The 139261-nt window shown below is 56.1% G+C and overlaps 3 protein-coding genes and 1 long non-coding RNA gene across 9 annotated transcripts; 1 reads left to right on the top strand and 3 right to left on the bottom strand.

Annotated features, from left to right (window-relative positions):
• Positions 1-1615: 1615 nt before the first annotated feature.
• Positions 1616-13863, bottom strand: SLC6A18 (solute carrier family 6 member 18). Its single transcript, XM_008162050.3, has 12 exons — positions 13704-13863; positions 11657-11797; positions 11001-11138; positions 10259-10440; positions 8634-8744; positions 7817-7929; positions 6873-7001; positions 5485-5641; positions 4852-5056; positions 4328-4487; positions 2892-3054; positions 1616-1822 (listed from the first exon to the last, which is right to left on the bottom strand). Exons 1-12 carry the CDS (start codon positions 13861-13863, stop codon positions 1616-1618), a joined length of 1866 nt encoding a protein of 621 aa, XP_008160272.2.
• Positions 13864-16478: 2615 nt separating this feature from the next.
• On the bottom strand, positions 16479-29276 carry SLC6A19 (solute carrier family 6 member 19). The gene is made up of 12 exons (XM_008161818.3): positions 29075-29276; positions 24346-24486; positions 23740-23877; positions 22727-22908; positions 22278-22388; positions 21823-21935; positions 20250-20378; positions 20008-20164; positions 19157-19361; positions 18885-19044; positions 16883-17045; positions 16479-16682 (listed from the first exon to the last, which is right to left on the bottom strand). The coding sequence occupies exons 1-12, from the start codon at positions 29274-29276 to the stop codon at positions 16479-16481; spliced, it is 1905 nt and encodes a 634-aa protein (XP_008160040.2).
• A 19200-nt stretch (positions 29277-48476) lies between these two features.
• Positions 48477-57433, bottom strand: LOC129148735 (uncharacterized). Its single transcript, XR_008555699.1, has 3 exons — positions 57124-57433; positions 54555-55058; positions 48477-51110 (listed from the first exon to the last, which is right to left on the bottom strand). It is a non-coding gene; the product is annotated as an uncharacterized LOC129148735 (long non-coding RNA).
• A 151-nt stretch (positions 57434-57584) lies between these two features.
• Positions 57585-137948, top strand: SLC12A7 (solute carrier family 12 member 7). Of its 6 annotated transcripts, XM_054715244.1 has the most exons (26): positions 57703-57768; positions 64258-64343; positions 108729-108823; positions 109357-109479; positions 113252-113398; positions 114733-114787; positions 116564-116694; positions 116993-117234; positions 118028-118239; positions 119539-119706; positions 121296-121394; positions 121991-122048; positions 122620-122794; positions 124290-124408; positions 124841-124939; positions 125484-125603; positions 126480-126584; positions 127163-127331; positions 129426-129621; positions 129942-130111; positions 130333-130464; positions 131206-131313; positions 131676-131854; positions 132484-132498; positions 135474-135607; positions 136505-137948. In XM_054715244.1, the coding sequence occupies exons 3-26, from the start codon at positions 108776-108778 to the stop codon at positions 136594-136596; spliced, it is 3096 nt and encodes a 1031-aa protein (XP_054571219.1). In that variant the 5' UTR covers positions 57703-57768; positions 64258-64343; positions 108729-108775; the 3' UTR covers positions 136597-137948. The 6 variants fall into 6 exon arrangements, with proteins under 6 accessions (XP_008160043.3, XP_054571217.1, XP_054571218.1 ...); XM_008161821.3 differs by lacking the exon at positions 64258-64343 and having other exon boundaries at positions 57585-57768; XM_054715242.1 differs by lacking the exon at positions 64258-64343 and having other exon boundaries at positions 57585-57768; positions 108726-108823.
• Positions 137949-139261: the final 1313 nt, after the last annotated feature.

Here is a 139261-nt window from a genome sequence, read left to right as displayed (position 1 = left end):
TGTGAGGGGCAGACTAATGACCCCCAATGTGGCCCCCGCCCTAATCCCAAAACCAGCAAGGAATATTAGGTAACGAATCAGCTGACTGAAATGGGAGATGATTCTGAGTTATCTAGGAGAACCAATGTGATCACAGGGTCCCTAAAAGGCTGAGAGACAGTGTGTCAGAGAGATGCCACAGGAGAAAGACTCTGGCCATTAATGGCTTTTCGACAGAGAAAGGGGTCAGGGTCCCAGAATGGGGGCAAAGGTCAGGACTCGCCCAACTGTGGGGCTTCCACACACTTTGGGATATCCTTGAATTCAGGCCATTTTCACACCCAGCTGCTCTTGGGCAGCAGCCGTGCATGTTTGTTTGCCTGGTCTGGGCTGGCTGTGGGCACAGATGGCTCCCAACAGCTGGCCTGGCCTGGGCTGTTTATAACCTGCCATAAAACTTGCTGTCTGGGGGTTTTCAGCACCCTGGACAGTGTTAGCCCAACTGGAGATTGGTTTAAAAGGCGCTTAGACAAGCGTGTGCTGGGTCTTCATGGGGGCTGTTCCCAGCAGCATTTGGCCAAGGACATGATGGTCTCAGGGTGGCAGTTCAGAAACAAGCCTGTGTGTCAGGGCTCAGCTCCTTAGACCTGACCCCTGGCTCCTTACTGGTGGAGAGGAATAAGGGAGGGAGGGAGGGAGGGAGGGAGGGAGGGAGGGAGGGAGGGAGGGCGGGCAGGTGAGGAGTTGGGGAAGAGGCACTGTGCTGAGGGCTCTAGAGCAGGCAGGTCCTGGCTGTCAGCTGCAGGAGGGCTTGGTGCCTGGCCCCACCAGCACTGGCACCGGCACAGAGGAGTGACAGGGAGCGAGGGGAGCAGCTGGGAGTGATATTTCTCCCCCTGGAGACAGTGGGAACCTGAATGATAATCGGCCTTTCCGTACCTTCTTGACACACATTTAAGTCTTTGAGAAAGTTTTAAAAGGACTAAAGGCAGTGTTTCTGATAAAACCTCAGGAGCAGCCAGGCAGCCCCAGCTCCCTGGCAGGGCTCACTCCTCCCTCAAGGAGGGTCCATCCTTGGGTCCTGGGGAGGCCATGGGTTCCCTGAGACAATTCTTCATATCAGGCTGCCCACCTCACCTGAGACAAACCCGTGTCCTGCTGCCTGCATGGTTCCCTTCACCTGCGTGGCCATGGCAGACCGTCCCCAGAACCTGAGTGCGCTAGGTGCAGGGGCTGCTGCAGGCAGCCTTGGAGATCAGCCCTGAAATTCCCACAACCCATGTGGCACAAGGCCAGTGCAAAGGGTGTGGGTGTGGCTTCCTCAGAGACGCCCTCCTCTGGCCTGCTTGGCAGCAGGACCTCCCCGCCATTTTGCCCGTGGATTTGCCAGGTGCATCCTATGGCCGCTCAGACAGTGCTGGGCAGGACCCCAGACCGCAGGGCCCCAGGCACCAGATGCCGGGCTTTCTCCCATGTGGCGAACAGCATGGACGGTGATGTCTAAGCTGGGCTGCGTGCTGAGAGGGTCGGAGGCGTGAGAGTGTCTGGAAGTAACAACCACAGGTCTCAGGGTCGGTAAGTATAATGTGGTTGGGTTATGTGTGAGCGAGGGCGTACAGGCCGGGCCCTCCCGCCCTTAGCAGACCTCGCTGTCGGAGACCTCGCTGACCTGCAGCTTCAGACGCATGTTCTGCTGCACATTCTCCTGCTTCCGTCTGCGCCAGATGGGCAGCTGGGCCATCGCAACTCCCGGGACCAACAGTGCGGGCAAGAAGGACAGGAGCCCACAGATGGCCTGCACCCAGCCCGGGTAGGACTTCTCCTGCCGCGAGGGGAACTGCTTCTGCAGAGACAGGAGGCCACAGGGTGAGTGTCCGAGGGAGGGGGCAGCGTCCCCCCGACCCACGACCTGGACAGAGCGAGGCTGACCCTCAGCCAAGTGATTGTGTGTGGGCAGCTTCACCCCATCTCTTCCTGAAATCAAGCAGCAGGTTGGTTCATTCCCAGCAGATGAATGGAAAAGGCACAGGGCCAGGGGCTGCTCCCTGAGCCGTGAGGGCACAGGGGGCTGAAGGCTTAGGGCTGGACGTGGGCTGAGCCTCCTGTGGGGGCGGGGCTCTGAGAGACAGGCTGGGAACCTAAGGGGCTGTGTTCTGAAAAGAGCCACCCTGTCCACCCCGAGGGAACCCACAGTCTCGAGGTTGCCTCGGCCTGACCCACGGGGCATCGTTAGGCCCTGTGATCCCCTCCGTCCCCGCTGTTGGGGAACGAGACAACACACCAACTTCAGGTCCTTCTTTTGAGGTTCACAAGGCACTACTGTATGAATCTAATAGGATAATATTCATAAGAATTCTATTTCTCCTTCTGCCCATGGTGTCTTGGGCAGCTCCCCTTTCCAAAGGGGAATTTGGACGGAATTACTTCCATGCTCCCCACAAGGGGCACAGTGAGGTTCAGAGCGGCTAGACAGGGTGGCAGGTCAGCCGGGCCACGTGGCTCAGCCCTCGGACAGGGCTTGGTGGCAGTTCAGGGACGCGTGCTACATGCACCTTCTCTCATCTCAGAGTAGGAGTGGGCAGTGTGAGGAGCTTGTCCCCACAGCACGTGGGAAGTGCAGCTGGAGGCTACACCTCTGTGTGCGGGGCTTTAGGGAGGGACCTGTGATGTCACCAGAGTCTGGAAACTGCTTGTCATCCTGCTACTGGCTGAGGTTGTCCGGGCTGCCCGAGTCACCTCTGATGCTCCAGGGCACTCCTGACCTCGGATGGCATAGCAAAGGCAGCCCACATGGTCACTTAGAGTACACTTGTCCACCATGAATGTCATCTGGGCCTGGGAGCACCAGAGCCGGGCCAGGCCAGGCCCGAGGCAGATCCCAGGGTCCCCGGGTCCCCATAAGAAGGACCTACGTATTGGGGGTTCCAGGCCTTGTAGCTCAGTGTTGTCCAGACCATGAAGATAATATAAGCCACGAAGATGGTCAGCAGCAGCAGGGGGCTGATGAACTTCCAGGTCACCCGCCAGTAGAGGCCAGGCCGCCTCCCGGTCATCCATTCAATGTCGTCACAGAACCTGCCAGAGACATTGGGCTTAGGTCCCCCCACCGGGCCCCATGTCTGCAAGCCCACATGCTCAGCCAGCACCTTCATCCAGTGTCACCAAGATGTGGTCTGTGGGGCTGTCCCCCACTCCACGCCGTCCTTTGCCCCCATGCCTTCCTGAGTAGCCACCAGACGGGCAGCCCTCGCAGATCCTGATGAGGACTCAACTCCCGTCGATAAGTAGAAATGTCCTGAGCGAGCAGGTCAGTCCAGCCAAGGAAGGGGACTGGGGCAGGGGGTGCCTGTGCCAGTCAGCAAGGAGGAGGTCAGCCCAGCCCCAGCCTGGCCCCTGGGTGAGGTGCCTCTGGGCAGGAACTGTGCGTTCCACCCCTGGCAGGCTCAGCTGCTGGGTGAGAAGCAGCAAAGCCCCTGCCAGCCCAGCTGTGGGAAGGAAGCAGGTGCCTGACCTGGTGCCCCCAGTGCCCAGGGTGGAGAAGGGACCTGGACAGCATTGACCCAGAATGTAAAGCAGCTGCATCTAGGAGCCAATGGAAGGGCAGGACCCCCCCAAGGCCCTCCCTCTGCTTGCTCCCTCCAATCCAGCTCCACTCCAGGTGTTTCCCGAGATCCCACAGCTGGCTGAAGTCCAGGGCTCACTGTTCACCCCACATTACCAGGTCAGGCCCCCACCAGACAGCTGCCTCTCACTTGCTCCTCTCCAGGTGGGCAGTGTCTCACCTCAGGACAAGCACGCTGGCCCCTGTGCCCACAGAGCAGGGGGAAGGCCCTGGATTTGTGACTTCCAGTGTGCTTGGAACCAAGGACAGAGAGCACAACCTCTAGGGCCACTCGGGCAAGGCTGTGGTCAGGGGTGGCAGGTGTGAGTGAAGATGTGAGTGAAGGTGTGAGTGATAAGTACGCAGCAGGCCTGAGCCAGGTGGAGATGGGCAGGACAGGTGCTAAGCCTTCTCGGAGGCCTCCAGGAGGGCAGCTGGACCTCCTGTGCCCTAGTATCTACTTATCCTTGTACTTGAGGAGTCTGCCCCATGTAACTGGAAACTAGCCATTTTGTTGCTTGTCTCCCCACAGTCTGGGAGGCCGGCACAGCCAGATGGGTGGGTTCTGTGGGGGCTTCTGTGGATAACTGGGAGTCACCCTTGGGAAGGGCCTCAGATGATTCTGTCTCATCCCTGTAGCTGCCCTGGAAACTGGCAGCCACGATGCCCAGACATTGTATACGAGGGATGCTGGGGCAGAGGGGCAGGATCCCAGCCCCAGCCGATGCCAAAGGAAGTGGAACTCACCGTTCCATCCCGTAAACATAGACGACGCCGATCACCTCGAAGAAGGCGAAGATGATCAGGTTCAGGGAAGCAGCGTATTTGTCGAAAACCTCGAGCCAGTAGTTCCCAGACTGCAGCGTGAAGCAGGTTGCCACGAGGAAGCAGAGCAGGCAGACCGTCCCTGCGGGCACGCACACTCATGCCTCTCAAGTTGCCCTGCTGCTGCCCTCCCAGCCCTCACACCTTCTCCCTGTCTGCTTGTCCCCGCCGATTCCTGAACTGTGCCCAGAGGGCAGGAGGATGCTGGGACTGGCCTCAGAGGGCAGTGTTGAGAGAGGATCCCTGCTCCCAGCCCTGCTGACCCTCTGCTCCCCATGATGGCCCTTGGGAGTCAGTACAGGGCCACTGGAACCAGCCCTGAGAGGCAACAAGGCTGACCCCGCCCTCCATGGAGACTGACACGGCCCTCGAGCCCTCATGGAGGAGGGTGTCTGGACAGTGGGTAGGAGTGAAACCAGAGGCAGGCGAACAGTGAGGACACTCACCAGTCAGGGCCTCCTTGGGGACCCGTCTTGGCAGGACCCCCATATCCAGGAGTGGCGTGATGACACCCTCTATGTTCCCGAACATGGATGACAGTCCCAAGGTGAACAGCATCGCGAAGAAGAGCACGGCCCACGCGGGTGCTCCCGGCATGTGCAGGATGGCCTCCGTGAAGACAATGAAGGCCAGGCCTGTGCCCGAGGCGCTCTGCAAGGCACGCACAGCCGCGCTGGGACACACGTGCACGGGGCGCCCAAGCTTGACACATACACTGACACTCCTCATGCTCGGACACATGCACCAACATGGCCTGCGCTGTGAGACATGTGCCCTGACACCCTCCTGGCCTCGGGTGAGGTGCTGGGCCTGCTCCATCGGGGCTGTGCTGGGACAACACAGGGCACCCTGAGTGAAAGGAACCTCCTTTCCTTCAGCAGCCTGCAGCCAGCCTGTGCCGTGGGGCCCGGGCCTCTGGGCTCAGGCACCATCAGACCACTGCCCTGAGGACCTGCCCATCTCAGCCTGCTGCACGGGCCCCGAGGGTCAGCGGACCCTGTGTGCAGCTGCCCACTCCTCCACAGCCAGTGACGCCCTCCCCTGGCCAGCCGTAGGCAGCAAGGCCAGGCCCCCAGCACCTTATCCAGAAAGTCTTGCAGACGGCAGGACTCCAGGTGCAGCCCGGCCAACCTCTCAGGGTGGGTGGCATTCAGGTGTGTGAGGACATCAGTGTACTCGTCCCTGGAGATGCTCTGGTCTGGGAAATCAAACTCATTGGTGAGACTGAGGATGTTCCTGCAGGGACAGAGAGGCAGAGTAAGCGCTCAGTGGGGCAGCGACTTCCACAGTGAACATGCCCAGAAGGACCCCAGCAATCCCAGTGAGGGTCAGCCCCTCGGTCTGCCAGGGTCTCCAGACCACCTGGGTGGAGGGCAGGCCTGGAGGGGACGCCCCCCGGTATGGTACAACTGGCCCTGGGCAGTGGCAGCTCCTTGCCTCCTGCACCTGTGGACCCCCAGCCAACACTGGGCGCAGGGCTCCCTGAAGGCCCGGGAAGGGTGGGCCAAGCTCTGCTCCTCCAGCCTTTCCGTCGAAAGAGCTTCACCCTGCGCCCGGGGCTCCCGACTCAAAGGAGCAGCGTAGGTGTTTCTGTATTTGCAACTTTGCCTGCTTGTTAAGTTATTTGTAACCTCAAAGTCAGCACCGTGGCCCTTCTGTAGTTATCTGAGGACATGTTCAGAGCGGTACGTCCCACCCACCGAGACCCGAAGGCCCCCACCGCCTTCCTGTTTCACCTCTACTGTGGACAGGGTCTCTTATAGCCTAGTTAGGGCCACGGTTTTCACATCTTTTGTGCCTTTTGATGGCTATTTTGCTGTTTAAAGGCCCCCCAAGGATGGTACAGATGTGTCACGAAATGCAGTGAATAGCACACACCGCCCGGAAGCTCAACCGGCTGACCCCTAGCGCAGTTAATGGATCAACAGCTCGTGTTCACCAGGCATCTCAGTGGAATTACACTGCCCCCCAGGGCACAGGCCTGCAGCGCCTCTGGAACATTCCGCCCCCTCCTGGGAGCACTGTCTGACCTCTTCCTCCCTCTGCAGGCTCAGCCCAGCACCTCAGAACAGTGTCACGTTAGCACCGTGGACATGGCGGATCACCTTCTGCGGCTCTCAGGGGCGTCCTTCCTGCCTCTCCAGCTCCTGGCGCTCTCGGCTTGCCGGGCTGTGGCCGTACCCCTGCAGCCTCTGCTTGTCATCACACAGCCTCTCCCTGTTTGTGTCCCTTTCTGTCTCATATAAGAACCCTCTCCTGGATTCGGGGCACCCTATCCAGTATGGTCTCATCTTGATCAAGACTCTCTGCAAAGACCCTATTTTCAAATCAGGTCACGTTCTATGTTCTGGGTGAACATACCCTTTGGGGGACACTCCACCCTCCTGCCCTAAGGAACTAGGAGGTCACTGAGTGGGACCCTAAAGCAGCAGGCCCCCATCTGGAGGCCCCTGGACACTGTGCTCACCTGTCCAAGCAGTGCCCATAGTCATTGGCCGCCTTGAACCCCAAGACAGAGAAGACAGCAATGGAGGCGTAGAGGGAGGTCATGCTGTTGACCAGGGCGATGGTCACTGCGTCCTTCTCACAGTCGTTCCTGAGCAGATGGAGCGCATGGCTGTGTTTAGGCCCTTGGGGAGGAAATTCAGAGGGAGCTCGCTGCCTCAGCACCCCATCTGGATGCCCCCACGCTGTTCCTGGGGCCCTCTTGTGTGTGACCCAGAAACTCTGCACTATTCCTGGTGCTCTCAGGACAGCCTTGGCCCCTCCCACCCACCCCTCCTCACCAGCCCCTCCTGCCTCCAGGCTGCTGAGGTGGGTGAACTAACTGCACACGAGCTACCGGGGGTGAGAGTTGAGACAGTAACTTGTCAATACAGCCAGGGCCCAGCTGGCCTTGGCCTCCGCCTCCTGCCCCTGCCCGCTCTGAGGGGCGGGAACACTGACACCACAGGAATTCGGTTGAGGGCTGTCACAGGGCCTTCACTGTGTGGTTTACGATGGTTGTAACGGGAGCACCAGGTGGCTGTGGCTCCTTGTAGAGCGGAGGCCGAGTCTGCTTTAGTGGCTACAGAGGCGACACGCGTGGCATCTCTGCTCCACGACCTCAGGAGCCACACACGTGGTTCGTGTTGGTGTGTCCGCCCCAGTTATGGCCTTGTTCCTGGGTTTGGTTATCTGGGCTCTCTTCCAGCAGTGGCTCCAAACGTGCGGGAGGCTGCCTGGAGGCCCTGACCTCCGGCCCCGGGGATGACTCAGTAATTGCTGGAATGCCCAGAATCTGGTCTCATCTCAAGTTCACCTTTGCTTGCCCTCTGTCCCAGGCAGGAAGCCCCATAAAGACATGCTAAGTGAGCACCGAGACAGGCCCGGCACCTCGGTTGGAAGGTCCCCACCCGAGCCCAGCCCTACCTGGGCGGGTTGTAACTCGCTAACGCGATGTGTCCTCCGAAGGCCAAGGACAGAGAGAAGAATATCTGGGTGGCTGCGTCCAGCCACACCCGGGGGCTCTGGAGGGTCTGCATCTGGAGGGAGATGGGAGGCCCCTGTGCCACAGGCCAACCTCACCCGGCCAGTGCCTTCTGTCCCAGGGCATGCCCAGGACTTCCTCTGGGCAGCGGTCATGAGTGGTGTCACTGGCTCAGGCCCCAGGGGCAGTTGAGGACCATACAGGAGGGAGTGTGTTTGGAAGGGCCACTTGCAAACTCGGCCTCCCATCCTGTGATGTGTCAAAGAACCCACAGCTCCCGTCCACATGGGACACGTGGGTGCTGAGAATTTGACTGCACTGCCTGGGGAGCCTGGGGCGTGTGGTGCAGCCCCCGGAACCTCCCAGGGGCTGCTGGGATCTGGAGAGCATGGAATGTCTAGAAGGGCTGGGGCTTTGGTGGGCAGGTCCCTTGGTCCCATGGCTCCTCGCCTGGTGGGGCTGTGCAGCTGGACAAGGCTCTCAGAGGTGTGGGGTTCAGAGCATTAGGGATGGGACAGCGGGTGCCCAGCCAGCCTCTACCTTGAGCCCAACATCCTGCGAGCACCAAAGTCCGCATGTTCCAAACCGTGTCCTCCTCCTGCTCCCTTCACCCTGACCCTGACCTCCTTCCTGAGGCCCACGCTCCCCTCCTCCTCATCATCCTGCAAGGTCAGGGGGTGGTATGAGCTGGACTGGGCTTGGCTGTGGCCCTACTTGTGTGCTTCCTGGTGCCTGGACTTCCATTTGAGACCCACTTACGTTGGGAGTGAACAGGTAGATTAACCCTTCCGTCGCCCCGGGCAGAGTGAGTCCTCTTATAAGGAAGATGGTCAGGACCAGGTAGGGGAACAAGGCTGTGAAATAAATTACCTTAAAGAAAGACCAGATTGTGAGACTTTTCAATGGTATCTGTTCCACATAAAAATCTTTAGAGAGGCAGGCCTGCTGGAAACGCCTCAGTGGCCAGTGGCCTGTCATTCATCTGGGACCCAGTCAGGTCAGGGCAGAGGGCACTGGGGAGGTGGTGGGTGGGATCTGGTCAAGCTTGGAGGGGTTGGAGCTCACTGTGATGGTCACAGTGGACTCACGTAGGTGTTTGTGCCTGTGGGTCCGCTGAGGGGAGCACTGACTTCCCGTGTGGCGGCCTCCCTCTTGTTCACACTGCAGGCATTGAGTTCTCGCTTCACCGACACCTCTTCCCACCCCCACCCCCTGGCTGGTCACTCTCAGGGTCTCGGGGACCCACACCTGCCCATACCCTCTCCCACATGGCACCCACTCTCAGCAAGCTTTGGCAGGAGTCTGCACACACGGCGTCGATGCAAAATAAATCTCTTTTCTCACTGCACCCCCAGACTGACTTTGGAGGTCACCCTGACACATCTTTAGGGACTTTCATAACTGGGCTGTCTGGAGTATCTGGCTGGCTTGTTGGGCCTCATGGCTGCTCTGTCTCCCTCGGTAATTCAAGTCCTCTCAAGTGTGGAGACCCTCATGTGAGAGCAGCTGTGACACCCACACGCCCACTGAGGAATGTCCAGGTGCACATGTGGGTTGGTCTGTGCAAGAGCCACACAGCCATGACCGGGAGCCGGGTGCCTGGCACTGCACACAGTGACTTAAAAAGATAGATAAGGCCCTGGCTGGTGTGACTCAGTTGGTTGAAGCATTGTCCTGCACACCGAAGGTCAGAAGTTCAGTTCCCAGTCAGGGCACATACCTAGGTTATGAGTTCAATCCCCAGTCAGGGATTGTGTGGGGGGCAGCCAATTGATATTTTTCTCTTATATTGATATTTCTCTTTCTCTCCCTCTCTCTTCCTCTCTCTTTGGGATCAATGAAAAATATATCCTCAGGTGAGGATTAAGTGGGGGGTGAGGGAAATACTCAAAAAAGAAAGAAAAAGAAACAAAGAACAGACTTGACAAGCACAAAACATACACAGTGACAGAGTTATATGAACCAGATCAATAATTGCATTAAATGTAAGCGATCTAAACACCCTACACAAAAGGTAGGGACCATCAGATTAGATTGGGGAAAAGCAAGACCAACTGCATGCTGATGAGGACAAGAAACACACTTTAAACAGAGATTCCATCAGGTTAAAAGAAGCAGAATGGAAAAACATAGATGTCAACATGGTCAGAGAAGGCTGGATGGCTGTTAATATCTTAATCGACTTCAGAGCAAAGACTATGACTCGGGTAAGGACAGTCACTCTGTAAGGATAAAGGCATCGATTCTCCAAGGAGATATGACAGTCTTGATGCCCAAGCCTCTCCCAGCAGAGCCTCTAAACCCACTCTGATGGCAGTGGGGGAGAAGGGAGGACTCTGCAGCTGGAGGGAGTGAGGGAGAGGGTCTGCCCCGCAGGCTCTCACCTTTCCGGTGGATTCGATGCCTCTGATGACACACAGGTACAGGACTGCCCAGCAGGCCGCCAAGCAGACCAGCAGCCGCCACTGGATGGAGCCGCTGTAGTCGATGTCGGCGGTGATGTTCAGCGTCTGCCGGTACCAGAAGTAGCTCACGGAGCTGCTGCCCTGGCACTCCTCCACGAACCCTGAAACCAGGAGGTGTGGTCACCGGGCTGGCCTTGGGGCTCAGGTGGGATCGGGCTTTGCAATCCTCCGCCCAGGAATGAGACTGTGCATAATCCACCCTGGACTGGCGCCCTCCTCTGCCCAGGCGCCCAGCATGGCCAACGGGGTGGACACAGGGAGCCTCCAGGCCTGACTTACTGCCAGGCACCCAGGGTCGGCATTGTTCACAATGAGTGAAACGCAAGATCGTACCAACCAGAGGTGGGATGGGAGGAAGTGAGCAAACTGCTGAAAACAATGACCGTTTTCCACGTTGCCAAGATCTAGTCAGATCCGGCACCAGGCTGGGGTCTGGACCTAACAACCTAATTCAGCCAACGCAGCAATCCCCTGCTAACCCTCTCATCACTGGGCCCAGCGTGGCTCTGAGCCCCCAGCGGAGCGTGTCTGTGGGCCCCTGGGTCCAGCAGTGAGCAGAGACACGGGTGAAGAGAATCAGAGTTCAGACGCGCTCTTTCAGGGTGACCATGAGGGGCTCCTGCGAAGGCAGGGCGTGAACTCCCCCGGTCCCGGACACTACCTGTCTGGTTGAGGTTCAGCGGGCAGGTGCTCCAGGGCAGCGGGTGCTGGAAGGAGTTGAGGAGGTACCACAGCACCCAGGTCAGGACGGTGTTGTAGTAGAGACTGATCAGGAAGGACGCGGTGAAGCAGCCCAGCCCTGTGGGCACACGACGGACAGTCACCGTCCTCCCTGTTACAGACTGTCTTGACTCACCTTCCGCCATTTCTGCTGCCCCACATCTGGACGAATCTCCTGGCTGAGGACGCATCATTGTATGAAGCCCTGTTCAGCCCCCTTCATCCATGCCCACGAGCTTCCGGGACATGCGGGCTCAGCGTGTGCACAGGCCCACAGGGCTCAGGACACGGGACAGCCTGCTGCTGCTCCAGGGGGCCAGCCTGTTGCCTCCTTCTCCTGCACCCTGAGCTCACTCCATGCAACACCCTCCACCCAAGTCTGTCCTCAGGGGAACCAATGAGGCCTCCTCGGAGTGTGACGAGGGGTGGCTCCCACAGGGACACTGCTGCCTGGGTCTCCCAGCACCTTTACCCCAGGGTCCCTCCTTTGCCTGCAGGTTCCAAATCCCAAGCAAACCCACCATGGCCTTGGAACTGCATCCCTCACCCTGTCCCTCCCCAGCAGCTGTGGGCAGAGGTCCCAGAAAGGCAGCTTACCGACTCCGCCCAGGTAGGGGGAGATGGCCTTCCACACCCCGATGCTGCCTCTGCGCAGGCGCTGGCCGATGGCGAGCTCGATGTGGAACAGTGGGATCCCCTCGAAGGCCAGGGCGATGAGGTAGGGGATGAGGAAGGCCCCTGCAAGGACGCTGCGGTCAGCAGGGGAGGGCACCTGGGCAGGACGATCAGCGGCCTCCCTGAGAGGGGGCGGCCGCACGTCGGGCCCCGTGCTGCTGTTTTAATTCACTTGGCCGCATCCAACTTGTCAGTGCTTCGGAGGCGGTTTCATCAGCAAATGGGCTGTTTTGTTCCTACTGAGACCCCATGACGCCTGGTGACCGGCTGCCTCAGGACATGGAGCTGTCTCATTCACGCAGAATTCTGGAGAAGGTCAATGCCTCAGATTGTCTGCCCAGCCGTGCCCCGTGTTGGGGTGGGACCTGTCCCTCTGTCCCTTGCCAGCCGTGCAGTGGAAGGAGCGGAACAAAAAGCTTGGTCCTGGTGGCTGAGCCTTGGTCCTGGTATGAGGGGAGCCTTGGCCTCTCCCAGAGCCACAGACCCGAGCACCCAGCACGATCAGGACCTGCAGCCTCTGCCTGCAAGGCCTGCAGACCAGGCCGGCTCTCCCTCCCCCAGACCCTGTGGGCATCCCCGGGCTGTCGGGAGAATGGTGTTGTGAGCTTCCCGAGGGGTCTGGGGGAGGCTTACAGTCAGGAGACACAAGGCTCAAGGTGCTGCCTTGCCCCAAACCCCCGTAAAGGTTCTGACACGTGTGGGGGCGAGTGACAGGCAAGTTTCCTCCTTCTCGTCTACATTTTCAAAAATTTCTGCATGCCATGAACCTTCTTATATTCAGAAAAGATAAATAAACTTTACAGAAGTGCTGCCCTCATAACCAGGCAAGCCACATCACGCAGGGCCTTTGTCTGCTCCGCTCTGCGGAGTTGGGCCACGGAGCTCCCGCAGAGCCCAGACCTTCCTGCCTGTTCCCTGAGACTCAGCCTGTCCTCTGGCTCCCTGTGGCCGCCAGGACAGCCGCCTGTCTGCCCTTGAAGTGGGAAAGGATGGCTTCTGACCAGAAAGCGTGGTGAGAGAGCTCACCCACCCACAGACTTTCCTTCGTCCCTCGTTTCCTCGGCAGGAAGGGCCAGAGTAATTGCCCAAAGAAATGCTCCCCACATTTCCAACCAGAGACCTCCTGGGGCCTGGTGATCCCCTCGAGAGCCCTCAAGTCACACAGGAGCAGAGGTGCCTGGAAGGCAAGTGGACCTGGCACGGAGGCAGGACAGCCCCTAGAGGGTGAGGCCCCAGAGAAGAATGAGCCCAGGCTGGGAAGTCCCTGCTCATCATGTTGGGGGACAAAATCCGGAGCTAATCTATGACGGCTGCCAAGGGTGGTTCGTGTCTGTCTGTGCCCTCAAGTCCTCATGCACGTTCACACTGCGCCAAGAGAGACAAGCGCGTGCTCACTGCTTTCGTCTGTGTCCTGGCTACCAATAAAATGACTCTACCTGCCCTGGCTAGTAGCTCAGCTGATTACAGAATTGTCCGGATATGCCAAGGTTGCAGGCTTGATCCCCAGTCAGGGCACATACAAGAATCAACCAATGAGTGCTTAAATAAATGCAACAACAACCGCCCCCCACTTCCTTTCTCTAAAATCAATAATAATAATAATAAAAAAGACTCTAACAGGCTAAATTTCCCCGTAGATCCGCAGCCTCCTGTGGAGACCCGCTGTCTTAGGGATGCTCGAAGCCAGACCTCTTTCAAAGAGAGCAAGGAGCTGACAGAGCAAAGACTCGGGAACCAAAGGCCTGCCAAGTCTGCACACACGGGCAACCCCAAGGCAAGGCTGGGAGGAGCAGCGTTGGGAGGGTTCGCCTGGGTCCCAAGAGCTCTGATGCCCTCAGACGGTTTCTCCCTGGGCCATGCGTAGCGCTCTTCCTGGGAGGACCACTCCCACCCGGCAGGAACCAGTGACGACCTAGTCCGAGGTGCGACCGTTCCCCTGCTCCTGTTTGAGGATGCCGCACAGGCTCACCTCCCCCGTGGCTCTGGCACAGGTACGGGAACCTCCAGATGTTGCCCAGGCCCACGGCAAACCCCACACAGCTCAGGAGATACTGGAGCTTGTTGTCCCACTTGGGCCTCTCATCCTCACTGCTGTCCCCCAGTGGGTCTGGTCCTGGGGCGCTCGCCATGCCTGGTCTCTGGAACCCTGGAGACTCAATGCTCGAGCCTCGGCTGGGGCTTGAAGCAAGGAGCAGTCACCCCTTCAGGTGTATTTTTTTGTTATTTAAAGGAAAACCGTAGGGCCAGTTAATTGCTAACTCAGCCAGGCCCCGCTCTGGCATGCAGTCCCTCTCTGGCCCCCTCCCATCTCGTATGCTCAGTGCTGACAGCCCGCAGGTGCCACCACCAATGAACCATTTCCAAAAAGGGCCCCTGTTCACTGTGGGGACACTCAGGGGCCTCAAGACTGGGGCACACTTGGCTATCTTGATTGTGAGATAATCATCTAAGAAATACTACGGAGAACCATGCAGCCAATTCCCCCAATGGCAGCATCTTGCAAATATCTTGTCAATATCACAATGGGATGTCGATGTCCATATGTCAATTCAGGACCTGTCCCTCACCAGAGGGTCCCTCCTGTCTCTTTTTCTTTTACTAAATATACTTTTATTGATTTCAGAGCGGAAGGGAGAGGGAGAGAGAGATAGAAACATCAATGATAAGAGAGAATCATTGATTGGCTGCCTCCCGCACACTACCCACTGGGGATCGAGCCCCCAACCCGGGCACGTGCCCCCGACTGGAATCGAACCCAGGACCCTTCGGGTGGGCAGGGTGACACCCACTGCACACAGGGCCACCCCACCCACCACGCCTGTGCTCCGTGGACACCCGGCCATGGCTTCTTCAGAGGAAGCCCTGGAAACCAAACCCCAGCTCTGCACCCTCCTTTCAGATGACTCAGCTGTTCCCTCTGCTCATCCCTCTACATTTGGACAACACTTAGGCTGCGAATATGAAATACAATGATTTATTTATATACTTTATGCTCAGAAAACCAGATCTGTAAAATGAGGCACTCATCAGGGGACAGAAACTGATGGGATTAGCCCACCCCATCTCTCCTCTTCTGCACCCCCGCATGCTGATGAGTGTTTCCCAATCAAGGGTCAGAAGAACTTTGTGGAGAGAAGGAGGTAAGGTCCCACAGAGGGGTGGGGCCCAGAGCGTCGTGGTGCCTGGGGGCCTCCTGGGCAGGGATGTGCTATCGTGGCCTGGGGTGGAGAGCTGTGAGCAGGCCTCCCATTCCACCTCTGGAAGTTTCCATAGATCATGATGGTCAGGTGACGGGCCACATAAGAGGACTCCGGACACGCCGAGGTGTTTGGAGGTTCTCAGCCGGGCTTCGGGGCTGAAATCTGTGGTTACTGTTGTACAGGAGGTGCTGGGAGAGGGGAGCGTGCAGTGGGGCATCTCCCGTGGACGGATGGGACGTGGCAGCAGGTCCCACCCTCCACTCAGCTCTCCCATCCCTGCCCAGAGAACTCTCAAAAAGTCCACTTTAACTTCAACTTCCAGATGTTTCCATGGGAAATGGAAGTGACCAGTTCATTGAAATAAACACCCCAAGTGCCAAGTGACTTTGGCTGAGGTTGAATGTTGCGTACAGGACGGGAGGAGACCTTTCCTTCACTAAGTGGCCCCAAGTGGACAGTCTGGCATGGGCTCATGGTCCTTGACATTGGTCAGGACATATGAGCTGTCCTCAACCACAGTGACCAAGCCGAGTTACCCTATAACCCATCTTTCCCTACATCAGGCTAAAAATTCACACAGTTAATGCCCTCTTAAAAAAACACAAAGGGTGTTTCTGCCTTAAATTATGCCAAGTTGAGTTTTATTTAACTGTCATCTATTTGTGGCAGCCAGAAGCAATGATTAAATGGGTTAATATTTATTAAGCTGAACATTGCCAAGACTCGGGACTCTCTGCCAGCTGGCAGACAGGCAGGTCTCGCTGGCCTAGGGGCCTGAGGCCTCTTGCAGGTGGGGCTCCTCCTCTTGGGGTAAAATTGCAACATTACTGCAGGAGCTCCTAGGTCACAGGGTGGGCAGCGAAGGGACGGGGCGGGGCAACAAGACTGTTCCAAGGAGCCAAGACAGCAACACATTCCCGTCTCCCATGGCCTCCCTGCTGTCGCTTTTGACAGACTTTCCCTCGGAAGGCAGCGCAGGACCTGAGCATAAGCCCCACCATATCCGTGACGCAGGGAACCAAGAGGACAGCTGGGCCCCACGTGGGAGACTTGTATGCTGCAGGACAACATGCATACACATACATACACACATACCCACAGAATATTATACATGTCACACGCATACCCACACATTTATAAATACACAATCAGCATGTGCAGACACATGTATGCACCAACACATATGTATACGCACATATGTACACATGCTTACCCACATGCACATTTGTATGTATTTGTATACATATGTGTGCACACTCATGTACATTATATGTACACAAAATCATATAGACACATACACAGAAGCACATGTATACACACTCACATGTGCACACATACTCATGTGCACGTGACTTATACACATGTACACATATACACATAACATATGTACATGCATTACACATGCTCTCACCTATGTGCACACTCACACATGTGCACACTTGTATGATCACATACATTTACGCATATATACATATACCCATGTGCACACTCATATGCTCACACATGCATATGTACATGCACACATGCAGCCGTGGGCGGGGCACTCAGTACTTCAGGTCCCCATTTATGGAGGCCGTGGACATGGTGCTGACCAGCCCCTGGTGGCTTTCTTGCTTCTGGCAACGGTTCCTGATGAGCTTGTAGATGGCAAAGCAAGGGATGGTGAGGCAGGGCACACCAGCAACGATAACCACCACACCATATGCCCAGCTTGGGTATGGGACCTTCTGGGATTTGGGAAATTCCTCCTGGGGAGAGAGTAACCACATGGTGAACAGACACAAAGACAGCCAGCAAGGTCTCCTTCAGGGGCACAGTGCCCCCTTCTCCCCAAGATTCTCACCTCCTGGCCCTTGTGGGGGAGGGAAGGGAGACCTAAGGCTCCTCCCACACACACCTCCTCACAGGGGCATGCCCCCACCCTGCCCAGCAGTCCCTGCACGCTCACATAGGCAGGGTCCCAGACGCTGTATATCAGCTCCTTATTGACGTTGATCACGAAGAAGAACAGGAAGATGACCAGCATGAGCAGCGGGCTGATCACTCGCCACGTGATTTGCCAGAAGATGTTGGGCTTGTGGCCGATCATAAACTCGATGTCCTTGTTGAACCTGGAAGCAGAGGCCAGAAGGGAGCCATCAGCTGGTGGACATCCTGGGCGTTTAATGCCACCAAAGCGGAGGGCGGGCCGGCCTCTCCATACGGACACGCGGTGCCATCCTACAGTGCTGCCCCTGCCTTTTGCCATCACAGCTCTAGCCGTCCTCTGCGCAAAGGCTCGCTTCCCTGGGAAGCCGCCGGGCAGGGGTAGCCTCGCTGGAGGCCTCTGGAAACCTCCCTACGGAGCCACAGCCCAGGTGCTCCAGACTTGTGGGCTCACGCAGCCTGGGCAGCCACTTTTGCAAATAAGGGTCAACACTTCTGGGGGAAATGGAGGGAGGAAGCTCAGCCCACGTCCTCAGTGGGGCAGTGGCCCTGACCTTGGAGGCCCCACCATCTCCTGCCCATGTTGTTTTGAACTCTCTTCTAGCACAAGAGACTTTATTATCTATGGAAATCAGAACAGAGTGAACTGTCCAGGACCCCCGGGAGCCCACTTCTGGAAAAGGACAGGTGCCCAGGCCTTGTTCCCAGCAGGGTCTGGGAGTGTGGTGACGAGTCTCTTCAGCTTGGGGCCATGCCTGGCTCTCAGCCTCCCGCTCATGTGGCCTCCTTGAGGCCGAGTTGCCTGGGACCCCCAGCATCGAGTGTCTGACTTCAAAGTGTCCTTGGCCATTCGCAGAGGACATGCACGCACCAGGCCAGTCATGCCTGCCTCACATCAGCAGCACCCACACGACAACATCGTGCACTTCCATTTAAGCCTCCTTCCCCAGCACGTGCCGAGGTTACAGCACAGTGAGTCCGCCGCATGCTCCTCAGCGTCTCCGCGACTGTCACCCAGCAGTTTGCATTGTGTGGTTGAGTCAGGCCTCCTGCGCGTGTGCCCTTACACACACATGTCGTGGTGATGCAGAACGGATTCCTAAAGTTGGATCCCACACCCCCGACGGCTTGTGCATGGTGTCTTATTTCTGAAGTTGTGGGGCGTCCAGCTCCTGTCAAGGAGACAGTGCCGTTTTCTGGACCCCTCACATCGAGGGTAATGGAGTGATACCCCGAGTATTTGGCCCAGAGCATGGCTGGAAGGGCTGCACAGCCCCCTTCTTTGTCTGAGTGTCTGGCTGCAGAGCTCTCTCTCCTGCGAGAAAGGCCCAGAGTACACCCACCATAGGGCTTCTCTGGCCATGGATCCCCAGTTGACATAAAACGCCCAGCCCCTGGATCACGGGGACACCCCCTTACCCACAGCGAGTGTCCCGGTCCTGTCACTTCCCCATCTCCCCTCCCCGCTTGCTCCACTGCCCTGGAGGCAGCTTCTGTGCCCCACAGGACACGGAGCACCCTCTCCTTATCTGGTCCCTGGGTCACGTCTCGCCTGCCGAGGGCTTCTGCTGTACCAGCGCTTCACCCCCATGCTGGGCAACTGTTTCCCTAGCTGATTATTTATCTTTTGACTTTGCTTAGGACACGTGGGTTATAAATGTTTTTAAATCACATGGTCGGATCAGAGGCACCAGTATTTTCATTTGTGACGCTGTTTCCTATCTCCCACCCCTGAGACTGTGCAGTCTTCTCTGGTCGGTGCTTACCCTTCTCCGCTAGGTCTGGGAGCACGTGGAAGCTGGAGGGGGTACAGTGTCAACTGCTGGATGGGCATCCATCTGGGATCCATCTCTTTTCCATCTCACCCATCCAGGTGCCAGACCCGTGCCCATACCACACCAGTCCCTCAGGCCTGTGTCCGCACACCTGTGTTCCACCTGGGACTGGAGCCCACACAACCCATCCCAGGATGGGAGTTTCCTGTGACTGTTGGGGACGGCCACATGCCTCGGTCTCCCTCCTACCTGTCCACGCCATACACGTAGACCACAGCAAACATCTCGCAGAAGGCGATAATAAGCAGGGGGATGGAGCCGGCATAGCTGTCCATCAGGGTGAGCCAGTACTGGCCGGAGTTCAGCGTGAAGATGAAGGCGATGAGATACGACACAAAGCAGATGAGACCTGGGGGCAGAGAACAGCCGCTGTGGACAGAGCTCCCGTCTGCACCCCCAGCCATGGCCCCCGTGGCCTGTCCTCACCACCTGCCTGCCCAGCCAAGCCCTGGCCTGTGTACCTGTGAGCACCTCCTTGGGCCACTTTTTGGGGAAGACTTTGAGGTCCTGCAGGGGCACGACCACGCCCTCCATGTTCCCAAACATGGAGGACAGGCCCAGGCAGAAGAGCATGATGAAGAAGAGCACAGACCACAGAGGGGACACGGGCATCTTGGTGATGGCCTCCGTGAAGACAATGAACGCCAGCCCCGTGCCTTCCACGCCCTGCGTGGACAAGCAGAGTGTCACCCACACAGGGCACTCACTCTCCAGGTCTCCCAGCCTCAGTCACATACGTCCCTCTCCTTCCCTGCCAAACACTGGGCAGCTCTGCACAGGCCACGCCCACACTGTGCAGGTATGGGGCTCTTTTGAACCGTCCTGTGAAATAACGGTCACTGTCTCTTCAGCCCAACTATGTTTTTAAAAGCTGAACTATGTTAAACTGACAGGAAGGGGATCACATTTTCCAGCAGCAGTCAGGGCCCAAGCTGTCTGGACAGACACCTGACAGCTATGCAGACTGCTGTCTGCTCACAGACAGGGCGCCACACCCCCACAGCCGATTCCTGAGATGCACCCCCACATGGCCATGTTAAGAGCCCCAAATGACTTCAACAGGGCCTGCATGAGTCTCCTAAATAGCTGGCCTGAAGGTGTGGCCCATTGGTTGATTAGAGCCAGTTAGAGCAGGTGCGGGGCAGGTGTGTGACTGAGGGGATTCAGGGGTGCAAGCACCAGGTTGGGGCAGGAGGGTCAGAGGCGGGCAGGATGGAGACAGACCCCCGGGAACTGAGATCCTGGGGGAGGTCAGTGTCCCTCAAGGGTGTCCCCTCCCCTGCCTTGCACTGCCCCATAGAGACTCGCTCACCTCTGACAGGAAAGAGTTCATGTCGCAGGTCTGGAACTGCAGCTGGGCGAAGGCCATGGGGTCAGAAGCATTGTACCACTGCTGTGCTTTCTCGAAGTTATCCTGGGTGATAGAGCCTTCGGGCAAGTCGAACCCGTTGATGAGCGTCAGGATATTCCTGGAAAGAAAAGAGAGTGAGGCTGACATGGGTGCAGGCCTGGCAGGCTCCTCGGAGGTGGGTGTAGGCCGGGAGGACCACTCACTGGTTGAAGCAGTCGTCATAGCGCTCTGTGGCGCGGAAGCCGATGATGGAGTAGACCACGGTGGCTGCGTACATGGATGTGAAGCCGTTGATGACGGACACGATCACCGAGTCCATCTCACAGTTGTTGCTGCAGATGAGAGTGGCATCGGGTCACTGCAGGCCGAGACACCGTGCCCACCTGCCTGGCCACGTCAGCACAGGCAAGGAGCCTGCCCTGAGCCTGAGCTACTGGGGTGCTGCGGGAGAGGGGACAGAGGCCTCCCTCCTGTCCTTCCCCACTGCACCCAGCAAGAGGTGACCAGAGGGCCCTCCCCCAGCCAGTGGCCTTTGCTCCTGCCCTTCTTACCACTTCACTGCAAGTTGGTGGCCTGGAGACCCCTGAAAGCCCTGGGGACTTCTAGAGCCTTCAGCACTCCAAAGCTGGGCGGGAAACCCTGAGCCACTCCCTGCCTCGTCAGCAGGTGCTCTGCGCCCAGAGGGTGGGCACTCAGTGAGCACTCAGCCTCATGCCGTTGGGGCTGGCCAGGGCCTCGCAGCCACACCCCAAAAGCTCTGAGGAGGTGGCCTACCCCTCCATGCCCCTCCCCCATCACCTCCTGTGCCCCCTATCCCACCGTAACCCCCTGCCCTCACCTGGTCCCTCCAGGTCCTGTCTCCTTCCAGCGGAGGGCTCCCATCTCCACCCAGAGCCTAAAGGCTTCTCTGGTTCAATGTGTCCAAAACCCAACCCCTGACCTCCCCAACCCAACCCAGCAGCTCTCCCACTGGCCCCACTGTTAATGCTAACACATCCTTCTAGATGCTTCCAGCAGAAACTAGACCCTCAGCCCTCAGAGAAATGCAAATAAAAGCACGGTGAGACACTTCATCTCACCCACCAGGATGGCCAGAATCAAAAAGTCAGATGGTAACAGGTGTGGAGAAATCGGGCCTAATCATTGCCCTGCTGGGCTCCCACCCTCTGGGACCACCCCCCATGGCGAGCGGCCAGCAGCCAGAAGCCAGCAGGCACCAGCACTCACCCCTCCTTGTCTGAGTGCTCACATTGCACCTTCTGCACACGAGCCTATCCCATCGAGGACCCCAGCCTGATCCCACACCCCTCCAGGGACCCCCCCCTCCTGCTCATTTTGTTTGCCTTTCTAGGAGGCCACAGCCACAGGTATCAGGAGGACAGAACCACATGTCATGCTCCATGCAGGGCACACAGTAGGTGCTCCATAAGTGTTTGTGGAGATGAATTGATAACAACTTCCTTCCTCCGAAGGCCCCTAGAGGCCCTTTCTTTGTGGGTGTTGGTCTGGGATGGACTATGGTGGCTGGGCATTTAGGGTCCTGGATGCCAAGGGGCAACCAGAAGGGGGAATAAGGGATAGAGGGGAGCACACCAGGGCTCATCATCCCAAGGACCAAGGCACCATGGAGAGGACAGTCAAATCTTGAGGTACCTAGTGTGTGAAAATCTCCCAGATCCTAAGCCTGCCTCCCTGGCATGGAGCCCATGGACCCCATGATCCGGTGGGGCATGAGGCAAGCCCTCTGCCCAGCCCAGAACCCCTGTCCACACTCACTGGACGGAGTTGTAGCTGGAGAAGGAGATGAGGCCCCCGAAGGCCAACGAGAAGGAGTAGAAGACCTGGGCCCCCGCATCCAGCCAAGTCACTGGGTTGGCCAGCTCCGTGATCTGCAGCCAAACAGAGACCCTCAGCTGGCACCCCAAGGATGAGGGATCACAGGAAACTAAAGAGGTAGTGGCCCAAGGCAGAGATGTGAGCCTGGAGGCTGGTGACAGCTAAGGCTTCTGGGCAGTGGTCAGAACAAACAACGCCCCCTAAAGGTGGTAACTGATAACTTGGAGGTGGTTACCATCAATCCACACAGGGCCTCCCTCAAGCTCACAGGCCCAGCATGCATGCATTGAGGGGCCTGGGACTGGCCAAGGCTGGTCTCAGGTGCGGAGGCCCATCCCCCAGGGTGGCCTCTCCCACAAGCACTGGAGCCCCAGGGTGGGCAGCGGGAGACTCACGTTGGGCGTGAAGAGGAAGATGATACCGTTGGTAGCTCCCTTTAGCGTCAGTCCCCGAATGAGGAAGATGGTCAGGACGACATAGGGCAGCGTCGAGGTGATGTACACAGCCTGGGGACAGGGCAGAAGTGGGATGAAGGGAAGACAGAACCCACAGGAAGAAAGGACCCTGGCTCTGTTCCTCCAGGCACCCCTCTGGCCCCAGCTCCCAGGGCAGGGAGATCTGACATTTCCTACTGCTGTATTTGTAATGATGATTACTCAGTCCTCCTAGTCAGAGAACTACTGTGGGTCACACTTGCTACAGCTTTTTAATCACAGGTTTGAGGACCATCCATGCCAGCACCACGTCCCCAGGGCCAATCTGGAGGCAGCAGAGGCCCCTCCTGGACACGGGGTGGTGACCCTCAGAGCTGATTAAGGGGCAGCTCCCGAAGCCCAGCCCGCACCTTGCCGGTGGTCTCGATGCCACGGATGATGCACACGTAGAGGACACACCAGGCACAGGTCAGGCAGAGCAGAACCCACCACTGCACAGAGCCCGAGTTGCTGATGGAGTTGGAGATGTTGAGGGTCTCTCTGTACCAGTAGTAGTCCACCGAAGAGCTGCGGGCGCACTCCTCCACATAGCCTGCAGGGGGCACTCACATCATCAGTGTGGGTCATAGGGAACCCAGGAGGAGGATGGGGAACATGGCAATGCTGTGATCCCAACTCACTGACACCAGTGACATAGTGCACACAGACATGCACGTACACACTCACACAGACGCTCATGTGCATGCATCTGAGCATACCGTCACACATTTGCACATACACACATGTATACATACTCACAAGACACATATGCACCCATGGGCATACCTGAATGCAAACATGTGCATATATATGTGCACACAGAAGTGTGAGCACACTAGACATACACACACACACACACACACACACACACACACACACACACACCGTGCACTGGCCACTTCCTGCTTATTGGACCCATGCTTACAGATCAGGCAGTTCGTGTCCTGGTGCAAATGTGTGCAAGCTGTGGAGCTGAGCACACAGCCTGTGTCCCACAGAGGCCCCAGGCAGAGGGTCTGCTCCCCTCTCCCCTTCCCTGGAGGGGTCCCAAAAAGTCCCTGCGGAATGTGGTAGGAAGGGACACTGGAGAATCAGGCCACCGCCTGTGAGAGGTCAGGGAGCAGTAGGTCCCTCCCTCCTTTCCTTCATTTTAATCTTGGCCGGCACCACCTCCTGAGGTGGAGGCACCTTTTTTAAGGCTTTTCTCTGGCACAGTGATTTTTAAAAACTCCCTGTTGCCATAAATGTGCTCCGGTTTTTGCATTTGAGGAAATCAAAGGGTGACTACTCTTGGACTCGGTCTGTATGCTCAAAGGTGCACATGCTCTCGCACCACCAGCCATCCTGTCCTCCGACCCCTGACCCCACCCTGCCCTGGACACACCTGTCAGGTTGTCGTTGAGCGGGCACGTGCTCCAAGGGAGGGGTTCCTGGAAGGAGTTGAAGAAGTACCACATGACCCAGGCGATGATGGTGTTGTAGTAGAGGCCCACCATGAAGGACACGAACATGGACGCGATCCCTGGGGGGCAATCAACACTGCTGGGGAAACCACTAGGGAGCACCACTGGGGGGCCCCACTGGGGTCTGGGCACTGTTAGCAGGAAGGGGTTGTGCTGGGGGAGCCCCTTGAGGACTCAGTGTGAATGGACTCCGGGTTCCAGAAAACAGAGTGGTGGTCTTCAGGTGCTTGCTGAGCCCTCCTGTGGGCAGCATGGGGGACTCGGCTCTTCCCACGTATACACATTCCCAGGCCTGGGCACCCGGGATTCAGGATAGCCTCTGCTGCCCAGCTGGCTTTAGTGGCCAGGCATGACCCCAGCCTGGACCCTGCCACCTACACTTCTGTGAGATGCCAAGGAAGGGTTTGCAGCGGGCTGGGGGTGGTGAGTCCCCTGGAAACGGAGGCGAAAGGAGAGAAGGAAGAAGTGTGCTTGCTGCCCACACTGGGGCCTGGCAGGGGTCCCACCGCCTGGGCCCAGACACGCACCTACGCCCTTCAGGGCTGGGTGGATGGAGCTCCAGACGCCCACGCTGCCCTTGCGCAGTCGCTGCCCGATGGCGAACTCCAGGTGCAGCAAGGGGACACCCTCCACCACCAGCAGGATGAGGAACGGGATCATGAATGCTCCTGGTGGGGAAAAGGCAGCCGTGTGTCAGGTAACGCACGCCAGGTGGCCAAGGGCCCCCTCTGGAGACACAGGCGCTGGTAGAAAGTGCCTGCAGAACTTGCCCACAAACACAGACAGAGCCACACCATCACATGCCTCACTCGTGACGGCCATCGGCACTGTTTTACGGGGGATGCTTCATGCCGTCTCATGACAGTGGCCGGCTTGTCTACTGTCCCTCCAAGACCGTGCTTGTCCTACAGGGTGAGCACATGACGGCTCCGGGGAAGTAAGGAAGGTGTTCACATGCTGGGAGGAGCATGGGGAGGTCACGGGGAGCCCTTTTGGGGCTCAAAATCCAACAAGAAGACATGGACAGCACATGGAACCTTCACTCAAAGTGATGGTGAGCTCAATGTGACAATGAGATGAAAAGCAGAGAGCAGCAGTGATGATCCCCTTTTGCTGCATCTCGTGCAGGAGAGGAGTGGGGAGTTGCCCTGGGTCTGGGGTGCCACTGGGGCTGCAGGCTCACTGGGTCAAAGTATCAGTGAGGGTAAAGTGAAAATAAGAAAAGATTTGCCTCTTTACTGTTTTCCCAGAAGTTTTATGTGAATGTCTTTTGGGCAAAACTATCGAGGAAAACAATGGTTCTCAGATATCCTTTGATCCCATCCCTTCTTCATGAAGTCACTTTTACCCGCAGGTCCCACTGCCCCTCCATCTCCATCAGGAAACTCCTATTCATCCTTGAAAACCCCACTTGGATGGTCGCTCCTTAGGAAGCCTCTGCTGCCTGCACTCCTGGCAGCCCTCCTCCTGGCAGCTCCTCCAGGTGTAACGTGGTGGGTGCCTGACACAGCTGACTGTAGGGGCCCATGGTCCTGTGCCCTTGCACACTGATGGACACACATACAGAGGCAGAGACGGGTGGGACGAGGCAAGGAGTAAAGGTCCCGCAGAAGAAAGATACACTAGCATAGAAATGCAGCTTCCTTGGCCCTAGCCACGCAGTTCAGTTGGTTAGATCGTCATCCCGATACCTCAATATTGGGGGTTCAATCCCCAGTCAGGGCACATGCAAGAATCAACCAATGGATGCATAAATAAGTAGAACAATAAGTCAATGTTTCTCTCTCTCTCAAATCAATAAAAAATAAATAAATAAATAAATAAATAAATAAATAAGCTAAAATAAAGTAAAGAGATGCAGCTTTCTTTCTCTTTGAGAATTTAGGAAGCAGGTGGGGGAGGGGAGGGAGGGACAGCTGGGTAGGGGCAGCTGCTGTCTTCAAGGGCAGGGTCTAAGGCTTTCCCGCATCTCTCTCCCTGCAAGTGGTGTGTGCACAGAGGAAAAGCTCGAGGACTATTTGCTGACGGGGTGCAGGGCCAGGACCAGTAGTGAAAGGCAGCCCCAGGGACCAGGCTGCAGAGGCACATGGGCGGCCCTGTGGTGAGCAGACAGCATGGTCCTTGGGCGGCGCTGCTTCCTAGTTCCCCCCGCCCCAATCCCATACACCAACTCTCCTAAACTCTCTGTCCCTAAGAAGGGGTGAGGGGCATGTCCCATGTCAGGTGGCAGCACTGGGGCAGACATGTGGTGCATTCACGTGGAGAACTGAGGTTGTGGGCAGATGTGTGGTGAATGCAATTCCCCTGGACATGCTCCTACGCCTGGTACTGTGCAGAACTCTTGTTCCATCTGGTCACCGAGACCCGGCTGTTTGTGGCCAACTCAGGGAGCAGGGTGAGTCCTGACTCTGACAAAGTCCCCTGGTTTCATCAATCTCCTGCATGCCCCCCACTTCTAGGTCTGCAAAGCTCAAAGCTCGACAGAGTAGCTCTGCAGTGCAGCCTTTGGATCAGAACTCTCCAGCACCTTCCATTTCATGGGGTGAGCCCCAAGGCCCAGAAGGTGCACAGCAGAGTAAACAGGGCCAGGGCACAGATTGTCATATTAACTCAACGCAGGGCTGACTTCTGAAACCTTTGAAATACCCGTCTTCAGAAAAAGGGCCCGTGAGCCCACCTGCCCCAGCGCCCACACAGGGGCCATGGGTCCCCCAGCTCCTCTCGCTGTTCCCTGAAGGCTGAATGAGGAGAGGCTCTGGACCCTCACCCGGGCTGCCCCTGATTCAGTCCTCACTGACCCATCGAGAGACACATGACACGTGTCCATTTCCTCTGAGTGGTGGCAAGACGGACTCTGCAGAGGTGACTACACCCTGCTGCTTGCTGACAGCAGATGCACACATGGAGAAAAGAGAACTAGGGGAGGCAGCTGAGGTGACGCAGGCAGAGGACACGGCCCACCTGGTGCTCCATTTACCTGCCCTTTGGTCACAGAGATGCCCCCATCCGAGATCTAGAAGGTGGGGCCCTCACGTGACAACACATCTCAATGTCACACAGCACGCAGGGGGCTTTGTGTGCACACGCACTCGCACACGGCCACCACCCCACTCAATGTGGCAAAGTGCTGCAGATGCTGATCTAGGTCATGAGGGGAGGGGTCTTCTCTGTAGCTTTCTCTACTTTTCTGCTTCCCCCCCCCCATAATATAAAGTTAAACACAAAGTAAACGATGATTTGTTTTACTTTTCAAATTACCCAAAACTCTTATAAATAATTGAAGACAAACTAAGTTTTCACCAAACCAGGACTGGTCCTCAGAGTCCTCAGATCCGTCATTTTCTCTCCAAGTTACCCAACCACTCCCTCCCCGGAGATCTGGGGCTACAGGCATGGGAAATGCCACCGGGAGGAGTCACCTGCCACACCTTGTCATTGTCCTCAGCAATTTTCTCCTGGTGTTGGCTTCTTATCACTGTCCTCAGCAATTGTCTCCCAGCCTTGGGGGGTTATCACTGTCCTCAACAATTGTCTCCTGGGCTTGGGGGGTTATCACTGTCCTCAACAATTGTCTCCTGGGCTTGGGGGGTTATCACTGTCCTCAATGGTTGTCTGTCCACTCAGCAGGACCCAGGGGTGAGGTGGGACAGCTCCTTCTCACCCACAGTGTCTGGAGGCAGTGTCCCCGCATTACCCCTCAGACTCACAGTGTGTGCTGCACCCCAGGGGTGAACGCTTCTCAGTCGCAGACCTCCCCCCCTCCCCCCCTTGCCACAGTCCCTTCCCTTTGGAACTAAGTAAATGCTGCAGGCGTTGCCAGAACCCTGGCCCCGGGCAGCCCCGGTGGGGGTGGGGAAATGACCAGGACCTTCCAGAGGGAAGAGGTAGCTGACCTCTGGGACTAAGTGATTCTACTGCGGGGCCACCTCACGGACTCCCAGGGTTCCAGTCACCCCTCCACCGCGCAGAGGTGACTGACAGGACTATCTGGAAAGCACAGGATGGGCCCCAGGTGTAAAGACAGATCCTCCCAGACATTCAGAAGCTTCCGTTTGGGGCCATGGAAAGGGGGGTGGGTCACAAAGGTGGCCTGGGAACAACCTCATCGGCTTTCTTTTCTGCCACAAAGCCTGGCAAGAGCCTGCAGGTTCTTCAGAGTCAGCACTAACTCACATCACCAGAGAGGGTCCGTGCTTTCAGAGGAGGGTATTCAGAAGCCCACAGAAGCAGACGCATCCTTAGAGCGTCCAGCCAGCTCTGCAGAGCCTGTCTCTCGGGGAGCGCAGCACCTGCCGGACCTCTTCCCAGAACAAGCACAGCTCTGTTCCCCTTCCCGCCACGGAGCTCCTGGCGGCAGCTCCCCTCCCAGGCTGGGGCCCAGGGGAGACAGAAGCCACAGGTGCATGGGGCCTGATGGGACCACAGGTGTGGTCTCCGTCCCTGAAGCCTGTTGACACTGGGAGGGTGGGTGGAAGGACAAAATCATGGGGAACTGAGACCCAGCAGCCCCAAGGCGGTCTCTGCAGCTGGGGGAGAGGGAGTGGCCTCAGCCCAGCGGAAGGAGACCCCTGGGCCACGGGCAAAGCTCCAGAGACGTCTGGAGGCAGCAGGACGCAGCAGGACAGGCTGAGGCAGCGTTCCCTGGGGGATGCAGCCTTCCCACCTCTGGCCTGTGTGCACGCTGATCAGGAGCCTGCCTGCCTGTTCCTCTGTGGGTCACCCACTCCAGGCCCGGCTCCCTCCTCTGTCCCTCAGGGAACGTGGAACCCAGTGCCATAAGGTATTTCAAAGGAGGGCTGGCCTTACTGCCCCTCCTGCTGGCACCCTCCACCCTCACAGAAGGGGCTCCATCCAGAGGAGCAGCTGGTCCCTCTCTGTCCCCCCCGCCCCACTCGCAGGTCAGGCCTGTTCTCTGGGAGCAGGTCAGGGCTCCTGGGTCCTGGAGCAAGGGTGGCCTCCACTGACACAAGCACTTGGGCCTGTGGGACCAGGCGCTGGACCTCCCTCACCAACTTGGGCGAACGGGAGCAGAGTGATGTCGGGCACCTGAGCCCGTGCTCCAGCCCGGCCCTCTGCCCAGCCTGCTCTTGGTGCCAACGTGGGGCTCAAGGGGACCGGTGACGGGGTAGAGGGCACAAGCCTGTGCTGTCCTGCCCCCAGCCCTTTGCCCTGCGAACTTCCCCCTCTATGAATTGGGTCCTGAGGACACCGATGTTGTTTGCCTGGACCCCCGACCTGCCCTCCTGCCCGGCCTACCTCCGCCATGGCTCTGGCACAAGTAGGGGAAGCGCCAGACGTTGCCCAGGCCCACGCAGAAGCCCACGCAGGTGAGCATGTACTGGGCCTTGTTGTCCCACTTGGGCCGCGAGCTGGCCTCCTCCTTCTCGAGGACCTCCAGTTGCCCCAGGGAGGGGATTCGGTCGTCCAGGCCCGGGTTGGGCAGAACAAGCCTCACCATGGTGATCACAGGTGGGTCCCTCTCGTCAGGACAGGGCAGGAGCTGGAGGTCGAGTGGACGCAGCCGGAGCCCCAGCACTTTATAGGGAACCTTTGGCACCTCACCCCAAGCACCTAGGCTGAAAGGAAGCGTCAGCAGATCCGAAGGGTGAGTCCACGGGACTGTTAATGCCTTATCTGCAGAGGCGCTGGCCGACCCTTTGAGGCTCTCAGCTGGCACCGGCCAGCCCCTCCCCCTGTGCAAACACAGAGTCCCGGGCACAGAGGAGCCGCCCCCACCCCCACATGGGCTCAGGTAGCCAGGCTCCCAGGGAGGAGGAACCCAGGGCAAAAAGGCCCCATCCATGGCCCTGCCTGGACCTTCGAAGCCCCCTACTCCCCACCAGTCACACACTCCCCCCTGCAGGAGGCTGCCGGAGGGTTCCTCTCCTCCTAGCTCTCTCTGCCAATGGGCTGGGTGCTGGCGGCCTCCATCCCGCCCCTCTCCAGTCCAGAAACCTGAGTTGGAGCTCTGGACCCTGGGACCAGCCACTGCCCTGGTCACACTTGGCTCTAAATAGCTACTCAGAGAGCCCGGTGCCCAGAGCCCTACGGATGCGGCCCCTCAGGATGCTCCTTCCCATGCGCTCTTCCGGGGCTCCGGGAGTGCACTGCCCCCCAGCCACTGAGCAGCCTCCAGGCCTCTCCACCAGTGCAGGGCTTCTGTCCTTCCACCAACTGACCAGCTCCCTCCTGCACACCCCCAGCTGGGGATCAAGCCCCAAACCTGGGCATGTGCCCTGATCAGGAATGGAACCGGCAACGTTTAGGTGCACAGGACACTACTCAACCAACTGAGCCACACCGGCCGGGCCAAAGCCAGGGCTTTTGAGCACAGTTTCCAGTACAGGGAGTGGGGTGGGGGTGCGCCTCCAAGCTCTGGCCCCCACACCTCACCTGAGATCCCGAGCTCAGTGATTTCCCCCTCCCCCACAGAACCTTCCCTGAGGCTAGTGACCATCTGATGGTCATCCCTCGGCTGGACTTTCCCTCAGGGACGGCCTTCCCACCAGCCTGTGTCCAGCCTTCTGGTCAGTGCTCTGCGAGCCCTTCCTGGCAGTCTGTGCCCGCTGACCTCCCACCCCACCCTCACTCCCGGCGGCCTTCCTAGAAGGATGGATGTGTCGTTCTGTCTCTGTGTAGCTATCATCCGTGGTCCTCGCCGCTGGATGGTAACGTCTGGGAGGCCAGGCACCGGTGCCCTGACCCCACTTGACTGGTTCACACTGAGCTTACCAAACAACCCAGGAAGGCGGGTGGGGGTCACTAGGCACAAGTGAATTCAGGAGCCTAAACTTTGACCCCATGAAGGGGGGAGACTGGGAAAGGGTGGAGGCCGGAAGGAAGAGATCCATCCGGTTTGCTCTCAGGGACATCTGGCTCCTGATAGGGGCAGACGAGAGTGCAGGGCCAGCTGCAGAGTGACAGAGGCAGGGGAGCAGGAGAGAGGTGCGCCAGGCTGGCCAGGCCAGGGGTGGGGGAGGGCTGTCTGGACCCCAAGAGTCAGCAAGGGGGAGGAGTTGAGGGAGGGGTGAGGTGGGATTCTGTCTGAGACGTGTCCACAGGAGACAGGCACGGAGCCAGGTGCTGGGTGGCAGGGTGAGTGTCTAGTTTCACCAGTGGGTTCTTCCGGCCACTCCCTCTGGAAGCCTCGCAGAGGAAGCCTGAGTGGCAGGAACTGGACTTGGACCCACATTCCTAGAGCTGCAGCCTCCCCGAGCCCCAGCCCCACCGCTCGAGGGCCCTGAGGCCCTTTCCTAGGCTGTGAGACACGTTGTACACCCAACTCCACGGCAGTTTTCCTAGGAAATATTCGGAAATGGTGCCTGGCAGACTGAAGGCCAGGAGCCTAGTGCTGACCCTGAGCAGCTGGGGTCTCGGGATCTTCCTGATACGGACGAAGGGGGCTGCTGTCAGGGACCGACTCAGTCAGGGTTCCAGAGGCGCTTGGGTCCTCCACAGCCCTGGGTGGGGGTCTGGGCGGAGTGCTGAGGAGGCAGGCGCCTCTGCGATGGCGCCGTGGGCTCATGGGGCTGCAAGCGGCCTCTGTGGTCTGAGCATGCTGATATGCAGGGCAGATTCGGGGTGCGGGGCTCACAGGAGAGGGAAAGAGAAAGGGAGATATGCCAGGCAGGAGACGGAGCAGGGCGTTCTCGCAGCCTGGTGAGGGCATGGCATCCCCTGTTCCTCCTGCTCAGAACCCTCCATCCTGTTTCTCCAAAGGGAAGGCCTGGGGGCTGACATCTGACCTGCCAGGACCCATAACCCCCTTTGGGAGGCCCGACCTTGCATCTCAGGCCCACCTCTGCTTTCCCTGACTGGAGCCATCTTCCCATGGTGTCTGCCAGTCCTCCCTTCCACCTTCAAGTCATGGCGTAGCCACCACGGGGCCACCCTGGTACCCCCTTAACACACAGCCTGACCCCCGCTCCCTACTCCACTGAACTCTGCTTTTCCTTTGAACATGCTGTGAAGGTGACTCAGTTACTTGGCTAATTGCTTACAGTCTCTCTTCCCTATGAGGATGTGGGGGCCATGGGGGGGGGGGAGGATGTGAGGGCCACGGTGGCGGGGGGGTGTCTCTGACTCCTGTTTGTTCACTGATAACGCCCCTCACAGTGTCTGAGGTCTCAGAAATACTCGGTTGATTCGGACCCAGGGAGGGTTCCTGCAGCTGGAGGCTGGTGGTGCCTTCCCTGGAAGGCAGGTCCAGGCAGGCAGGGAACAGATGCCTCTGTCCTGAGGAGGAGAGAGTGCTCCATGACGTGGCTGGCCTGCCAGCCAGACATGGGCCAGGACAGAGCCTGTTCCCCACACCCCTCAGAGATGACAGCAGTCGAGGCTTTCCTTCAGCCCTGGGCCGGCCAGGGTCCTGACCCAGCCAAGCATGTGAGGATGGTTCCGTGCCTGGGATGGGTCACACACTCTTATCCTGCCCACCCTGCCTGTTCTTTGTATTTCTTTGGCACCTGCCAAGCCGTGTGGAGGACATGCCTTCTATGGAAGTGTCCCTTAATAAGCTCTGTTAGTTGCCAAACTGGAGAGGTAATTGGAGTAAACTGTGGAAAGTTACATTTGTCCACGATGAAGACACAGAGTGGATCTCACGGTGAGGATCTTCTCAGGAGGCACACCCATCTGATGGCATCCGCAGCCTGAGGCCATCTCCTCATACTGTCTCCTCAGCCACGCCTGACATGCCAGGATTGTATTGCAAAAGAAAAACATGCTCCATAGAGAAAACTGGAGGTAAACACTAAAAGCTTTCTCATTGGTCTGTAGTTCTATAAAAACGTATGCGTGTGCATGTGCGGGGCCCCCTGGGGTGACGTGCCACAGCTCAGGTATTGTTCTACTGCTTCGGGCAGTAGCCAGTGTGGGCCGCTGTCACGAAAGCCTCTATGAAATCTGTCCTGGCACACTCATGTCGTATTCCCGGTAGAACCGCTTCTCCTCAGTGTGCACGTGCCCAACTGGGAAGGATGCTGCCATGGCCTGCAAGAGGGGTTGAGCCAGTTACCCGCTTCCCCAGGGCGGCCCCACACCCTTGCCAGCTGAGGAACCTGCAACTGAGGTACATGCCCTCGACCCGGAATCGAACCCACAACCCTTTGGCCCAAGGACCAACACTATAACCACTGAGCCAAACCAGCTAGGACAATCATCTGTGTGTTGTTGTTTTTAAAAATATATTTTATTGATTTTTTACAGAGAGGAAGAGAGAGGGATAGAGAGTTAGAAACATTGAGAGAGAAACATTGATCAGCTGCCTCTTGCACACCCCCTACTGGGGATGTGCCGCAACCAAGGTACATGCCCTTGACTGGAATCGAACCTGGGACCCTTGAGTCCGCAGGCCGACGCTCTATCCACTGAGCCAAACCAGTTTTGGCATCATCTGTGGTTTTTAACTTGCATTTCCCTGAAGGCCTGTGCCATGGAGCTTAATCCTGTGAACTGACCGGCCGTCACGATCCTCCCATTCAAATGCCCTTTTCAATTGGATGCTGACCCTTTCTATTAATTTTCAGAACATTTGACCACATTCTGGAAGGCAGTGCTTCAGAAACACCTTTCCCCCTCAGCCACCGGCCTCCCAGCCTTTCTGCACCTCCAGGTGGTGTCCTGGGGGGACAGAAACTGCCATTACACTGTTGTCCAACCATCGATCCTTTAAAAAATATCTTAGCCTACCTCCAGGTCATGAAGATATCCTCGCAGGTTTTATTTTGGAAGCCGGGGATCGAGCCAACAACCAAGGAATCCAAGTGAAGGATCCAGCCATCTCCTCTTTCTGCAAGCTGCTTTGGTCATGGATCTGTTGTTCACATCTGTGCAGTCTGTTTCTTCACTTCCTACTCTGTTCCATGAATCTATGTGTCCACCTTCTGTCGTGGGCGCAGTCTTCATCCCTGGGGCTTTACACCAGGTCTTTGTATCTGATGGTGTATGTCCTTCAGCTGTGCTCTTCTTCAAGCACATGAACATTTTAGAATCCCACAGAAAACCTGCTGGGATTTTGATTGGAGTGCATTAAATCTACAGATTTGTAGATCAATTTAAATGGAGTCTTACCAATATTGTTTTTCAAACCACAAACACATTGGCATTAACGTATGCTTTCTTTCCTCAATAACAATTTATAGGGTTTTTTTTGTGTGGAGGTCTTGAAGATCTTTCATTCGATTTGTTCATAGGTATTTGATTATTTTTCATGTTATTATGAATGGTATTTTTAAAAAATGTCTACCTTCTAATTGCTGGAATATATAACAATATAATTAATTTTTATATACAGACCTTATATTGAAATTTTTTTACTTTTTAAAGTAAAACTATGTATATATATTTAAAAATATGTATTTTTATTGATTTTAAAGAGAGAGGGAGAGAGAGAGAGAAACATCAATAGGCTGCCTCCTGCACACCCCCTACTGGGGATGGAGCCTGCAACCTGAGCATGTGCCCTGACCGGTCAACACTCAACCACTGAGCCCCACCGGGCAGGCTTTTTTTCACTTTGACTTTTAGATATATTTTCAATACAAAAATATGACAAATGAAAAATGACAGTTTATCTCGATCCTTTTACCTCTTATTCTCTTTTTTTTTTTTACCTTATTACATTGTGTCCAGCACAATGGTGGACAAAATCATTACCAGGAGTTATTCTGGGCTCATTTCCATCTTACAAGAAGCTTCTGCTATTTCACCTTGGACCATTGAAAATGAGAATTTTTGTACGAACTCTTGCCAGAATAAGGAATGCCCCTTCTATTCTCCGTGTATTAAGAGGTGCTTTTATTTTTTGTTGTTGCAGATTCATTGAGATACAATGATCACAACATACAATTTACTTTCTTTTTAGTGTATCACAGCACTGTGCAACCATCACTACAACCAATTCGAGAACTTTTCATCACCTCCAAGAGAAACCTGTACTCTGTAGCCATCACACATCCCCGTCCTTGAGGGTCCTCTTTTATTACGAATGGGTGATAAATGTTATGAAATGGGTTCCTACATTTTTGTGATGATTATTAACTTGTTTTCTCTTATTCTCTCAATGTGGGGATAACAATTAGATTTTACAATATGAAGCAACCTTACATTCCTAGATGTATCCCAGTGGTGACCTCCTGGTTCATGGGTTGATGCTCAACCACTGAGCCACACCAGCCAGGCCTCATAAGTTTTAAAAAATGTAGTTTGGCCTGGTTGGTGTGGCTCAGTGGTTGAGCATTGACCTATGAACCAGGAGGTCACGGTTTGATGCCCAGTCAGGTCACATGCCTGGGTTTTGGGTTTGATCCCCAGTGGGGTGCTTGCAGGAGGCAGCTGATCAATGGTTCTTTCTCATCATTGGTGTTTCTCTCTCCATTCCTCTCATGAAATCAATAAAAATATATTTTAAAAAACTAAAAAAAATTAAAATAAATATTTTTTAAATGTAGTGTGAATCAGTAAGCTCATCAAAGCCCTTAGGAAGAGGATGTGGTCCTTAATCCACTTTGTGTTTGTCTCTCACATTTCATTTCAATGGGCCCACGTTCAGCTCAGATGATCACACATTAGTATTAGAAGAGGACACCCCACCCCCGATGAAAAATATATGGAGAAGCCCAAGTTGTAACCTCTTCCTGTGCTGGGCCAGGAGCCAAGAGAGATGTCCCCTAGACAGGACATACTAAAGGCTAGGAGGATCCCCAAGCCCTAGGACAGCAAGGCTGGGGACTGGAGCTGAACATTAGTGACTGACGTCTGCCGGCCACATGCCCACCATCTCGTCCTCAGTGCTGTATCGCAGCAGGTGAGGGAGGGCCGCACACTGATCTCGTCATTAACCTTTGTCTTGAATGGAGTGGTTTGTTTTCATGAAGGAGTCCTGTTTATAAGGCCCGAGTTACTGAGTAGTAGCCTCAGAAGTCACGGGATGTTTCTCTGCCCTCAACCCCAAGTCTGCATTCACTGACGGTGGCAGGAGTAAAGCCCACAGGGTTAGTGTCACCCGCTCTGGCAGTCAGCTCTGGCCTTTCACCTGTCTTCCCTCTGCCTTTGTCTTCCCAGGGAAAAGGAAAGAGGGAGCAGAGTGTTGTCTGTGCAGGAGAGAGAGAGAGAGAGAGAGAGAGGGAGAGAGGGAGAGGGAGAGAGAGAGAAAGAGAGAGAGAGAGAGACAGAGAGAGAGAGAGAGAGAGAGAGAGAGAGAGAGAGAGAGAGGGAGAGAGGGAGAGGGAGAGAGAGAGAGACAGAGAGAGAGAGAGAGAGAGAGAGAGAGAGAGAGAGAGAGGGAGAGAGGGAGAGGGAGAGAGAGAGAGGGAGAGAGAGAGAGAGGGGAGAGAGAGAGAGAGGGAGAGAGAGGGGGGGGGGAGAGAGAGAGAGAGACAGAGAGAGAGAGAGAGAGAGAAAGAAAGAGAGAGAGAGAGAGAGAGAGTTAGAAAGGGGGAGGGGAGAGGAGGAGGGGGAGACAGTGGGGGTTCAGCTGTCCTGCACCTGCCAGCTCAAGATGACAGCCCCTGCATTCACAGAAGGCTTCGTGCCCCAAATGCCAGGCTCACTGGGAGTGTGATCCCCAATGCGCCTGCCCTGAGTGGAGCTGGCCCTCAGGGAAGCTTGTGTTCAACTCTCACTCAGCCTGGCCTGGGGGTGCGGGCAGCCAGAGTAACTGGAGTCTCATGCCTACCTGTTTGTTTACTCAGTTGTTAACAACCTGGATCTTTGAGGAAATAGCCCAGAGATAAGCTGGGACAGGATGCACTGTGATTCTGCCTGTGTTATGGCAACAGCTGCCCTTAGAGCCCAGCTGGTAGCAGGGGGTGGAGCAGAGGGGGTACCCAGGGCCCCACTCCCCTAAATGGTCCCCAGGAGGCCTGGGGAGAGGGAACATCCGCCGGGAGCCCAGGGTCCAGCACACAGAGCACTCACTTTATTTTACAAGGTTGGAAAAAGTGGACCCAGTAGTGGGCTAAGGGTCTAAGGTAATTTTGCTAGATAAAAAGTATTATGTGAACGTTTATATTTTTGTAACTTTTGCAATTATAAAAGCAACACATTGTTGTAATGTAGTTGAAAAATTCAGAACAAAGAGTGGAGTAAAAAGCACTCATAATTTCACCATTCACAGATGGTTATAAACAGTTAATATAGCATTTCCTTCTTCTATATGTATATATGCATCTGTACATGCATATCACATATACTAGTATATTCTGATATGTACTCATAATTGGTACCATTTTGCATTTTTCCACTTAACATATTGTGTTTTCTCATGTCATAAATCCCACACTGCCCACTCGCCCACATGCAGGGACCTGTTGAATTGTTGTCCATCTTCTATTGTTGGGCAGCTATGTTGTTCCAGCTTTCTGTTACTGTAAATGTTGTGGCAATAAACATCTTTGTTCAAACACCTTCTTCCCCATCTTTGAACTTCTGGGACAGGTTTTTCTAGAAGTGGCTTATTAGGTTGAAGAAATGAAACAGGATGGAGAGACTTAGCAGACCCAATAAGGCAATGTCCCCTGTGGTGTTCCCCACCCGTGACACGGCCCTGCAGAGGAAAGAGAGGGCCTCACCTGCTGACCCAAATATCCGGGAGGACTTTTACAGGAGCTCTGGGGGTTCCAACCCCGTGTTAAATCCGTGTCTGGAACTGTTTGTTCAAGTGAAGCTTGGAGAGGAAGCTCAGTCTAGAAAGTGTGAGAAGTCAGGGCTGTGCCACTTTCCACCAAGGGCTCCAGGGCCCTGAGGGCCTGGCGGGGCAGAGGAGATGGTCTGTGAGAGAGCCCAGGGGCAGGCGAGGCCTCTAAGCCCACCCTGCATCCCCAAAGCCCAGAGCAAAGGGGTCCCTGGCACATATGGGCTTGGGGCTCACATCCGTCCATATATCCGTCCATCTGCCCACTGGCCTGAGGGAGCAGAGGAGCCCAGCCCAGCCTCCCGGAGGGCAGCGTTTGCAGGGGCCAGAGGGCAGTACCCAGGCCACCGCCCCCTGCGCCGCTGTCTCTGGCTCCTCCCTGCTCAGGGCATTCCCAGAAGAGCCAAGTTGTTTTCAAACTGACTAACGTGATTAACCATCAACCTGAGGAAGTGACTTCTCAGCAGACTCCCAGGCGGTACTTTTCCAAGAGGCTCTGTGCCCCACCCCGCCCTGTGTCCCTTTGGAGGTGGGCAGGGCTGGACAGTCTGGAGGAGACAGCCTAGTAAGCTAGGACCAGTGGAACAGGGAAACTAAGAGACAGTTAAGTGGTTTACAGGCATCTAGTAAATCTCAAAATCCTATTTTCTCTGAACCAAGGACACTTAAGGGTAAAGGGGAGAGCATTTGAGATCTTGCTCCCCAGCATATGTCATCAGTTTGACTCAAACTCATAAAAACTCTCTCTAAAATAAAAATAAAAAGGGTAAATGGTTTACACTTCTCCTTCCCAACCAGAGGGTAAATAGCTTAAATCAGCCTACTCAGGGAGATAGATAGCAGAAAGCCAATTAGTGCCATCTGTGCCATCCACACCCAACAATGGATAAAGTCAGGGGAATAACTCTCATTTTGGTGCATCAGCATAAAGCTGATGAAAACCTCAGCTTTTATTTTTTTTATATGTTTTATATTGATTTCAGAAAGAAGAAGGAAGAGGGATAGAAACATCAATGATGAGAGAGAATCACTGATTAGTTGCCTCCTGCATGCCCCCCACTGGGGATTGAACCCACAACCCAGTAATGTGCCTTGACCGGGAATCGAACCTCGACCTACTGGTTCATGGGCTGATGCTCACCCACTGAGCCACATTGGCCGGGCAAACCCTAGCCTTTAAAACCCGCAAGATAGTATGGGCTAGTGCATCATCCCTTGCACCAATCAGAGCATATACATAGGTTGCAAGTTCAACCCCCGGTCGGGGTACTTCCAGCAACCCATCTCTCTCATGTCAATGTTTCTCTCTCTCTCCCTTCCTCCCTCTCTAAAAATCAATATAAAAAACAACAACAACTATCCTCATTCTTTAAGAAAAACACACCCCTCAGGACAAATGAGCTCAGCAGGGCCTTTCACCTCCCCCCCTCTCCCTCCTTTTTCTCTCCTAAGGTCCAAGGGCCCTTCTTTTGCCTCTGTAAGTTTCTAATAAACTTTCTCTTATAGCTCTAAACGCTTTCTTAGCCAGAACTCAAGAACCAAAGTCCAACTTTGCCGATAACAACTGGTGCCCTTTTGCCACCAACATCACCAGTAACATGGGAACCCAGCCTTTGCACCTGCAGCCCCTTTGGGGGACCCACACAGCATCCCACTTGGAACCCTGCTTCTCCCAATCCAAGCACCTTCTTTCCAAAACTCCTGGTCCCACCTCCCCCCACTCTTGCTTCAGAGCAGCCCCAGAATCTTTCCGCCCCCCAAAGGTCAGCACCTTCTTGCATCCCAGCTTCTCAGTGATGCTCAAAATCCTTCCTCAGGCCAAGCAGAATGAGCTCAGTGGGCCCAGTCCTGGGGCTGCCCTCCTCCACTTACCCCCCTTACCAGGGGCTCTAGGCCCCCCATGGGGGCAGGGCTCCCCACCTAACAACACCCAGTCTGAGTGCCAGAGGAGATCTTAGGTGCACACAGACCACACAGAGCAGGTCTGAGGGAGTCCACCCATTAAGGCCCAGCACCTGGCATATGTACATTTCTGCTGTGCCCTGGGCAGAGCTGGCTGGGAGGACCCAGCAGTGCCCTCTCAGGAGCAGAGCCCCATTGTTGGCAGGAGCTGTGTGTGGACATAAAAGGGGTGCTGTAATAAATTATAAACCTACAACTGGGCAGGTCATGATGGGTAGTCATGCCCCAGACGTATAACTTTTTTTTTTTTTTTTAGTAAAATGTTTATCTTTGCCTTAAGCAAGTCCATTGTTTCTGTGCATCTAAGTTAACACACCTTCAAAATAAGTCACAACAGAGAGATGCGAGGTTTGCATGCACAGGGGAAAGACCACATGAGGACACAGTGAGGACGCAGCCATCCGTACATCTGCCATCATGGGTGGGTGTGTGCATGTGTGGGTACCAAGAAGAGAGGCCACAGTTGTGCGAGAAACCTGAAACGGAAGCCCAGAGAACCAAGGAGAGTGGGCTACCAACAACCATACTTGGCAGCCCTTCCCAAGATGCAGTTGTCCCACACAGGTATGGGGCATCCCGGGGTGGGCCTGCCACAGCTGCTGAAGGATGCAGAGCTGGAGGCACCTGGGTGGAGAGATGGGAGACTTCAGGGATGTCCGGGGTTAGAAGCCCAGAGGATCTTATGAAGATAATTGAATGAAAAGAGTAAGAAAGATAAGAAAGTTCTGAACAGAATATTACTTCCTAAATTAAACCACACACATTCCCCAAGAACTCATGTAAACAAAGTTAATTTTTTCTGAAGAGTTGCTGGGACAGGGAAGGAGAAGATGCAACAAGTGCTTCCACCTGACTCTCCAGCTGGTGGTAGGAGTGAGGAGGGGAGGAGAAGAGCTGATGGAGAGAAAAAGGAGGGGTGCATGGAGGGGAGGGGCCTTGGAGAGGGGTGCCTGGAGAGGAAGGGCTCACACAGAGAGAATCTTGAAAGGTGGTCAGCAGCAGTAAGGTTGGAGGTCAGGAGTATGGAGCCCATTGAGAGGCTGAGATGAGGAAGGGAAAGGAATTAAAAGAGGACCACCCCCCCCCCCAAGCTCCCAGGGGCCTTTGTGAGGGACAGAGGGTCTGATAACAATGAGGGGAGGGAGACTTGGGGCTGGCCTAGAGAGGAATCAGGAAATTTGGAGGAAGGGGTCATAAAGGCCCCTGCCCTGCTCTTCTGGTCTAAGGGTGGTGCTAGGACGGCCCAGAGCTTAAGGACAAGTGAGGGCTCTGGGGCCTGTGGTGGGAGACCCAGCTTGTCCGGGAGGCTGACCTTGTCCTCAGGGCAAGCAGACCAGGCTGGGGGAGTGGGGCCCAGGGCCCTGGGCACTGACCAGGCCAGGCCTTAGTTAAGCAACCCCAGATTCCGGGGCTGGGCGTCAGCTTAGATGCTGGGCAGAGAGTGGGCTTGAGGAGTGCCAGGCACGGGTGTGGTCTTGGATGGGGGCCAAGGTTCAGAGGGCAAGGTCACTGGCTGGAGGCCTGAGTCAGCTCTAGGAACAAGAAGGAGCAGGGTGGAGACCTGACCAGAGTCTTCAGAGGAGAGGCCTGGGTCAAAGGTCTGAGGTCAGCGAAAGGAGGAGGGGCAGCAGGGGCTGTGGTTTGGGAAAGGCAGGTTGGCAGATGACTGGGGGAGCAGGGCTGACCCCCACTCACCCTGAAGTCCTAGGGGGCAGGAGCTGGAGTGAAACAGCATGGGGAACCCCTCCCTCCAGGTCTCAGCTGAGCCCCTGAGCAAGGGGCATGAGCCCTGATTTTCTCAGGGTCAGGAGCCTCCCTGCTCTCCCTGTACAGGGAGGTGGGGCTCCTCAGGGGCCCCACACAGGGGGGAAAGCCAGACCCCTGCTCTCCCGTCCCCTCCCCTCACCCTCTCCTCCCCTCTATTCCCCTTCTCCCTCTCCCTTCCTCTCACCCCCTACCGCCCTTACAGCCTCCCCCATGGGGATGTAAGAAACATCCAAATCTGTAGAGAATTTTTGTAAGAATGTATTTGAGCCAAACTGATGACATACGCAGGGGAGCAAGACCTCAGATGCTCCGAAGAATGCCAGTTTTGCAACTTCCCTATGCCTTTGGACTTAAGGAGGGAACTTAAGGAAGATTACATGAAGGTGAGAGAAAGCAAGGCGGGGATTGGGTTAAGGGATAGCTAGCAAGACTATGTGCTCTCGTAGGTTTAATGCCCTCTTGGAGGTGTTACTTCCGGTATTTCAAAGGTGTGTTAACTTAGATGCACAAGAGCAATGGACAGGGCTGGCTTAAGGCAAAGTTAAACCTTTTACTGAACAAGTTATGTGTCTGGGGTGTGACTACCCACCATGACCAGCTCCTTAGGAATTTATGATCAGATGGCCCCGTGAGGATACGTTCCAGGATCAGGTGTGGTCTGCTCCTCTGGCCCCTGCGCTCTGCCTGGAGTCAGCCCCTGGAGCCATGTCCCTTCTCGTTCACATGTGTTGACGTAAGAAATGTCCAAACCCGTACAGAGGTTTTTTGTTTTTTTGTTTTTTCTTTTCTTTCTTTTTCTCTTTTTTTTTTCCTATTATTTCATATGTACAGGGTTTTTATAAGGTTTATTTGAGTCAAATTGATGACATGTGCAGGGGAGCAAGATCTCAAATGCTCCTGAGAAGACGAGTTTTGCAGCTTTTTAATTTAATTTTATTGTTTTTATCATTGTTGACACTATCACAGAGATTCCCCATTTTCCTCCTCTTTGCCCACCTCCACCCAGCCCCTGCCCCCCCCCCCCCCCCCTGCCCCTGGCCTTCACCACACTTGCAGCTTCTTTTACAAATTTGAAATTAAGGAGGGAATGTAAGGAAAATTACAGGGAAGTGGGAGAAAGCAAGGCAGGGATTGGCTACAGGATAGTTAACAGGACTGTGTTCTCTTGAGGGTAGCTATGGCTCATTTCAAAGGTGTGTTAACCTAGATGCACAGAAACAATGGACAGGGCTTAAGGCAAAGATAAACACGTTACTAAAATGTTATATGCCTGGGGTGTAACTACCTACCATGACCTGCCCAGCTAGAGATTTGTGATCAGATCGCCCTGTGAGGCTATTTTCCATAACCCCCTTATTTTCTTATTTATTCTTAAATCTTTATTGTTGAAAGTATTAATAGGTCCCCTTTTTTCTCCCATTGACACTTTATAACCTGCCCATGCCCCCTGTCCCAGGCAAACCCTCTTTTCATTTTTTCATCCACATTTGGCCTCAGGACCCCTCCCCCGCAGACACCACCATAACTCAGAGTCCCAGTCTCTCCCACCACGTGCAGCTCGAGAAGTGCAGACCCTGACGCAGATGACCCTGGCCACACAGGGGGCAGATTAGATGGGCCAGGAAGGGCCTTGGAAATCCCCCTGGCCCCTATCCCCGCTCATGTGAGTGCCGAGAGGACACCTGTTACTTGGCAAAGAAGCTGCCCCCAAGCCCAAAGCAAGCAGGGGGTATGTCCAGGGGTGGGCCCCGAGAAGGCCCTGCAGTTTGTCCCAGCAGGGGGACCCACTGAGGCAGGGGGCTGAGAAGGCCAAGCAATTTCCTCCTGGGAAGGGAGGCTTCTCAAGGGAGACTCTGAGCCACTCGGAGTCCTGAGGAATCTTCAAAGAGGCAGCCTGGTGTGGACGACAGGGGCTCTGTAATAAAACTGGCAAGTCCAGTGACGGAAAGGAAGGTCCAGTGAAGGTGTGGGGACCTGTCTCCAGGGGCCATGGGGCAGCAGGAACACAGTGTCAAGGCTCTGACCTCTGCTCCTACACCCACTGCAAGTGCCCATCCCTGCAGCTCTGGGAGAGACCTCCCTGCAGGGACACCAGCAGGTCCCTGGCATGCAGGGGACCTCTCGGCTGCTCTGCCTCCACCCACCCAGCAGCTGGCTGGAGCCATCACTCCAAGGACACAGGGGTGAGGGGACTGTCAGGGTGCACCGTGCACATGGGCGACTTAAAAAACAGACATTTGTGCCCTAGCCGGTTTGGCTCAGTAGCTAGAGCGTCAGCTTGTGGACGGAAGGGTCCCAGGTTCGATTCTGGTCAAGGACACATGCCTGGGTTGTGGGCTCAATCCCCAGTAGGGGGTGTACAGGTGGCAGCTGATCAATGATTCTCTCCCATCATTGATATTTCTCTCTCTCTTTCCTTCTCCCTTCCTCTCTGAAATCAATAAAAAATATGTATTTTTTAAAAAACGGACATTTGTCCTCACAGTTCTGGAGACTGATAGGCAATCCCTTCCTATAAAGAGACCAATCGTATCAGATCAGGGCCCCACCCTTGTGACCTCATTTAACCCTAATTACCACCTTACAGGCCCCATCGCTAAATATAGCCTCACCAGGGGTCAGGGCCTCCATATGAATTAGGGGGGACGCAACTCAGTCACAGCAAGGAGTATGTCTATAATACGGGCATTCTCCTAGGTGCCTCTTAGCAGAGGGGCGTGAGGAGTAAGTTTCAGCAGCCAATGCAGGCCAGGCCCCAAATGACTGAGACCATTCAGATATGATGGATGGGTCACCTGCCAAGTCAGGACTCTGTGCTGCTGAGCTCTGATACAATCAGAACACAGGGACCAAGAGTGGAGGGAGGACAGGCTAAGCAAACACCAGGCAGGGTGCCCGCTGGAGGAGGGGTGTGTCACGCAGATTTCCATGTCGTCATGCTGGGGATCTCTCTGTTCAATAGTCACTTCCTCCCATCCCTGTCGCCCTCATATTGCACATAAATGTGTTGGTGTTGCTAATCTTATAGTAAATCTTTAATCCAAGGCAGGTGCCTGCGACAGGTGAGGAGACATCATCCGGAGGCGATCGATAGCTGGCAGGACTTTGGACACCCAGACAGAGATAGGAGGGCATCCCCATTCGCATGGGTGGGGGGTGCACTGTGTTGCTGAAGCATCGGCTCCGATGGTTAAATTGGGAAGGGTGGCCGAAACCGGTTTGGCTCAATGGATAGAGCGTCGGCCTGCGGACTGAAAGGTCCCAGGTTCGATTCCGGTCAAGGGCATGTACCTTGGTTGCGGGCACATCCCCAGTAGGGGTTGTGCAAGAGGCAGCTGATCGATGTTCCTCTATCATCGATGTTTCTAACTCTCTATCCCTCTCTCTTCCTCTCTGTAAAAAATCAATAAAATATATTTAAAAAAAAACACACAAACAAATAAATTGGGAAGGGTATTCACAGAGGTCCAAGGGATGGAGCACCCAGGATGTTCTGCTGGCACTTCCCTCTTCTGAGCCCTTTACTCGGGGACTCGGGGACTCGGGGACCTCATTTCCCAGAGACTCTGCCACTGCGTTCTGGGCAGCATCCACCAAGAGGATGTCACAGCCCAGCCGGTGTAGCTCAGTGGCTGAGTGTCGACTTACGAAGCAGGTTGGTCATGGTTCGATTCCTGGTCAGGGCATATACCTGGGTTGTGGGCTCCATCCCCAGTGGGGGGCATGCAGGAGGCAGTCGATTAATGGTTCTTTCTCATCATTGATGTTTCTATCTCTCTCCTTCTCCATTCCTCTCTGAAATCAATTAAAAAAAAATTTAAAAGAAACAGTCACAGAGCATGGGGCCAAAGAGGGGCTAGCACCTCCACAGCAGGAACAGAGTAGAGTGGGAGAGGGGGTGGCGGGGTAGAGGGAGACACAGAAAAGACCCTGGGGGTAGAAACACTTTCCCCCCTAATGCAGACCCCAGGAAAGGCTGGACCTCTGCCACCAGCACCCCCTCCTCTCCAGTCGATCACCCTGGCTGGGAGTTGAGATGACAAGAACAGGGGGCTGCTGTGAATGGGTGACCAGAGAAAAGAAGGGGGCCCCAAATGAGGGGTCAGTTCCCAGAGGAAGACTGAGGAGGAGTTTGCTTTCCTCCTCAGTCTTCCTGAGAGGGACATTTCCATAAGCCATTGTCACCAGCGAATACTAACATTGCTCTGCGCAGCCTCTGCCAGGTGCTAAGAGCCACCTGCTTTTTAACAGCTGAGGATGTACAGCTGGTCCCTTTAATCCCAAACACCACCCCCTGAATAACAGGCCTTGTTCGTGGCTGATCCATGAGTCCTCCTCACATGTGGGTCACGTGGGCTCACGTGGGGAAATCACCTTTCGGATCACGTGTAGCAGTCACGCAGGAGTCAGGCAGGCATCACCAGCATAGAGGCCGAGACAGACACAGAGGAGGCTGTGCAGCAGTGTGAGCTGGTCCTGGGTGGCATGAACCACGGTGGGTCCTGTAAGTTTCTGACTGCTGCTGGCATCTTAGGACCCCACCTCTGGACCATCGCCTCAGCCCACATTTTGGCAGAGGGTCTCTGTTAGGCCATCAGCACACACTCTGCCTCCCTTGCTTCCCCTCGCCCTGTGGGACCTCCTGGGACGACAGGCTGGCTCAGCCCTGGGACCCTGGACAGCAAGGTGGTGGCTGAGTTCCTGCCGCCTGTCTTGTATCAGGCAAAGTGCTTTATTTATTTAATTGTCAAAATAGGGATCGTGGTGGACGCTGGCTTTACAGTCTGCTTTCCCCCACTTGAACTCACAGTGAACATTTTCCTGTGCCAGTGAACACGCCTCATGTACCTGGAGTTTAAGGGTCACGTGCACCGGGAGTCTGGTGTTCCTTCACTCACCTGATCCTTGCCTCTGAGGGGAGGAGGGGCTGCTGCCAGTTTTTGTTCTATAAACAATGCTGTGTGCTCATAGTTCATGCTCCTCTGGGTGGATGGCCGATGTGGGCTCTTTTTAAGGCTCCTGCTGCAGCAGACAACCAGGGGAGGTTCTGGGCTGAGGGCTCCCTGCCTGAGGTTCTGCTGTCCCCACCTCTTCCTCACTGTGTCTGGGACAGACACTCCCGGCGCCCGGGTCACCAAGCACTCACCCTCTCAGGCAGGGCCCCGTGGAAGCCACATCCTGGCTGCACTTACCTGGTCTCACCAGCTCTGGGGCCCAGCTTCCCCCTCTGTGCAGTAGAGATTGGGGGGCGGGGAGTGGGGAGTGGGGAGAAGTTGCAGGGAGTGGGAGAGGCAGGGTGCACAGATAGCATCCCTCTATACCACTAGAGGGCAGTTGCTTCCCCTGGGCGAAATGGTCAAGATCAAGAGCATTAACTCATCCCTGTTGGGCTGACATTAGGGCAGAAGGAAGGTCTCCTCCCTCCATCACCCCTGCCCATGGCCTTGGGCCTGAGAGGCCCCACTGCCAGCTCCTGGGAGCGCCAAGGGTCTACAAGCCCAGGACACGGGTACTGGGTCAAGATCTTTGCTGACCTTCATGAGTGGTGCTGCGCAGACCATTCAGCAGCTCCCTTTCTGCCGGGTCCGAGTCTGGATCTTTGCACCCCCAGCCCAGCCCTCCTCCCTCACACCCCGGAGTGGTTAGGCTGGTGGGAGAGCCTGCAGGCCCTGCGTCCTCAGCAGGTCCTCTTGATTAAAGGCGATAACCACAGAATTCGGTGCTCACTCGGGCCTGCCCACTTCATAGACCAAAGACCGTGTAGACCGAAGGCTCACCATCATTTCAATGCGGTGGGGAAAGAAAAAATACTGCCTACCACGTCCCTACCCCCCATTCCCCGTGGATGGTGGGAGGTGTCAGCACCCACAGGTGTGCACCTCACCGGAGCAGGTGTGCATCTCAGCGCCTGCGCAGTGTGGCAGGAGAGCTCCTTGACGCCAACCCGCCACCACTGCTGTGGGTGACGGCGCCACAGTTTAGGAGAACCTCGCTGAGCGCCGAAGTGGCCGCCGTGACCCACGTTCCTTGTGGGGACCAATGAGGGTACCTCAAGCCACTCCTGCTCCGCAGCCCTGGCTCAGCCTGGCTGTGCGCGCGGTGGCCAGCAGGGGGCACCCCCGGGCTGGGTTGCACACTCCGGGGCGCTGCCACCGACTGTGAGACCTTGCAAACATGGGGCGGAGGCTCAGCACCCTGGTGCATCCCTGCTCATCTCGGTTCGCCCTGGGTCACCCCGGTCCACCCCTCCAGGGGGCCCTGGGCAGGTCGCTCCGTCTCTCTGCGCCTGTTTCCTCCTGGGGTCAGCCTCGCATGAAATGGGCCCTGGCTCAGGGATGTCAGCAAGATGCAGGAGAGGGGCGGGGTAAGGGGGTGTTGTTGCGAGTTGGGGTGCAGCTGCTTTTTAGAGATGAGCAGAGTGCTGAGCCCAGAAGGGACTTGCACCTGCTGTTCATGGAGTCCTCAGAGCAGAAGGGAGGGAGGGGGCTCACAGGTATTCAGGGCGTGGGCAACGCCAAGGGGAGGGCTGTAAGTCCCTGGGGCCTGGGATCCCACCTGTCCATCTGACCCAGTGGCGGAAGGACCTCACCGGGCAGGCCCCCTGCCTGGAGGTTCCAGGCACAGCGGCAGTTTTCCCCTCAGGCCTGTGGCAGAGGTGTAGGGACCCCTGTGCCTCGGCCTCTCTGCATGAACACCTGCTGCCCCATTTCTTGACTGATCTGAACCTCCATCTTTGACTTATGGGCAGGGTAGCCCCCACGGTGGGGCCTTATGCTCTGTCCCCCCTGTACTGCCCACCACATGACTTTGCCCTTTCCTGGGGTCGTTACACATGCCCTTGGCTCCTCTCACCTTCCTCCTGATAGCAGGCACCTCAGGAGAGCCACCACAGGGGGCTCCCATTTGTGTCCCCACCCCTGTGCAAGCTCATTCTCTGCACGTCCTTATATCATGGATGGATGACGGATAGATATGGATGGATGGTGGAGGGGTGACAGATGGATGGTGAGTGGGTGATGGATGGGTGGTGTGTGGATGGATGGATGAGTGATGGATGAATGGATAGATGAATTTATGGATAATGGAGGGTGGATGGATGGATGATGGTGGTGGATGGGTAGATAGTTATGGTGGTGATGGATGGGTAGACGGATGGATGGATGGATGAATGAATGAGTGATAGTGTGGAAGTGGGGTGTCCACTGGTAGAAGTGAGGGATCCCCTTCCCCACTGGGTGCTTGGGGTTGGGTCCTTACAATATCTCAAGAAAAATAATTTTCTGAGCTTGCAGGGAGGATGAGTGATTTTTATTTGCGTGGAATTACATCTCTGGGTTTGCAAAGTCCCATTTCCCAGCAGAGCTAGAAGCGAAGCCAGTGTCCAGACTTTCTGTTCCGTGGTGGAGCGGGGTCTGCTGTAGCATCAGGCCAGCTGCAGTCCCTTAGTCTGTTGTGTGGGGGATCCACATGGCCGTGAGCCAAGTGTGGGAATGCAAAGCGTGAGAGTCCCAAAGGCCAGGAGTCAAGTGAGAGCAAGAGGCAAGAGAGAGAACTCCTTTGTTTAGGAACTTAAGTATCTTAAATCTTCCCGCACTTGTAGTGGCCACACCTACTCTGGCCAATGATCTGTTCCCAGGTGTGACTATTTCACTCTATTTCACTCAGACTTTACTGGGTATGCATCTAAATTGCAGCTTTCTGGCCCAGCCAGTGTGGCTCAATGGTTGAGTGTCAACCCATGTATCAAGAGGTCACCAGTTCAATTCCCGGTCAGGGCACATGCCCAGGATGCGAGCTCAATCCCCAGTAGGGACATGTGGGAGGAAGCCGATCGATATTTCTCTCTCATCGATATTTCTATCTCTCCCTCTCGCTTCCTCTCTCTCTAATATCAATAAAAACATTTTAAAACATCATTTAAATTGCAGCTTTCTGGCAAAGCTGCATAACTGGCCTGCCTATATTATCTGGCTTTCCCTTTGCCCCTTTCCTGTTAATTAATAACTGGGTTCATTACAATGCTATCAATGGGAAGTAGACTGCATGCACTGAATGTATTCTTAGACCTTCTCAAAGAGCAGGCCGGCTGCTACGTGAGAAGCCTTGGAGATTCAGACTGTGCACCTGGGGGCAGTGCCCAAGCCATCCAGTATGGGAGGCAGAGCTAACTGGGGTTTGCAGTGCTTAGAGGCTTGAGGGCCACAGGCTTCCATATACTACGTGCCCCCCCAAACCATGGGAGGCATCTTGAGGAGGCTCGGGGCCAGGATCACCTCAGCACCCCTTGCTAGAGCAGGCTGAGATGCCCAGCCCTGGAAACCCGACCTCCCAGGGGAGCGAGGGGCCAGAGGAGCCCCAGGGATCGTGTCACTGTGATGAGTGAGGCAGCGGGTCGGGTGGCCCAAGTTTCCATGTTTACACGTCCAAAGTGGAGCAGGTCTCGCTGAAAGGAGGGGTCCTTGGTCAAGGGCTGTCCCAACGACACAGAAGCAACATGGCCAGGGGTGGGACTGGGGCCTCCAGTCGGCAGAGGCAAAAGGGTCTTCCATGGGGGGTTGTGAGCATTCTGATCCTGCGATCCCGAGATTGACCTCAGAACCAGGACAGTCCTGTTTGAGTCTAACTAGACCCTCCACAGCACCAGACGCCATTGCTAAATGAGCCCAGACAAGGACCAGGGCTTCCTAACACAGCACTGGTCACAGGGTACAGCAGGCAGACCCCATACCCAGGCACAGGGGTCCCTACGCCTCTGCCACAGGCCTGAGGGGAAAACTGCCACTGTGCCTGGAACCTTCTCCCCTGGCTCTGCAGAAACCGTTCTCAGCAATGCTTCCCTTTCTCCAACACTCTTCCCCCACACCTACCCCATAGCTCACTGGCCAGACCCTTATCACCTGCCCACACTTAAACCCAGCAAAAATGGGGAGGGGCTACAGAGACGGGCGCAAAGTATCTGAACCTGCTGGATCCTTCCTGAGAGCGATGGGCACCTGGGCTTCCCCAACATGGCGTTTTAAAAAAGGCCCTATTTTTGGAAAGAATCTTTCCAAAAATAGGGACTTTTTAAAACGCTGTGGGACGCGGGACAAATTGTTAAAAATCGGTTTTGTTCCGCCAAAAGCGGGACGATCTGGTCACCTTAGCCAAGGGGCTACCCTCCACCTGCCACAACCTGCCCTCGTGTGGTCCTGTGTGGTCTCCCCCAGCCCCTTGCTTTGGTTTCCATCCAGCCCCGTGGATCCCAGTCAGCCCACCACTGGGACCAGTCCTGGCATCTCAACCAATGAAACCTGCCACATTCCACTCTCCCATGTGCCTGGCTCCTGACCTTTTTCTCTCTCCCTCCTCCTCTAACCTCCCCAAGGTAGTTACACTATCTTACCTCAGCCCAGAACTCAAGGTAGAGATACAGAACTGAAGCCCAACAGCCACAGAGTTGAGAGAGGCTAAAAAATGTTAATACTTTTCCTCCCGCTTTCTAAGTTCTTCTGGCTGGGCTAATAATCAAATTAACAGAGACAGATTAAGGGGGGTAATCAAGGTCTTAATACGTGTGCCGGAGGAATTCCCATAAGCATGAAAAGTCCAAAGACAGTGAAGCAACATTGGTATATAACACATTTTGGAGAAAGGAGAAAGGAGGGGAATAGGTAGGTATTAGATGTCAGAAGTGAGAATGGGCCATTTACAGGTAGTTGAGAGAGAGAGCTGAACACACATGGCAGGAAAATCCTTGCGAGGGGACTCAGAAACAGGCTGTCTAGCTACCTGTCTGAAGCCCTCTATTTACCATACTTAATTCAAATCAGGCTCAGTGACATGCTAAGATCTCCTTCCTGAAGCAGGTTTCTCTGTCTGAATCTCTTGGGCAGGAAAGGGGGATGAGTCTTTTGTGTCCAGGGCAAACAGTAGCAATTTTGACACTTTCTAGAAGAAAAGAAAGAGAATGAACATTTACTGAGTGACGACTATACCTATTATTCATCGATTTGTCATCTATTCACCACCCATCCATCCATCCACCCACCATCCACCCAGCATTCTTTCATCTACCATTCATCCCTCCCTCCGTCCATCCACCATCCATCTGCCATCTCTCCATCATCCACCCATCATGCTACATTAATTTATGAATGTCAGAGGCACTGCACACTGTCCTGGGTGCTGGAGCAAAGCAGGGAATGACACAGAAGGGGGCTGATCAGCAGATGCCCCTGCCCTGTGTTAGGGGCACCAACACCCGCCAGCAGGGGCCCTATGTCCTGCAGCCAGGAGGGCCCCCTCTTCCTGAGGGAAGCACGTTACCATAACACACTCAACGCTGAGCCTGTCCTTCTGGGGCGTTGGGGGCCAGGCCTTCCACCAATTCAGGAAGCAGTGAGAGGCCAGGTGAAGAGGCTCTTGCCAACAAGGTGGCCTCAAGCTGAAAAGGAAGCCTGTCTCCTTCCTAAATGAAACCGCCAAGTGTGTGAGAGTAAACGCCTTCCTGTTCAGAGGGAGGGACGCCGCAGCCTGGACCCCACACTCAGCACCATTGTCGCTGTCCCCAGAACGCAGCGTTAAACAGGACAACCAAGAACAGAGGGACGAGGGTGAGGCTGCTCCAGGAGGGCCCAGGCCTCCCTCCCCTCTGGTCCTCCTCTGGAATGAGGTGTGGCCTCTCCTGCTCTCACACACGGACATTGAATTTCTCACAGAGGTGACACTTGAAACCCAAGGGGGATCTGAGCCCCCAGGAAGGTCCAGGATTGTAGCTAATGGGGGAAGACTTGGTTTTATGCAATAAAAGGGAACCTGAATATTTACAGGTGAAACCCTCTGATGGCTGGGGTTTTATTCAAAACAACACAGGTGGGTATAGGTGGGTTGTGCCAGCGCGGCTGAGCCACAGGTGGGATGGGCATTAGATCAGCGGTCCGTGGCATGGACCCCCAGTGCTCGGGCCTCCTCACTGTCCCCCATGAGTGGCCCATGGGCCCATGGCATGTGACATACAGCTCAGGCCAACTGGGGATGGAGCTGCAGGGTCGGGGCCTGATTAGCCTGCATGGCTCATCCCTTGGACCACACATGTAACCCACTCTGTCCTCATGGCTGACTATGGGGCCAACACAGGCTTCAGGCCATCCTAGACTTGTGTGTGTGTTTGTGTGTAAGGGGGTATCGTCTGCCTGGGGAGTCATCAAAGATGGTTCCAAAGTGAGGGCTCTAGGCTCCAGGTTGTTAGTATCCTTGCCCCCAAAGCACATCATTATCTGATGAGACCCAGAGTGCCCTCATCAGCCAGCTGTATGTTCTGATTAACATGTGTCCCAGTGCCCTTCCTGGTATGTCATAGCGTTGGCCTCTTGACCAGCACATACTGAGGGGGGAGCAGCTAGGCAGACAGAGGGTCCCCTGGGCCGCATGGACTGCAGCCCACAGGGGCCCTCCTTGGCCTTGATCCTGTGGATGGCTAAGGATGTCAAGTGGGACAAGCCCAGAACAGCAGTTGAGCCCCTGGAGTGACTGTCGGGTGGTCAGGTGAGTATTGGGGATGTAGGAGTGGGGGTGGAGAGGGGAGGGCTCCTATGCAAGCTTGGTCAGATGACACAGGACTGCTGTTCCCACCTGCTTGCACCCATCCATGGGTGTGCTGATTGCATGCTGAGCCCTCATGGGTGCCCAGAGCCTGGACCCCAATACACGCATAAGCACACACACGTGTTCTATGCTGGCCATCTTCTATCATCTAAAAGACTCCGAGGCTGTGACTTCACCTGAAGAGCCTTCACTTTGCCATCACTCCAGCCTGGAGGCCTGGCCAGTGTTGCCCCTGAAAGTTAGACTCTCCTAGGAGGTTTTTATAGCCAGGGCAGGCACTTTTAACATCAGCTTTAACTTTTTCCAGACTTGCCCTGACTGGTGTGGCTCAGTTGGTTGGGCATTGTCCAGTGCACCAAAAGGTTGCTGGTTCAATTCCAAGTCATGGCATATGCCTGGGTTGTGGGCTTGATCCCTGGTACGGGGCATGCAGGAGACAGCAGATCCATGTTCTGCTCTCACATCGATGTTTCTCTCTATCCCTCCCTCTCCCTTCTTCTCTGAAAATCAATTTTAAAAATATTTTAAAAAACCAACAACAAAGAGCAAACTTAAAATAAAAGTAAATTTTTCCAGGCTAAGACTAAAAAAGCTACATATTATATGATGGATGCCACTTATGGGACATGCTGGAAATGAAGGTAGGGAAAGAAACTTGACTGTGCTGAGGGGACAGGGGGGGCTGATGGTGCTCTGTGTTCTGCTGCACAAATTTGCCAGAACCCATGGACTCCCTCGAGAGATGGTGACCCCTACTGTTGGGACATTAGACCTCAGTTAATAAATAAATTATATATATACTAGTGGCCTGGTGCACGAATTCATGCATGGGTGAGGTTCCTTGGCTTGGCCGGTGTTTGGAGTCCATTGGGGTCATCCAGCCCAATCCCCATCAGGCTGATCAGGGCGGCCGGCGGGGGGAGGGACCGTGGGAGGTTGGCTGTGGGAGCGCACTGACCACCAGGGGGCAGCTCCTGCGTTGAGCGTCTGCCCCCTGGTGGCCAGTGCGTGTCATAGCGACCAGTCGACCAGTTGTTTGGTCGACTGGTCATAATGGTCACTTAGGCTTTTATATATATAGATATATATGCGCGCGCGCGCGCGCGCGCGTGTGTGTGTGTGTGTGTGTATATATATATATATATATATATGTATATAATTTAAAAAGTGGAGGCTATAAAAAGGTTTTTAGTGGAAGAGATTAAAACTATAATTACAGGCTATGTAGAAAATAATGACATGGAGAGAACACCCAGAGAAGATTGGCATAAGAGAGGAGGCCAATGCTATTTTCAGAGGAAAATATACAATCTTCAGTGTTTTCATTTACCGAGACATAATGAAGGTCAGTTTTTCAAACTGGGTATTCAGATCAAGATGGTGAAAAGAAAGATTGAAAAAGAAGAAAGAGTGAAGATAAAAGCAGAATTTATTAAGTGGGAGAAAAGGAGAAAGCAGGATTGATTGCTAATTCATTCTTACAACTGTCTCATGTCCCTATGCATGTTTTTCTGGCATCCCTGAGCTTCTTCCTCCAGCCCGGTAGTCTGTATTCATAGCCTTCATCCTTCTCATCTCCTTTTACCAGGCACACTGAGAGCTTACGTGAACCAGGCTGCATTTTTCTGGTTTGAATATTTTAAAGAAGCAATTAGATATTTCACAATGTTCTCTCTTGCAGATGGATAGCGATAATCAGAGGCCACCCCCGCCAGGACAAGCAGAGGGTTCTGTGGTACCCAGAGGCATTCACCAATGACCTCCCAGGTTAGCTGATGCAACCACTACCTTTGTGAGGACATCCATCCAGGCCAAGGTTGAGTGGCCAAGGGTTTGTGTGCAACTCCAATGTCTTAGGATTTCTACGATGGCCACAGAGGGATGAGGTGGGAAGAGAGCCTGTTTCATCAAGGGTATGGCTGGCCCAAGTAGGTTTGGGCATTTTGAAGGGAAAGCTGGACTTACAGGCTGTCCTGCGGCAGGCCCCAAACAGAGGGAAGAGAAGGCTTGCGGAAGAGAGCTGAGTGTGGGAATTGCCCTTGGCAGCTCCATTCCAAGTCTCCCAGGTCAGGTGTGTCCACAGCTGCCTCTGGGCCTTAAAGGTAGCTGCTGGCTTCTGATGGCTAATGATGGCCACTAGGGCCAGCGAGGAGAGGGCAGCAGAGCAGGAGCACTCATCCCAGGCCATTGACCAGCACAATGCTTCATGGGAAAACAACAGGACTGGTCCCATTCCAGTTCAGACCATCTAGCAGCTCTACAAGCATGGTATTTCATATTGCCTTGGGATTTCTAGAAAACTCCAAAACAAGAACAAAATGGGAAAAAGAAAACAGAAGAGGTAAAAACAATGAAGAAAGACAAAGCTATCATTCTTTATATGTTAAACGATTCCTTTGCAAAACATACCAAGTTGAACTTAAAAAGGCAATTGAATAATAGTATTTAGAATTCTGTGAGCTGGCAGGTTACAAAAGAAATACACAAAAGCCAGTAATGGTTTGTTTTTGTTCTTACATATCAGCATAGTTGCAATATCCATTACAGTAGTAACAAAAAATGTGAGTTAACTTAATAAAGAAGACATTCAGGACCTGATGAAGGATTCAACACCATAAGGATGTCAATTCTCAGCAAATTTATTTATAGACTAGAGGCCCGGTGCACGAATTCATGCACAGGTGGGGTCCTTTGGCCTGGCCAGAGATCGGGGCCAATCAGGGCTGGCCAGCTCGGGGGAGGGACTGCGGGAGGTTGGCCAGCCATGTGAGGTTGGCTGGGGGAGTGCACTAACCACCAGGGGGCAGCTCCTGTGTTGAGTGTCTGCCCCCTGGTGGTCAGTTCGCATCCTAGTGACCAGTCGATCGGTTGTTTGGTTGTTCGGTCTTCGGTTGCATAGGCTTTTATATATATAGATTGGACACCATTTCAATGAAAACATAAATGTATTTGGGGGAAACTTTCCAAAGTGATTCAGATGTTCATCTTGGGCAAATAAAATAAAATAAAATAAAATAAAATAAAATAAAATAAAATCATTGCTCAAGAACAGCCTAGAAAATATTGAAGAATGACCTGGCCAGCAGGCTCAGTGGTTGAACATCAACCTATAAACCAGAAGGTCATGGTTCAATCCCCGGTCAGGGCACATGCCCAGGTTGCCTGCTCGATCCCCAGTGTGGGGTGTGCAGGAGGCAGCCTACCAATGATTCTCTCTCATCATTAATGTTTCTATCTCTCTCTCCTTCTCCCTTTCTCTCTGAAATCAATAAAAATATATTTTAAAAAAAGAAAATATCGAACAATGGGTAGCTGAGAGGCAGGGCTGCTGTGCCCATTTGTCACAGGCAGAGACCTGCAAAGGGTGAAAGAGGGGCTCCTGAGCACCCAAAAGAGCCCAAAAGGTTGTGCAGGAAGGAGATGGGAGTGGCCAGGAGTTCTATAGGTGTGAGAACTTGGACCCTGGTCCTCTCCTCTTCCAATGAATGGAGGTGGGGGACATAAGGAGAGGGTGGGTGCAAGAAGGAGTCCTCATGCCCCTGGATCTTTTCTCTTGTGTTTGTTGTGCCCCTAATACCTAACCCATCATTCTTCCTTATTAACAGAGCCCCAAACATTAGTGTGGGCACAATTCCCAGCCTTCTTCACAGGCAGGTGTGGTCATATGACTAAGTTCTGGCTAATGGGTCAAGCAAAGATGCTGCATGCGACTTCTGGGTTGGGTCCTGGGAAGAGAGCTAATTGCCCTTCCCTGTTTTCTCTCTCCACTGCTGGAATACAAATGTGACAGGTGGGCCAGGAGCGGCCATCATAAACCATAAGGTGAGTGAACTGAAGCCATACACAGCTGACCACTGCCCTCCTCTAAGTCATTGCTCAGATGTCATCTCCTCCTGGGGCCCTTCTGAACACCCCTTTCACAATTTCACCCCTCCCAGACCTCTTCTTGTTTGCCTCTTAATCAGAGCTCTGATCTCTGCAGCCACTCTAGAATGTATGCTTCAAAGAGGCAGGGATTTCTGCCTTCTGTGTCAGCCACGGGGCCTGGTATAGCTAGGCACTAATAATTATTTACTGAATGAGTAAATGTGTAAACCACGCTGCATATTGTAAAGTGCGAAGTGAATAAATGCACAGTGGTAACAACAGTACGGTAATATTAAGCCATGGCGGTGCCCGTATTGTAGGAGCCCATAAACAGAGTGGCTGATTCTCACCCAGGTTTCCTGGTCCATTGGTTCCCACCCCTCCGGACCCCCAGGCTCATCTCACCCTCCCTGCCCTCCACTCTCCGGAGCATACCTCTCCCAGACTCCAGGACTGACGCCCCCTTCCCCCACACCTGGATCATTAGTACCTGCTCTCAGTGGGCGTGGTCAGTGGTCCCAGGCCGGCGTCCACGTGCTGGGGGTGATGACCTCCGGAACCAGACATCTCCAGCGCCCCATTGCCAGTCCCTCTCCTGGACCAGGCCCTGGCTCGCTGACCCTTGACGCCTGGGACGCGATGGGGTCTCCAAGATCTTGCAGCGCGACCCCCGAGGTTGTGTTGCTCGCAAGGGACAGGACTGGCTTCAAGTCAAGTTTTACCCGGTGCCCCCGCTCCCGGCGACGCTCCTGGCTCCTCCCGGGAGCCTGAACTCGCAGAGTCCATCGACGGCCTCCTCCGGGCCGGCTGCGCCCCGCCCCCACCTCCGCCCGGCCCATGCCCCGCCCACCTCCTCTCAGCCCCTGCCCGCCCCGCCCCTGCCCGCCCGCCCTCACCCCCACCTCTGCTCCGCCCCCCGCCCCGCTCCGCCCCCACCTGCCTTCCCCGGTACAGGCCCGGCTCTGGTTCCGCAGCCTTCCCGGCGCCCGGGGACCGGAGGCCACCATGTCCCAGCGTTTCGTGGTGACCCCCGCGGGGGGCGGAGTGGAGAACCCCGACCCCGCAGCTGCCCCGGATCCGCCGCGGGTGGACGCGATGCCCATTCTGCACTACGGACGTGAGCCCAGCCGCTACGGTAGGTGCGGCCCGACGGGGACTCCCCTGGGGGCGCGCGGACGTCGGAGCGTCGCGGGAGGGGGGCCGGTGGCTTAGGTGGGTGAGCTGCCCGGGTGCTGGCCTTGGGGATGACCAAGTGTCGTCCCGGGGTCAGCGCAGGGTGAGCCGGCGCGGTGCGTCCAGAGCGTTCTCCCGGGAGACTTGGCCAGCAGCCGATCCTCGCCGGCGGTCTGCCCTGCCTCTGGGCCTGGAGGGAGATGCGACGGCATTGTCCTTGGGAATTGGCGGTGACAGCTCCGGCCCTCTGACCTCGTGCTCCTGGAGCGCAGAGCCTTGTGTGTGGGATTTGTGTGGGGTGCAGCTTGCACCCACCAAGGCAATGCTCTGCTGGGCTCTTGTCCGGTGATGCAGCCCGAGGGTCAGTGAGCCTCCCTGCAGGGCTGTGCTTTTATAACGTGTACAGACCTCGGTCAGTCGCTTGGTGTGTCCTTTCCCCCAGTGACCTCACCCGCCTTTAATCACTTTAACATCTAACGTCTACCTTCCTGTAACTTCCCTTTTGAGAACCGACTTCAAGGAATTGAGAAGTGTTGGCAGCCACATTGGTGACCCCTGCCTTGTCCCTCTGTGAGGGGATGTGCAGACAGTGTCTCTCCTGGGCACTCACTGCTCCCATAGGTGGGCGCCCACAGCCCTGGGTATGGAGGGTGGGGATGTGGGAGGGCAGGCGAAGCCTGGTTGCCTGGCAGCGAGAGCAGAAGCAGGGTCTGACTGAATCTGGAAGGCTGCTGGAGGCCTGTCCCGCCACTGCAGTCTCTCTCCATGTGGGTGAGGATTGGCCTCACCCCCATCCGATCCTGGGGCACACTGCCCTTGGGCTCTCACTACAGGACCTCGGCCGGCCGTTCCAGGGCTGATGTAGATCTGAGCTACCTGAAGCTTCCCCCATGCCCAGTAGTCCCCAAAGGTCAGCTAGGGGGAGGCAGCTCTTTAGGTAGAAGGGCCTCCTGTCTGTCCCCGCCCCCAGGGGATACTCAGTGCATGTGAGTGTCCTGTGTGTGCACCCAATGAGAGAGGGTAGCTCTAAGTGTGAGGGCTGACAGAAGCTCAGGTTTTATTTTTTTAAAATACGTTTTTATTGATTTCAGAGAGGAAGGAGAGAGAGAGAGAGAGAGAGAGAGAGAGAGAGAGAGAGAGAGAGAGAGAGAGAAGAAACATCAATGATTAGAGAAAATCATTGATTAGCGGTCGGAACCCACAACCCAGGCAGTGCCCTGACTGGGAATTGAACCGTGACCTCCTGGTTCATAGGTCAACCCTCAACCACTGAGCCATGCTGGGCTGGAGAAGAGGTCTTAGATGCTTGTTCAACAAATCTTCCATTGAGTTACTGGGACGTTGCATTAGCATCATGGTGACATCTGAGTGGTGCCTCCCCACGTGAGCAGTGGGCTTTTTGTGATGCAGGTGCGGTATGCATGCACATATGCATGTGGGTATATGTGTTGCAGACACCCGCTCTTTAGGACAGCACCATTGGCACAGACGTGGGATGTGTGTGCACATCCAGTTCTACTCTGAGTTCTAGGTCAGGTGTGGATAGGTGGACAACACCCTTGTCACCTTGGTAGTGGCTGGTTCTCAGGTCCTGCTCCCTTCCTGTCACCCTCCAACCCTGGGAGCCATTCCTTATGCTCCAGGCTGGGTGTCTGGCACCTGCTGTGCACCTGTGGTATCAACCCCAAAGCAGAGGGGACCCTCGCCATCGGGCCCTCACACTGGCTGTGGCCCGGTGGAGGGTGCTCTGTAGTAGGGGGCTGAGGTGTCACTTGCTCCTGCTTACCCAATAACACAGTCCTTTTGTTTTCCGCTGTCAGCAGGTAAGTCCACAGGTCATTGATTAGAATGTAAGTCAGAGCAACTGATTATTTCTCAGGGGTTGTGCAGGCCTCCAGCCTGTTCTGAGGGAAATGGCTTTGACGCAGGACTCAGTGGAAATTTCAGGGAGAGTGTAGGTAAGAAAATGAACCGTGTCCGAGAGCCGGCAGGTGAAGGCTTCCTGACTGTAGTCAGCAGCAGTGAGATGAGCTGTTGCTTCTGGGCAGTGGAGTTGGGTCCGTACTCCCTTGGGGTGCTGGTCCAGGTTCTGCACTGACCCCGGCCTGGGCTTGCTCAGCCCCAGGCTCTCCTCACAGGAACTGGGGTCTCTGTGGCCTTGGTCTCGCCTCTGGGCTGGAAGATGGACTCCCAGTGGGCACCGCCCCAGCATGGGGCTGTTCTCCCAGCCAGTAGGGCTCGGCTCCCAGCACCCCAGGCAGGGGCACAGCTCTGGGTCAGCTGACCCTCCAGGTCCTCCTCTCGCTGCATCCCCCTTTTGGGCCTCTCTGCTTCCCTGGCCCTTGGTACTTAGCGTGCTGGCCGGTGCCCCTGCGGAAACGGTTTGGTGCCATGAGACATGCTCAGGTCTCGACTTGTCTTTCTGTTCTCTGTCAGGCTGTTGAGATTCTCATCTTCATGCTGACACGCAAGAAGGGCATTTACCAGAGTCCTCGATGTGGCAATCATGAGATAGGCTGTTGGGGCCAGGGGATCCCGTCTGACCCTAGAATTCCCCCATACCCACCTTCACCTCTTCTTGTGGCCTGCTGTCCAGGGGGCAGGCTTCCCTTTCTCCTTCCCACCATCACCCAGGCAGGGAGGGGCCACCCCAGCCATCCCCCACCTCAGTCCTCAGGTGTGGAAACTGCTGAGCCTGCAGCCACTTTCTGCTCCACTGCTTGGCTGGCTAGTTTTTGCCCATAGACCTTGGGCTCTGTGGTGCGGGAGTTCTAGCCAGCAGTCAATCAAATGATTTTATGTTGTGCCCACTATATGAGAAAAAAAAAAAATCCCTATTATTTGGTGCTCCATTTAAACAATGCTACTGGGTTTTATTGGCACTCCTTGGTCCAAGCCAGGAAGTGGAGCGTGGTGGACACTTATCGAGAATTGTCCTTTCACTTCCAGTATGTGTGTGTGTGTGTGTGTGTGTGTGTGTGTGTGTGTGTGTGTGTGGTGGGGGAGGGAGAGAAGGGGGGTGATGGAGGGGAATTTCTAATCCTTCGGGACACCAGCCTCTCGGCTCACAGACTCCCAATGCCTCGTCCGTGTCTGTCTGGTGCCTCCTTCAGTGTCCGCTCAGACCAGTTCCCCTCAAGTGCAGTGTGTGGAGAGAGCACGCTGCCGTGGGGCCTCCCTTCTCTGGGTCAGGGCATAAGCCCAGCTCTGAGTCCCCATGCCCGTGTCTCTGGCTCAGCCAGCATTCCCTGAGGGCTCCCACTGGAGTCCACAGCACACACTGGTCACAACAGCGTGCCACTGAGCGTGTAAGGGGACATAGAGCCTTCCGTCTCACAGGGAAGGTCTGGCTGTGCTGCCATGGGGTGGAAATGTCACACGTGATCTACCAGGTTCCAGTGAGCAAGGCTGAACCATCGCTGTCCTCTTGTTCCCAGTACAGGGGTGCTGGTGGGAGCCCCAATGCCGTTCCTTTGGTGGGATGGTCAGAGGTGGTTGCAGATCCAGAATCAAGACATGAGATGGACATGTCCCCCTCAGCCCGAGGGCAGAGGAAGAGGAGAGGGTGCAGCCTGTGCAGAGGCCGCCTTGCAGACGGTGATATTCAGGGAGGGTCAAAGCCAGCTCTAGGCCACGTGGAGCAACACATGCCCCCCACCCCCAGGGCCACACCTTGGAGAGCAGCTTGGCTCCCGAGGGGCCAGACTCCCCTAGACCACCTCCTTGTTTCTGTAGCCTGGGGTGGGCTGCACCAGCGTAGAAGGTTCTGGATGTGAGTAGGGCAGTGGAGCGGCTTGTCACCTCCCCAGGGGCTGTGTGGGAGGAGAGCATCCCCCTGGGCTGATAGGGACAACAGGAGGCCATTGGCATTGGAGGGTCAGTCGGACAGCTGTCCATCTGGGCAGGGAGCAGCAGCCAAGGGACCTGGTCTGGTCAGGCACCGCCCTCGGCACCACACTGCCCAGGGGAGGAGGGAGGGTATGGAGCAGGCACATAGACGGGGTGGAGTGAGGGGCTGGAGGGCAAGCTGGCTCCCCAGTCACCCTGTGTGACAGACCCTCAACCTGTCCATGGACCCCAGCACAGCCTACCCCTCCCCCCTCCCAGACGGTGCATCTGTGCTTCGTACATCTGTCATCGTGGTCATTAATGGTGTTGGTCGTAGGATTCTGTTTGAAGAAAGTTTCGGGGGAAAGCCCCATTTTTCTGGCTGAATGTGGTGTTTTCTGTCAGGACCCAGGCTGCTGTAGTTCCCTCTTGGCCGACTGACACCCAGGGCTGGTTGGCGGCTCTGGTGTCGACCCTCCCCCGCTCCCCGGTGTGCTGGGCAGACTCTGTTTCCTTTCCCTTAAATATTTTATGGAGCACGGTGCATGCTAATCAGCTAGCCGCCTCCAGAGCAGTGCTTCTGTCCAGGACACCCAAGGGTTTGGTCACTCTAATCCTGAACAATTCTCGCCTTGGTGATTTCTAACTAGGCTTAAAAAAACACATGCTTGAAGTCACAGCCATTGTTTCTTTCTTTCTTTTTTTTTTTTACTTTTTAATGTCCAGTTTGGTTTATTTTTTTAAATATATTTTTATTGATTTCAGAGAGGAAGGGAGAGGAGAGAGAGATAGAAACATCAATGATGGGAGAGAACCATTGATTGGCTGCCTCCTGCACACCCCCTACTGGGAATCGAGCCTGCAACCCGGGTATGTGCCCTTGACCAGAATTGAACCTGGGACCATTCAGTCTGCAGGCCAATGCTCTATCCACTGAGCCAAACCAGCTAGGGCCAGTTTGGTTTCTTTTTTTCATGGGGTGAGTGTCATGCGTTTTGAGGCACCAACCTTCTTTATATATACATCAAAATTTTCTTTAAATAAAGGCTTTACCATCCAACAAGAGAATCACAGCTTGGTCTCAAAGAGTGTGAGTTGGGGTCTGCACAGTGGGGTCTCTGGGCAGAGCTACCCCCACACAGGGACCCCTGGGGTCCCCCAGTCCTCGCTGCCCACCCTAACATCCTTACCCCACTGGGAGGCTGCGAGGGCAGGTGCAAGACCCCAGGACCCAGGAGCATCACCTGGATGCCCTCCTGTGCCCTGTAGGCATCGCCTGCCTGGAACCCTGGCTGCCCTGCCCTCCAGCCTCCACCCAGGCCTCTGTCCCGTGGGCTCAGGCTTGAGGTCTGTATCTGCATCCATGGTTGTTGGCTACTCTATGAATATGGGGGTGCGGGGGGCAGTCAAAAGGTAACTACAAGCACAGGGCTTAAAAAATGCAAACATGCACCAAAGAACACTATGAAAAGACAACCCACAGAATGGGCAAAAATATTTGCAAATCATATCTGATAAGAGATTAACATCCAGAACACATAAAGAGCTCCTATAACAACTCAACAATAACAAATCAAACCAATGACAAAATGTGCAAACATTTGAATAGACATTTTTAAAAATTTAATTTATTGGGGTGCCATTGGTTAATAAGGTTACATAACTTTCAAGTGAACAGTTCTATAATACATCATCTGTATATTCCGTTGTGTGTTCTCCACCCAAAATCTAGTCTCTTTCCATCACCATATATTTGACCCCCTTGACCCTCTTCATCCTCCCCTACCCGCTTTTCCCTCTGGTAACTTCATACTGTTGTCTGTGACTGAGTCTGTTTGTTTGTTCATTTGTTGCTTTCTGTTTTATATCCCACATATGAGTGAAATCATTTGTTCTTTTCCATCTGACTTATTTCGCTTAGCATGATACTCTCAAGATCCATCCATGCTGTCACAAATGGCAGTATTTCATCCTTCCTTAGGACTGAGTGGTATTCCAATGTACATATGTACCACATCTTCTTTATCCAATCATTGGTCTAAGGACACTTTGGTTGTTTCCATCCATCTTGGCCACTGTGAATAATACTGTAATGAACATGGGGGTACATATATCTTTATGAATAAATGTTTTCACATTTTCTGGGCAGGTACCCAGAAGAGGGATTACTGGGTCATATGGTAGCTCTCAAATAGACATTCCTCCAAAGAAGGTATACAGATGGACAATAAGCACATGGAAAGATGCTCAACATCATTGATCATTAGGGAAGTGCAACCAAAACCACAATGAGAGCCACTATCCCCAGTTGAATGGCTATCACACACACAAAAAAAAATAGAAAATAACAAATGTTGGCAAGGATGTGGAGAAATTTAGAAATTAGAACCCTTGGGCACTGCTGGTAGGAATGTAAAATGGTCCAGCAGCTGTGGAAAAACAGTCAGGAGCTTCCTAAAAAATTAAACATAGAGTTGCCATATGACTCAGCAATTCCATTCCTAGGTGTTTACCCAAAGGAATTGAAAGCAGAGTCATGAAGAGATATTTGTGCACCCATGTGTATAGCAGCATTATTCACAATAGCCTAAAAAGTGGGAATAACCCAAATGTCTATCAACAGAAGGATGGGTAAAGAAGATGCGGTCCATCCATACAATGGAATATTATTCAGACTGAAGAAGGAAGAGCATTCTAACATGCTGCAATGTGAGTGAACCTTGGGGATAATATGCCAAGTGAAATAAACCAGTCACAAAAGGATAAATACTGAATGAGTCCACTCACACAAGGTCCCCAGAGGAGACACATTCACAGAAAGTTAGAAGGGTGGGTGCCAGGGGCTGGGGGAGGGAGATGAGGAGTTAGTATTTAATGGGGACAGAGGTTTAGTTTGGGAATATTTAAAAATCCTAGAGATGATGGAGGTGATGGTTGCACAACAATGTGAATGTGCTTAATGCCACTGAACTGTACACTTAAAATGCGGAGCTTTATGTTATACATATTTTATCACAATACAAATAAATAAATAAATAAAATAAAAAAGCAAACAGGAGAGAAGGGCCAAGAAGGAACTAAATCTCTCCCCTCCCTGCCTGTTCCTGCCGGGAACCCCTGGTCTCCGGTTTTCCGGGAGGAAGCCAGTTTGATTAAATCAATTCTCGCCATTCATCATTCGGGGCTCTCTCAGGAGTGGGTTCTTTTTAATCTAAATTGCTCTCTGCAAGGTGCAAGTTCAAACCTCTTACAGGAGATATTTTTGTCCAAGGACCTTCCTGTTTCAAAGAACCCTGTGTGACCCTTTCCGGGCTGGTCCTGAAGGGGAAGAGCGGGCGGCTGACTGGCTTCCTGCATGCAGATTCTGGGAAGGGGGCTGCAGACCTGGTGCAGCCCCTCCTTACACTGTTTCCCCCAAAGACCTGCTCCTCCCTGGACAAAGATTGAGCAGCAGCCTCAGTCACCCAGCCAGGCATGGGGGAGAGCTGTGTCCCTTCAGGCCCCGAGTCTTCCTGCCCGCTCAGCTCCCCCACCCCCCACCCCCCCGCCACCTACCTGGACATGCGCAGATTCTCTTAGTGCCCAGAGTCAGGCTCAGCAGGCAGCACTTTCCCAGAGACCCCGGAGTGGGGCAAGCTCTCCTGTCAGAAGGAGGGGCTGGGGTGGGCACTCCAGGGCAACCTCACCAGCCTCCTGGGTCTCTCCTTGTCCTGTCTGCTGGTGTTTGCCCTTTTCTTAGCATCAGTGGCATGTCCCCAGAAACAAGAAGGTGGGTTCTGTCTGCTCTTCCTCCCTCAGGAGGCAGCAAATATTGGCTTTTTGCCTGGGGCTGCTCAGATTTGGCCTTGGGGGGAAATGAGGTCCCAGCTTTGTGCCCAAGGAAGGACCTGTGGACTGCATGCAAGGCAAAGCTAGTCATAATGGTCCCTTTGGTGGACATGCCATGTCCTAGCCATGGGAAGGGAGTATGCGTGTGTGTGCACACATGTTTGTGCATGTGTACATGCATGCAAGGTTCCTCCTGCCTTAGTAGAGGTGCCGTGTGACCTGGTCCTCATCTTGGACAGTTTGCAAAGCAGTGTCACATCATTACCTCATTCATGTCTGTGACAGCCCAGTGAGCCAGGGAGAAGGTATGCTGCCCGGTGGAGACTGTGCCTCCATGATGTCATCAAGAGCTGGGTAGACCTGGCCCCCAGCCCTTGCTGGGCGTGGGGAGACAGAGCCGCTCCTGTAGCAGGCTTGGTCCCGATGCAACCCCCACTCGGGGCTAGATGGACTGGTGGGCCTTCCAGCCCTCTGCAACGTTCCCTCAGAGCCATGCCAAGTGGTGATGCTCACTGCAGACACCTGAGAAAATGTGGGGAGTGCAGTCATTGGAGTCCCAGGTAATCAGACCCAACAGGATGTGTGTGTACACATAGAGACTCATTGGCTCATGAGATTGTGGCTTGTAGGTGGCAGGGCAGCCAGAGGGCTAGAGACCTGGGGGAGAGTGCAGTTTAGTCCACAGCCATCTACTGGCAGAATTCCTTCCGCTCTGTGAGGTCAGCCTTCAACTGATTGCCCAAGGCCCACCCACATTAGGGAGAGCAATCTGCTTTCTTGAATTCCATCAATTTAAATGTTAATCTCATCCAAAAAACACCTTCACCGAAAGACCCAGAAAAATGCTTGGCTTTATATTTTGGCAGACTTCCAACCTCCAGCACTGAGACAATAAATTTCTGTTGTTTAAGCCTTCTGTCTGTGGTGCCTGTTATGCGAGAGCTGATTGAGATAAACTGTTCAACTGTTACAGCCTGTGGGCACCCCCATCACCCTTAGGGGGGCCTGTCTCAGCTCAGCTTCCTTGGTGGCCATGCCCCACAGCTCTGCTCTGTCCTGAGCCCCCAGTTGGCTCCCTGTGAACGGCCTCCTCACGGTGGCCCTCCATGAGGTCACTCTAAGCTGTCACACCAGAGCCCTGAGCCCTGAGCCATCTCCAACCAGGTGGTTGTTGACTGCCTCACCTGGACTGAGGCTCTCTCCATTGGGATCCATGCTCCCCTCCCTCTGGCCACCTGAGCCCTCCCCCGGGGCCGGGGCTCCTCGTTGCCTCTCGTTGCCTGGAGACCCTGGTGCTCCTGTCCCTCCGGACTACACCGCGCAGAATGGGTGGCACCGAGATCCTCAGCAGCGGGAAGGTGGACCACACTGGCGCCATCACTGAGCACCCGTCCCTGAGAGAAGCAGGCCTGCCGGTGGGAGGGGACAGGATGCAGAGTGGAGCATGGTTGCTCAAGGGGACAAGCCAGGCAACTCTGCCCTTTGTGGGAAGGACGGTTGAGTGGACACCTGAGGTATTGGGGTTCCCCAAGCCCCATTTCTCCAGTGTCACCCCCTCCCCCACAGGGACTACCTCTCTCAGAACAAGCCAAATCTCACTGTGTGGACCAGGCCCCACTGTCCTGACTCTTGGCCAGGCTATACCCTCTTGGCTGAGGGGCCTGGGCCTCATGAGAAGGTGAACCCCCACAGTGCTGCCTCTCACCACTGGCCACCTGCTCCTATGCTCCCCTCAGCACCCGCTCTGGCTTGTGTAGGCCCATTTGTCCAGGAAAGGCTATCACCAGCCCAGCACCCCTCTGCAGGCATCCCTGCCAGGCTCCACAGAGGCCAGGGCCACCTTCCCCCTTCCTCTTACCCTCGCCTTCGCAGGTGTGAGTGGGGACCAGCCAGCCAGGCCCATGAGGGTGAAGGTGGAACCCAGCTTGCAGGATCATAGGGGACTCCCAGAGTGGCCCTACTGCTGCACCCCTGGCAGCCCTTCTAAAGTCATGACCAGATCCACAGCCAGGATCCCCCGGGGACAGGGCACAGGTGATCCCCACCTGCCTGTCCAACTGCGAAGCGGTCCCCCTGTGCACAGAAAGTTGCAGCGGTGCTGTGGGGAGTGACTCCCTGGGACCCCTCCCCGGGACCCCTCCCTGGGGCTCACGGACTTCCAAGTTTGGACCCGAATCTTGTAGTTTTGAGGTGTGTAGTGGGCTAAATGGTGGCCCTCCAAAGTTATGCCCACGCCCTAACCTGTGGCTCCTGTGAACGGGACCTTATTTGGAAAAAGGCTGGTCACAAATGTGATGAAGTCATGGACCTGGAGATGGGGAGATCATCCTGGATGATCCGGTGGCCCTGAATCCAGTGACAAATGCCCTTGTAAGAGACACAGGGGGAACAGACTCAGAGGGAGAGGCCATGTGAAGATGGAGGCAGAGACTGGAGTGCCGCACCACAGGCCCGGACGCCTGGGGCCCCGGGAGCTGGAGAGGCGGGCAGGACCCTCCTCTGAAGCCTCTGAGGGGAACATGGCCTGGGACACTGATCTCATACTTCTGGCCCAGAGCCGTGAGAGCACGCATTTCTGTGTTATGCCACCGTCTGTGGCTCAGGGAACAGCAGCTGTAGGAGCTAATACAGGCTCTCTGAGTGGTGCCTGCAGAGGCTGAGTGGGTTTGCCTGAGCTGTGTTTCTGGAGTGCTGGGGGACAGGGGGTTGGAGCGAGTGCAGAAGAACAGACATAACTACTGTTCTAGCCTCCTCCGCCCCCCTCAACCCCCCGCCCCGATGGAGCAGCATGGTGGCTGCCATCCAGGGGCTCTCCCATGTGCTGCAGCTCTGGGCTCCTGGGTGGACCCCACAGGGCGGACCCCATAGGGCAGCACCCCTGTCTGCGTCTAACAGGGACAGAGGGGCAGCCTCCAGCCCAGACTCAGCCCGTCCTGGGGCACACAGTCTGCAGCCAGGAGCCCAGGGCCTCCTGGGGCAGTCCCAGGAGAAGGAGACTGGACCCAGCAGAGAGGTGATTCCTGTGTGCCAGAGTTTGTGGGTGGTGGAAAGAGTGGGACTGAGGGCTGATGGAAGGAGCCAAGGACGCTGGAACCTGAGCCAGAAATCAGCACCCAGAGCTGACCTGGCTCCAAAGTGCAGCCCTACCGGTGACTGAGTCACCCAAAGGCTGCCCCTCAGGAAGCATGGGGTGGGGCAGTGCCACCTTCCACCCTCCAGGGCCTAAGAAGCAGCCCCAAAGGAGAGTCACCACCCGCTCCCCTCAGCCAGAGACCCCTCCCACGCAGAGCATTTAGGGGTTTCATGCACAGACCAAGGCCTGGCATCCACACGAATTGCCACGGGAACACAAGGTCTGGGGTGCTGTGCGTGTGTGTGTGTGTGTGTGCGTGTGTGTGTGTGTGTGTGTGTGTGTGTGTGTGTGTGTCAGTGATTCTCACAAAGGCCAAGGTGTCTGGAGTCCAGAATGGGAGGCCCCGCGGCCCCTGAGCCCCACCTGCACTTTGTTCCCTGAGCCCGTTGAACTTTGCTCACGTTTGGTAACAGGCTTTCTTGGAAGCCAGGTTGTGACTTTAAAACCCAGCAGGGGGTGAGGGACTGTCCTGATGGTGAGGTCAGAGCTTGGAGCCACAGTGGTAGGAAGGAGGATGCAGACATGTGCATGCGGAGCGGGGGCCAGCGGCTGCTCCCTGGAACTGGTTTACAAGTGGCTGTGGCTGTTTTCCTGGGAGGGCAGTGTTACTTCTCCTGGGCTCGTATTGAAGACAAAGGACTCCATTTGTTTGGTTCCATGGCGTTATTCTTTCAGCTGAATATTGGTGCTCCTGGTGGCTGGGAGCGTTTACCTACGCATCAGGCCAGTGGGGTGGTTGTAGATGAACCCTCACACTGGGTGACACTCTGAACACAAAGCCTTTGTACCCATGACAATGGAAATGAGAAACTGTCCTGCAGAATCCACTCCATCATCTCAGAAACGTGTGGGTCACCTACGTGTGCCAGCACAGTTCAGTTCTCAATGTGAGGTGCCACCTCCCCATCGGTCCTGGCTGTGGGTTCCAGTGATGTGCTGGAGTGCGTGGGAAGGACTTCGAAAGCAAAGGCTACTTCCAGGAAGAGATGCCCTCAGCTGCTTGCATGTCCATGCCAAGGACAGCAGTGCAAAGGCCCTGGGGTAGTGCTGGTTTTCGGACAAGGCTGTGGATGTGAACAAAGACCTGCAAGTGTGAATGGGCAGAGCTGGCTGTGGCCAGGATCGGCCGGAGACTCCTGGGCAGGTAAATGAGAGGGGGAGTGTCACAGCAGAGAAAAGGGAGTGAAAGTGCCCCAGTCGGGGGCCATGAGCCTGGGAGCCAGGAGGCAGGAACTAGAAGGTGCATCTGTGTGAGTGGTTAGACAGCATTGCTTTCTGTGCTGGTCCTGAGTGGAAGCGGGGCAGTCACTGACCAAGTTCCGACCATCTGGACCCATCGCTGCTGAGGTTGTGGTTGGGCTATTGGGCTGCTGGCTGCAGAGGTTGTGGGGCAGGGTTCTGTGTTATCTGTGGTCTGGCCTCTGATTGCTGTTTACCCAGTGTCTCAGGGTGCAGATGATGGGGCTACCTAGGGAGTGGCTCCAGGTCATTCAGTATCGTTTGTTTTTAGGTTTACGGGGTCACGGGGAGGGGGACCCATGGAACCCACATGGCCCCACCGGTTATGGTGGTGGACAACCCTTTCAGTACAGGCAGAGTGAGCTCGGGGGAATGGAAACCTCAGGGGAAACCCCAAGTAGCCAGTGAAACGTTGTGGCTTGTCTTCGTGGGGGGCACGGTGTGACCCTGTGGGGCCCTGTGGAGCTCTGTGGGGGACCCTGTGGGCACTGTGGGGTGCATGGTGTGGCAAGGCTGGGTACTGTGGAGCTCTGCGGGGGGCACGGCGGGGTGCTGTGTGAGGAACTGTGAGGACACTGTGGGCATTGTGAGGCACTGTGGGAAGCATCAGGGTCATGGGATTCCCCCCAGCACTGGAGGGCGGGGCTCAGGGCTTCTGGCCTCCAGGTGACCATTGGGAGAGTCACAGGATGACCAGTAGGGGGCAGGGGAGGACCGTGACTTGGGACCTCTGAGTGGGTTTGCAAGTCAAACCTGTGTCTGGTACCCAAGTTCTGCTTCCAGCCTGTTCTCCTGGGAGGGCACCTGGGTCTTTTTGAGCTCTGCCTCCCTGTCTGCCTGTTGGGCTTCATGCCCCCCTTTCCTTCCTCCTTCACCCAGTGGCCCTCCTCCACTTCCCTCTCAGTTTTCCTGGAAGGCTGGGCAGTGGTCTCTCCTTGCACCCAGGTGTGTCAGAGGGAAAGATGGAAGCTTCTCTCCTTTCCCCCACCAGGCCAACTAAGGGGGACGCCCAGCAGGAGGCGGGCAGGTTTGCACTTTTGGCCCCCCACCCTCCCTGTCTGCTCCTGGGAGACAGAAACTTTCTCTCCCTCACTTCAGGCCCCGGGAGGGCAGATGCCATCCTCCCGCTCCCCTGCCCATGTGTAGAGAGTTCTCTTGCAGATGGGGCTCAGGGCCTGCCCCCATGAGGTGCCCTCAAAGGCCGTTCAGATGAGGTGTGCCCTGCCCAGGACACTCTGCATGAGGGCACCGCTTTGCAGCCATCCTCACTGAGGGGACCCACTTAGTGCCTGGCCAAAGCAAATGCTATGGCTTCTGGAAGACTCTAGAGGGTTCTGGAGCTGCCAAATTTGGCCACCTTGACGGGGGAGGCCCAGCAGACCCATCACCACTGCAGCTAAACCTCCTGTAACCAAACAAGCACAATGTTAGGTTATTTTCAGCAATTTTTCTGAACCACACCCATAAATACAATCATAGAGATAACATCAGAGGTTTCTTGTTTTGTTTTGTTTGTATTTTTAACCCTCACTGGAGGGTGTGCCTTCATTGATTTTAGAGAGAGAGAGAGGGGAAAAAAAAACCATCGATGTGAGAGTGAAACATCAATTGATTGCCTCCTGCACATGCCCAACCAGGGGTCAAACCTGCAACCTGGGTATGTGACTTGACTGGGAATCGAAAACATGACCTTTTGCTATACGGGATGATGCTCCAAACATCTGAGTCACACCGGCCAGGGCCTTGGGTTTTTTAACTTCCTTTTTCAGGGGAAAATGGAGACATGCGCCCTAGGCTGCCCTGGCACGGATGTCCCTCCCTTGTGGTCTGACCCCAGGCCCTCAGGCTCAGGGCCCAGGATCGGATTTTCACGCTCTGACGACAGTGAGGTGCTTTCCTTTTGAATCGCCAGGTTTGGAGCAGAGGGATAATGCTGCGCCTTGGAAGCAGCTCTGGGCATCTGTGAATGTAACCCCATCTGAAATCTTTTATTTTCGTCCTGTTTAATCATGTCAGTTATACCCACAGTCGAGGCTGTAATTTTCCTCCCCAGACGATGTCGACTGTTGGTGACTCCTGGGTGTTCTCATGTTCATTCATGGGGTGGCTGTGGAGCCTCCAGCCTGGCTGCTCCCGAAGGCTGGTGGCATGCTGTCCAGGCACCTGGAGGCTACCCCGCCCCACCCCTCCCCACCCCTCCCCTGAGGGCGCTGTGCCTTCTCTTGGTCTGGGCCTCAGCACACAACCCAGAGGAGTACAGGGCAGGGGGTGGGTAACTTGGATTTGTTCCTCATGCCAGGGGAAGGCCTGGACGTTCCTCTGGCCTCCTGCACCTGGGCTCTCAGGCTGACCCCACATGGCCCCCAGGGACACTCCTGGGGGGAGGGTATCACCCCCTCTGGCTCTCTCAGCTGTAGAACAAGAGTCACAGTCGAAACTAGCAGCCCCCTCACCTTGCTTGGAACTGCTCAAGCCTTTAAAATTTATTTCTCAACTGTGGTAAAATATGCAAAACCTAAAATTTACCATCTTACGCATTTTTAAGTGTACAGTTCAGAGGCATTAAGGACACTCACAGAGTTGTGCAGCCATTACCGCTGTTTATCTCTAGAATTTTCATCTTCCCCAGCTGGAACTCTATTCCCATGAAACACTGGCTTCCCATTCCCCTCGCCATCTCCAGACCCTGGAGCCTCCAGAGAGCCTGGGCCCTGGGGAGCAGGAGGAGCAGATTTTTGTGGACACTTTCCTGGTCTGTCCCGAAGTGTTTCCCCGTGGGCTGGAGCCCTGGCGGCCTGTGGGCACTCTCCCTGCAGACCTCGCAGACCTCCGGCCTGTTCCTCCTGCCCCTCTCCAGCCCTTGACTGCCCTTGTTGACTGACAGCATAAATGAATCAGGAGCTTAGCTAAAAATAAATGATGAAGATTTATTCAAGGGCCTTCGGAGGTGTGTGTTGGAAGCACAACGAGGCAATACCCAGAGTATTCCGAGGAAGAAAGAAAGGCTGAGGTTCTTAGAGTGAAAAGTGCACTCTTGAGAAGAATCGGTCCTGCGTTCTTAGTCTCCGGGTTGGTCTGAGACGGGAATCCTCTAGAATCTAGAGTCTAGATGACCGGTGGTCTGGATGATGGATGTCAGGTGGTCTGACACATAAACATTCTTTCCGTGGTCCCTCCGTGAGTAATCAGAGGGTTATTTGGAGGTCTGATGTATATTCTGGCATTGACTCGGGACTGGGAAGTGTAAGTTCCCAGCTAGGCTGGTTAAAAGAATAATTGTTTCCTCACACCTCAGCCTATGTGCTTTTAGTAACGTACCAGCTCCACTTCAGTGACTTCATTTTATTTTCTCACTCTTTCCTCACCCTTGACCCTCTGGAAACATCTGTGATACATTTAGCAGCCCCCGTCCTGCTTGCTTATATGTGGCATTTCCACAGGTCCTTCACTCCTCACATGCCTTCCCCCAGTGCCTCTCTCCCCAGAGATGGGTGCTGCTCCCAGGATGCAGGAACATTCCAGATCTCATTGGTGATCAATGGCTAATACTCACCCTTTGGTCCCATTCAGTGGCCTCATGTCTCCCTGAGTCAGGGCCCCCAGTGGCTCTGTCTGGGTGACATTTTTCTGTGCATGTTAGAGTCCCCCGGCCCTGGGCCTGAGCAGTGGGGTTCAGCCTCCTGTCCCTCAGGAAAGCATGGGGTCCCCAGCGTGGGCGCCCACCCTGCCCGTCAGCTGGTGTAGGGTGTGGCCCCAGAGCCTGGCTGCAGCTGTATTTGCCCAGGTGGGGGTGTTTGCTTTCCAAACAGCTCCAGACCTGCCTGCTGCCCCTGCCCCCGGGTACTCTGGGCAGTGTCCCAGCTGGGCGCAGGTCTTTGCCCTTTCAGAGGCAAAAGGCAAGCTTTCTCTGCAGCAGTGAGGACCCCGGCAGAACACACACATCTTCCCTCTGTACCCCGTTCCCCTGGAATGGGCAGAGGGGCCAGCAGGAGGGGCCTGGCCCCTTGGGGAGGTGCCCTTGATGCTTAGGACACAGGGCCATACCCCAGGAAGGACAGAGCCTTGGGTGAGAACTTGACCAGAGTCAGCAGGGGTTTGGGCAGGTGGGGAAGGGCTAGGTGAGGCCATCAGACTTGGGTTCTTAAGGGGCCCCTCCATCTCCCTGCAGAGGGCAGCAGGGTGTGAGTGGGCAATTCAGAGAATGAATAAACCTGGAAAGAGCAGTGGGGTTAAGGTGAGGGTGGAGCTCAGCGTGACTGAAGTGCCAGCCTTTGGGAGAGTGGTCTGGCCTGTGTGGGAGCAGATCCAGATTGGTGTCTGCATGAGCAGGATGCCTCAGGGCCGCTGCCCAGGCTTGCAGAGCCCTGTGTGACTGACCCTGGCTGCCCAGGCCACTGAAGGAGCACAGCATGCCATGTGAGCACACACCACAAGACAACCCGCACTCACAGCATGCATAGGGCACAAACAAAAGGATACACACTCACAGACGGGCTCACACTCATACACCAACACAGACTAACACACTCACATAGACACACACACACACACACACACACACACACGGTCCACTGCAGCCCTCAGGGATTGATGGGAGCCAGGGGACAAGTGGCCTTGATTTCTCTGGACTCTGAGTTAATGCTGACTTCCTGCCCAGTCGGGACCAGAAGACATGGGCAGCTCTTCAACCGCACGTGGCTCCCAACCTCACCACTGGGAGCTGGTTGCTGCTCTCCAACCACTCTCTCCACTCTGGCCTTTCCTGATGGACATGTCCATTTTTATATAAACGGGCACCAACATGTGACATAAATAGCCAGATGGACACAAATTCTACATTTACTGCTTGCATGTAACCAGCCCTGTGAAACAGAAACCTTCATGGCTGGGAGCTTTTCTGGAGGGTTGGTGGGGAAGGTTTACTGAGCCACATGCTACCCAGAAAAAAGAACAGGCCTTGGGCTTCAGCCTGAACCACCAGCGAAGGGCTGGCTGGAGAAGGCAAACAGGTCGCTGTCATTTTATTAGAGTAAGTTTGGGGAAGAAGAATGTAGGCTGTTTTGAAAGAATTTACACCAGCTGCCGGAGGGGGAGGAAGCAGGTAGAGCGGGGCTAGGCTGGGACAGGTGAATCGGCCGTGTTTGCTGATTCTGCACCGGTGTGGGCCGCAGCCCGGCAAGTTCCCATGTAAGCAGGAGGCGGTGGTGTCTGGCGGTCATCTAACTCTCTAGATAAGAGCTGAAATAGCCATCTGGAAGTCCATTCGAAGTTTCAACAGAGTCAGGAATGTGAGCACTTTCCTTGGCTTCTGTTTTGGCTCTAATTGACCAACTCCCTATCACTTCTTCCCACCTCAGGCTGCTGTAATTTAATTTAGGACATTTCAGAATTTCCTCTTGTCACCTGCCAGGTAAACAATAAAATGTTACAGCCACCCCAATCAGCAGCATTTCAGACATTTTTCTGGCATGTAGGATATCTCATTGTGGCTGTATCTTTCAGTTCCTTGGTGATCAAGGCTGATTTGATGTAATGAGTTAGGCAGTATTCGTTCCTCTTCTTTTTCTTAACTCTCTGGAAGAGTTTAGCATAATTGGTGTTATCTTTTCCTTACATGTTTGGAAAAAGTTACCAGTAAAGCCATCTGGGCCTGAGTGTGTGTGTGAAGGGTTCAAATGATGGCTTTAATTTCCACATGAGATATAGTGCTATTCAGAGCTTCTCTCTCTTCTTGTGTAAAATTTGGTAGAAGAATGTAAGTTGTTTTGAAAGAATTTACACTCACTGCATAAGGGGGAGGGAGCAGGGAAAGCAGGAGACAGGAAGTGCCTGTTTCCCAGAGAGTTTGTCTATTTCATCTACAATTTCAAAATTATTATCACAAAGTTATTCTTACTATCTGCATCAATTTCTTAGGGCTGCTGCAACAAAGCTGCACAGACTGTAGCTTAAAACAACAGGAATGTATTTTATTGGGGTTCTGAGGCCAGAAGGTGTTTCAGGGCCACACTCCCTTCAAAGGCTCCAAGGGAGGATTCTCCTGCCTCTTCTGGCTTTTGGGGGCTCCAGGCATCCCCTGGCTTGTGGCCACATCACTCCAACCTCTGCCTCTGTTGTCACATGACCTCCTCCCCTCCATCTCTCCTCGGGTGTCTTCATGTCTCTCCTTTTAAAGGCACAAATCATATTGGATCAGGTTCCCCTCACTCCCCTACTCCAGTGTGATCTCATCTTATGTCAGTCACATTTTCAATGACCCTATTTCCAAATAAGGCCACACTCACAGCTGCTGGAGGCCAGGACTTCAGCCTTATCTTTGGGGGTGGGGGGGCGGGCACAGTTTAATCCACCACACTACCTTTAAAATCCTCACCCAAGGATATTTTTCCCATTGATTTTTAGAGAGAGTGGAAGGGAGGGAGAGGGAGAGGAAGGGAGAGAGAGAGAGAGAGAGAGAGGAGAAAGACACTGACACTTTGATTGGTTGCCTCTGGCATGCACCCCAGCCAGGGCCTGGGAACAAACCTGCAACCCAGGTACGTGCCCTTGACTGAGAATCGAACCCACGACCCTTCAGTGTGCAGACTGAAATTCACCACTGAGCCACACTGACCAGGGCTATCTTTGTAATTTTTGCAGGATCCCTTGTCGTGACAACTTTTTCCTTTACCCAGTTTTAGCTGCATTTTACAAGTGTCCGTAAGTTGTATTTTCATTATCAGTTAGTTCAAAATATTACCGGCTTTCAATTGTGGTTTCTTCTTTAGCTCATTGGTTTCTTGGAATGTGTTGGGGATTATTCAGTTATCTCTCTGTGGCTAATTTCCTGCTTTATTCCTTTGTGGTCAGAGATCCTACTGCTATTCCATTCTTTGAAAGTGATTAAGATTTGCCTGACGGTACAGAACACAATCTGTTTTGCTAAATGTTTTGTGTGCATTTGGAGGGAACATGCGTTGTGCAATTGTTGGGTGCATGTCTGAGTACCTGTCAATTATATCCATCTTGTTACACATGTGGTTCAAGTTTTCTTTGCTGATTTTTTTTTTCACTGTTCTGTCAGTTACTGAGAGAAACATCTCAACATGTCTAACTACTAGAATGGAAGTGCCTGTTCCTTCTAGTCCCGTTAGGCTCTGCTGCTCGGGTGGTGAAGGAGTCGGCTGAGCTAACCTGCCAGAGTGGCCATCCAATTGTGAGCATGGGACTCTGTTCTTGCCATCTTTGGTATTAAACATGTCTTTTATTATTTTGTTTTCTCCCTCCATTAGTTTGTTAGTTATACATGCTCCTACTCTTGTCATGTTGCCCTGGCTCGATGGGTCTGTATGAATAAGCACAGTTACCACGCCCCACACAGCACAAGAATCCATGACTTCGCCCCCCTGCTGGGCCACTGTTACTGCATGTTTCGTTTTACACATGTGTGTGACATCTATACATTGAAAGCCCACAAGTATCACCACTGCTGTCCAGTCCAGTCAGTGCTCTTGCCCCGTTACCTGCATACTTTTCCTCGTGGTTATCCTGCATTTCTGTGCTTCTATTAGGGGCCATTGGCCTTCAGTTCGGAAAGAATTCTCTCAGGCTTTGTTTGTCTGAGAATGTTTTTATTCTGCCTTCTTTTTTCATGACTGCTTTGCTGGGGTGGGAATCCAGGCTGGCTCCTTTTCCTGGTGCGCCTTGACGAGATCTTCCCCTGTCTTTTCTGTGACGGCCTCCCACAGGCACTTGTCCTGGCCCCCAGCCCAAGTTGCAAATCCTTCTGTTTGGGGGTTTTAATGTGCATCCCTTTTCTCCTCACAAGCTGAGTGTAGCAATCAGAGAGTCTCAGCCCACCCTGTTTTTGTTTCCTTTTCTCTGTGCTTGTGGGCTCCTTTGTATTACTTGGTTTTGGCCTGTGACCCTTGTCTGGGAAAGATTTGGCTGTTTAGTGGGTTTTGAGCTGTGGATGAAAAAAGGGAAAGTAACCTCACAGGGTGATCTGGTCATAAAGTCCTATCTGGGCAGGTCATGATGGGTAGTCACACCCCAGGCATATAACTTTTTAGTAAAAGTTTTATCAAAAGTGTGTGTATGAAGGTTTATTTAGAAAACCTCAGAGGTAGAAGAAGTGAACCATAGAAGAAATGGACTCAGGAATTACAGAGGCAAAAGAAGGGCCCTTTGGAGTGTAGGGAGGAAGGGAAAAGAGAGAGAGAGAGAGAGAGAGAGAGAGAGAGAGAGAGAGAGAGAGAGAGAGAGAGAAAGGAGGTGAGCCTTGAGAGACAAAAGAGGGAGGAAAGTGTTCCAGAAAAAGGGAGAGTTTATCTTAGCCTTAAGCAATCCCTGTCCATTGTTTCTATGCATCTAGGTTAACAAACCTTTGAAATAATCACCCTCGAAAGAGCACATAACGTTAACTATCCTGTAATTTCATCCGCACTTGCTTTCTCCCTCCTCCGTGTAATCTTCCTTACGTTCAAATTTGTAAAAGAAGCTGCAATCAGGAGCATCCGAGATCTTGCTCCCTGGCATGTGTTGTCAGTTTGGCTCAGATATACTCTTATAAAACTTCTCTACAGGTCTGCACCTTATGTTGACAGAATTGTGAGGCCTGTACAACCTTGGTAGACTTCTGTGGCAATCAAAGCTTATTTTTAAAAAATGTCTTTTTAAATCATTACCCTGAGAAAATAGAAATCAATGACTTGCAGTATTTACAAAAAGTAATTCTCTGTAGGGAGCAGGAAATCTTCATAGTCCATGCGTCTGTCTGCTCTCATGTGAATCAAGCCAAATATTTAAGGTTTGAATGAGGTCACTAAACCAAGAAATAGTTGTCTAACTCAGAAACTATTCATCAAACTTTCCCTTAAACAGAAGAAAGTCAAGAAAAAGAGGTGGCTTTTGGTTCAGTCGGCCAAGCAGAATCTCAAGTTTAAAACTTGAGCTGATGGCTCATCCAGTTAGGGAAATGTTAGGCACAATTGACTACAGCTGAGTCTGTGACCCTGTGCCCCTGCACGACTCCAGGTCCTTGGCCACAGACACGTGCGTGTAGCTCAGATACTCGCGTGGGGGCTCAGCCCAGAGCCATGCTCGGCCCCAAGGCCATATGGGCACGTCCTCTGCCTGGGCCTCTGTTTTCACCGGTTTGTTAGGACCCCTTGGTGTGACCTTGAGACAGGCCGTTGGTGACCTTATCTGGGCTGTGGGTAATAATAGGATAGAAATCACTGCCCTGGGCGCCAGAGTGTGACCTGCTTATCTCCGGGCTCAGCAGCTGCTTAGTTTAAATGATTGTAAAGTATTTTTGTCTCAGCAGTGCTGGCACAGGCTAGAAATGTGAAAGGTACAGAGGCGTATGCAGTGGCAACTCCATCTCCTTCCCCTCGGCCCAGCCCTGTCCCTGCAGAGACATCCCTCTGTCACAGAGGGGTGTGCCTGTGTGTGTGATTCTTTACAAAAATGGCGACAAATTGCTCCACATCACTCTATACAGGGGGGAATCATTTAGTAAAGCAAAAATCATTCACAGTGGCCAAAAGGTCAAAGCAATGCAACTGTCCATTGACAAATGAGTAGATAAACCAAATGTGGTCTCTCCATGCAATGGAATATTATTCAGCCTTAAAATGGGAAGAAATTCTGACACATGCTACAACATGCATGACCCTTGAGGACATATACTCAGAGAAATAATCCAGTCGCAAAGGACAAACACTGTATAATTCCACTTACATGAGGTCCCTACAGGAATCACATTCATAGAGACAGAAAACAGAATGGTGTTTGCCAGGGGCCAGGGGATGGGGAGCTAGTGTTTAATGGAACAGGGTTCCAGTTTTGCAAGATGAAGAGCATTCTAGAGGTGAAGGTGCAGAGGGTTGCACAACGACATGCTAAAAGGCACATCAAAGTGTTTAAGAGTCTCACTGAGCAAATGCCCATTCCAATGGGTGTAAGTGGTTGGGAGTGCTCCCCCAACAAGAGCCAGAGGAGCGACAGGAGCAAGGCTCAGGGTTTATAAAGAAGATGTGGAGGCGAAGCAAGGAAACTGGTTGGTTGGCCTCAGCTGAAGCGGCTGTCCTTCAGGAAGCCTCGCAGGTGTCTGTGATGGCTGCTCTGACCAGGTCCCGGTTTCTCGGGTCCAGGTGCTGACTCTGGCTGAGGTCCCGTGTTGCCTGCAAAAGGCGCCCTTCTTGTTTAATTACTGAAACACACGGCAGTGACTTCCTGCACCCGGCTGCACACTGAAACGTGTATATACGGCTAGTTTTACCTCATATATAGTTTACAACAAACAAAATTAATTTTTTTAAGTGGGAAAGAAAAGTCAAAGCTAGTAAACAGTTTTTAAAAATATATATATTTTATTGATATTTTACAGAGAGGAAGGGAGAGGGATAGCGAGTTAGAAACATCGATGAGAGAGAAACATTAATTAGCTGCCTCCCGCACACTCCCCACTGGGTATGTGCCCGCAACCAAGGTACATGCCCTTGACTGGAATCGAACCTGGGACCCTTGAGTCCGCAGGCCAACGCTCTATCCCCTGAGCCAAACCGGTCAGGGCATAGTAAACAGTTTTTGACTAGTTCCTGAGGTTGGTGTTGAGGAAGGCAGGGGGGCACACGGCACCAGGGCCTGCAGCAGCAGTGACCCCAGGGCCATATCTCACACACGGTGATGGCGTGGCCCTGGATGGCCGAAACCCCCAACCCCAGGGAGGTGCTTTCATCCCCACCAACCGCGTGCTGAGATTCTGACGCTTGGCCGGAACCCACCGCCGCCGGCCACAGGAGGACAGGGCCAGCGCCCCTTCCCGGCTGGCTGTGCACACAGCTGCTCCTTCCTGGGAGAGCCTGCACCAACTCGGACAGCCTGTGGACGCTCCTCCAGGGCTCACCCCACGCGTCCTTGGGGAGGTTTGCACAGGCAGTGGGCTCACCTCCCAGGAGAGGCACAGCTCCATCCTGGCCCCTCCCTCACCACGCAAGGGACTGGGGACACCCAGCTCCTGGAGCTCCTGTCCTGGTCCCAGCCCCACCGCTCAATGGCTGCGAGGTGTCTGGCAAGTTACTTAGCCTGCCTGGGCCCACAGATTATCGGCCCATCATTACTGTGCTAAGACAGTTGAGGTTCCCCCCATAAAGACTCAGAGTAGTGCCGGCCACGGTGACTGTCAGTGACAGCGCCCCTGAGAGCGGTTGTCCTTTGGGGAAGCCTCGCTGGAGCCTGTGATGGCTGCTCTGACCAGGTCCCGGGATGGGAGATCAGCACACAGGGCCTTGGAACTGGGCTCCACGCTGCCCAGCGAGGCTGTGGGCTACGGGAGAGGACACACGGAGCTGCTCTGGCTCCTCTGCAGCCCCGAAAACCCGAGACGGTTGTCTGGGGCCTGACACTGGAATTCCATGTGCAAACCCCAGGCCTCTGTCCCAGGTGCCTTTGTTGGGACTGCAGGCTGGTCGAGTTCTTTTCTGCCCAGACGGCTTTGTGATTTAACAAATATTTGCTGGCTTGTCCTTTCCTTGTTGACAGAAGGATGTGATAGAAACAGGCCCAGGTCTCCCACCGTCAGGAAAATGAGAGATTCAGGACCTGGGAGGCAACTCAAGGACCAGCGGAGGCGCATACACGTGGAGGGTGAGGCTCAGGCGCCGCTTCCCTTTCATAGTGTGCTGTGAGGTCAGTCTGCACTCACCCCCCATCTCAGAGGCTCCTCGCCACCCCTTTATCCTGTGACGAGTGGCCGGCCAACAGCGGAGCACACGAATCTCTACCTGGTGAGTTCTGTGCCATGCAGCCCCCCTCCAGGTCAAAGCAGGGCCCGAGATGCCCCATATCTGCCCTCGCACTGCCAGGGAGCCACCATCCTGCCATCAGGCCTCTGAGCTTGAGGTAGACAGGCTCACACAGCCTCTACCACAGGACTGTGAGGTGGAGGGTGGCTGTGGTGTGTCCCTCTCACCGCCATGTGCAATTTCACTGGACACACACGCCTGTCTGCCTGCTCAGCAATGTTGATGGGCATGTGGGCTGTGCTCAGCCCAGCTGACATGAAGGTGCTGCTGTGACTGTCCTTATGTGTGTCTTCTGTGCCTGTACGTTTCTGTTGGGAGTGGAACTGCTGGGTCCTTAAAGAGGTGTGTGTGTAGTTTCCCAGGTTACTGCCACACCGTTTCCAAGGTGGCTGTATATTTTACATACACACGTATGTAGGGGATTCCCTAGGGTTTGGGGGCCCATTGCTTCTGTTGTCCACGCTGTTCGTGGTTGTAGACTTACATGTCCCTCACACACGGCTGCTGGCTCTTCCTCTCCGGTGGAGCATTTGTTCACACCCCCCCTCACCCCCGAACCTTTTTCTAGGTTTTGACTTTCCCTCTGTGGGCTGTCTTTATGGAATCCAGGTAGAGACCTGGGTTGGGTGCATGGATGGTGGTATCTTGGTACACTGGGCCTGTGTTTCCTCTCCTCATGGTGTCTTCTGAGGAACAGAAGTATCTGATGTTAAGAAGGACACTTTGCCAGTTTCTCTTCCATGAAGAAAGTCTTTGAGGTCACAAAGGACTTTGCAGCCATCGTTTGTAGTGTAAATCTGTTTGCAGCCCCTTGTTACATGCTGTGCCCCCCGCAAGGTTGGGCCCTCCCCTATGGCTTTGCCTCTGGTCCAGGCCCAGCCCAGGGGGGTGGCCTCACTGGTGTCCTGTGAGCCTACCAGTTGGACCAGGCTCACCGCAGCCCCAGGAGGGATCCCTGACACTCGGGGGGTGTGAAACAGGAGACCAGGCCAGCACCCAGCAACAGATAAGTCCGAGTTGGTACCAGTAACTTGCAATGGAGTCAGAGAGAGTCACATCTGATGGCCCCAAAGGGACTGAAGGTCTGGGGACAACGTGAATGTGTGTTAGGCCAGGGTGGACTGGATTTTGGAGGGAGATGGAGCAGCAAAGGGGAGCAGCCGGGCCTGAAGCGAGGTCCGAGGTACCAGAGCCCAAAGCTGATGGTCCTGTTCCCACCACTGGCACAGGACAGCCTGGGGCTGGCTCATTCCCTGGAACTCTGGGGAAAGTCCAGAGGAGTGGGGTGTGTTCCCGGCCTGCACTGTGAAACACAGATTCCCGGAAAGGGTGGGGCCGCTCTGCCCATGCCGTCTCGGTCCTGGGCTAGGGTGTGTGGGTGGGAGCCTGGGGGAGAGGGACTGGTACAGAGATGGCAGAGGGATGGCAGTGTGAGCCAGATTCGCGCCCTGACAGTTCCTGCTGGTCCTTACCACCTGCCCTGGGACTGCACCTTCGGGAGGAGCTGAGGCCAGGTCACTGGTCCATCTGGCCCTGGGGCACTTGCCGTGGGTGAGATGATAGTGTGGTGCCTGTACCGGGACAGGAATGGGCAGAGATGTGTGCTTGCTCCCAGCCTTTCCCTGGAGCTGACGGCCCTTGGGGGATCTGGAGGGTACAGTGAGGGTGGGGGAGACAGCAGGGTTCCACACCTGTGCCCGGTGCTGGCTGGTGGGTGAGGGCCCTGTACGCCTGTACTCTGGCTGTGACCCCTGAAGGGCATTGGGGAGAAGGCAGCAGCACTCCTGGTCTGGCCTCTGCCCCCAGGTTCCCAGTTGCAGGCTTTCAAGATGCTGCTTTTGGTGTGTCTCTCATCTCCACTGGTGAAATGTAAAATGACGTGCTGATTAGAGAACATATTCTTAGAGCTTCCGAAAGTGTCTGTAACCTGCTACATGTATTGTCTTGTGTCAAGAAGAACGATCTGTAATTCACAGACTGAATTTCCACAGACCAGACTTCGCTTTCACAGAAGCAAGGCAGACCTCCTTCCAGGACCAATTATAAAATGCTGCTACACCCTCCTCCCTCCCTCGGACATTCCAGCAGAGGAGAGTGTCTGGTGTGCTTACCACTGACAGATGTGGAGGCAACTTGTTTTCTTTTAAATTAAAACAGTGGGGCCCTGGTCCTGGCCTGTTTGGCTTAGTTGGTTGGGCATTGTCCCATGCACCAAGAGGTTGCTGGTTTGACTCCGGATCAAGGCACATGCCTGGGTTGTGAGCTTGATCCCCAGTAGGGGGTGTGCAAGAGGCAGCCCATAGATGTCTTGCTCTCACAGTGATGTTTCCCTCTCTCTAAAAATCAATAAAAATCTAAAAAACCCACCCAAAACCTTAAAAAAAAAAAAGGGGGGGGGGGGGTGAGGGCTCTGGCCCGTGTGGCTCAGTTGATTGGAGAGTTATCCCATACACCAAAAGGTGGGGGACTTGATTCCAGGTCAGGGCACATATCCAGGTTTTGGGTTTGATCCCCAGTCAGGGCACGCGTGGGAGGCAACAAATCACTGTTTCTCTCTCTCTCTCTTTCTCTCTAAAAAATAAAATAAAATCAGCCGAAACCGGTTTGGCTCAGTGGATAGAGCGTCGGCCTGCGGACTGAAGGGTCCCGGGTTCGATTCCGGTCAAGGGCATGTACCTTGGTTGCAGGCACATCCCCAGTAGGGGGCGTGCAGGAGGCAGCTGATCGATGTTTCTCTCTCATCGATGTTTCTAACGCTCTATCCCTCTCCCTTCCTCTCTGTAAAAAATCAATAAAATATATTTTTAAAAAAAATAAAATAAAATCAGAACAAATACAATAAAACAGTCAGAGCTTATGATCCCCTGAGGCTGTGGGCTGCCAGGAAGGTGAGGCTGTCTGTGGACACTGGTGCTGGGTCCCCCTCTCTCTGCCCTGTGGACCCTGAGGGTCCCAAAGGGGGCTGAGTCATACCCACCAACTCTGCCTTGCCAGTCAGCCAGGCCAAACTGCTCGCCCCTCCACCTCCCCGGCTTGGAAGAAATCCCCCCAAACTGCAATGTCCTCAGGGTTTAGCTCGGTTTATTTTGAGGGTGGTTCCTGGGTTTTCTCTATTTTCAAGACCACAGGAATGGACTTGACCAAGCCCTTTCTGGCCAGACCCTGGGCCAGGGTTTTCCTCCTTCGTGGACTCAGCGTGATTTCCTGGTGGGATGACCCCTGAGACCTTTTATGCCCAAGAATAGCTGCATTGGGCCTCCCATTTGAGTTTATCAGGGCCAGCCATCTGGGCTCACAGTGACTGTCCTCCAACATGCCTGGGGGTTACTGCAGTCGGGTCAGGATGCATTGCTGCCCCTGAGAGTTTGAGAAATTTGGCCGAGTCTGGTCTCCTCTCTCATCCTACTCTGGTCAAGGCTGCTTGTGCTTCAGCAGGGACGGTGCCAGCTCCAGGGACCCTGGGACACTCCTAGGCTCACGCTCCAACTCTAAAGCCTGGACTCTGGCACAGCCTTTACCTGGAGCCAACAGCAAACATTTGCCCAAGATTTCCTTGAAAAGAAGTTGCTCGAGGAACCAGTACAAAGGTCAGAGGGCAAAATGGTGTGTGGGCCGGTTCACACTTTGCGGAGTGCTGGGGTGGCTGGCTGCCGTCTCTGCACCGGACCCCCTTAAAGCCTTCAGTTTGTCCTGTAATTCATGAGCGCTCACAGCGAAGTCACTACGGGTGTGCAGGGTTTCCACAGCATCAGAGGGTAACAACCGGAGGGAAGGAAATTTGTGCATGTGCTACCCAGGTCCCCAAGCCTCAGAAAATGAGAGGATGGAGATCCACAGCAGGCCAACCCGGAGGGGTGTGACCTAATGGGCGGGAGCTCTGCCCATTAAAGGATCTAACCCCCCACTGGATCACTCAAGTCCTAGCTGCTGCGTTCTTTTAACACTTGTTATTTTTCTCAAACACAAAATAAAGCCCCAGTGCCCTGGCCAGGAGATTCAGTTGGTTGGAGCGCTGTCCCATACACCAAAAAGTTGCAGGTTCGTTTCCTGGTTTCTCTTTCACATTGATGTTTCTCTCTCACATTGATGTCTCTCTCTCTCTCTCCCTTTCCCTCTCTCTAAAATCAATAAAAATACCCTCAGGTGAAGATTAAAAAAAAAATAAAGCCCCCCAGCATGTTCTCCAAGAGCTTCCCATCTTGAAGGGACTGCCCTGCACTGCCCTGCACCCCAATCCTGGAGGCGAAGGGCAGTGTGGGCAGCTTGAGACATCCAGCCACGGGGCACCCAGGATGTCCTGAGCTGGGGACTGAGGAGCAGAGCAAGGCCGGCTGGCAGCAGGACGTCAGGATAACTCACCTCACGAGGGGCACTGAAGGGCGTGCCCACTAGTGTTTTCAATACAGCCACCTGTCACTTGGCAACAAGGAGCTTTCACCTAATGAAATGATTTGATTTAGAAAAATTTCAGAGCGACAAAAAGTTGAAGAGTGTGAGGACACTCACATGCTGGCAGCTCCACACTGCCCTTCCCAGCTGCCACTCCCCTCCCTATCCTGTGGGTCTTTTAGTCCCTTGGGTCTGGCAAGTCTGTGCTTTCTGTTTGTGTATTCTCAGGTGACAATGACGTGTTTCAGGATCCAGGACATTGTTTTGCTGAGCCCCAGAACCAGTTAGGTCCTCTGGGCAGGCAGCCTGCCCTGCCCTGTTCCTCTGAGAGGGAGATGTGTCCCCAGGGCCAAAACAGGGCTTCTGAGCAGGAGGAGGGGCAGGGAAGCCCTGCCACAGGGGTGGGGCCTAGGGTGGAGAGGCCCACCCTTGGAGCCCCCCTCCAGCTACTGGAGCCGGCAGGGGACATCTGCTCTGAGCCACTGCAGGCAGGACAGACCTAGGGTCACCAAGACCACCCTGGCCCTGGACAGTCCTCTCCCAGAGAATTCTTCCCACCTTGGCAGCCAGGAGAGTCCTGGTCCCAGCGGGCAGCCAAAGGCCCGAACGTCCTCTCCCCTCTGGGCTTTTGTCTCTGTGGTGTCCCTACATCCCACCCTTCCAGGAAAGGCTCTAAAAAATATAACTTTAGCTTTAGGTAATGGGCTTCCCTCCTCACATCCTTCCCTTTCTCGCCTTCCCCTCCCCCTCACTTCTGCCCCTCTCCTCCCCTGCTCTCCCCTTATAGGGAGCAGCAGCTAGAGGGCATCTTCTCTTTGTGTGTGTGGGGTGGTGGGGGGATTGGCTTATTCATGGGGCGTGGGGCTTCCAGGCCCCCAGAGCGTACACCTGGGTGGTCTGGACCCTTCCAGGCTAAGTCGGTGGAATTTCTGTGAGGAGTGGTCTTGGGCCTCCCGGACCCCAGGCATCAGATCTCCAGCTTCTGCCAGGAGCCTGGGACGGAAGGTGGGAACCTGGACCACCCCACCTTCTTCTCTCCTTTGTCTTTCATTGGAAATGGCTTTTCTGAATTTGTTTCTATGTCGTTTGGTTGTTATAGGAATATAATGGGGAGAGAGCAGAGCCTCCCCGCCCTGCGAGAAGCTGGTCTCCACTGCCTTTGGGGCCTGCAGAAACACACACTTTCCAAACACAATCAGACCATTCTGATTATTGTTTCCATATGTTGTGACCACCTTTGTCCATACCACCTGTATTTCTTCATCATGGGTATAAAACTGTTTGGGGTGACTCATTGCACTTAGATGCCATAACTTTTCGGACTAACATCCTTTTGATGGACGTTGGGTTGTTGGCCTGTTTCCATGTGTCCTCATTGGTTAAGGAGGTGGTCCGAGGCTGTAAGACACAAGGGCATGGGTACTGTGCCTGCCGAGTCCTCCTGGCCTCCCCTTCCCCGCACTGAGCTGCAAGCTACCTTTCCCTGTAGCTCCCCCCCCCCCCACTCCGCCCCCCCCCCCCCCCACCGGACCAGTGGGGTGCGGGAAGGGCGGGCTCCCCTGAGCAGGCAGGGATGGGCCTGGATCCTGTCGCTGAGCTTTAGTGACTTCTGTGTACCAGATTAAGTCCTTTGTGGACCAAGACCCCGGAGCAGCCCAGCCCCCTCCTCCCCAACCTTAGCACGTTTCTGCCAGAAACCCCTTCCCAGGGGCTGGGTGAGCTCCAGGCAGGCAGGGAGGGGGAGGGGAGATCAGATTCCAGCTCAGTCTAGTTGGGGGGTGGGGAACTTCTGTTTCTCCAAGGAGCCGGACTGTGTCGGGAGCTACTACGCGGGGTGGTGGGGACTGCAGGCAGGGGCCTGCTCTGCGGCGGCTGGAGTGAGACAGTGCAAAAGCAGAGAGTTACCCATCGGGGGACGGTGACTGGGGCGAGCAGGGGGCGCCGGCAGACCTGGCACAGGCTAGGGGAGCGACATCTGCGGAAGGCGCCCCGCTCCGCCCCACGCAAACTTTCCCGGGGCCTCGGGACCGCAGGTGAGATCACGTGGCTGGGCGGGGCGGGGCGAGGACGGGGCCGGGGGCGGGCCGGGGGCGGGCCCCGCGGACCCCGCCCCTGCGCCCCTAGGCCGGTCGCGCGTCGGCGGGAGCGGGCGGAGCGGAGCGCGGCTGGAGAGCGCGTTGTGGCCTGGAGCGCGCAGTGTCGGGAGTACCATGCCCACCAACTTCACCGTGGTGCCCGTGGAGGCGCGGGCGGACGGCGACCAGGACGAGGCGGCCGAGCTGACTGAGGCGCCGGGCGCCCCCGAGGGCCACGAGCCCGACTGCTCTAGCCGGGGTGAGCGCGGCCGCACCTGTCCGCGGGACAAAGGCGGAGCCGGGCTGCGCGGGGCTGGGGGCGGGAGGGGCGGGAGGGGGACCGGAGGAAAGAGTGTGGGACTGCCTCCGCGCCTTGCCTCCCCTTTTCCAGGGTCACCCCGCAGTTCCTCTCACTCCGCCTCCTCCTGAGGTTCCCTCACCCCCCTCCAGCCTGCAGAGCCCCCGACCAAGTTTAGTCGCGGGGACGCAAGGCGAAGTATCCCTGCGGTGCCCAGCGCTCCCAGGGTTGTGGCCCCCCCTGCTGTTTCCCCCTGGGACCACGTTCATCCCTCCCCCCCAAACCTCCCGGCCCAGGGAGCACCTTTCTCACACTCAGGGTGGGGCAATGAGGAGGTGTAGAAGGTGGGATACACCCCGGGGTAACTATGGGAACGGGGGAGGGGCCTCAGTGCTGGGGCCAAGGTGGGGTGCCGCCACCGCAGCGGGTGGTTTGCCCTCTGAAGCGCCTTCCTGCTTCCTCAGGCCTTTGCTCCCACGCGGCCGGGCTGTGGGCCGCGGGTCAGATTCGAACCTGCTGAGGTCCCAGTTGCCTGCGCCCATCTGTGGGTCATCAGCAGGTCCCTGGCAGGGCTGGGCGAGGCTCCCCAGCTGTGCTCAGACTGAGGGTCCCCTGGCCTTCTTTGTTCTGGAGTCCCAGGTCTGTAACACTTTCACTTTCTCTTATGGGGGCTCCCCCAGGCCTGGGTTCCTGCAGCTGATGGATGAGTTCTCCCCGGTGAACAGCTTCATCTCTGCTTGCAGCTCCCCTCTAGAAATTGGGGGAATTGAGAACACCAGTCTAGCACCCACAGCTGGGCTCTCTCCGCCTGTGCCGTCCCCCCTCTCTCCCTTTGCAGCCTTGGGAGGAGGCTCCCAGCTCCAGGCACTTAAGGAAAGAGGGTGAGGTCAGTGGAGGCCACAGGTCCTGAGTGGTCACTACTCTGGCAGGAAAGGCCAGGCCCTCCTGGGGACACCATGTGGAAGGCATGTCCTGATGGGCTGTTGCATCATCAGTCATTAGGGTCCTGTCCCCTCCCTCAGGTGTCCCCTCCCTCCGGGCGAGGCAGCTGCCCAGCTTTGCTCTGCTGGGTGTGGGGCTAGTCACAGCTGCTCCCGGGCTGCTTCCTGGCACAGGGTCTTGAGACCAGGTAGAACAGGAAGGCAGAGTCTGTCAGCTCAGCCTTTCACCGCCGCCCCAGTGGTTCTGGTTCTGAGCATCAAGGATGAGCTTCTCTGGCCACCAGCCGCCATTGTGTTCCCCGCGGGGCCCTCCACCGCCCTATTGGATGTCTGGCTCCCTGCCTGCTAGCCCCATCTTGGGACCACACTCACTCTCTCCAGACTTTGTGGCTTGTTTTAAAACGGGGGATCATTTTCCTCCTGCTTGTCCCTTCTGCTTTCAGTAGCTCTCGTGTGGTGCCCTGGGCCTAGGAGCCCAGAGCTGATGGGTGGCCCCGCTGGTTTCCAGCCCCCAGGCCCCCTTCCCTGAGTGCTTTCACTTCACGAACCTGGATCCCCCAGTTCCTGCTGGGGGCCGGACGGAAATTGCACCTGCCTGGGTGATCGCAGACTCCGGAGCGCCAAGTGTGGGCTTTCTGCTCATTTGTTAACAGACCCTTTAGGTTTGAGCTGAACTTGTGACACTTGGCTGAGCTGGCACCGAGCTGACTTGGGACTTCCATGTTTTGTGTTCTGTGCACTTCATGTTTCCTCAGAGAGAGGCGGCAGGGGAGGTGGTCCCTGCTGAGTGGTCACAGTGCTGTTGTCTTTTGGGGTCTCTGGCTGGGCTCTGAGTTTTAGTGTAAGCTGTCAGACCACAGTCAGTGCTCAGAGATGCCCTGTGAAGGGCACCGTGTCACCAGCACGATGAGGAGGAAGCCACCATGTGCCCTCTTATTGGGGAAGGTCCTGCAGGAACTGGGGACATCAAGGCTGGAGCAGCTTCCAAAGGCCCATGTGTGTGGTCCACGTTGTGTGGGGTCTGAACTTAGGGTCCCATGCCTGCCTGAACACAGGGCCCCTGGCGCTACTGAAGTTCCTTCCTGACTCTGGGTGACCCTTGAACCCCCTAGGGAGGCACCTGGCTTTCTGGGTGGGCTTCCTGGTAGTGGTGGAGCAAATTTGGGGAGATCTTGTACCTGGAAATCCCTGGGCTGTGGTGGAAATAAGAGGTGGTGCCATCCTCACCTCTTACCCTGGGTCCCGTGCCTCTTATTTCCACTACAGCCCAGGGGCTCATGAGATTAGAGTCTGGTCTGTCTAGCCTGGAGGCCTCTTGACCCTGTGACACATAGAGCAGGAAGGATCCCGCAGCGTCCTGGGCCCTCTCTGTGCTCCAGGCTGGAGCCTCCCTGGGAGCCATATCTTTGTGAAGTTTAGCCCATTTTCTGGCTATTGGAAGCCCCTGGGGCGCCCAGGCAAGTGGCAGTGTGGGTAGGTGGTGGATGCTGAGCATTGACCTTGAATGAGTCCTGCTGCCTTGACCCCAGCTCTCTTGGCAGGCCGGTGCCTGGAGCTGCACCCCAGCACTGCTTCATGGAGTCCTGGCCCCTTAAAGGAGACACTCCCCCAGTGAGTGAAAATTGGCTGGGTGCAGAGAGGGCTGGTGTGGGAAGCAGAGGCCAAGATCAATGTTAGCTTCTGCTGTGGACACATTTGAGTGCCCTTCCCGCCTCCCCGTTCCCTTCCAGCGAGGTGGGACCTGGTGTACTGGGATGACTGGGGTTCACTTTTCCTGGGGGCTGGTCCTCTCCCTGAGGATGGATACAACACCCTGGTCCCCTGTGTGATGGGCCATTTATTCTGCATTTTATTGTGAGGGGAGACTGTTCTGGACGTGGATAGGACAGGTTTTTATGTATCCCCGCATCCTCGATACCTTCTTAGTAGAAGTACCTTACAGAGGGGAGGTGGAGAGGAGGGTGCTTTTCTGACTTCTGATTATGGTGATTTTTAAAAAAATTGATTTTAGAGAGAGAGAGAGAGAGAGAGAGAGAGAGAGAGAGAGAAGAGAGAAAGAGAAAGAGAAAGATCAATGTGAGAGGGAAACGTGGATCGGTTGGTTAGTTGCCTCCTGACCAGGGATTGAACCTACAACCTGGGTAAGTGCCCTGACCAGAAATGGAACCTGAAAGCCTTCAGTGTATGGAATGACACTCCAACCAGACAAGCCAGGGCTGATTATGGTGGGTTTTTAACTGACTTTGAGGAGACTGACCCCCCTCTCTTGGTGACCCCCCCCCCCCCACGTGTGGGTGAGTCCTAGAGGCCACGAACAGCCTATGGGACCATGGAGTGGACGGGCACACAGCTCTTACTGAGGCGTGGCCACAGGCCCTGCCCCCCAAAGGAAATTCCACCCCCAGCTTCTGTGGCTAATAGGGTGGGGGCTGCCCTTGGAGTGTACATGGAGCCCTTTGAGGGTTCCTGGGTCCTACAACCCCCGTCTCCTGCCCCAGCTGAGATTGTTCCCCACGTGGCATTACCCGTGGCTCTGACTCCGCTTCCTCTCCCTTGGGTTGCTGTTCTGCTTTCTGGATTCCTTTCCGTGACTTCACTGTGCTGCTCAGGTCCTGTTGGTCACTCAGGGTCGCTCCTCCCACCCTCTCTCTGTGAAGGGGGCCTGAGTACCCCGATGCACTGATCCAGGCAGTCCTGGGGAGCATCACCGTTATCCTGTTGTGGCTAGCATTCTATGAGGCCATCAGCTGGGCTAGTTCAGGAGTTATAGGGCCTCTGAGGCCATGACCCCAGGTTTGGAGCGAGTTTTCTGCCGAGCGTGGGGCTGCTGAGATGGTGAAGGCACAACTCCAGGGGGTTGTACGTGGGGGTTCGGGGAGCAGTGCAGTTGAAAAGTGGGACAGGACAAAGCTTTCAGGTTCTGTCCTGCTGAGCAAGGGCACAGAGCAACATCCGTCCCTGGGTTTCAGGAAGGAAAGGGATGTGTCGCACGGACACAGGAAGGACGGGCAGCACGGCTGTCCCATCCATTGGGCAGACCCCATGTTCAGCCTGTCTCCTTGGGACTCGCTGTAGGCGGCTTGGCTCATGGATGTGCTTTAGGGAGATTTCATATTAGGTGGATAGCGGAGGTTACGAAACATGTATTTTGTACCCAATTCCATTTGTAAAGGCAAAGAAACAAAAAATAGTTGGACACACGAAATGGAGCGTGGCTCCGAGTGCTGGGAGCATGGCCTGTGTTTCTGTATCCTCCGTGCGCTCACAGGGGTTCCAGACCATCTTTAGGTGATGATAGGCCCTTTTCTTATAAATCAACTGAAGATGTGGTTAAGGCCTCCTGCTGAGGCCGTGTGTTCACATGTGTGTGAGCATGCCGCCTGCATGTGCATATGTGTGTACATGTCTCAGCGCATGCATGTGGACATTTGTGTATGTTTGTGTGTGTACACATGTGGGCATGTGTGTGCATGACTCCACACATGGTGGATAGAGGGGGGCGTGATCACTGGCATTGGGCCTCATGGTGTGAGGGCATCTGTTCTTTCCTGCAGCTCCCCAGCAGACCAGTCCAGTCACGTGGCTGGGGGTGCCAGCTCCATCTTGGGCCATGCAGGCAGTGGGGACACGTCTGCGCCCTGGTCTACGCCCTGGTCTGAATTGTGTTCCAGCTTTCATGCCCTGTGAACATTGTGGGAGCCCATCACCTCTTAGGTCCAGTTCTGTGGTCTTTTCTTCTGGAAAGTTCCCCAGACCTGATCTCAGTGCTTTGCTGGAATGGACGTCTGAGCTGTGGACACCAGTGGCTGCTGCTGCTCTGGGGGGTGGATGCCGTGGGATTTGGCTTGAAGGATACCTTCAGCGGCAGCCCAAAAGGATCAGGCAGCTGCAGGGCCACTGGGCACTGGTTATGGCAGCTGCTGTCTGACCTCTGAAGGTTGTGGAGTGTCCGCCATGGCTGATCCATCGTGGTCCTTGGTGCATCAGTGAGCAGAGGGTCTCAGCCTTCCTCCTGGGGGATGGTGGCTTAGGATCTCGAATGTGATTTGTGGTGCAGTGGGGAAAATGGAGCACCAGGAGGGTCTGGGTGTTGGGGTGGCCTCTCAGAAGGGGACATTTGTTCAGGACTTGGGGGCTGGGGACAGTGTCACGGGCAGGGAGAGTAGCAACCAAGCGGGGTGGACCTTCAGTCTTGAACCCTGGCCCTGTCCCCAAGACTATACGGATTGGGGCCTGTTCTGTTCTGGCTCTGGGACTGTCCAGAGGGTTGCTGCAGCCAGGAGTCACGAAGGCTGGAATTGCTCCATCCATGTGAGCCCATTGCCCACCTGTCATAGTTCATGAGGTGGGCTGTGGCTGTGAGCAGGGAGCAGCCCACCACAGGCAGGCTCTCTGTTCTTGCGGTCGGTCCCTTTCGGTGACATGGACATATGGCTGTCCTCATACTGTTTTTTTTTTTTTTTTTTAATCCTAATCTGAGGATATTTTTTTCCCCATTGATTTTTAGAAAGAGTGGAAGTAAGGAGACAGAGGGAGAGAAATATTGATGTGAGAGAGAGACATATTGATTGGTTGCCTCCCGCAGCCGCCCCAACCAGGGCTCGGGATGGAGCCTGCAACTGAGGTACGTGCCCTTGACCAGAATCAAACCCATGACCCTTCAGTCCGTGGGTGACGCTCTAACCACTGAGCAAAACCGGCTAGAACCCCATATTGTCTTTTGGGCCCAACTGTCAGACTGTCCGGTGACCGAGTCAGGGTCTGAAGCCAGGGGTGATGACTGGCCCAGGGGAATTCCACAAGGGGCAGCCTAGAGCCGGTGAGGCTGCACTGCCTTGGTGCAGGGAGTGGGAGAGGCAGTTGGAGGAGCGCCTGGTGTGTGGGTTCTGAGGGCCCTTGGCAGAGTGGGCCCGTGTGCTCGGCAGGGCTGCTACCCGGGAAGGAGTTGGCCATGCAGTCCCGCAGGGCTTGGATGTGGAGGTACCCCTGTGCTGTGTGTGCAACCCACCTCTGTGCCAGGCAGCTCTGTGGGGCCAAGTGAGCCTGTGGAATTTCCTGCTGCTCCTAGTGCCTTGATGGGGCCTGTGCATCGTTGGTGTCTCATGTGCTATTGGAGAATGGGAACCCCTTTTCTCATCTTTGCCTTGGGGCCTGGAGGGGACAGGAGCCATGTGGCACCATCTATCCCTTCCTCAGTGGCCCAGGTTCAACTGAATTTCAAGGATGTTTCCTTCAAATAATTGACCGCAAATGTCTTCTACTCAGAGGTATGTGGCAGGCTAACTCTATACCACTGGGATTTTGGATGAAGTTCTTATGGGACCATTGGAAAGAGGTTGCTGCAAGAGTAAGGTACCTTGTGGTCTCGGGGCTGGTCAGGGCCGCGGCCCCGTGGGATCTTGGGAGATGTTTGGCTTGTGGTCATGTGCTGCAGCTCAGGCTCACAGGTCGTGTTGAGGCAGCTGGAGTGGGCCAGGGGTATCTGTCCAGGTTGGATCCAGCAGGTGAATAGTGGGCTGTCCTTGCTTCCCTGCCCACTGGGGGACCCGGCCAATAGACCTGTGGCCACGGTCCTGGGCCCTGACCTGATGATGACCCCCAAGCCTGGGCTCCTGCATCAGGGGACGGGTGGCCTTGGACCAAGACACCTTCCAGGGCAGCAGTGCTGGAGGGCCACTGTCGATGGCTTCTTGCTGCAGCACAGCTGTTACCAGACTGAAGGAGTCCATTTGTCTGCTCACCTCAAAGCCCAATGACGTACAAAAGGAATTTACAGCCAAGAAAGTTGGCTTATTTTAAGGAAATGATGCCAAGCCTGGAGTCACAGGTAAGCTAGGGCTCCAAGAGCTGGCTCCTCGATGGCTTCCAGGGGGTGGGTTATGTGAGGAAAATCATTAATCGTGGTGGCTAAGGGAGTTAGGGTCTTGACTCTACTGATTGGCTGGGGCCGGGGTGGGGAGTAGTTGATCATTTTGTCAGATCGTGATGTCAGCCAGGGCATTCATTGTTCTATTTTCATGAGGGTGTGCTCCGCCAGGGTCATCCACTTTCGTGCTTTCTTGGGCCTGGGGCTGAAAGACAACTGAAGGCAAGATGTTATCTTTAGCTTGGCGGAAATTCCATTGTCAGCAGACCTGAGGCTTTGTTCTTAAGATAGCTTGATGCTGACCAGAATCTGTTGTCCTGAGGGTTTAGTGATTAAGGAAGAAGGTGGACGGGCCCTGTTACAGCAGGGGCGCAGCAGATGGGACCGTGGTCTGGTCGGGGCTGCGTCTGCCGGTGTCTGGTTGATCGCTTTGTGCTGCCAGCCGCCCGGGTCTCCTGTCATCACCTCTGTGGGTATGGATTTTATAAGCGTCAGGCTCTGGAGATGTGAGACTGGAGGGCAAAATGTGATGTTCAGCGTTAGGTTTTAACTACCAGTACTGTTCACGCGGCCAGGTGCTTTCCGTTTCAGCATGTTTGTGGCGGTGTCCCGTAGAGTCACTTTGTAGAGACAGCTGTACTGGGTGTGTGTGCAGATGTCTGCCAGCTCTGGGCATGTGAGGTCAGCTAGGGGCCTCAGGAGGGAAGACCCACCTCTGTGGGGTGTGCCTGCCTTCATGAGGGGCCGTGTGGGGCTGAGGCTGAGTAACACTGGCATGGATGGCACCTGGAATAGATGGGTGAATGGGCTGTCCAGACCCTGCCAGGCGTCTTGGCTGTGGTCACCTGCTGAGGACTGACCCCAGGGGGCCTGGGCCCCCTTCTGGGGGATGCTGGGGCAGTGCTGTCCAGCAAAAGAGCAGGCACAAAGTGTTAATACCTTCCTTTTGTGAAGAAGAGGGGAGCTCACTTTTCAGAGCAGAGAGCTGCTCAGTGCAGATAGCCCCTGAGCTTCAGCAGGACCCGCCGAGAATGAGGCAGCCCAGCTCCCCGGTCCGTGACTGCTGGCGCCATGTGGGTTCTTGAACTTCCTGCCAGGGGAGCCCTGGTGAGCTGGCTCCATCCAGGTGGTCTCTGTGGCTGGTGGGGGCCACGGGGCTGGGGGTCATGGGGCTGTGTCCCTGGGTCCCTGGCCAGGAAGACCGGGAACTATGGGTGTGGCGGTCTTGCCTGGGGTGGAGGCGTCTGTGTGGACCCCACGGGCCCGCCTCTGGCAGGGCCCTGAGAAAGGCCCTGGTCCCTCCTTGGGGTTCCTGGCTGGCTTCCTCTTTCTTTCCTCGGGCGGTTTCTTTCTGAGAAAACAGTTGGGGGAGGAGTGGAAGTGCGTTTTTGTTTTGTGTGGATGGGGGTGGGAGCTGGGTTCCAGGCGGCCGTTCAGTTTCCTGCGTCTGGGTCATTCTCCAGCACAGTCTCCACTTGCCTGGTCCTGCATGACTCACAGGCCTGGGGTCTCTGGCTGTTGGGAGGAGAGCCAGCGGCCTGGGCCTGTGCTCACCACTGGGCGCCAGAACCACTTTCGATTCGGCTGTGTGATGCGGCCCGGACACAGGGCCTGTCTGGGTGTTCACACAGGCCGTGCCCTTGGCCAGCACAGGGCTGTGGCCTGGCGCCGTCTGCGAGGTGGGGGTGCGCCGTGTGTCCATGTCTGTTGCCCTCTGCTCGAGTGGGCACTTCTACCTCAGGGTGACGTGAGGCCCTACAGGATTCAGGGCCATCCCTGAGTTCTCCTTGTGCCTCAGTTTCCCTCTCCGGGAGCCAGTCTGCCCACCCCAGGGGTGGCTGTGACCTCTTGTCTCTGGGCTCCGTCTGTTCATGGCGCCTGTGGGTTGGGCCTGGGTTCTCGGAGGCTCGGAGGATGGTCACTGGGGAGGGATCAAGTTGAGCCGAAATCAGAGGAGAGAAGCGCCAGGTTGTTCTTAGGTTTCCTCTTCCTCCCACCAAGGGTCTTGACCACAGCCAGACAGGAGCCGGAGTTGGTAATGGGAGCTGCCCCAGGGGGCTGGCGGGGGTTCTTGTCTGCCCCCTCAGATTGCCAGCTGCTGGTCCCTGAGGTGGAGGGGTCGGTCCAGGAGCAGCGAGCAGCCACATGACTGAGGGGGTGTGGGGAGTGGGGTTCCCCAGGAGCCTGTCATTTCCACGAGGGGGGTGCATCCTTTAGAGAAAAGTCTGGGAACACATTCTGCTCTTGAAGCTCTCAGAGCTGTGGTCCCCAGTGATGCCGATGTGCTTGTGTGCAAGTGTGTGCGCGTGTGTATGAGTGAAGATGTATGCATGTGTATATCTGCATGCACAAACTGAGTGTGTGCCTGCACAAGTATGTTAATGTGAGTGTGTTGTGTGTGTGCCTGAATGTGTGCTGTGCGTATATATGCCATGTGTGTATCTATGGGTGTCTGTGTCTGCTCACGTGTGCCTGTGTTCTGATGTGTGTCTGTGTTTGAGTGTGCACACATGTGCATGTCTGACTACTTTGCCAGGACTTTATGGCCACCACTGGTTGCCATTTCTCCGCATCAGTGCTGCCTCTTGGTAGCTGAGCACCGCGTAGTGTCTTTGCTTTCTAGACTGTGTGAGTGTCAGATCTAAAAACCTGCCAGAGGTGGGGTCATGTCCAAACAGTGGGGACTGAGGGCCCTGAATGGAGTGATGAGTAAGTTGAGGCGGGAGTGGGGGCCTTGGTCCTTGACCTTGGGCCTCAGAATTCCCCAGATCTCCTCAGTGTTTTCCATGGGAACCTCCTCCCAACCCATGGGGCGCCGTAGGAGACAGTGGCAGGAGCCCGTTGGTGGGGGAGGGAGAGGAACATACCTGCACCCAGGTGGGCTTTACCCTGAGGCTGTACATGGATATCATTCTCCTGTGGCATGTTCTCAGAGCACCCTTTTACTTCCCTGGGAGCCCCGATGGGGAAGGGGACGGCTCTTCATTCCTTCCAGAGGACACGCTGGAGGGAAAACCCCTCGGGAGCAGTGGTGGTCGTGGCTGGTGGATTGTGGGTGGTCCTTGTCCTCTCAATGTTTCCTCTGTTTTTAATGTAGAAGGCGTTTCTGATTCAGCCAGAAACTTGCTGTTAAAACGTGGGAACTCAACCTCAAGCTTTCATGTTTTCTTGGCCTGAATGCAGAGCCCATGGGCAGACCCTGCTGGCCTCGATTGCCAGGGCTGCTGGGTTTCAGGTCCCAGAATTGATCCTGGCGCAAAGCATGGAGGGCAGCGGGCAAGGGCCAGGGGTCATTATCTAACTGTTAGGATTGTGGAATCTAAAATCACTTCATGCCAGCACTTAACCACTTCAAAGAAGACTTGGCCTCTGGGGTAGTGGCTGTGGGGTGCTGTGGGGTCTGGCCGATGGATGCGCCATGCGGTCACCAGCAGGGACTCCACTCGGCTGAGGTGCCTCTCGGCTCCATGGGCAGACCATGTGTTCCCCCATCACTGCGCCTGTGCAGGCCCCTGTGTGGCCCTCAGTGTCCAGTGATGGGCAAACCGCCCGTGCTTGGTGGCAGGAAGGGGCGATGGCTGCCAATGTTGGGCCAGCCTAGCCAGCTGACCCTTGGGATCATGTCTGGCTCCGAGTCTGAGAGGTCACTCTGTTCCTCCCTGGGGAGCTGTTCTGGGAGAGGCTGTGGTGAAATCCCATGTTTGAGCTGGAGGAGGAAGGCGTGGGGCAGGAATGTGCTGGCTCACTCGGGGAGGGGAGATTGTGCGTGGAGATGGGGGGGGCTGGTGGAGGCGGTAACCGGAGAGTGGAGAAGGACACAGTGCACTTGGGGCCTGCTTGGGAATTCTGTCCTTGGCAGGACTCGGGCTCTGACCCAGTGCCCACAACAGACCACGGTGGTCTGGGCTCCCAAGCCACGGCAGGACACGGGCTCTGAGCGAGGATCTGCAGCAGACCACCTGGGTCCGGGCTCCCAGGACACCGCCGGAAGGTGGGTCTGCGGCCTCCTCTTTGCCCCTGAGCTTGGACAGCCTCGGCTGCGTTCCCCTGCCCCGCCTGCTTCTCTGGGCTGATGGCTGCCCCCTCTGACCCTGCAGAGGACTCATTGTGTTTGCTCAGTAACCACAAGGGCGCATACACTTCCCTCAGGGACACAAAGCTCAAGTGCCCCGCAGCTTCTGTGCAGTCCCCAGAGTGACCGAGGTCGGGCGTGGCCTGGGGAAGGAAGTTGTCCCTGGTCACCATCTGACGTTGACTGGTGTTGGGATTAAGTCTGTATTTCAGGGAGCCAGAAACATAGGCATCAAAATCGATGGAAGAGAAACTGATCGAGGGCAGAAAAAAAGAAAAAGCCCATAGGTTGCCTGTGGGGGCATGGGAAAACTTTCTGGGCCAGTGGGTGTCCTGTATCCTAGGGGTCAGGGTCCAGGGTGTTGGTGGCTGCTGCGTGCTTTGAGATGCCCCTGGCCTCAGCTGGCTGGGAAGGGTTCGTGCTTGGGGTGTGGCCAGCACTGGTGTAGGTGTGGGACTTCGCAGAACGCCTGTCAGCTTTGCAGAGTGCTGAAATGTTTTTGGAATGAAATGACAAGGTGAAGATACAGAGGGGTGGCTTCATGGCGAGGAGTAGGATGGCACTGGTCAGGGCTGTGTGCCCCGGCCTGTCCTGCTCCTTCCCGCTGCAGTTGCTTCCTGAATCCCTGCGTTCTCCACCGGTAGATGCCAGCCATCCAATCTGTTCTTGGGTGAGCGGGTCTGTGGTCTTGTGGGTCCTAGGCCTGAGCCAGGCCTGCTCACCAGTGGCCATTGGTCACCTGTCCAGAGCCAGGACCTCTGGGGATAGATGACCATGTATGCTAGGTTTAAAAGGTGCTGAAGGTGCTGTGAGCAGATGTATTCCTGAAACTTCGTCGAAGCCTTGAGGGGACCAGCAGGTGTGTGTGGTCACGGAGGCCCGGTTATGCCATGTTGAAGAGTAACCCATGAAGTGCTGGCTTCCTTGGACTTCTTTGAGCCAGAGAGCCAGGGGCATGAGGAGAGGGCCTCTCCAGGAAGTGGGCTCTTCTACCTGCTGCTAGGTGGGGCCGCGTCCTAAAGCTGGGAGACCTTAGGCTGGGCTGCAGTAAGAACCTGCTGGGCGACCTCCTGGCTGGTGAGAGAGTCACATGAGCTGTGTGTTGAGAGCTGGTTGCTGGGCTCTGCAACTTATGGCCCGGCAAACTACCTGCTTTTGTCAGTAAAGTTTTATTGGAACCTGGTCCTGTGTTTGTTCACACATTGTCTTCAGTGGTAGTGAGTGGTTGTGAGGGGCCCTTTACAGAGAAAGCTTGCTGGCTTATGGTCTAGAATGTTCCCACTTTGCTGTCTTTCCTGACATCAATTCGCTTGAAGATATCTGGGTCACATATCTCGTAGAATGCCACAGAACTTATATATGTCCATTTCCTTGGGGCTATTTTTAGGAGGAACACTTTGAGGCAAGAACGGTCTGGGATGTTGGGTCACACCTAAGTATTGGGGTCAACCTCCCACCGCCTATATGACCTCAGACGACCCCAGTACTGGATCCCTCACCTTTGTAATCAATATATGGAGACCTGCCCCCCACCACTACCTTTCACCTGGTGGTTTCTGGGTGTCTCTCGGGTTCTTGCCCAATCACTTAACATAGTGGTTCCGGAGGACGGTCCCGCTCATGCCCAGACGTTCACGAGCTGCCCCTGTCTGTGTTTTCCAGGCCCTGATTCTTAAAGTGTCTCTGTGGTCCCACCAAGATGAGAATTATTTATGTACTTGACGAACCTTGTGTTTGGCATAGCTCTGATTTGTGGGGCGTGTGCAGGTGGAAGGGTTCCCGCGGGCCCTGGTGTCCACTCTGCACTCACCGCGGTGGTCACAGCTGAGGGCCGGTCCTGCGCGCCACTGCCCACTGCCCTCCAGACCCTCAGCTTCTCACCTCACCCTCGACGTCCTTCTCTGCCTCCAGACCCCATCCTGCACCCGGCCATCGTGCTGCCCAGTGTCCTGTTGGCTGCAACAGGTCTTCCGACTGTTCTTGTTTTCCGTGGCGCACAGTCTGAGGAGGTAGGCAGTGGGCTGGAGGATGTCCTCAGTTGGGGTGTGACTCATGTTGCCCTCATGACTAGACTAGGGTTGTGGGTTTGGGGAGGACGCCCTCAGAGGGTGACCTTCTCATCTTGGCACATCCAGGGTGCCCACATCACGTGGCTCATGCGACTGCGGGAACCTGGATCACTGGCTGAGGTGTGCTGGTTTAGGTTTCTTTCTGCACTTTACTAATTAGAAACGAGTCCTTATGCCCATCCCCCCAGCCTTTTACTTTTGAAGGAAACGAGTGGCACAGTGGCTTTCTGATCTCGTTTTATTCCGCGTCGTAGCCGGTTGTCACCATCTTGCTGCCCAGGCCGCCCCATGTTTGGGACGGCCACTCTGCTGTGGAGTTGGTGGGCTGAGTGTTCAGCGTTTCTGCTTTCAATCAGGTGGTTGGTGTTGGTGTCCTTGGCCCGGGACCCCCGAGTGCTCCCAGGGCCGGTGGCCTCGGGGCAGTCAGGGAGCGGGGCCGCTGTTGCCCTCTGCTGCGGGACCATTAAATATGCATGTCAGAGGCTATAAAAAGACGAATTCTAGGAAGTGGCTGCTGTCTCACAGAAAATCAAACGTCTGGCCTGAGCACATACGAGTTCAGAGCTGACCGAGTGGCAGCGGTCCGGGCCACGTGAACCCGACGCTAATGGCTGGTGGCCGTGTGACAGACACTCCCCGGTGTCCTGGTGGGTTTTGAACCCTGACAGCGGTCTCCTCAGAATCCACCTCCTGTGCCAGGACCACTGTCACGGGCACCACACCGAGCACAGCGCCGCCCCTCCCGCGGCTGCCACGTCAGGGATGACTTGATGGACCCATTACCATGTTTCCATAAAGTCTCCCCATTTCACTCCGTTTTTAGCAAAACCCTCTCTGTTCTTCAGGAGTCATTGGTACCTTAGTTCTTTCCCATGTGATGTATCCACAGCTCAGCCACCCCATGGGGGCAGCTCCGGCCAAGGAGAGCCCACCCCGTCATCCCCAGCGCCACCCTCAGGGCCACCCCCAGTGCCACCCAGTCCGGCTGGTGGTGTTTCCTGGTCAGACTGGTAGGGGAGCCCGGTGAAACTCATGCCCACTGGTTCTGCTGCAGGTTTGATTGGCTGAAGGGTCTGTTTTAAAATCTAACCCGTCTGTTTTCTCAGTGATAAGAGGAACCAGTACCAAGCCATGGAGGGGGGGGGTGGTTTTGGGGGAGTCTCTCTGGGCCTGGCTCTGTATCTGTAAACCCGCCGCCATCACCATGTGTCACCGTAAGGAAGTGGAATCCCGCCTGCTCTCTATGCCGAGTGACCGAACGGCTTTAACATGTCCTTGTGTCTCAGCTTTGGAGGGAGGGCTCGCATGAGCTGTGACCTTCCACATTAGTGCAGTATTTTTCTGTGCAATAAGCAGGCAGTTACATCTAGATTGTAAAAGCAACAGATTTTAAAATTATTTTTGTAACGGTGAGGCTGGTGTGCGTTTTCAGTCCTCAGATGCTGAGGTGAGTCGGAAATGGGTTATCTTTGGGCAAGGAGAGGGAGTGTTGTTGGGGGATGCTTTGGGGTTAATCCCCTGACCCCTGGGCCATAACTGTGATTAAACATCTGACTGCAGACACTGGCTCCTCCATTAGAGCAGATTAACCGTGCCGGGGGCATCTGCTGAGAGCGCTCCTGCCTGGGGACAGCAGGCGTGGGGCCTGCCCTCGCCTTGCTTGGCCCAGGACACCTGATCCTGCTGTGGGGCCCTCCCTCTTCACACGGCCTTCCACTTCATCGGCCATCAGGGGCCACCACCGTGCAGCAAGGGCACCTGGAGCCTGGGGGCTGTGTGCCCGGTGGGGCCCGCCCAGGAGGACGCCTGGGGGCCTGGCCTGCCCCTCCAGCACCTGCATCCCAGGGTTTCTCTGCTCAGGCTTGTCCTCAGTCCTTCATCATGAATGAGCAGAATTACGAAGCGGGTGTGAGCCCAGGTGAGTGGCCTTCCCCAAAACTCAGGTGGGTCTCGGCCAGAGGAGGGCCCCGGCCGGCCTGGCAGCGCTGTGTTTGGGGAGTGGGAGAGGGTTGGAGGCCTGCTCTGCCCTCTGAGCTCCATGTGTGGGAAAGGATCAGTCCCTGGGGGTCTTTAGGGCCCAGTTTCCTTTGTTCAAACTTTACTTGTAACCTGACCCTCCTTTAAAAATATAAAACAAAATTTGAGTGTATTCAGAAGTACAAATAGTCTGGGGAAATCATAAGAACCATTTGGGTGCTGTGTGAATGGAGATGTAGGTGAGTCCCTCACGTCAAAGCATTTGATTTTTACGGGGGTCGCTGTCTTGATGGCAGTGGAGATGAGAAGTAGTCACACTTCCTACTGGGGGGGGGGGGGGCGCTGCTCTCTGCCTGGGCGGGGGGCAGCAGGGAGAGGGGGCCATGTGACCGCGGACACTGTCAAGGGCCTCTGTCCTGGTCTCCTGGCCGGGTGGGTTTGGGTCACACTCCAGCTCGGTGTTCACCCTGCAGAGACGCTTCTTGTCTCCTGTCTCCTGATGGGTCGTCCATTCTTCTGGGCATGCCTGAGGGCTAAGTGGGCACTTTTCAGAAATGAGGGGAACTGTATTCTCTTCACAGGACAGCCTGAGGTTATGGTTTATGCCTCGGGTGACAAGAGGAAATGCGGTTGGTCATACACGTGGGGGCCATCTCCAGATGGGAGGGATTCACCCCGATACTGAGGGTGCCTATTGCTACTTTTGTTTACTTTTTGGTAACCTGAAAAGGGGGGCAAGCAGCTACTGGGTCTGCAGCTCGTCCCCGGCCCGTGGCCCCTGGTGCCCTGGCTGCCTGTGTACCCGGCGGCTCATGCGTCCTTCCTGTCTCTGGGCTGTCCCCGACCTGCCCCGGTCTTTGTTCAGGGTGGGTTACTTCACCAGGTTTCCGTCTCCGGCTCATCTACAGCGTAAACGAGTCACCAGATGCCCACCTGCATACGTGCCTGATGTCCTTTCTCTTCTGCTCCCACGGGGAGCCCTGGGGACACTTCTTACCTGTTTCGTTTCCGAGTCCTCTGTCAGGATGCCTTGTCTTAGGTGTTCCTTGTCACAGCGAACAGGTGGGGTGTTTTAGCGCCTGTTTGACGGCATGTCTATGAGCCTCCTGCTCTGTGAGCGTCAGATGCCTGGGAAAGACATCGGGGTCTCAGGTTAAGTACTCGGAGCTTCTGGGTGCACAGGATTCTGCCTGTGCGGCTGGCAGCGGGGCCAGATAGACGGCGTTGACTTGCAAACAAGTCCCAGGAGCCGTGACTACCAGCCTGTGCTTTCCCAGCGCAGCACGGGGCTGTGTCTGGCAGTGAGCTGAGCGTGGACCTCTCGGGCGCCTGTAGCTGCCCTTCTGCAAGGCCCTTTCCATGTCGGCCGCCTTTCCCCAGGGACAAGAAACACGGAACCCAGGAGCCCGACTTTGTCCAAGGTTGTGGGTCAGGCTGGCTCGTCAGAGGGAGAACCTAAAACTGGGTGCATCCCCTCTCCCTTCCATCCCCCCTCCTTCCCTCTCTCTTTCTCTCTCCCGGGCACCTTGGGTGCTGGGCAACCATGTCAGGGCCTGGCCCAAGTATTCTCTAGACCGGGGGTGAGGAACCTTTTTTCTGCCAAGGGCCATTTGGATATTTATAACATCATTCGCGGGCCATACAAAATTATCAACTTAAAAATTAGCCTGCTATACAGTAGGTTCTCGGGTTATGTCAGAGATCCGTTCCTATGGCACGACGTAACGCGATTTTTGCCGTAAGTCGGAACCCACCTACATAAGCACCTACATCACTCACATGGAGCACATACACAGCGGTAACGAAGTGAAACAGTAAAAAAAATTTAAAAAGAAAGATAACAATTCCTGACCTTTACTTATGGTAAATAAAAAAAAACCCATAAAGCAAATATGTACATACATTGAACTTTTTTTTTATAAATAAATGGGAGATGGCGACGTAACCATGAAACAACGTACGTCGAGTCCGACGTAACCCGAGGACTGCCTGTATTTGTTTTTTAATTTAAATTCTTTATTGTTTAAAGTATTACATAAGCCTTCCTTTTCCCCCATTGACCTCTCCCCGACCGCCCCCACACCCTACCATGTCTATCCCCCCTCCCCCGTCTGTGTTCATTGGTTATGCTCACTTGCATGCATACAAGTCCTTTGGTTGATCTCTTATGCGCCGCCTCCCTCCCCTCCCCCCTCCCCCCCTCCCCCCTCCCCCCCCCCCCCCCCCCCCCCCCCCCCCCCGCCTTCCCTCATTGGTTGGACAGTCTGTTAGATGCATCTATGACTCTGGTTCTATTTTTGGTCATCAGTTTATGTTGTTCATAGTATTCCACAAATGAGTGAGATCATGTGATATTTATCTTTCTCTGACTGGCTTATTTCGCTTAGCATAATGCTCTCCAGTTCCATCTATGCTGTTGCAAATGGTAAGAATTCCTTCCGCTTTACCGCAGCATAGTATTCCATTGTGTAGCTGTACCAGTTTTCTAATCCACTCATCTGCTGATGGGCACTTAGGCTGTTTCCAAATCTTAGCTATGGTGAATTGTGCTGCTATGAACATAGGGGTGCATATATCCTTTCTGATTGGTGTTTCTGTTTTCTTCGGATATAGTCCTAGAAGTGGGATCACTGGGTCAAATGGAAGTTCCATTTTTAACTTTTTGAGGAAACGCCATACTGTTCTCCACAGTGGCTGCACCAGTCTGCATTCCCGTCCTTTTTCTCCGCATCCTCCCCAGCACTTGTCGTTTGTTGATTTGTTGGTGATAGCCATTGTGACAGGTGTGAGGTGGTACCGCATTGTTGTTTTGATTTGCATCTCTCAGATGATTGGTGACTTTGAGCATATTTTCATACGTCTCTTGGCCTTCTTTCTGTCTTCTTTCGAAAAGTGTCTGTTTAGGTCCTTTTAGCTGCTATATTTGGTCATTTAATTACCTCATCCCTAACGCCTTGGCAGGGCCTTGGCAGGGCCAGACCACATGATTGTGCGGGCCGTGCGGGCCGGACGTTCCTCACCACTGCTGTAGGCAGAGGCTGGTCTAGACAGCCCTTTGCATCTAGTGTTCACTCCAGAAACACTGTCAGGACCTGTGCTGTCCGCCATCAATCCTTACTTATCACTAGAAAAGTAAAGTCGGTATTCCCAGAAAACGTGCTGATGCTGACTCTCTGGTGGCTGTGCCCCGGCTGCGGTGAGCTGGGGACCTGGGTCAGGCTGTCCTGGCAGACTGGCCATGGAGGCAGGGGTCCGAGATGGCCACCCGTGGGCCGTGTCCTGTGTTTCGGTTCCGTGACACCCATGGCAGGATCGGCCCTGAACAGCTGGGGGACGGTAGTCAGGATTTGGAGTGCTGTCAAAACAACTCACCAGCTGTCTCCTTGTGGCCCTTGTGCACACGAGCATCTTCAGTTACTGGAACTTACAGGCCCGTGGTCAGGAGTTATATTTTAGATATTCGTCCCCAGGAGTTCGGGTGAAGCACAGAGTCTGTGGGACCCAAAAGGGATGGGTTGGGACTTGGAAGTTTCTGATCAGAAGGCTGAGCACCCCCTCCCCAATAGGGGCCTTTAAAAGGTCACGACAACACAAAGAAGTTATTGTCCGCAATCCCAGCCCCGCCGTGAGCCCCACTTGACCCCAAAGCTGCCCTTTCAGAGGCCGCAGTCCTTACCCTCTCTTCATCAGCTACACGGGCATTCGTCACACACGCAGCCCCACATTTTAAAAAATGAGTGCAAGTTTTATTGCGTAGTGAGCCATATTTAACACTAAACTCCCACTAATGGGCCATTGGGTTGTTGAGCCGGTTTATCCTTATGGAAAGAGCTGTATGTTTGGTCTGAAAGCGTCCGGTCAAGGGTAGGGAGGGGCGTAGAAGTGGTGCCTGCCAGAAGCCAGTGCCTGCTGTGGGTCCCCTCCCTTCCCGGCAGCGGCACCCAGGCCAGGCGCCTGCCTCCCACTGGCCGTCCTCTTGCCCGGGGAGCACAGTGGAGTGGGGCCGGACTGGCATCGCTTTCTCTGGCCTCTTTCCTCTGAGGTGGACAGGCCTCGTGTGTTGGGTTCTCAAGCCGCCTGTTGTCCTAGGGAAGTAGGTGAGAGGCGGTTGCCGTCCCTCCCTGGCTGGCTGGCCGTGGGCCTGGGAGCTCTGCTGCGTCCAGGCCCTGGGTGGGGGGATCCAGCCTTTGTGGGGGGTAAGGGGTCCAGGGTGGCACTGCGCCTGCAGGCAGGGCCCAGGCAGTGTGGCCATGACCTTGGCTTCCCCACGGTCGTGATCCGGCCTGCTTGCTTGCCCCTTACTGAAGGTGAGGTTTTCTGCATCCTGACCCCTTTCTGTTTTCTTCTGAAGCAACAAGCAGTGTTTTTGGCTTCCGGGCAGAGAGGCCACCCCTGTGCGGAGGGTATGGGGGCACTCTGCGTCAGACTCTCTGGGCTTATCTTGCACCAGGATGCCTTCCCGCCAGCCTGTGTGCCCAGCTTGCTGACCGCTCTGTCCTCTCGGCAGACTGGACGGAGGCATCCTGGCCCAGGGCCTGGGGCCTTAAGCCCCGGAGGTACACCTCCTGCTGGGCACATGGACTGTTCCCTCAAGGTCAGGCTATTGTCTGGGTGATGGGGGAGCCCTTCTGTAGGGGGTCCTGTAACTGAGCCTGCGCCCCCGAGGCATCCAGCTCATGTTTCACTGACTATCTGGGGGCAGTGGATGAGAAAGTGCAGCCGGGTAGGTGTGAATTCCCCACGTGGGGACCAATGTGTGTGTGGGGGGGACACAGGGGTCTTGTGTGTGTGTGTCGGGGGGGGGGAACACAGTGATCTGATTCACCTGCGCTGCCTTTCCTGCCTGGGTTTTGGGTTGGCAGGGATGGGACCCTCGCTCCCCTCTGTTTGCCAAGGACTTTCCCTGGCTGCTGAGTGGCTCCATGGTTCGCTGTGTGGTATTGGCTGAGGGTCACCCGGGCTCTGGCCTGTCGCACCTCCATGGTGGATGGTAGCCCGGTCCTGCCCTGGGCCGCTCAGGACCCGCGCTGAGGGAGACCCAGGACGCCTGGCTTGGCAGCATTCTGGTGCAGCGGTCACTGTCCCGTCCTGGCTCCTCACTTCTCGGCAGCCAGAGCGGGGGGCTGGGACCCTCGTAGGCCTCGCTGGGTGGGGGTCTCCGGCAGAGTGTGGTGTTGGCAGGTCACCTGCATGTCTGTGTTCCCAGAGAAGGAAGACTGGCCACACGTGGCTCTCAGAGCCGCGCGCCTCATCAGCACCCGCTCTGTCCACAGTGCCCTGTGCTTGGCTCATCTCATCTGTGGGTTCCCATCGTCTCTGGAACCCCGCCCCCCAGCCCCTGGCCTGCCGCTCCCCTGGTTCCCTGTGGCCTCCACCTCCTATCAGCTCCTGAAACTGACCCGAGCTGTTTCCCAGCAGGAGATGGACAGTCGAGGGAGAGCAGCCCCATCATTAACAATGGCGACATGGAGCGAGAGAGTTTCTTTGAAGGAAAGAACATGGCACTTTTTGAGGTAAGTTGCACTTTCTCCTGCAAGAAGCAGGGGTCAGTGTAGTAGCTGTGACTTGGATAAGTAAAGAGGTCGTGGTCTCGTGACCTCCTGTCTAAGAGTGGACTGAGGGGCTGGGCTGCCGGACTGGACACCATGTGGGGGGGAGCTGGTGGCCACCCCTGTTCCACAGCCCTTACACCATGTGCCCCCTTGGCCGACACCTCCCCGTGAGGGGCTTAAAGAGGCTGAATCCTGGGCCATCTTGGAAACCCTGATCTCCCTTGCTGGGTGGGTGGCCCTGTTCAACATGTCCTGGAGCCTGACCTCTGGCCCCGGACCCCTGACTTCAGACCTGTTGTGACTGGGGCTGGCTGTCGCATTTTAGATTTGTGGGCTTTAGGACCAGGGGCCGAGCTGGGCTCCAGATGGCCCTGGAAATAGGCTTCCTGGAGTGTCCACACGGCAGGATCCCTGCTGGGTGGTTGACCTGGTCGGTTTGGGAGTGTTTTATTTTGGGATCTGGGTGACTTATTTCATATCTTGGTTCCAAACAGGAGGAAATGGACAGTAACCCCATGGTGTCCTCACTCCTCAACAAGCTGGCCAACTACACCAACCTGAGCCAGGGCGTGGTGGAGCACGAGGAGGCCGAGGAGAGCCGAAGGCGCGAGGTCAAGGTACCAGCCCCCGTACCCACCGGACCTCCCAGGACCCCTCAGGGCCTCCTCTCCTTCCCTTGGTTTTTCAATGATGGGACAGTTGGTCTCTTACCATTTTCCTAGGAATTTTGTTTCTTAGGGAATATTTCTAGGAATCTATCCTAAAAAATAAGCAGATCTGCTGCCATGAGGATTCGTGCAGAAAGAGGTTCTTGGGGAGAATGTGTAAGATCCACTTGGGAACCATGCAGACACCCCTTGGGGGCTGGTGGGTTGTGCGTGGCTCCAGGACAGAACAGCCAAACGCAGTTTTCACTGCTTAGGGCGATGTTGACTAGTATATGGGTGCAGATGAAGCCACAATTGAGGGTCTTTCTATGGGAGAATGACGAGTGATTATTCGTTTCTTCTCACTTCCCTTTACTTTTTAAATTCTCTTGCAATAAGTATGTGTTACCTTAAAATCAAAGATTCAAGCTAAAAATTAAAAATATGTAACCACCAGAGGCGTCCCCGCAGTGCAGGCCGCAGCTTCCAGAGGTCCTGACGCGCCATCTCTCTTCCTACCTCTGAAACTGACAGAAAGGCTGTTTCCCAAATCTTGGCAATAGTTCTCTTCTGTTCACTTTTTCTGCAGATGGCTCGCAAAGGGTGGGAATTGGCTTTTCTCTATTTTAAATGGTGATTCTCCCCACCACCGCCCCCCATTGGCTCTGAGAACACCATGGGAAGGACGCTGAGTCCTGAAGGGAGGGGCTTGTGAATGGGGCTGTGGCCTGTCGAGCAGGACAGAAGGCTGTCTGGCACTTTCTGCCGTGTTCTGCCAGCTGGGTGGGACGGCTGGGTGACCCCACAGTGCTGAGCTGGGACAGAGTGGGAGGGGGCTCGACAGCTGCCTTTCTGCCCATCTCTTCCCCACCCCAGTGTCCCCCTGCCCATTGGGCCCGTGCTGGGGTGGAGGTGCCGGGAGCCAGTGTCCACACGGCCTCGCTCCCTCCCCCTCCAAGTGCCTCTCTGTGCCTGTGTCTGGCCTGACCTTGGTCCCCTTGGGCTCCAAGCCAAGGCCTCTTCTCTCCGCCCTCGGACTGTAAACCCAGCAGGATTAACACGGGTTCCTGACACTCGAGGGCATTGGCTCCTTGTGTTCCAGAAGAACCGCTCGTTCAGGATGGAAGTAGTAGGCGGGGGACATGGGACATGAGGCGTGGCCTCTGTGTCCAGCCCTGTTGACCTTCCTAGGCACAGGGCAGTGGCCTCTGCAGCAGAGGTGTGTCTGGGTGCACCTTTCCTGGTCCCCCTGCCATGATTTTCCTGGCTCCTTGGGAGCCTGTGGCCACCTTGGCTGTTCATGGAGCCACTCCCCTCCCCCAAGGCAAGGGACAGGGGACACTGACCCCAGGTGATGCTATGTGGAAGGTTATAGCTTCGGATGAATGCTCTGGGCACTGCCTGTGGCTTCACTGCAGGAGCCCAGCTGTCCGAGCACACGGCACACGTCTGTCCCTCTGTCTGCTGGAGCTGGTGTTTCAGGGAGCCGTCCATCTGCTCAGGGAAGCGCGCTTTCCGCAGAGACCTGGGTCTGAATGTTGCTGTAACCCTCAGCCTCAGTGTGTGGCACCACCTGGGCCTCCGCCTGTGCTGCAGCGCCTTTTAGGCCGCGTGGCGCAGCCTTGGGGTCGCAGATGTCCTCCTGGCACAGACAGAAATGCAGCCACACCCCTGGTGAAGGTTTGGTTGAGATGTGATCTCAGTGTTCAGCCTGGTGAATCTGAACAAGTCCGTGGTTTGCACCTACTGCCAGGTCGGGATCTAGAACAGGATTGGGTTTCAGTCACAGGAGGGACGGCCACCCCGTGACCCTCAGCAGGACTGTGCAGCCAGGTGGGCAGGTTTCAGTTGGGATGAATCTAGTCGTCCTGCTTAGGACTGAGTGTAGGTCCCCGGGGAAGGGAGGTGGGGGCTGCCCCTTATTGTCCCTCTGACCAACCTGACACAGGAGCTTGTTCCCAGAGATGGGTGTGTGTTCCCCCAAGGCTTCATCTCCAGGGCCTCGGAGCCGGTTGGGTGATCCTTCAAAGCTGCCTTTTATGAGAGAACTGAAGGCCGCTGTGCCCTTCCAGGGTGACTCAGGACCATGTCAGCCGCTGGGCACAGAACTGGCTCCGGGCGGGCGGGGCCCACGTGAGGCCCGGAGTCCCAGCGGCTCTGGCTGCAGGGTTTGCTTGGCCTCCTGTGGTGGTTTATTGATCTCTTCATATGTTCACTGAGATTATAAAATAGAAGCCAGCAGTTTGTCCAGGACGGTTGTCACTGCATTTCCATTCTCACTTTTATACAATTGAAATGCTCCCACTCTGTGTGTAAGACGCATAAATCCTTTTATTTACACAAAAAGCACAGTTATCCCGTGGGTGGGCGGCTTGGGAGGGGTGCACTGGAGCTCAAGCCAGATGTTAAAGGAGCTGCCTGAGTCCGGACGCAGAATGAGTCTGTCAGGCTTTCGGACCCTGGCGCCCACTCCGCGGCTGCTCTCAGCTCATCCTCCCCAGCGCCCTAGCATCTGGGAGCTCTGTGGGCTGCCTGCACTTAGTGGCAGGTGTTCCTGTCTGTCAGCAGCTCCATTTTCACCCGAGGAGCCCATCTGCTTTCTTTAATGGGGGGTCAGCCCCCTCTCCTTGGGCGTTTGCCCTCCAGCCACCTCCCTGGGGCTGGGCTGTGTCCGGGGGCGGCAGCCCCTCTCTGAGCTGCCACATGAGCTGGGCTGTGTCCTTGTTTTCCACCAGCCTTGTCATTCACAGGAAAGCTTATCAAGTATTTTGTGTGGGTTTTTTTTAAATTCAGGATATTTTCTCCATGAAACAACATCTTGTCTTTGCACCCAGATGTCCCGAAATCCCAAGTGTGCTGCCCAACTGTGTGGTCACACTGGCTGTCACCCTAGGTCACAGACCGGGAGGGCCTTATCTGTCCTCTGTGGTGGGTGTAGGGCTGGCCGGCAGGCTCCTGGCCATGTCGCCACCCTGTTCTCTGGTCCGGTCTGCAAATCCCATAGTCTTTCCAGGATCAGAGCAGACATTTCCGCCAGGCCCCTCCCAGCACTGTCCGTCCCGCAGTTACCTGTGTCCAGCAGCACCCCTGCCCTGTTTCCGTATCTGCAGTGGTGGACGTGGGGGAAGGAGTGTGCCCAGGCAGCCAGTTCTCTGAACTCGCGATGGTGCCCCCAGATCTCTTCCTCCATGTGGGTTGAGTCATTGCTGATGTCTGCCTGGAGTTAGGGTCCTTGCGCTTTCTGTGGTTTTAGGGAGCATGACCGTCTCATCCTCCGTGGCCCTCACTTCTCCTCATATTGTGGTCTCCTGAGGGTCTGGAACCCAGAGCTGCAGTCGTGATACACAGAGCCTGGAGTCTTCTGCTCCCATCTTTTCCCAAACTTCCCCACCATCCTGCCATTCCCCTCACAGAGGAGGGAGGCCAGCCGGCTGCTCCCTGCTCTGCTCCCTGGCGATGATGTGGTTCTGGTCTCTCTCAGAAGACCACCCTGCTCCCAGGCAGCCAGGGTTCTGCTCTGGAATCTCTTGGAGCTTCCATTCATTCTGGGGTGTGGTTCCCCTCAACCATTTTCCCAGGTCCAGGCAGCTGAAGCTTTCCGCCCTCGCCGGTTCCTTTCCTTGTCCTCCTGTTCCTGGGACCTCTGTCTGGGGCCTGAGGGTGTAGCCGGGGCTCCCAGAGGAGGGGTCCCCGGGGAAGGCGCTGAGGTTGGCCTCCCCAGAACCGCTGTTCTCTCTCTCAGAACCCAGGCATGGGCACCTTCATCGGAGTCTACCTGCCCTGTCTGCAGAACATCCTCGGCGTGATCCTCTTCCTGCGCCTGACGTGGATTGTGGGCGTGGCCGGCGTCCTGGAGTCCTTCCTCATCGTGTTCATGTGCTGCACCTGCGTGAGTGGCCGAGGCTGTTTCTGGGTTTGGGGTAGTGGCAGCTGGACTCCAGGGACCTGACCATGTGGACAGATGTGGGCTCTCCCTGGTCCACTGCTCTCTCTCTAAGGTTGACCACGTGGATTCTGTCCCTGGGCCTCACCAGTGCCGGTGTGATCACTGGGTGTGGCCTGGGGGCTGTGACCAGGCTGTCCAACAGCCCAGGGAGTCTTACTTAGTTGCACCTGCAGAAATACAGGGGCAACCGAGGGTTTTCACCAGGCACTGTCACCACGCCCAGGAGTCCTGCACTTTGACCCGGTCCCCTTCCAGTTGGACTGTCTGCACATGTTCAGGGACCCCGTTTATAGGAAGGGACACATGCTTGGTAACTTGCTGAGCCCTGACCCCAGCATGTGAGACCTGCCACTTGGCCTCCGCACCTGTGTCCCTGTCTGTTAGGGACACAGTCTCTTCTGCGTTAACCTCTGGATGCTCCTCAGTGCCTCCTCCCGGCCCCGAGTTTTCCTACTTCCTTTATCGTTAGGAGGGTGATTAAGCTGTTGTGTTACCCTGTGTCACCTGGAGACGGCTGTCTAAAGAATTCAAACCATGCAGATGAGTGGGTGTCCGCGGGCCCCTCTCAGGCCACTTTCCCTGCTGCCCTGGGCTTCCCAGAGCTGTGGTGTGGTCACCTAAACCAGCGGCCGCCAACCTTTTGGACTCATGGACCACCAGTGGTCTGCAGACCACTGGTTAGCGACCGCTGACCTAAACAGCCTCACTGCATTCTCCCTGGGTCACAACATGTTTTTTTATGTTTAAGAGTCGGAAAGTGTCTGGAGTAGTGCCAGGCACACACAGAAAGGGATACAAAGCAGGATAGTGGGGTGGGGCCTTGCTCAGGTGGCAGACACGGCCCAGCAGGAACCAGGGCACAGTGGTCACCGGGGCCTTCGCTTTCCAGGCTGTTCCTGCTGGTCCTTAGGTTCTAAAATAGTTACTCCCCAACCCATGGGTGTGGCTGCTTCCTGAGCAGGTGGGCACCTTATACCCCATGGGGGGTGGGCACCCAGGTAGAAGCTGGCCCTTCAGAGCTGGACGGGGTCCTGAGTCAAGTGTTTTCTGGGCAACCTGTGGGAGCTCAGTTTGGGAGATCAGTGGGAGCGAACGCGGGGTTGGGGCTGCAGTCCTGTCTGAAGCTCTGCCTGCTGGTTCCTCAGCAGCCCTTTGGTGGTCACACTGGGAGCAGGCAGCTGGGCCTGCTGGGCTCTGGCCCAGGCCTGCTGCTGGGCTCTCATCGCTGGGCGGCCCTCGGAAGTGCTCTTCTAAAAGGGTCACCTGTCTTTTTGCAGACGATGCTGACGGCCATCTCCATGAGTGCGATTGCCACCAATGGCGTGGTCCCAGGTGAGGGGGTGCTGGAGGCTGGGTTGTCTGAAACGAAGCCTGCCTTTTGTGAGTAGGAACTGAGCGGAGCCCTGCCTGGGCTCTGTGCATGCTCCACTTTCATTTTGGCGATGACCTTGACATGAGCCCTTCACCCAAGGCAGAAGGTGAGGCAGGAAGTGGGGCTCGGTCCCAAAAGGCCTAGTGTGGACATGTCCTTACCACCTGGAGGTTGCTGCTGGTCATTCATGTCTGAGCACAGAGATCTCCATGTCTAGAGGGGTTGGGTGGGTAGGAGAGGTACGTCCTCAGCCTGGCCAGGCCCTTCCAGAAGCTCTGTCGGCAGTGACCTTGCCTGTGGGCAGTGATGCTCACACAGCTCTTGCCTCTCACCTGCACGAGGACTCTCGAGGCATAGTGCCCCTGGTGTCCCGGGGCCTCTTCCCCTGTCTCCCCTGAGGGCATGGGCTTTGCTAAGACTAGGGTAGGGGCCTGTTATACGGCTGGTCCCCCAGCGCCTTCCGGAGTGCTCAGAGGCTGCTGTGCAATTGGGATTCTCTTCAGAGTGGGAACCATCAACACCCCCAAGATTTTTTCTTGTCAAACATGCCTTTGCTGTCTGGACAAGAGGCTGGCGTTTTATGATCAGCTGAATCCCTTTGATTTTGAAGTTTAATCCCCACAAACCATCATTCTCTTTTTAAACCAACAAAACTGAAGTGCCCCAGGCTTTGTTTGTTGCCTCTGACGCTGTCTGACCAAGGGGTTGGAAAAGGGAGGGGCTGCCTGGGTGATGGGGGCTGGGGGCGGGAGGGCGGGGCTCTGGTCTGCAGGGTTCACTGGTGTTTGAGCCCTGAAATCATGACTGTTTGTTTTCCCCCTTTTGACAGTGTAGCTCCCATCCCTCGGAGGCAGTGCCCACAGGGCAGTGAGCTCAGCAGGTGGGCCGGTGCTGCGCCCGGTTTGTGCCTGAGGCTGTGTGGTCTCTCAGGAGCAAAGGTGCAGGCACAGATGCCTCTAGTGTATTTGGCACCTGGATTCAAGGAACTGAAACGGTGCCCCCTTGTGCCCCTGCAGCTTGTGCAGCCTGTGTGTATAAGTGAGGTCCAGCATGTTTTGCACCCCAAGTCCTTGAATAGCGGCCCCTCCCCCAGAACTTCCCAGGCCTCACAAGGAGCAGCAGCCGTGGAGAGGCCATCATCCCACTGGCCATCCTCCTGCTGGCCGTCCTCCCTGGCCATGGAGCGTGAGCCCCTATGGGCTTACCGGCTGGACACGGGGACCAGTCTCCCTTCGCTTGACGTCCAGCTGGGAGGCGGCACCGACTCTCAGTGCTGAGGAGGAGGTGTGACCCGCTCTCGTGGAGAGATGATTCTAGTGGCAGATTGGCTTTTAGGTTTGCTTTTCAGAGAGAAGGGCATGCCCTGAGGAGTCCTTCAGGCTCTCCAGAGTCACCCATGGTCTCCTGGTCGTGTCTGAGGGTGGACTCGCTGTCCGACGGAATGGCCAGGGACCGATCTGTGGGGCATGGGTGTCAGCTGCGTGCTGGGGGTGACACAGAAGTGAAGCTGAAGCAGCCCTGGGTTCTCGGGCCTTTTGGGGCAGAAGTTAAGAGGATGCAAGTGTTGGTTTTACATCAGAATGTGCAGACTTACGGGCTCTGCCCCCTGCTTGTGGCTGTTTTCCCCCAGGACCTGTTTGGTCACAACTGCCAGAGCCGCTGTCTGTTCCGTGAAGTCCACATTCACGGTACGCGATGTGTCCTTAACCCCATTTCCTGTTTGGCGTTTTTTGCAGCTGGTGGCTCGTATTACATGATATCCCGGTCCCTGGGCCCGGAGTTCGGGGGGGCCGTGGGCCTCTGCTTCTATCTGGGCACGACCTTCGCAGGGGCCATGTATATTTTGGGGACCATTGAGATTTTCCTGGTAAGTGCTTTGTTTTGGGCTGGTTCCCCTTGCCTGGCACCGACCCCCAAGGGCAGAGCTTCTGGCAGGCCTTTCTTCTCAGCTTTTGTTCCTTATGTACCCGAGGGTCCCTTGTAGATGCATTCTGGGGGTGTGGGGGCCCTCAGGGAAGGAGGGAGCCCAGCGCTAAGCCCCCCCCCCCCCCAGAGAAGGGCCCTTCAGAAGGTCGTGTCTGGCCCCGTCCCTCTCCCCATGTGGCCATCCTTCCTCTAGGCAGGGATGGATAGGCAGCCCTTCTTGACCTGCCGTGTCCCCACAGACCTACATCTCCCCTGGCGCATCCATCATCCACGCCCAGTCGCCGGAGGGCGAGGCCGTGGCCATGCTGCACAACATGCGAGTGTACGGGACGTGCACCCTGGTCCTCATGGCCATGGTGGTCTTCGTCGGCGTCAAGTACGTCAACAAGCTGGCCCTGGTGTTCCTGGCCTGCGTGGTGCTGTCCATCCTCGCCATCTACGCCGGCGTCATCAAGACCGCCTTCGACCCGCCGGACATCCCGTGAGTCCCAGCCTCCCTGTCCTCGGTCCTCAGCTTGGGCCAGGTCTGTAAGGACACAGTGTTTCCTGGTTTGTAATTGGTTTGTGATTGATGGCGTGACGGCGGGGCCCGAGGTGGTGGGACCGTGTGTCTGGCAGTCTTACCTTCTTCCCCCGGCATCAGGGATGGGCAGTCAGGCTGCTTTTGGAGCCAGCCACCTGCAAGGCCAGGACGGGAGGTCTGGCGAAGGCCCAGGGGCGTATCGGTTGGCTGGCGTCCCCGAGGACGGTCAGGCAAACTCATCTCCTCCTGGTTGGGGCCTGCTCCCCTGGTCCTCATGAAAACCCTCAAGTGGGTTCTCCCCTTGTCCCCCTTTTGAATGAGGACACTGCGTCACAAGGAAGTGGCCCTAGGTCACAGAGCGAGTGAGCGAGCTGGTGGTAACGGCTGGTGCTCAGGCATCAGGTTGCCCACTGGCCTGGGTAGGGGCGGCTGGGAGGGGGCTGGCACCCAACCCCTTCCTGGCCCCTGCACTTTGCTGTCTCCATGTGGAGGGAGCCACCTGGGTGGGAATAGTCCCATTCACTCCAGGACAGACCATCCCTCAGCCCCACGCTGCGTGAAAGCTGGACTCCTGCTTAAACGCTGATTTCCAGCAGCTCATGCCACTGTTCCCATCGTGCTAAACGGAGAGTGTCAGCAGCTACTAGCAGGCCCCCCCCCACCCCCCCTAACCTCCACCGTCACTGAAGAAAGTGGTGGGAGTCATTTCGCAGGTCCTGCACGTCCCCTCATGCCCCCGCTCCCGCTCCAGGGTCTGTCTGCTCGGGAACCGCACGTTATCGAGACGCAACTTCGACGTCTGTGCCAAAGTCCTCACCACCAACAACGGCACGGTGACCACCGCGCTCTGGGGCCTCTTCTGCAACAACTCCATGCCCAGCGCCATCTGCGACGAGTACTTTGCCCAGAACAACCTCACGGAGATTCAGGGAATCCCCGGCGTGGCCAGCGGCGTCTTCCTGGGTGAGTGCCCAGTGGATCTCGGTGAGGCCGAGTTGTTCAAAGCCCGGTCCCTGGGAGCCCGAGCGGCTGCCCGGTCCCTGGTTGTGCCACCCCTTCCTCGATGCTGATCTGCCAGGGCCTCTGCTTGGCCTGCTTCTCCCAGGCCGTAGATGCAGCCGCTTGTGGAGGCCAACGGGTCAGGGGCTCCAGTGGATCCTTTTGCTTTAGGATTTCAGAGCAGCTCTGTTAATAAGGGGAGTAATTAACCAGTGGGGACTGGTTTTTCCTGTCTCTTGAGTTCTTCTGTGATGAGAAATTGGCTGCCCCCCCCCCCCCCGCCACACACACACACACACACACACACACACACACACACACCAGGAGAGAGGCCTGACTTTGTATGGAAGAGGAAGTAGAATAATCCTGGGGCCGTGATCACTGGGTCCCTAGCTGTCCGTCCCGCGGTAGATGGATATCACGGGTCCCTCTGAAGCTGTGATGACATTGGGTGTTGGGGTGAGGCGGGGGCTATACTGCGCTGAGATGGGTCAGGGCTGCACACGCCCACACATCCCTCAGCCTGGGATCCTGATGCTCAGAGGCCCCTGGCTAGTGGCCCAGCCCCGACTTCTGGGTTCTGGCAGAGCAAGACCCTTGGGGGGGGGGGCAGCGTTCACAGGTCACACAGGAAGGTAGTGGTGGAGACAGGGTGCCCTGCTCTGAGGGAGCAGGGATAGGTGGAAGGTGGGAGAGAGACATAGAGATGACCTAGGGGGTTGGGGGTGTCTGTGGGAGGACGGGATCCATGTTGGGGGGAGAGGGCCCTGAGGGGGTGGGCTCTGCAACAGGGGACCCTTCAGGGGGTTATGGAGGAAAAGGGGGTCTGTATGGAGAGCGGCCCTACAGGCTATAGCCCAGCCAGCTGGGATCTGCCCAGGGGCGCATTTGCACAAGTAGGAGGTGGGTCCAAGGTGGCACCTCAATTGTATGTGGGGCTGGGGCCATCGCTGCCCCTGAGGGGTCCTTTATCAGTGAGGCGACCTGTGTGAGGGGATTGCTGACCCTCCACTTGGAGACCTCCCCCCAGAGCCTAAGGCAATGTATCAGAGACACGCTTGTCGAAGTGAAATCTTCTGCAAATGTGTCTGTAGGACCGAAATCTTTCATTCAGTGACTAGTGAACAGCCCTCAGAGGTCAGTTTCTGAGTTTGATGCCCGGTGTGAAGTTTGAGCATGCCAGGCGCATCTGCTGGGCCTCCGGATGGCGGGAGCCCTGGTGGAAGGTTCCACAGTCCTGTGACCCATCCTTTCCCCCCACAGATAACCTGTGGAGTGTGTACACGGACAAAGGCGTGTTTGTGGAGAAGCAGGGCACGCCCTCGGTACCGGTGCCAGAGGAGAGCAGAAGCAGCAAGCTGCCCTACGTGCTCACCGACATCATGACCTATTTCACCATGCTGGTCGGCATCTACTTTCCCTCCGTGACCGGTGAGGCCGCGGGCACTCCAGCGGGCCAGGCCGGCTCTTCCCTCAGCTCTAACGTAGCCAACCCTGTCCCCCTCCCCGCCCCGTTTTCTTTCCTGTTTGGCTCAAGAAAGGAGTTGCAGTCTGCTCCCCGTCTGTTCTGAGTGGGGAGCGCAGGAAGCCGGGTGGTTTCAGGCAGCTTTGTCCCGCGCTCTCCTGAGTGGCCAGGGTTATTAGCAGTAACTTTGTGACGCGGCGTGGCTTTGCTGAGACACCCGGTGCGCGATTAGGCGGCGCCTAGGAGTGAGCACGGAGAGCTGTTAGTGGCCAGCGCTGCAGCCATCCTGGTCCTTACAAGAGTCAGATGGCCTCTGGGAGGGCCCTCAGTGTGTGAAAGTCCCTCATCTTGCCGACATAGACATGTACATATGCACATGTGTGTGCACACACACAGGTTCACACACACACTGCTCCTGGAGACCACCTCCCACCAGGACACCCCTCATCCTGACTCCCACAGAGCAGAAGCCTGACACACCTGTAGCTGCGGTGTGTCTGTCCCTCTGGTCCCTGTCCAGGTCGGCTCCTGGCCCCCACTGCAAGCCTGTCTGCACTCTGGGAGGCTGGCCTGCCAGGGGCCGCTCCCCTGCTCCTCTGTACTTCATCTCAGCTTACTAACCAGGGGGTTTATAGGCAGGGGTGCTTCTTTTTAGTCTCCCCTTAAAGGTGGGGTTATGGACTCACTTTGGTGAGTGGTGGGGAGTGGATCTGGCCCCTGGGGGTCTTTGTCCTGTCTCCACCCCCAACAATCTGTCAGTATAGGACGTGTTCTGGGATGGCAGCAGATCTGGTGGGTGGAGAGCGTGGGAACATCCTCTGTGGATGCAGGTGTTCCCCGAGCCTGGTGGCACCTGTCCGTGGGCTCTGCACCAGCACACCCACCCAGCACTGCCTTTCTAAGCTCGTTGTCACATAGGTCACACCTAGAATACGCTCATGAGGCGCTCAACAAACCTGCCAGCGGCTGGCGTTTCTTTGAGCCCAGTTGGAGTCATTTTACTCTGTACCAAAGGGAGGGAGGGAGCCTCGAGGGCGTAGGCAGTGCCACACCCCCGTTCGGAGTAGCAGGACTGCACCCGAGTGGAGTCAGTGTGAGGAGGCCTCGAGTTACTGTAGGGTCACCTTCTTATAGTGCTTGATTCAGACCTGGCTCCGTGAGGACTTCAGCATTTAGCATCATTGTCCTGGGAGTTTCTGACCGAGCCACCTGGATTTACCCAGTCTAAGAGGGAAGAGAGATCGGAGCCTGGTGCACCCGGAGGTTGCCTCTGGCTCTGGTGTCAACGGCAAGTGTCTGGGTTGAGCCCTGCTCTGGTCTCGACTGTGACGTAGTTCATGGTGGGATTCGCTGTCCCCGTGGAGAGTGTGGGGGACACTCGGAGCCTTTCCCAGGTGCCCGCAGCAGCCGTCCCACAGCCACACAGTGATGGGCTGTGCTCTTTGAGGCCTGGCCTGGGGACAGCGGCCCCATGCAGGTGTGGTCTTCCGCTCACGTCTCTGCAGCTGAGGCCCCGGCTGCGTCCATCCTGACAGATGCCTGTCTGTCTCTGCAGGCATCATGGCGGGCTCGAACCGATCTGGGGACCTCAGGGACGCCCAGAAGTCGATCCCCACAGGGACCATCCTGGCCATTGTGACCACATCTTTCATTTGTATCCTTAAAGGGGTAAAGGTGTGGGGGGCGCAGGCGCAGGCACTGTCCGTCACGCCCCCCGCAGCTCGCTGCTGTGCCATCCACAGCTTGGGTGAGCCGCTCTGGTTCAGGCGAGTTCTGATCACATCCATCCCTTAGAGAGGGACCTTAGGGGCTGATGTGACACGAGAACATAAAACACGACACCTGGCACCACCTCCCGTCGGTTACGGAATGTGATGCTGTGTGTAAACTACAGACAGTTAACCACGTTACCACATGCCGTGTACCACAGATGTTGGTAACACGGATCTGCGTGTGTATCACGTAATGGTCACACACACGTGCTCTAGTCAGTTTTACCCACGGTGTCACGGAGGTGCCAGTGCAGCCTTTCCTCTCACCGCAGTGGTCACACGCAGGCCTGCCCGTCCTCCCTGACCTGAGGCCCCGTCCCGTGGAGCCAGAGCTCAGCAGTGAGGAAGGTGCCCGAGGGCCACAGGGACAGGGCAGTGCCCGAGTGGGTGGGCGGGCACAGGGTGCTCCAGGCCCGTCTGCGGCCAGGGCCCTGCTGCCAGCGCGTGGCGCCCACTGCTTCCTTGACGTGAGCCACAGACCTCTCCTGCATCATGCTTTTCGGGGCCTGCATCGAAGGCGTGATCTTGCGAGATAAGTATGTTGGTTTTTATTGGCAATTTCTGGGGACAGAGTCGGTTTTCTTGAGTGACTTTAGCTTTGAAACGGAGATCACTCCGGACTTCACACTTCTCGTGTAGAGCAATAGGCCCCCGTGGTCCCTTTGTTGAAGTTCTGTTTGGTCTGATGTGTCCATCCTGCTCCTGCTGGGAGACCCCAGAGTCACCTCAGACCTGACAGAGCTGGGGGTGCAGGGGATCCTGGGAGAGGCTTGGGGAACCCCGTTGGCCCCACCACCACTCAGTGGAAGAGCGGCCAGTGCCCCAGGCTGTTGCCCATGAACCTGCTTTCTGGTAGCTGTGTGTCCATCCGCCCCTCAGGTGTGAGGGCTGCAGGTCCCTGACAGGCCGTGCCGCTGTCTGTCACTTGCAGGAGTGACAGTGGCCTCATAGACCCTGGATGGGCCGGCCATGGCTTCCTGGGGGCCCTCGGGGAGCAGGGCCCGTGCGTTTACTTGGGGGGAGTGCCGTTGTGCCCACTCAGCAGCTGGGAAAACGTTTCATCTTCAGCTCATGTTTTCAACATGCACCCCGCCGCCCCTCCCACAGGTTCGGGGAGGCCCTGCAGGGGAACCTGGTCATCGGCATGCTGGCCTGGCCGTCGCCCTGGGTCATCGTCATCGGCTCCTTCTTCTCCACCTGCGGCGCCGGCCTGCAGAGCCTGACGGGGGCACCGCGCCTGCTGCAGGCCATCGCCCGAGACGGCATCGTCCCCTTCCTCCAGGTGAGCGGCTGCCCGCAGGTTTGGGGCTCCCTTCCGAGAGCGGGACCCCGGGAAGGAACATGTCTGGAGGGTCCCGTCCCCGAGGTTCTGCCCCAGAGCACAGTCTCTACGGTTAAAGGTGGTGGGAAGGGCCCCTGTCCCCACCTCCAGCCGGCAGCCCCCCCCACAGACGGTCACTGGGCTGAGGGCACGGGTGCGGGGACAGAGACAGCCCCTCACCGCCCTGGGCTGGCAGAGCGGTTCACAGGCGTGGCCGTGGGACCTCCTCTTCCCAGGGGGCTGGCATGTGTCCCGTGGGACTTTGCGCCCAGGACTGCCCCCCTGTGACGACGAGGGCCATGGAGTCCGGAGCCCCTGCTTCCTCCCGTTGGGGCTGACGTGGGGGAGGAACATGGGGCCTCTGGGAGGAACGTGGGGCCGTTGATGTGTTAGTGCCCTGGTGCCACATGACAAGGGCCGCACACACGGGGCTTAGACAGCACAGGCTCAGCCTCTCCCGGGCTGGAGGCCAGAGTCCAAGGTCAGGGTGTCTCCGGCTTCCTCCTGAGGCCTCTCCTTGGGGTGCAGATGGCCTCTTCTCCCTTAGTGCTCACATGGCCACCCCTGTGTGTGTCTGTTCTCTTCGTACAATGACCCCAGTCAGGTTGGATCAGGGTCCAGCCCAGTGACCTCAACTCCAAACATGGTCTTGTCCTGAGGTGCTGGTGCATTTTGGGGACACACCGACCTTCATATTTATCGAGCATCTGAGGCTAGCGTGTCGCTGTGGCCCAGCGTCTGCCGTTCTCACGTAGTTTCCTGAAACCAATCCTAGCAGACTCGGGTTTCTTCCCCTTTCACGGCTTCCGTCTGTCCGCTCAGGAGAGACAAGGTCGTGGAGGGTGCACTGCCGGCCCGGGGACCGTGCTGGACCGTCGGGAGGTGGCCCCGGTGTTGGGGAGCCCCCACATTGGACCCCCCACCCCAAGGCTTGGCTGGTGGGGCTGCTCCCCTGGGTCTGCGTTTCGTGTTTTGTTCTGTCTCGGCCGTGTGCTCAGTTTCCCTTCCCAGAATCCTGGGCAGCGGGCAGTGTGTGGGAAGAGCTTCTCAGGCCTGGTGTCTGAGCATGGAGCAGACCTTCTGGAAGGTTCTGCCGCCCACATGGCTGTGGGTGAAGGTCCAGGTGCCTTGCAGGGAGGTCCTTGCAGAATTCTTTCCCCTGAGGCTGGGCTTAGGATCCCTGGAGACCCCCAACCGACATACGGGGTGTTGCCCTGTACCCTGGCAGCCCCCTGCCAGGGCCCTGGGTCTGACGGCACACAGCTGCTGGCTGCCTCACCCGTTCTGGGTGTCAGGTTTTCTTCCCGGGCCCCGGGGTAGGGTGCAGGTGCGTCATGGAAATCCACTTCTCCGTATGTTGAATCTCTGAGGTCCTGTGGGTTGGACCAGCCGACTCCAGGCGTTGCTCCTGCGGCCATCGGCCCTGGCCCCAGCCCACGTGCCCTTCTCCCTGCAGGTGTTCGGCCATGGGAAGGCCAACGGGGAGCCCACCTGGGCCCTGCTGCTCACGGCCCTCATCTGTGAGATCGGCATCCTCATCGCTTCCCTGGACAGTGTGGCCCCCATCCTCTCCATGTGAGCTGAGCACGGGCACGGCAAGGGCAGATGGGGACCAGGCGTGAGGATGTGGTCACCACTGTGGCCACTGCGTGAGGCCCTGTTCTCAGGGCTGGCCTCCCGCTCAGGGGACCACAGACAGGGATGGGCCCAGGGGCCCAGGTGATTATGGTGTGGGAAGTGATGTGGATGAGAGGGGGCCAGGGAGGCCCGAAAGAGGGACAGTGATGTGGACGAGGGGGATAGGGAGACACCCCCCCCCCACTGGAAGAACAGTGATATGGACAAGGGGGACAGGGAGACCCCCCCACTCCCCTGCACTGGAAGAGGAGTGATGTGGACGAGGGCCTCACGGGAGGTGGTGGGCAGGGACTCCCGCAGGACAGAGCAGATGCTGGGACCACCGTGGGACCTGGCTCAGCTCCTCTGATGCTGCTTCTTGGACCCCAGGTTCTTCCTCATGTGCTACATGTTTGTGAACCTGGCATGTGCTGTGCAGACCCTACTGCGCACCCCCAATTGGCGCCCACGCTTCAGATACTACCACTGGTAAGACTGCTACCTGTAAGGCTACGCTGGGGGTGGGGTGCACAGTGCGTCTGCCAGGCCAGCTGCTGCGGGGCCCGGAGGCTGCGGGGCCCTGGTTGTCCTTCGTGGAAGCCCCCAGCCAGGCTGGTGAGGACGGCGTGCCTGTGTTTGTCACCTGGGACGCCCACTGTGGGCAGCCCTTGTGTTCATGTGGGACCCAGGCCGCTGGGTCTTGTGTTCCCTGGGTGTCAGGTGCTGGGTTTCGTGCCCAGCGGGGTGCAGAGAGCCTTGGGGAGCAGAGTGGGCGTTCAGCACAGTTGAAGAGCCAGGGCTTCGACAGGTGTTGTCAGGCCGTTCCAGCCCTCAGAGCCAACTGAGGATGGAGGCATCCCTCCTGTTTTTTTTTAGGAGTAACTAAAAGAAAGGTTTTCACTAAGGGACCAGTCCTGTTTTTGAGGCAGCGGCTCAGATGCTAGTTTGGGGCATGGGACAGGGTCGGGGTCCGGGCCGGGGCATGGACTCTGGTCCCCACTTGCGGCCATTGGATGACCACATCCTCCCCCAGGACGCTGTCCTTCCTGGGCATGAGCCTGTGCCTGGCACTGATGTTCATCTGCTCCTGGTACTATGCCCTGTTCGCCATGCTCATCGCCGGCTGTATCTACAAGTACATCGAGTACCGAGGGTGAGCTCTGCGGGCCGCACGGCCGCCGCGGTCACAGGGTCCCTGCCAAGCGGGGCGTGTTCTCAGAGGGGGGGCAGGGGCGCTGGACCGGAGGGGGCAGAGGGACGTGGGCAGGATCTCCGCTGCAGCCATCGTCCTTTCGGTGGACAGGTGGAGAGCTGCCACGTCTGCTGTTGTCAACTGATTCCAAGTTTGTGAGACACAACATGAGGTTTATCTGTGTCTATATATAAGTGCCATATTTTAGCGTGCTTTTTGGAAACAAAAATCCATGGGATGGCAGCACTGATGTGTGACAGGTTTCAACATTTCCAGAGACCACACTCAAAAAAAAAAAAAAAAAAGCCGTGGGCAACAATAGTGCCCATAGGTTACCTGCATCTCAGAGCCTGTGGTTCCTCACTGGGGCGGTTCCCCAGCCGCCCTGGTCCCTGCGGGGTGGGGTGGGGCCTCTGAGGTGGGGCCTCTCAGGGAGGTGGGCCCTCCGGCCAGGGGACAGGTGGACGGGCTGCCAGAAGCTCCGTCCCAGCTCCAGTGGTTGGGAAGGAGGGTCTGTCTGAGGCTCATGCGGTGAAGCCCAGTCTTTTGGAGCCAGCTCTGCCCAGGTCACTGCCTGCCCATCAGCCCCCACCACACCTTCTCCTGCAGTTCCCCCAGCTGGCCCATCTGAGGTCCCATACAGGTGCCAGGGTCACCTCCCCCACCCCTTCCAGCCAGGGTGCCCCTCCCCATGTCCTGCCCCTCCCGCTCTCGGCCTGCCTGCTAGCCCCTCCTCCGGCACAGACGTGCAGAGAGACCTAAGGCAGCTTTCTGGGCGGCTGCGCTGCGGGCACCTGAGTGTGCTGTGGGGCCTCACTGCCGCCCCTTCCTCCGCAGGGCCGAGAAGGAGTGGGGCGATGGCATCAGGGGGCTGTCGCTCAACGCTGCCCGCTACGCCCTGCTGCGTGTGGAGCACGGCACCCTCCACACCAAGAACTGGCGGTGAGTGCCGGCGGCCCTGCCCTCTGATCCCACGGAGCACTTGTTCCTAGCGTCAGACTTAGAAACCGGTCCTCCTCTTGTCAGGGAACGTGTCTCAGAGGCTTCGAGTGCCTTCCCTCCATCCATGGGGTTGAGGGGGAGGGCTGTGATCAGCCTGTGTCTGATCAGACATCTGGAGGGCCTGGGCTGTGTGGGCGTGGGGAGTGGGTGAGCTTTCCTGGGGGCTCCTGCGCGATGGAGGACTTCAGCGTGCAACAGCTGTGCCCTCTTCTCGCTTCTGGGAAGGGGGTGGGGGAGGGAATTTAATCTGTACTGAAAGGCCTTGGTCTCGCCTCCTGCACTTACCTGAGGTGTTAACAGGCAGGACAGGAGGTGCCCACTGGGGTTTTCAGCAGGAGCCCCAGGCGGTATTTGACTACTCACCTGTCCCACCTGTTCACCTGTCCCACCTGTTCACCTGTCCCATCTGTTCCACCTATCTCGTCTGTGCACCTGTTTCACTTGTCCTACCTGTCTCAACATGTCTACCGGTGAGTGTGTGGTGATGAGTTGCCACGGTAACTGCTGTCCCTACACAGGCCCCAGGTGCTGGTGATGTTGAACCTGGACTCTGAACAGTGTGTGAAGCACCCCCGCCTGCTGTCCTTCACCACGCAGCTCAAGGCTGGCAAGGGCCTCACCATCGTGGGCTCTGTGCTGGAGGGGACCTACCTGGACAAGCACGCGGAGGCCCAGCAGGCCGAGGAGGTGGGTGGGCACAGGCTTGGACTGGAAGACGGATGTGGGACCAGAGTGGCCTGTGCAGGGGGGCGGGGAGGGTGCGGGCAGGCCATGTCTGCCTGGGCTGAGGTGAAGGTCTCCCATCTCCGATGCCCCAGGCACAGTGTTGTGTGTTTTGCTATCACTGGTCTCAAAAAAGACAGTGGTCTTTGAAACACGCAGGACTGAAACCTGCTTAAGAAATGCCCCCCAACATGCACTGCTCTGAGACCTTAAAGCAGGGGTCCTCAAACTTTTTAAACAGGGGGCCAGTTCACTGTCCCTCAGACCGTTGGAGGGCCGGACTGTAGTTTAAAAAAAAACTATGAACAATGCACACTGCACATATCTTATTTTGAAGTAAAAAAACAAAACGGCAAAAACACCCGCATGTGGCCCGCGGGCCATAGTTTGAGGACGCCTGCCTTAAAGAGACAGCCAGTATAGGTGACACTCAGGAGGTTGCACACCCCGGTGCCCAGGACCGTTTAGCTCAAACCTTGGAAAGGTCCTGATGTTCACGTTTCTTTAGAGCCCTTGTGATGGCCCAGCTTCAATCCATGTCCTTCCTTGTTGGAGGGTTTGCCTGCTCAGCGGCTCTGAGGTCTCAGCAAAGCCAGAGGGAGGCAGTGACTCTAGCCCTTTGTATGAACGTCCTGCCTACAGTGGCTGTAACTCATCACACCTGAGGGGCTGACAGCACAGGTTTATCCTCCCTCTCTTGGGGCCGGAAGTCCAAAATTAAGGTGTTGCAGGGTCGCACGCCCTCCCAAAACTTCGAGGAGGACCCTTCCTGCCGCCTTCAGCCACTGGAGGCTTCAGGTGTCCCTGGGCTTGTGGCCACGTTCCTCACACTTCTGTTCCTGCCTTTGCTGCTGTGCCTTCTCTGTGCCTCTTGTCGTTTCTCTTCTGTCTCTTATAACGGCCCTTGTCACTGGATTCAAGGCCACCTGGGTGATGCAGGATGATCTCTTCATCTTAGGATTCTTACCTGCAAAGACCCTTTTTCCACTTCAGTCCACATTCACAGGTTATCAGGATTAGGATTCAGGCATATCTTTTGGGGGGCCACCATCAATCCACTATAGTCTGTCCTCTGAACCCCAAAATGCTCATCTGTCTTATGTGCAGAATACGTGCATCTTACCCCAACACCTTCCCCATCCTCCGCTCATTATCAGTTCAGCCCAGAATCCCATCTGGCTCTCAGAGGTCCCGAATCTCATCTCCCCATCATTTTCATTGAGTATTGGTGCACCTCTGGGTATAGTTCATCCTGAGCTAAATTCCTCTGTCCACAGACCTCTGAGACTTAAGAAAACAAGTGACCTGTGTTCCACAGTGCAGTGTGGGGCAGACCTGGGAGAGACATTGCCATTTTAGGAGGCAGACACGTGAGGAGTTTGAAATCCAGCGGGCGTTCCCATTGGTCTCAGGGCCGGGAGTGTGTCTCTGTGGCTCGTGGCTCTGCCTAAAGCAAGCCTGAGCCTGGCCTCTGTGGGCTGCTCAGCGTGGCCAGGGAGAAGCCCATCGTCCGCCTTGGCATTGCTTTAATGGAAGACATGCTGTTGGTCACTGTGTTGGGCCTCCTCTGGTATCGAGCTGGCTGGTCAGATGCCTGGGGACCGAGCAGACAGAAACGGCACACGGCGGGGCACCTGGTGTGCACCTCGTATTTCATCCCGAGCCTGTGAAGTACCACATTTTTGCTTAGAAGAGTTGTTAGCTTTGACGTGGTCTAGTGAAGTTTTCAACAAACCAGGTGTTTAACCCCGGGCTCACCGTGTTCCAGTGAAATAGTGGGCCGTTTTGTGAGACATGGGTCATGCTGAAAGAACCACCTCAGGTTGTATGCCCAGCACTGACCATCCCTCCACTCTTCCGCACACGCGTGGCCGCAGGCACACACAGGCAGGTGGTCCCCCAGAGCATCTGCCGGGTCCTGAATTTGGTGCCACAGGCACCACCCACGCAGTGATGTTGGTGTGGGGTCCGCCCAGGCTGCCCTGGCCCCTTGTGGTGTGGGCTGGTGCCCGGTCTGCTCCATGGGCACTGTGGCACTGACTCCTGGCCTCTCCCCAGAACATCCGGTCCCTGATGGGCATCGAGAAGACCAAAGGCTTCTGCCAGCTGGTTGTGTCCTCCAACCTGCGGGACGGCATGTCCCACCTGATCCAGTCGGCTGGCCTGGGGGGCATGAAGCACAACACGGTGCTCATGGCCTGGCCCGAGTCCTGGAAGGAGGAGGACAACCCTTTCTCCTGGAAGAACTTTGTTGGTGGGTAACGTCTCCCACAGGCTGTGGGTGTCGGGGTGGGGCCCCAGGCTGTGCTGTTTCACTTGAAAACATTTGAAAAGCGAATGGCCCTTTGAGCCGCCCTCTCCCTTTCTCCCAACTGTGCCCCCCAGTTTGGCCATCCCTGGGGAGGTACCTGGCTTGGCCGCCCACACCCCTGTGCCGGCTGCCTTTGGAGCCCGCCCCAGGTGGGGGCTTCGTGGGGACCCTGTGGCCGCCTCCTGCGCTGGCTGTGCCCAGCGAGTCCATGGCGTGTGCAGTGCTGCCGAGGCCCTGCTGACCCGCGTGCTGCGTCTCCACAGACACCGTTCGCGACACCACGGCAGCGCAGCAGGCCCTGCTGGTGGCCAAAAACGTGGACCTGTTCCCGCAAAACCAGGAACGCTTCAGCGATGGGCACATCGACGTGTGGTGGATCGTACACGACGGGGGCCTGCTCATGCTGCTGCCCTTCCTGCTGAGGCAGCACAAGGTGGGAGCGGGGGTCACATGGGGTGGGTCACAGGTGGGGGGTCAGGGGTCACAGGTGGGGGGTCAGGGGCCATTCATTGGTGGGGAGGGGGTCACACTGTGGGAGAGTGCCGCCGGGGCGGGGTCACATGAGGTGGGGAGACTGGGTGGCCTGCGTCCCCCGAGGTGGGCAGGGGGCCAACGGGTCAGAAGCTGCCCTCAGTGCAGACGTCCGTCCCCCAGGTGTGGCGGAAGTGCCGGATGCGCATCTTCACGGTGGCGCAGGTGGACGACAACAGCATCCAGATGAAGAAGGACCTGCAGACGTTCCTGTACCACCTGCGGATCAGCGCAGAGGTGGAGGTGGTGGAGATGGTGAGGCCTGGGCTCGGGGGCAGGGCTGCTGGCCGTGCTGTTTTGTTCACGTTCCCCCAGGCCCTTTTCTGTCTCGGGACCCCACGCTGCACGCCCTCCTCTGGGACGTGACAGTTTCTCCCTTTTTTCCTTTGTGACCGAGGCAGTTGGAGGGACCCGGGTGCTTTGTAAACTGCCCCCCAGGTTAGGTTTGCCTGATGTTTTCCCCGTGGGTGGGCTGGGTTTGGTTTGTGAGAGGCAGACTCCCAGAGGTGGCTGCCCTCTCTCGTTTGTCCTGTAAGGGGAATGTGACATTTGACCTATCCCAGGTGATGAAGACGGAGAATTGTGAGGGCTGTTCACACACTCAGGCACTTACACAGTCTCACACTCTTCCGCTCACATGCTCACATTCACCAGCATACATGTCCATGCACACACACACACATACACTCACACTTGTGCACATGCTCACCCACAGATGTGCTTACACACACTCACATGCTGATTCACATATATGCTCACACGCTCACTCGCACATGTACACCCACACACACATGCTTACCCACACACGGGATCACGCTTACATGCACTCACACGTGCACACATGCTCACCCCTACTGGGGCTGGAAGCTCTGAGCCGCAGAGGGAGGGGCCGGGCCCCTACTGTTCAGTACCTGCTCCACCTGAAGCGGTGATCTGTGGTGAGAGCGTCGCGTTCTGTACACACTGAGTTTACTTCTGTGTCCCGGGGCGTTCTAGGTTGAGAACGATATCTCCGCCTTCACCTATGAGAAGACGCTGGTCATGGAGCAGAGGAGCCAGATGCTGAAGCAGATGCAGCTGTCCAAGACGGAGCGGGAGCGGGAGGTGTGTGTGGGCCCGGGTGTCACGTGGGTGTGGGTGCAGGACCCACTGTTCCTCCAGACCCCCGGGCTGTGGGGCCCAGGGTCTTTGCGGTCACTTCGAGCCAGCTTTCAGAGCTGGGGCAGGAGGAGACGGTGAAGGAGGAGAGGGAAGTGATGAATTTGGTCTGGAAGCCCAGGAGGAGGGTGGGAGTGGGGGCAGCACTAGGACCCCAGCTGGGAGGCCGTCCGGGGGTCCCCGGTTTCAGTTGGGCACGAGCCTTGGTTCCGTGGGCCCGCGGCTTCTCCCTTCCATGCTCACCTCTTCCCCGGGACGTTGGAGACCTGCTGTGGTGAGCCCTGCTGCTGCCCCTGCCCTCCCGCCAGGCTCAGCTAATTCACGACCGGAACACGGCATCCCATTCTGTGGTGGCCGCCAGGACCCGAGCCCCTCCCACACCCGACAAAGTGCAGATGACCTGGACGAAGGAGAAGCTGATCGCCGAGAAGTTGAAGAACAAAGATGCCAACATGTCCGGGTTCAAAGACCTCTTCAGCCTGAAGCCGTGAGTGGCAACCTGGGGGCCCGGGTGGCAGGTCCCAACTCCCTGTGTTGCCTGTGACAGGGCAGCGGGCACACAGCTGCAGGCTGGCAGGCCTGGAGGGCATGGAACCAGCCCAGGGGCCACAGTGTCCTCTCGGGGCCGGGCCCGGGCAGTGAGTCAGTCACGGAGCCACTGACTGTGTTCTTGGTGAGTCTTACAGCAGCTAGAAGTGAGGGCTCCTGGACGGATCAGAACTCCAGGTTGGACCTGCTGATGATGCGGGTGCCTGTCAGAGTCCCCCTGCCTTGGCTCCCGCCTGTGGCGTTGAGCTGAGAACCGCCAGGGCTGGCAGAGGTGCCCGTGGACACGGGGTGGCTGGGCCCCAGGAACGGGTCTGGTTGCGTCGTAGTCACACAGCCCCTGGGTCCCAGGATAGGAGAGCAGAGCAGCGCCTCCCTGGGGGCATTAGCGGAGGGCTAGACCCCAGAGCCCAGGCGGTTGGGAAGGGCCGGACGCTCTCTAGGACCCTCGCAGAGAAGACCAAGGTAGGCCAGGAAAGGGCAGCCTGGGATGAGTCCTCAGTTGTTTAAAAGTGCGTATCGTGATCACTGCTGAAGTAACATGTTCTCTCTGTTTTCTCTTCCATGTAGAGAATGGGGAAACCTGTAAGTCACTCACCCGGTTTAGGGTACCTGTTAGCCTGCTTGCTTCGCATGCCTGACCCACGTACCCCTAGTAACCCGTGTGTGCGTGGCTGTGTGTGTGTGCGTGTCCGTGTGCAGGCGGAGCTTGCTCACCGCTGCTGTAGCTTTCCGTTATTTCCTGTCTGATTGCTCTTCTCCATTCAGAGCGGCTCACGGCACATTCCTGAGATTCATTCTCTAAATTCCACGGAAGCACAGAGATCTGGGCCGGTGGGTCCTGAGCCAGCTCCGAGCGGAAGCATGTGTCTTGGTAGCTGTTAGTTGATTCATCCACATCCCTGGATCAAGGCGCTCAGATCCCAACCTCAGTTCTGCGGGGACAGGATTTCCTGTGCCCCCACATCAGACGGCTTTTCACCCTGTGGGAGGGAAGCTGCTGTCCTGTAACGTCTGTGTGAAAAGGGATGTGGATGAATTCTCTGTACGGTCAGGGCGGGACTTAGTCCCACGGACAGGGGGCTGGGGCCAGGCTGGCCAGGGGGGAGGGAGGGCCCCCTGAAGCTGCTGTTGGTCCATCTGTCCGTCCCTCTTTCTCGGTTGTGTCCCCCCTTTCCTGGCTGCCCCAGGAACTGTTGGGCTGTTCTCTCCGGCGGTGGCCCAGTCCAAGGCAGTGTCCACGGCGGAACTCTGGGGCCTTGGTGGCTCCACTTCCTTTCTTGACCCCTAAACCCGAGTGAATTGGGTAACAGTGTTGGTCCATTGAGGGCACAAACCTAGACATATCAGGGAAACTGCTCAGGATGTACATGGGACTACTTTCTGCAAATTTAAAATCCCACCCCCCCAAAGTCTGTAAGTTAAAAAACAACAACAGTAACATGGAGACGCAGGTAGGGTTTCTCCCTAAAGCACTGTGGAACCATGGGCCTGCTGAGATCCCTGTGCGGCACCCGTGGGCTCAGGACAGGCTCCATGCACCCGAACCCCCAACCCCTGCCTGGAGCAGGGCTGAGTAGACCCCCAGGCATGGAGACTCAGAAGAGAATGAACCAGGAAGAGGCTGCGTCATGGGCAGAACTAAGCCTGTGGGTGTCCATTCCTCCAGGGCCGCACTCCTGCCTGGCCCTCCTCATGGTTAGGCTGCGAGAAGCTTCGGGAGGTGGGAGGTCAGCCCACCCTGACGTGCACGCCTTACCGAGTGTCCCCAGGGCACATGCACTTGGGGGTGGTTTGCTGGCTCACTGGGGTGTGCAGTGCGTGTTTTTTCTGCATTTCCTCAGTCCTCGCCATGGTGTCACCAGGGACCAGAATCGCCATTTGACTGAACCCCGCCCCGCCTCACCCCCACCCCCCCCCCCCCCCCTTCACCGCGGACTTAATTCCCAGCCTCTGAAACCCTGTTTCGAAAGCTCTTCTCCCTCTGGCAGAGTCGGTGTCTCTCTGATACCTTTCTGACTTTGTGGACTCCGAAGACTCTTAGCTTCTGGGGACGTGAGGGCCACCCTGTCCCTGTTTGGGCCTTTGACCTGCAGCAGGGTCACTTTGTTCTGGAGCCACGGGTCCTTCCAGACCCAAACCTCTGATTTTAAGATTATATGTGCTTTCAAACTCCTAGCCCCAAGAGACCCTTTAATACCTCACACATGCATTTCTAGAATTGCTGCCCTCCCCAGGCACACTGGTAATTGTGGTCTCTCCGGGCACCTAATTCATGGTTGTTGTGATGAGAGGTCCCGGTTGTGCCTCGGACAGAGACCCGATCTCTAATTTTATCAGACGGAATTGGAGGGAGAAAATAAAGGGCCTGTGTGTCCCTGTTTTCCTGCTGGTAATAATTGGTGGTTATAATCAGGTTTATTGCGTTGAAGGGTTGAGTTGATCAAAGAGTACGGCCTGGGCCTTTGTCCTGCAGGCCTTTTCCCGACCCCTCGTGTGCGGCCTCTGTCTGTCTGTCTGCCTGCCGCCGTCCCTCTCGTGTCCCGGGCACAGTGACCTTGTAGAAGGGCTGCAGCCAGACTGGATGTCCTGAGGCTGGCCACGGATCCCCCGTGTGTGACCCCACAATCGTCCAGCACAGGAACATGCAAATGCTTTGAGGTGGGCGGGCTCTGAAGACAGCTGCTCCTGAGTGCCCATTGGAGCAATCCCCTAGAGAGGGGACCCGCGGCCACCTGGCTGGGGACCCGTGGGGGCCTGTGGGGCCTGAGTGCCTGGCAAGCCGGAGGGTGTGGGTCTGCAGTCTCCCTTAGATGTGTGGAGTGTGGAGAACTGGGTAGTGAGTGAGGCCCCGAGACACAGGGTCGTGGAGCGTTGGAAGCTCTTGTCCTTCGGACAGAGCCGAGAGCAGCAGCGGCCGGGAGGACCAAGAGCAGGTTGGACCTCACAGCGGCCGCATCCTTGGCCAGGATCTTGGGCGCTGGCACTGGACTTCAGACTGTAGTGGGGGTGGGAGCCAGGTGCGGGGGCCTGGCTTCTTCCCCTCTACCTCTGGGCTCCTCGCACCCCAGCCTGTGTCAGGATGCGCGAGAGGTTGGCGTGTGCATTGGGTTTAGCGAACTCACCTCAGGGTCGTGTTTAAAGGAAGGTTTGGCTGCCACGCCAGGGATTCCAACTACAGTTCAGAGCCCCTGGATGTGCGAGCGCCTTTCTGCGCCCAGACAGCACGCTCCCCCCGAAGCATTTGTTTCCTCCTGTGTGGACAACCGCTTGTGAACTAGACGCTCGCCAGCTTTAGTGAGTCTCAGTCTGAAGTGTCGGGAGGCCAAAGCCTTCTGGTTGCTGAATAAATCCCCCTCCCTGCCCTCTCTCCCCAAAAGCGTTCTCCGCCCATGGAATCGCCGCCCATGGAGCCTCAGGGCTGTGAGTCGGTTTGAACCGGATTTGTTTCCCCTTGGCCCTTTCTAACACGAGCCAAGTGGGGCAGATGGGGGTTCAGACCTGGCCTGGTGCCCAGCGTCGTGGGCGGGGGGTGCAGAGTGACTGCTTCCCTTTTGCAGGAACCAGTCCAACGTCAGGAGGATGCACACGGCTGTGAAGCTCAACGGTGTCGTCCTGAACAAGTCCCAGGATGCCCAGCTGGTCCTGCTGAACATGCCGGGGCCCCCCAAGAACCGGCAGGGGGATGAGAACTGTATCCTTTCCCGGACGCCATCTTGGGGCAGGGGGCAGGTGGGGTGGGCTCTGGGCTCCGAGCCCCCGCCTGGCAGGCTCCCGTCCTGGTGTTGCCCTGAGGCCTGTCGGGCGCCTGTGTGTTACTCCATCCCTGGGACGGACCAGGCCTGGGCGACGGGTTCACAGGCTCTGCCCAGGCTCAGCGCTGAGCCCTCTTGGCACCTTGCTGCCCCTTAAACACCTTTCTATCCATTGAGCCCTGTGTCCCCACAACGGCCCCCTGACCCCACATAGTTGATCAGGGTGTGCCAGCCACAGAGTGGGAGGTTGTGACCTTAGAGGTCACACGTCAGCCCTGCCCCAAACTGGTCTGTTAGCCTGTAGATGCATGTCAGCTGCCACAGGCTGCAGGCTGCCTCGGGGTGTGGCCTGGGACCATGCTCCCCGCCCTCCCCTGGGGGTACAGGGGAAGAGGTGAGCAGGAGGAGTCAGCAGCCGGTCTCCCAGGTTCAAGCTTCTCACTGACCAGTTAGGGATTTATGTCCCGGTGACCAGCATGTCCCGGTCTCTCTGGGTGTCTTGGTGGACAGCGGACACGTCTCTCAGGCACATCCCTCCTGGTGGGTCTGCACCCAGAGCCCCCGGGGAGGGTGGGGTCTCCTCTCGGTTCCCCATTAGACCATCTGCGTCCATGGAGGCCTCTTGTTGGGTGGGGTCAGCGCCGCCGGCTGCATTCCTGGGACCCCTGCCTGCCTGGGTCGCTTTCCCACCCCACCCCTAGCTTTCCCCGACTCTGCCCTCACCCTCTTTCTCAGACCGGATCCTAACGACACAGGACCCTGAGTAAGTCACTCTTCTCACGCCTTAGGCTACCTGTCCCCGGGATCCGCTATGGCCTTAACTCCGTCCACCCCAGACATGGAGTTCCTCGAGGTCCTGACCGAGGGCCTGAACAGGGTCCTCCTGGTCCGGGGCAGTGGCCGGGAGGTGATCACCATCTACTCCTAACGCCCGGCTGCTCTGGAAGCTCGCTGGGCAGGCACAGGGCTTGTGTCCAGCACAGACCACAGCCTGACCTGCCAGCGTGGCTTCCTACAGAAGTTTCTAGAATACCAGCGGGCTCTCCTGTGCCAGCTGAGAGCCAGCGCATGACTGAGGAGGTTTCCTCGAGGCCGAGGGGAGACGAGATGCCCGCGGTGCTCCGGGTGCCCCTGAGGGAGGCCCCGAGCGCCTGGGACCCGGCGCCCCTCCGGTGAGGGCCACGCACCGAGCCCCTGGATTCTAGAATCCATTCTCCTGGCCATCCCGCCCGGGCTGGGGCTGCGTCACATTTCAGTTCTTCCCCATCCCGGACACTCAAAAGAAGCCACACTCGGTCTGAAGTCGACCCTGGGGCCATTAGGGTCCGTGTATGAAGGCGAAAGGTCAGCCTGTGGCTAAGGGCTCGGTACAGGTTCTCCGTCAGCCCCCATCGGTCTGTGCTGTTGGATGTCCTCGTTCCGGCCGCCCACGCCCACATCCCCGGCTCTGCTGGGGGCCTTGGTCAGGTGCCCGTCTCGTTGGGGACCTGTGGTAAGGGAACATGAGGTGGGTGGTCCAGCTGGGCTCGTGCTCCAGGAACCTCTGAGGGAGAGCACCCCCGTGGAGCCCTCCGAGCCCAGGCGTGCGCTGCTGGGAGCTTCAGCCTCTCGGAAGCACGGTGGGCCCGGCTCGGTGGGCACCTTTCTGAGACATGGAAACGGTAAAAGCCCCGTGTTCACACCTTCAGAGCCGTGGGCACACCACACGGTTCAGCGTCTGACACACTTGCTCCTGTGGCCTCCGTGTCCCCCCTCAGGCTCCGGGGAGGGGTGCCTGCCGAGGCTGTGGCGTCCTGGGCGGGAAGGGCACATGCACTGAGTTGTCCGGCTGCGGCCTGGTCCCTCCACCGCACGGAGGGGTGGCGGCAGCTGTGTTTAGGGCACTGACGCGGTACCTTTTAGCGATCCGTGGGCTTTGCACTTTACCTTGTGGTCTTTCTGCTTGCGGTCGTGAACACGTGCACTGTAGATGCTGCGGTAATCTGTGCCTCACTCTCTGTGTGGCTTATTTATTTCGTTAAACACCTGGGCATTTCAATGCTGCGTGGTCCCTAAAGAGGTGGTCCCTATGAAAGGCCCGAAGGACCACGTCCTTGGCTCTCTCAGGCTTCCATGGGGTCCCAAGAGAATGGACCTGGGCCTGGATTTCACGTCGGGGCAAAGACTAAGCGTGCATTTCTAGATGGTTCTGAGGAGCCATCGGGCAGCCTAGAGGGCCAGCATTGCCATCCGAGTGGCCACTGGCCAGAATGTGTGCCAAGTAGCTGCAGCCGGGTGGGGGTGGGGTTCAGACTTGGACTGTCCTGGTTCAGCATCGAGTTAAGCGAAACCGTCTCACTCACAGATGCCTGGTGAGGGGTCACATGTCCGCCCCACCCGCCTGTCCTCGTCTGTGAGCACCACCCCGCCTCCCCACACTGAGCTTTGTGTAACTAACCGCAGCCATTCAAGTGGATTTTGTTTTCCTTTTACAGGCTCCTTGTCTTTGTATGGTTTTTGTTAGTAGAAGAATAAAATCTATGTTGAAGAATCTCGTGTGTCTCATTCGGCGTAAAAATTAGTTAATTGCAGAAGATGCCCCCACGCCTCCCTTCCCTTGGAGGAGTTTGCTGAAACTCCTATCAGGATAGAATCAGCAAATAACACCTGTGACTAGAGGAGCCCCTTATTCTAACACAGGATCGCAGCCAGACCACGTCACACCCACAGGATGGAGGGGAGCCAAAGGGACAGGAAGACTGCCGGGGGGTGTGAAGGTGTGGCTGCGGAGAAACCGTTGAAGCTCCTAAAATTGTTCCAACAGTCACTGTGACCCAGCAGTCCCGCTCCTGAGTGTACAGCCCGGAGGGGTGTGTGCCCACAGACACTTGTGCACACTGCTCCCTCCAGCCAAGATGTGGGAACAGCCCACCTACCCATCCGTTGACAAGTGACTAAACAAAACGTCAGCATATTCACTGGAATCTAATTCCGTTGTTAAAAGGAATGGGGCCCTGACGTGTGCTACCCCATGGATGAGCTGCGTGATAGCCAGCCGCAGGTCACGGATGATTCCACTTACATGAACTGCTGGATAGTGGAATCCAGGGAGAATGTGGGTTGGTGGTGAGGTAACGGGCTGGGGGAGGGGAAAGTGGCAGTGGGCATGGGGTTCTCTGTGGGGTGAAGGTGTTCTGAAGTCTCACGGTGAAGTGTGCACCGTCCGAATGTGAACACGATGCCATGTAGTGAACAGGCGTGTGGAAGCTGTTAACCGTGTCTCCTGGGGGCCGTGGGAAGGGTGGACACAGGACTGCTGAGGAGGGACCTAGAGTGCCCAGCTGTCCTTTGGTCTCTGCTAGGGACGTTCACATCCATGACCTGGAGCACAGGGGGCAGGAGTGAGGGTGTCACGGGGGAGTTGAAGGACCAGGCCCCCAGGGTGCTGTCAGACTCGTGGGAAGACATGGTAGGGCCCTAGGGTCCCGACTCGGCCACACAGCCGTGGGCACCCACGCAGTGGGTTCTGCGGGGAAGCTAGTGTGGGCATCATCTGTGCAGCACAGAGTCCTCCGGGCCTCAGCGTGGCACCTTCGCCACTGGACAGCCCTGGA

This window comes from Eptesicus fuscus, chromosome 4 (assembly GCF_027574615.1).
Source record: "Eptesicus fuscus isolate TK198812 chromosome 4, DD_ASM_mEF_20220401, whole genome shotgun sequence".
In the NCBI taxonomy this organism is placed as follows: domain Eukaryota; kingdom Metazoa; phylum Chordata; class Mammalia; order Chiroptera; family Vespertilionidae; genus Eptesicus; species Eptesicus fuscus.
The sequence above is the reverse complement of the archived record's forward strand: the minus strand, read 5'-3'. Positions and strand labels throughout refer to the sequence as shown.

What these genes read in the sequence shown, in the direction of transcription:
- SLC6A18 (XM_008162050.3), bottom strand. Translation starts at nt 13,863, where the DNA reads ATGGCGAGCGCCCCAGGACCAGACCCACTGGGGGACAGCAGTGAGGAT. An exon ending in GCATCGAATCCACCGGAAAG is followed by an intron (nt 8,745 to 10,258) that starts GTGAGAGCCTGC and finishes TCTTTCTTTAAG; the next exon opens with GTAATTTATTTCACAGCCTT. An exon ending in TATGGGCACTGCTTGGACAG is followed by an intron (nt 5,642 to 6,872) that starts GTGAGCACAGTG and finishes CTGTCCCTGCAG; the next exon opens with GAACATCCTCAGTCTCACCA.
- SLC6A19 (XM_008161818.3), bottom strand. Translation starts at nt 29,276, where the DNA reads ATGGTGAGGCTTGTTCTGCCCAACCCGGGCCTGGACGACCGAATCCCC. An exon ending in CCCAGCCCTGAAGGGCGTAG is followed by an intron (nt 23,878 to 24,345) that starts GTGCGTGTCTGG and finishes ATTGCCCCCCAG; the next exon opens with GGATCGCGTCCATGTTCGTG. An exon ending in TATGACGACTGCTTCAACCA is followed by an intron (nt 20,165 to 20,249) that starts GTGAGTGGTCCT and finishes TTTTCTTTCCAG; the next exon opens with GAATATCCTGACGCTCATCA.
- SLC12A7 (XM_054715242.1), top strand. Translation starts at nt 57,639, where the DNA reads ATGTCCCAGCGTTTCGTGGTGACCCCCGCGGGGGGCGGAGTGGAGAAC. An exon ending in GGCCAGCGGCGTCTTCCTGG is followed by an intron (nt 118,240 to 119,538) that starts GTGAGTGCCCAG and finishes TTCCCCCCACAG; the next exon opens with ATAACCTGTGGAGTGTGTAC. An exon ending in GTGGCCCCCATCCTCTCCAT is followed by an intron (nt 124,409 to 124,840) that starts GTGAGCTGAGCA and finishes CTTGGACCCCAG; the next exon opens with GTTCTTCCTCATGTGCTACA.